Source organism: Vitis riparia, chromosome 5, assembly GCF_004353265.1.
Source record: "Vitis riparia cultivar Riparia Gloire de Montpellier isolate 1030 chromosome 5, EGFV_Vit.rip_1.0, whole genome shotgun sequence".
NCBI classification, from domain to species: Eukaryota; Viridiplantae; Streptophyta; class Magnoliopsida; order Vitales; family Vitaceae; genus Vitis; species Vitis riparia.
The window spans coordinates 3518355-3659860 of record NC_048435.1 but is presented as its reverse complement, the minus strand read 5'-3'; the positions used below and the strand labels follow the sequence as shown (position 1 = coordinate 3659860).

General features: G+C 34.5%; 14 protein-coding genes and 3 pseudogenes across 28 annotated transcripts in view; 7 read left to right on the top strand and 10 right to left on the bottom strand.

Annotated features, from left to right (window-relative positions):
* The window catches only part of LOC117913871, a 2924-nt gene extending 1927 nt beyond the window's left edge, over positions 1–997 (top strand). The window contains exons 2-4 of the mRNA XM_034828966.1: positions 65–272; positions 382–511; positions 604–997. Coding sequence (XP_034684857.1) covers positions 65–272; positions 382–511; positions 604–860 — 595 coding nt within the window. The 3' untranslated portion in view covers positions 861–997. The remainder of the gene's footprint in view (positions 1–64; positions 273–381; positions 512–603) is intronic.
* A 145-nt stretch (positions 998–1142) lies between these two features.
* LOC117913872 (protein DMP2-like) lies at positions 1143–1977 on the bottom strand. The gene has a single exon (XM_034828967.1). It carries the CDS (start codon positions 1915–1917, stop codon positions 1339–1341), a length of 579 nt encoding a protein of 192 aa, XP_034684858.1. The 5' UTR covers positions 1918–1977; the 3' UTR covers positions 1143–1338.
* Positions 1978–8382: 6405 nt separating this feature from the next.
* On the bottom strand, positions 8383–9634 carry LOC117914811. The gene has a single exon (XM_034830294.1). The coding sequence runs from the start codon at positions 9429–9431 to the stop codon at positions 8865–8867; it is 567 nt and encodes a 188-aa protein (XP_034686185.1). The 5' UTR covers positions 9432–9634; the 3' UTR covers positions 8383–8864.
* Positions 9635–16995: 7361 nt separating this feature from the next.
* LOC117914125 (sugar transporter ERD6-like 16) lies at positions 16996–20483 on the bottom strand. 5 transcript variants are annotated; one of them, XM_034829326.1, is made up of 18 exons: positions 20226–20483; positions 19932–20006; positions 19584–19673; positions 19420–19479; positions 19268–19333; positions 19087–19152; positions 18933–19008; positions 18753–18817; positions 18586–18678; positions 18430–18510; positions 18218–18302; positions 18070–18116; positions 17928–17990; positions 17776–17835; positions 17635–17688; positions 17496–17555; positions 17319–17433; positions 16996–17228 (listed from the first exon to the last, which is right to left on the bottom strand). In XM_034829326.1, the coding sequence occupies exons 1-18, from the start codon at positions 20415–20417 to the stop codon at positions 17098–17100; spliced, it is 1479 nt and encodes a 492-aa protein (XP_034685217.1). In that variant the 5' UTR covers positions 20418–20483; the 3' UTR covers positions 16996–17097. The 5 variants fall into 5 exon arrangements, with proteins under 5 accessions (XP_034685217.1, XP_034685218.1, XP_034685220.1 ...); XM_034829327.1 differs by having other exon boundaries at positions 19932–19994; XM_034829329.1 differs by having other exon boundaries at positions 19932–20010; positions 20226–20312.
* Positions 20484–23372: 2889 nt separating this feature from the next.
* LOC117915362 (uncharacterized protein At4g15545) lies at positions 23373–27608 on the top strand. Its single transcript, XM_034830925.1, has 9 exons — positions 23373–23680; positions 23759–23827; positions 24288–24344; positions 24479–24551; positions 25018–25104; positions 25315–25533; positions 26644–26686; positions 27150–27228; positions 27310–27608. The coding sequence occupies exons 1-9, from the start codon at positions 23402–23404 to the stop codon at positions 27400–27402; spliced, it is 999 nt and encodes a 332-aa protein (XP_034686816.1). The 5' UTR covers positions 23373–23401; the 3' UTR covers positions 27403–27608.
* A 1299-nt stretch (positions 27609–28907) lies between these two features.
* On the top strand, positions 28908–32622 carry LOC117914076 (receptor-like cytosolic serine/threonine-protein kinase RBK2). 3 transcript variants are annotated; one of them, XM_034829261.1, is made up of 9 exons: positions 28908–29375; positions 29915–30018; positions 30093–30473; positions 30586–30837; positions 30931–31085; positions 31227–31306; positions 31401–31536; positions 31622–31771; positions 32222–32622. In XM_034829261.1, exons 1-9 carry the CDS (start codon positions 29341–29343, stop codon positions 32390–32392), a joined length of 1464 nt encoding a protein of 487 aa, XP_034685152.1. In that variant the 5' UTR covers positions 28908–29340; the 3' UTR covers positions 32393–32622. The 3 variants fall into 3 exon arrangements, with proteins under 3 accessions (XP_034685152.1, XP_034685151.1, XP_034685150.1); XM_034829260.1 differs by lacking the exon at positions 28908–29375 and adding an exon at positions 29430–29554 and having other exon boundaries at positions 30099–30473; XM_034829259.1 differs by lacking the exon at positions 28908–29375 and adding an exon at positions 29430–29554.
* Positions 32623–33848: 1226 nt separating this feature from the next.
* LOC117915106 (probable prolyl 4-hydroxylase 4) lies at positions 33849–42061 on the top strand. The gene is made up of 7 exons (XM_034830671.1): positions 33849–34112; positions 34184–34241; positions 34475–34579; positions 40406–40463; positions 40680–40855; positions 41392–41461; positions 41572–42061. The coding sequence occupies exons 1-7, from the start codon at positions 33979–33981 to the stop codon at positions 41865–41867; spliced, it is 897 nt and encodes a 298-aa protein (XP_034686562.1). The 5' UTR covers positions 33849–33978; the 3' UTR covers positions 41868–42061.
* A 2744-nt stretch (positions 42062–44805) lies between these two features.
* Positions 44806–46709, top strand: LOC117913910 (histidine-containing phosphotransfer protein 1-like). 2 transcript variants are annotated; one of them, XM_034829027.1, is made up of 7 exons: positions 44806–44944; positions 45153–45252; positions 45379–45500; positions 45666–45743; positions 46060–46131; positions 46219–46291; positions 46407–46709. In XM_034829027.1, the coding sequence occupies exons 2-7, from the start codon at positions 45193–45195 to the stop codon at positions 46458–46460; spliced, it is 459 nt and encodes a 152-aa protein (XP_034684918.1). In that variant the 5' UTR covers positions 44806–44944; positions 45153–45192; the 3' UTR covers positions 46461–46709. The 2 variants fall into 2 exon arrangements, with proteins under 2 accessions (XP_034684918.1, XP_034684919.1); XM_034829028.1 differs by lacking the exon at positions 44806–44944 and having other exon boundaries at positions 44964–45252.
* Positions 46710–54024: 7315 nt separating this feature from the next.
* On the bottom strand, positions 54025–60252 carry LOC117913863. 3 transcript variants are annotated; one of them, XM_034828954.1, is made up of 13 exons: positions 60084–60252; positions 59558–59781; positions 58689–58868; positions 58439–58552; positions 57434–57769; positions 57149–57325; positions 56591–56878; positions 56337–56459; positions 55997–56194; positions 55536–55789; positions 55135–55339; positions 54656–54961; positions 54025–54547 (listed from the first exon to the last, which is right to left on the bottom strand). In XM_034828954.1, the coding sequence occupies exons 2-13, from the start codon at positions 59747–59749 to the stop codon at positions 54239–54241; spliced, it is 2682 nt and encodes an 893-aa protein (XP_034684845.1). In that variant the 5' UTR covers positions 59750–59781; positions 60084–60252; the 3' UTR covers positions 54025–54238. The 3 variants fall into 3 exon arrangements, with proteins under 3 accessions (XP_034684845.1, XP_034684847.1, XP_034684846.1); XM_034828956.1 differs by having other exon boundaries at positions 59558–59813; positions 60109–60252; XM_034828955.1 differs by having other exon boundaries at positions 60109–60252.
* An 11495-nt stretch (positions 60253–71747) lies between these two features.
* On the bottom strand, positions 71748–72513 carry LOC117914792. The gene is made up of 2 exons (XM_034830265.1): positions 72229–72513; positions 71748–72132 (listed from the first exon to the last, which is right to left on the bottom strand). Exons 1-2 carry the CDS (start codon positions 72374–72376, stop codon positions 72002–72004), a joined length of 279 nt encoding a protein of 92 aa, XP_034686156.1. The 5' UTR covers positions 72377–72513; the 3' UTR covers positions 71748–72001.
* Positions 72514–78261: 5748 nt separating this feature from the next.
* On the bottom strand, positions 78262–81692 carry LOC117914012 (sugar transporter ERD6-like 16). The gene is made up of 18 exons (XM_034829161.1): positions 81422–81692; positions 81249–81311; positions 81084–81173; positions 80933–80992; positions 80781–80846; positions 80602–80667; positions 80432–80507; positions 80268–80332; positions 80103–80195; positions 79940–80020; positions 79773–79857; positions 79628–79674; positions 79474–79536; positions 79329–79388; positions 79161–79214; positions 78986–79045; positions 78734–78848; positions 78262–78634 (listed from the first exon to the last, which is right to left on the bottom strand). The coding sequence occupies exons 1-18, from the start codon at positions 81638–81640 to the stop codon at positions 78519–78521; spliced, it is 1479 nt and encodes a 492-aa protein (XP_034685052.1). The 5' UTR covers positions 81641–81692; the 3' UTR covers positions 78262–78518.
* A 4986-nt stretch (positions 81693–86678) lies between these two features.
* LOC117914335 (squamosa promoter-binding-like protein 7) lies at positions 86679–97520 on the bottom strand. Its single transcript, XM_034829635.1, is given in 11 exon segments — positions 86679–87372; positions 89065–89504; positions 89507–89629; positions 90363–90525; positions 90744–90879; positions 92148–92265; positions 92605–92712; positions 92819–92893; positions 92998–93224; positions 95371–95543; positions 96772–97520. Coding segments are annotated over 10 exon segments (2016 nt in total). The 5' UTR covers positions 97311–97520; the 3' UTR covers positions 86679–87372; positions 89065–89150.
* Positions 97521–98394: 874 nt separating this feature from the next.
* Positions 98395–106217, bottom strand: LOC117914337 (NADH dehydrogenase [ubiquinone] 1 alpha subcomplex subunit 8-B-like). Its single transcript, XM_034829636.1, has 3 exons — positions 106111–106217; positions 104169–104377; positions 98395–98751 (listed from the first exon to the last, which is right to left on the bottom strand). Exons 2-3 carry the CDS (start codon positions 104354–104356, stop codon positions 98619–98621), a joined length of 321 nt encoding a protein of 106 aa, XP_034685527.1. The 5' UTR covers positions 104357–104377; positions 106111–106217; the 3' UTR covers positions 98395–98618.
* A 413-nt stretch (positions 106218–106630) lies between these two features.
* On the top strand, positions 106631–110998 carry LOC117914064 (50S ribosomal protein L33-like). Of its 6 annotated transcripts, none has more exons than XM_034829230.1 (2): positions 106631–106724; positions 110526–110998. In XM_034829230.1, exon 2 carries the CDS (start codon positions 110528–110530, stop codon positions 110705–110707), a length of 180 nt encoding a protein of 59 aa, XP_034685121.1. In that variant the 5' UTR covers positions 106631–106724; positions 110526–110527; the 3' UTR covers positions 110708–110998. The 6 variants fall into 6 exon arrangements, with proteins under 6 accessions (XP_034685121.1, XP_034685122.1, XP_034685120.1 ...); XM_034829231.1 differs by having other exon boundaries at positions 110522–110998; XM_034829229.1 differs by lacking the exon at positions 106631–106724 and adding an exon at positions 106847–106922 and having other exon boundaries at positions 110522–110998.
* Positions 110999–121277: 10279 nt separating this feature from the next.
* LOC117913874 lies at positions 121278–125373 on the top strand (annotated as a pseudogene).
* A 3654-nt stretch (positions 125374–129027) lies between these two features.
* On the bottom strand, positions 129028–133843 carry LOC117914469 (annotated as a pseudogene).
* A 1084-nt stretch (positions 133844–134927) lies between these two features.
* LOC117914964 lies at positions 134928–136336 on the bottom strand (annotated as a pseudogene).
* Positions 136337–141506: the final 5170 nt, after the last annotated feature.

The following is a 141506-nucleotide window of genomic DNA, read 5'->3' as shown; positions in this document are numbered from 1 at the left end:
GCATAGGAGTGTGTTCTGTAACTTCGCTAACAGTGTTATGTGTATGTGTATATGTGAAATACAGGAATGTCTTAAAGGCTACCATTGATGTGCCATGGGCAGGGGAAGTAAACTTCCATTGCACCCAACTTGACCATCTGGATGAGAACTGGAGGATGAAGCAAACAAATGCAATAATCCAATCAAGTGATTGCCCCCACATTTTGGCTGGAGGTCTCAACTCACTTAATGGATCAGATTACTCAAGAGAGAGATGGATGGATATCATCAAGGTAAACATCACTAGAACTTTCCCTGATTATTTTCTAGACATCCATAACAAAAAACAGTGCTATATAAGAAAATTTGTCTCTCTTAATTTGGATCATATCTATGGTGCAGTACTATGAGGAGATAGGAAAGCCTACACCAAAGGTTGATGTAATGGAGTTTCTGAAGGGAAAAGAGTATGTTGATGCAAAGAACTTTGCAGGGGAATGTGAGCCTGTTGTCATTATTGCCAAAGGCCAAAGTAGAGGATTTCATCTCTTTACTCATTTTGACTTATTACTGCAAGCTAATTTGCTTCTAGATGTTGGATTGAATGTAAATTTTTCTGGGCAGATGTTCAAGGGACATGCAAGTATGGGACGCGGGTGGATTACATTCTGGCTTCACAGGACTCACCATACAAGTTTGTTCCCAGGTCATACTCTGTCATCTCATCCAAAGGTACTTCTGATCATCACGTAGTTAAGGTCGATATTGTAAAAGTTGATGAGAACGCTGAAGAGAACTTCATCAGGCGACTCCGGAAACCAAAACAAAAGATTGTGAAGATGAGAAACCCTTGTTCCTCAAGAGGCATATGGCATATATAAATACTTGAACATCTTTTTCTCAATTTAATTTTACATCTATCTTTTTTATTGATTGTTGGTGTATGTTTGCTTGAAGTCTCATGGCAAACACACATTTTTATACGAATCACTATCATTATACATATTTATACGGATCACTATCACTATTTCCTTTCAACATGATTTGAATTCATTTTGCTCTACATTTCTACATGAGATGAAATATTAACTTTTATTTCTTGTTTTTTGTTTTTGTTTTATTTGATTTTATTCTACCCTAAACCACTACTATCTTTAAAAATATATGAAAATGGAAAATGATAGTGTCATTCATTACCCCTTCTTGGAAAGCTTAGTTGAAGGGCCTGGCCAGAACAAACTTATTACATATTCTAAGGGAAATAGCACGAGTCTTTCCCTCTTCTTTTTGAATGGACATACATATAACTATTAAGGAGGAAGGAGGAAGAAGAATACAACCATAATAGATTCCAATGAACTAGGACTCATGTGGAGTCTGACTTGCAGGATAGCCGATCCCATGGCGCTTGTTAGGGAACACCATGAACACTGTACTTGAAATAGCACCAATAACAGGAGGTAAGACCATAAGCAAAAGCTTCTCAGTTGATTCAAAAGATGGATAGAAGCAGTCCACTGTGTTAGAGTCCAAAAGGGCCACCACAGCAAACACAGTCAATGAGAGGAAAGCATGAACAAAGTCCCCCACCCTCAGCTTATATGCTGATAAGTTCACTGACTCAGAAGCAGAAGATGGCCAAAGACCATTCTTTGTTGCCACCCCATAGTGAGTCATTCCATCACTGCCAAAGTAACTGTCAGTGAAAGAAGAGAAACAACAAGAGAAGCCACAAACTCCTAGGAGAATCCCTGTTAAGTACTTGTTAATGGTGTGGCAATGACCATTGTTGGTCAGCACAGGGTTGAGGAACTGGAACAAGAACACAGTCCCAGTAGGAAGGAGCTTGATGAGGTTGCCTACTCCTGTGAATGTTCTGTCTGTAATGGATGGCTGGGTGCTTTTCCCAGACTCTGAAGATTTGCTTGTTCCACCCATTGGGGGGCTTGTTGGTATGTATTTTTCTAGGAAATGAATGTTTTGCGAGGTAGGTCCTCTAACAAACTTGAGGGTATTTATAGAGAGAATGGGAGAAAAAGGAAGAGAGGGTTGCTTGCACGTAAAATGGTACTGGTTTTTGCTTCACTCTTCAGAAGGTGGCACCTCATTTCTAATCCAAGCATTGATCTCTCCGGTCAGCAGGTCCACACAGAGGATTTTAACAACAATTGATCAATTGCTTCTACTCTGATTCTCTATTCTTAGGTTGCATTGTTTGGAATCAAACTAGAAATTGATACAAAAATGTCATCTGGAGTTCATAAATTAAAAAAAAAAAAAGGTTAAAAATCTTGACTTCTTTTTTTATTCAGACAAGATAACTGATGAAATAAGACATGACTTCAAAAGAAAAAAAAAGCGGGGGCTTTCAAACTGCAAAAAGTATTAATTTCCATTCAAGGGATATGATAAAAATTAGCTGTAAAGCATGCTATATTTGTGGTTGACATTAGGGTTATCTTAAACTCACAAAATCACTTCATCTTTGATGGATTGCTGTAAGTATTGGCTATAGCTAGAGGCAATTTGATGCCATATGATTGACATTTCAATGATGTGATGCTTAGAGATACATATAGATATAAAAACCATGTCAAACATGTGTATTGAAAGTAGTAAAATGAGGCGTGACAATTTTTATTTTTATTTTTTGGTAGGTTTAAACGTCTAGGATTTGTATAATAGCAATGTAAAAGATTAGCCCACCACACCTTCATCAGTTTCCAAGTCAGAAAAAGAAAATTTTTCTATTTTAGAATAAGAAGACAATGTTTCCATTGGGTGAAGCAGATTTGTGAATCAGTTTTGGTTGAGTGCAAGCTACGTAGTTGTTTGTTTCAAGTCTCTACTCCTAAAACCTTTTGTCATTTCAATTTGGAAATGGGCTTGGCAGCCAACACCATTCCTGCTTTGAATGGCGTAACTTATGGGTATGTCATGCGAAATGGGCATGAGAAGTTTCAGTACCTGCATCTTAAAGCGATCAGTCATATCCAAATCTTGTCAGATGGGCATCTCAAGTTAAGGAATACTTTCATGTTGTCATGAATAAGGACTTAGTTTATGATATTAAGTTAATCATCTTTATATGGTTTGGCATTATTCTTATTCAAACCTAACTTGAGGTTCAACCATTTGGAGGCTCATAGTGGAATATGCTCATCTTGCAACACACTTATCCTTAAGTCCTTACTCATATCAAGGTTTGTAATAGGACCTAACCATTATAGTGAGGCTTGGCTATCCCATAAGACTTTACGCACCTATCTCATGGTCATTTCTTCAATCATTATTTTTTCAATAGACCAATATTGTTGTATGCTTAACAATCCTTTCCCCCAACATGTGGTTCTTGCTACTTGAATCAATGCTTGTTAGGACCATAAACATTAAAATGTACAAATTCCAACAAATTGTTTTTCCTTCTAGAAGTGCAACCATTTAAATACAATGAGTATAACCATTTAAAAGCATATTTTTTACATTTTGGAATAAGTTGTTTTTTTTGTTAAAAGTTAAATTCCCTTTTCACTCATATACCTGAGACACTTGTGCCACAAGCTTATTAAAAACTTTTCTTTAGTATTGATTTGGTGGGTGCATATCTTTCCCTACATCTTGTAAAGTGTGCAATAGTTCTTACCCTTTGCCATTACAAGAGAACCCTTGGTAAGCTTCCAACACCCTTTGCTAAAGAGGTTATCAAAGCCTTGTTCATCCAACTTTCTTGTAAAGATTAGATCAAGCGTAGGTGAAGATCCGAAACATATCTGACATCATTAAAATCAACTTGCAAGCTTGCATATCTTTGCCTACATCTCATAAAGTGTGCAACCGTTTTTACACTTTGCCATCACAAGCAAAACCTTGGTAAGCTTCCAACACCATTTGCTAAGAGATTATCAAAGTCTTTTGCATCCAACTTTCTAGTAAAGATTGGATCAAATGAAGATACGAAACATATATGACATCATTAAAACCGACTTGCAAGTTGCACTAGTTTGAAATAAATATCTCCCATTTCAACAATTTTAGAAATGTCATTCTTTCCCATCATAACAAAGCCGATATCTTCTAACCTATAATATGTGAAGAAATCCAACCATGAGGTAGCATGGAAGGATGCGCCTTTATCAATAACCTAATCCATGCTTTTGAGTTATGAAAGTGATCAAACATGAATCATAAATCATAAGTGGAGAATATTATAGTTCATTAGAAACAACAATAGTGGATTCCTTGTGTTCACCTTTTCTTTCTTTCTTTTCTTGCTTATAAATTAATGTTATAATGTTTCTTTATGTGCCCAAGTTTGCCATAGTGAGAGCAATTATTACCTTTCCTTGACTTGGGTTTTTCTTCGAACTTATCATGATTATAAGGCTACTGATTTTTGTTCATTTCTCTATTATTTGGCATAAGAATTTGTGACTATGAAGAGTTGAAAACATTTCTTCTAGTTTCTCCATTCAACAAGCCACTCTTAACTTGGCTCATGATCACAACTTCGTATGGTTTAAAGACTAATAGATATCCCCAATGTCTCCCAACTATTTGGTAGACAATTAAGGAGTAACAAAGCTTAGAGCTCATCATCTAACCCCTTCTTCATTGAAGCAAATTGATTTGCTAAACTTTGCATCAAATTAAAATGTTACAAAAAGTTTATAAGTTTATTGATTAAAAAAAACTTTATTCCTATTGATCTTCCTCTCATACAAGTCTTGTAACTTTTGTCAAAGCGTGTAACCCATAGTTTTTTCATTTAACACAACATGATAGACATTATCATAAATTGATTGTTGAATAAAACCAATAACTTGTCTATTTAAACTATTTTGTTAGATTTATGCTAATTTAACAACCTAGATCAATCACCCATCAGATGGGGTGAATTGGGTGATTGTCACTTTTTTTACAATTTTTGCATATAAATGCAAGTAATGTTTATAAATAATAATAAGCAATAATGATACAATGAAATGTGAACAGAGAAAAGATAAAATGATGCAAACAAAATATTTTTATAATAGTTTTGCATAACCTAACCTACATTTACTCACTTCTTGCTTCAATATCAAATTTGAGGTTCCACTATACTTCTAAACCAAGTTTTGAAGCTTTACACTTGGATTAATCGACTCTAGTAGACTCTTACAATTCTTTTCAAGAGATGCCTCATTCTTAAACTCCAAAGTGATACTTCACACTTAGAAAACCTCTCAAGTGATGTCTCGTACTCGAGAAACCTCACAAGGTTACAATTGAACAAATTTAATTTCACAATATCTAGTACAAGTTTAAGCTCAAATGGATACAAGATGAAACTAGAATTAAGAGGTGTATTGAGAATGTAATGTAAGTTTAGGCTCAATGCACTCAAAATATTTTCTTAAGGTTCAAAAGATGATTTAATAATGACTTGAAACTCTTCTCTATCAATATATGAAGCTTAGAGCATTTAAATAGGAGTTGGAGACTTAAACTAGCTATTAGATACAATTGGGTTGATAGGTTAACTTTTTAGTCAAACTAGTTATGAGCTATTGGGTATTTAATACACTTATAGGTGATCGTTAGGTCATAAAAGCTCAACTAGTAAATCAACCGATTTGGCTAGTCCTCAGTTGGTTGAAACATGCTTCTGCTAACCTAATTAGTTTAATTGATTCCCTAATAGGTTCAACCAATTCCCCAAGACTGGATCAATTTCAGAAAATTTTGTAAATTTAGTATTGATTTTAAATGAGGAACAATGACTATTAACTTCTTAACATTTTGAACAACCTTTATTAGATTATTTTTGCCTATTTTCAGCTTAAGTTTTTCTTCAAATTGATTTTCATTTAAACTAAAAAAGTATAAACTGATTAAGAACCTATGGATGACTTAATGTGCTTTAAAACGAGACATAATACTATATGAACCTATTCACTAATAATTTTACAAAGAGAGTTTAAAGATAAACTTGATAAACCTTCTCTTTGAGACCTTTGCCTTTTATATTTCCTTTTAGCTTGATTTTTTTTTTCATTGCCTCTTTAGAAACATTTTTACCTAACACACTTAAGATAAACCATTAAATTTAAATCTAATTTCAGTATCATCAAAACACGAGGTTAACAAATCTTTGGTCTAACAATCTTTTTTTTTTTTTTTTTTTTTTTTGTGATAACAAAACAAAGGTGCTAAAATATTTCCTCTAAATATATGCTCCTTTGATTAAAAAAATATTCAATTTAAAGTATATTAAGTAAAATTAATAATGTAATCAATAAAAGGTCAATTAGTTATAAGCAAATGATAAGATAAACAAGAAGCAAACATGTATATGATCGTATAGAATAAAACATCAATATTCTTAGGATTGTTGATGATAGCATAGTTAAATCCTTTGTTTGCAATATAGCAACTTAATACCATTTCTCTCCATTTTTGACATCAATAAGAAGCTTTTGGCAAACATAAGTAAATATAATGAGGAAAGTCATTAGTACTTATAAAAAAATGATGCATGCAAAATAAATTTAAACAATAAACATGTCATCACTTTAGGCATATAGCTTTCTTTATATGCCTAAGCAACATGAACCATGCTGCACATGGTGGGTGTTGGTTAAAGTCAAGTGCTTCACACCCTATATTCTCATTGAAGTATCAATTCCCACTAAGTTAGGTAAGAAGCGAGAAAGTTTGATGGTTGGTATAAATTTGACATTTTTTTATTCCTCAATTCTTATTAATGTCTTTGTTCCTAATATGATGAGTAAATATTCATTCTTGTTGATGTCTTGTTTATAATATGATGAGTAAATATTTAGGTATATGGAAATACCCTTGGGAGGGTTAGAATTAGGAATGGTAAAGTTTGGTACAATTTATCAACATAGTTTGAACTTAATTTTCAAAGATTTAAGTCCGAGTATAATTGTGTTTGGGTTAAAGTCTTGTTAATCTATATAATCCGTTTAATAAATATGTTGTTTTTTTAATAAATCTGTATAACACGAATTTAATATAAATTGACCTATTTAATAATCGTATTAATTAATTTAATTATAATTCTAATTTACTTAGCCCATATTTATCTCATGTTAAATTTATTTTTAAATATATAAGACAATGGAGTCATTAACATATTGGGTTAGGCGATTAATCATATGTACTCATATAAAATATAACTTAACTTGATAATTAAATAGAAGGACTTGTTATTAGATGGGTTCAACGGATGACACGCTACCCATTTAATAATTAGATTGTATTTAAATTTATTTTTTAATCCAATTATTACTCTCGTTGTGTTTTAGTTGGGCTATTTAATCAAATCCAATATTTGATCTTTGACACGACACAAATACAAATTTCCATCCCATATTAGAAGTAATATCCACAAAATTCCATTATTAATCTTAGTGGAATGATTCAAATACAATTTACAAACCCATAGTCCATAGATATAAATTAAAAAAAGTGTATGCTGACTTAAGTTTGGGTTAGGTTTGAATTAAGATGTTAACACAATCTAACCTACTCCACCCACCTCACAAATCCCAATTATTCAAAGATTTAAAAGTTGGATAAATTAGTTACTTGTCAAATTTGATATACAAATATAAAATAAAATAATAGCATTTTAATTTGAATGTGAGAATCAATGGAGAAGAGGCAAAAAAAAAAAAAAAAAAAAAAAAAAAAAAAAAAAAATCTAAAAATAATAGCAAAACCTACCTTTCATTTTGGTTGATTTTCCACGACCTCAAAATGTAGTCTTTAGTTTTTTTATAGACGATACATTGTCTTTTTATGTTTGGTTCTCCCTAAATGTTAGAAGAAGAAGAAAAAAGTTATAAAAAATGATTTTTTTTTTCATTTGATTTTACTATAAAAATATTTTAAAAAATAAATGTAATTAAAATTAATTTAAAATTTATATAGTTTTAAATTATTTAATCTTATTATATATAAATATATATATATATATATATATATATATATATATATATATATATATATATATAAATAATTTATTAAATTTAAATTTATTTATTGTTACTTTTTCTTTTCTCGGAAGTGTTTATTTTCTTTCCTTTCCGAAATGATTAGAGTGGCGGAACCCTAATCAAAACAAAAGTCCCAGATGACGTTCAAGTGCTTTCCAGTTTCCACTATCTCATCAGCCACTTTGAATACAAGAAGCTTTGAATGTAAAGGGAAGAAATTGCCCAACAACTCCTATAATCCTCTTAAATTTAATTAAATCCATCGTTTTCACTCCAGAAGAGTCGTATCTGCTATATCAGTTTCAAACAACACCAACCAAACACTCCCAAAATCAATTAAATAACTAGTCCTAATTTGACACGAAACCTACAATAACCGGCCAAGATTCATCGGAGAATATTGAAAAGAGAAAGAACGAAATTTTCACCAAAGATGTATTACATGAACAGGATCTCCATCTACTTCTTTACACGGAAGGGAAAAAGAAAAAAGAAAAAGGAAAAAAAGCTGAAAGAAGAAGATGATACAAAGGAGATTTGCACAATTTTTCCTAATTATTATTTTTTAAAGCAGAGCAGAAACCATTAACATTACATTTCCCATCATATTACAACCCTTGCCCATAATTAACCCCAAGATTACACAGATCATACAAACACAGAGATACATACTAGTAATTATCCTCCTCGTTCGTCCCAATCTTTGTTTCTTCTTGATTTTTCAGATCTTTTTTCCATTTAAAAAAATCATGGAAAAATGGATCTTTGATTCGTGAAAGACGCGCTGGTGAGACGAAACGAGGTTAATTCAGATCCCGATAGTTCCAGGTCCAAATCCGGGCATAGAGATCTGGATCTGTAATAGTTTGACCATTTCATTTGTCAGTCGAGCCGGAGCAGTCGCCGGAGATCTTTCGTTGCCCAGTCGTCGACGACGGGCGACATCTGCTTCTTCTTCGAAAAAGACGGTAACGGAAGCGAGCTCGGCGACGGCGAGAGCGCAAACGCAGATCCAGCGTACATGTCGGGCTTAGCGGCCACCGAAAAAGCAAACGGCTTCAGATCCTTGATGCGGATCTGCTTCGGCACCATCTCCGGGTCCGGGCCCAACCTCTCGGTTCCAGAAACTATCATTTCCTCCTCGCCGTTCTTCTTCAGAGCCTCGCTCTTTAATTTCGAGTCAAGCGACTCCCCGCGCCTGAGAATCGTCACCGGGCCCACCACAACATTCCCCTTCGCGGCCCTGACATCATCGGAGCTCGATCTCTTAGAAATGGACCCCTCCGACTGACTCCCCCGCCTCTTCTGGTCCGACCTCTCAGCCCGAACCACCGGTCTCCGGTTCGCCTTTGCGTTTCCGGGGAAAGCCTTACGGCGAGGAAAAACCGCCGGAGAGACCCCCATCCGCTCGATCAAACAGTCCTGAGGCCTCAAGATCTCCGTCCCCATAATTCCCAACCCAAATAAAACTAAAATAAAATCAAAAAAATCAAAACAAATTAAAAAGAAGAGAGAAAGAAGAGAGAGAAAAGATGTCTCTGTGTTTTTGAATCTCAGCTCTTCTTCCTCTACAGGAGAAGGGGTTGTATTTGTTGTTTTTTGTCTTCCTGCGTTTCTGCTCTGCTGTTTTTCCCTGTATGTTCACTCCAATCTATTCAGAGGGATGATATATAGGCAAGCGCTAAAAAGGTGGGCCTCAGTAGGGATGGTTCGCACCGACCTTCGCACCCACGACGACGCGTCAATGAAGATAGAGATAGGCCGCCACGTTTGAGTGGCTGACCGAGTCGGCCCTTCACCGTGACCTTGACGTCACTTTCACCCTAACGCCGTTAAAAGGAGGGTGAGTTGTCATCTTCCATGCCATCTTTTCAACGGGAATTATTTGAGGTGTGGGGACCACAGTCGGGCTTATTCGTAAATAAACAATCTTTAGAGGATGGGTCCTCTGCGGTGAGCAGAGCTGCGTCCACTAAGCTGAGAGCCAATTGTATTTCGACACATCAGCATGGAGAGGTGGTGCCTCGCCTTCCAGGAACCCGTACCAGGTTCTATTCCTCGCCGCTCCCATCATTTCTCTTTTGTAGTCTTGTAGAACGAATGATGCTATATTACATTTTTAAATAATATATATATATATATATAAAAACATTAAATTGGGTGAGGGTTAAATTTAGATTATTCAAACCTTAACCTTAACCTTAACCTAATCTAAACCTAATCCTAGTACTGAAACTGGCCTAAACATTGGTTTATGGTTAGGTGTAATCAACCCAGGTAGGGTGCACCCTTGCTTATTTGGTAATTTCTTTGGGTATGGTGTGGTGTTGTTTTCATTTGATCACAGATTCTCAACAAATCTGTGAATAAATGTGGCTGAGATTCTCTCTCTTCTACATTGAAGTGACTCCACATTTCTGATATTTAGGCTTTACCGGAAAAGACGTTTCATGCCTCCACCTCACCCACATCTCCTTCTTCATTTTTTCCTTTTTCCCCCGTTTACTTTTACTTTTACTTTATCTTTATCTCACGGAATACTTCAACCTCATTAATTACACACCTAACTTTCTATTTTCATGTGATTTAAAATTTTAAAAATATTGAGGAATTATTGTAAAATCAATCAAGCTTATCTCTTGTTCTCACATTTGAAGATATGTACTAATAAAGTATATTCCAAAATAAAAAATACATCTACCTTGATACTAAGGTTGCAACTTTGACGGGTTGATCGATTTTTAACCTGAAACATTTAATCCAAAGCTAATTCAATCGTATTTTTCTGAACTCGAATTGATTGAGTTTATCATATTGATAAGGTTAAACCTAGGTTGATCGGGTTGGATTTGACTTTATCGGATTGTATAATTCAAAATCTATTCATAGTGGTTTTTAATTTTTTTCTATATATATTATACCAAAATTTAAATAATAAATAATATAAAATTCTAAAATAACAATAAAAAAGTAAAAAAAAAAACTTATATATATATATATATATAAATGAAAAAGTATATAATTTTATTATTATTTGATATTTTTCTTTAAAATAAAAAAATGAATATTATCATATAAGATAATAATCAATATTATAAATATTATAAAAATATTAAATCGATTCGATTAGGTGCAGGTCGTTTGAATCTCAACTCAAGTAATAAAAATGTTTATCTAACATTGAATTGACTCTGATCGGATGAACCCAATCTGTCCAAGTTGCACTTGTATCTTATATCATAATATCATTTATTTACATTATATTCCACTATCTAAATTTCATCATATAGACATATATATATTCAAGTATTAAAAGAAAAAATTTGATAAATACCTTTTCATATTTGAATATTTTTTTAAAAAAAATATTCAAATTACATCCAATGAAGCAAGGTATAAGAAGTGTGTTAGTGCAATTTTTCTCTAAGATTTTCTTGTACAAACTTGCACTTAAGTTATGATTCCTATGTTTTGGGTTCAAAGGGCATCACAGCCTGGCTGGTTGCTTTCTATTTGTCTCTCCTAATCATAATCACAACCCCACTCCTACATACCTTCTTATTTTAATAGCTAATAATAATAATAATAATAATTAAAGGTAATCTCAATTATTAGACTGAGAAATTATTGCAGATAATAATATTATTATTAATACTTGGAAAGCAAAGTTGCTTTCTCTATATCTTTATCTGCATATGATATTAGTCAAGAGCTCTGGCATCTAAATGGTACTACTGAAATTGAGACACATGCACTGACTTTCTTGTTTGTTTATTCCCCAAATCTTACATCAAGATCATGCATGCACAAGAATCATTAAAGAAGCTCCTTTATTGGGCAATGTGGCCAACTCTTAAGCCAGTAGAAACTAAATTAATGAAAAAATATATATTTAATTAAAAAGATGGGAAAATAACATATTTTAAAAAATAATAATTTTATATATTTTAAATTTGGCCTATAATCTCATTCTATTATTTTTATTTGGGTTTGGATATTCAAATAGACCGACTAGAAAATAGAAAATGAGAAAACAGTTTTGGACTTTTTCAAAATTGCCTAAAACTGTCATTATTAAAATAAAAAAAATATTTTTTTTTCTCTCAGAGAGGAGACTCTCTAAAAAAAAATCATAAAGAATATGTTTTCTGTTTTTTCTTTGAAAATCGACAAATAAAAAGAATATGATTCTTCTTTCTGAAAAAAAACAAAAGCTTTTTTTTCTATTTTTCTCGTGAAAATGAAGGTCAACACTCTTGTGTTGTGAAAAAGAACGATTCTTGTTTTTGTAGTTCCATTTACAAGTTGAGACGAAAAAATTAGTTAATGAAACAATCAATTAGGATTTTTTAGACATTTTAAAAGATAACCCGAAAATATCATTTTCTGTCAATAAGATTTAAAGGGTATTTAGAAAAATTGTTATAGGGTATTTTTATCTTTAAAAAATTACATTTTTTATGTTAAAAAAAGAAAGATTATTCATATTAATAAATAGGAATTTAGTATTTGATTACTAACTTCATAATAGTACTATAGATTTAAGATGAGAAGTTGATCTTTATTTGATGGGAGAACATTCTTTTAGGGGATGCTTTTTCAACCATTATTTTAAAATTACATTGTTCTTATGCTAGACCATTTAAAATAAGTTGTTTGGGTTTTCAATTATTTTTCCAATAAGAAAATCTGAATACTTTTTTTTTATTTTTTTGGGGACCCCACACAATTCCCAAATGATATTCCACTAAAAAAAGGGGGAAGGAAATAAAACAAAAGAGGGAACAAATCTATGAAGCTTTTAAAGAAAGGTGGGGCCAGAGGGACCATTTTGTAAGGAGTAAATTGCAAGGAAGCAATAATGCTCTCTTGTCTCCCATCTACTTTTCAGAGTGAGTAAAAAAAGAGGTAGTGGAAACATCCTTATTAAAATAAATAAATAAAAAATTTTAAAAAGAAAAGCTAAAGTTAAGTTTGAGAATCATGTAGCTTTATATGGGTAACAAAATTTGACATGATTCCTCCGTCCATGGAAAATTAACATGTTTTTTTGTTGATTTGGATTGAGATGAGTTAAATTCGTGTCGACTTACATAACATGGATTTGATGCGAATTAACCCACTTTGCTATTGATTTAATTATATTTTAAAAATATTTAATGTATATTTAACTTATTTTTAATTTATTTTTTTAAATAAGTAGATCAATTAAGTTATAAACATGTTAATTGAAATATTAATCATATAGATATATATAAGATCTAATCAATCTGATTATTACATGAGTTACACGATGTATTATCTGTTTAATTATTAGATAATTTTAAGTGTATGTTTTTAATATGATTATTATTTATATTAAATTTGAGTTAAATTATATAATAAAATACCTAACCTTTGACTTGACTAGAAGACGATCCACCAAGACAAATTACCATTTCTACACATTTACGAGCGAGTGGTTTGAACCATGTAATGACTGGCGATCACTTCTTGAGTGGCTTCCGAGGGGTGACTGAGTCTTCTTAGCGCGTGGGTATACCGTGTACGCGAAATAATAAAGAAAGTAGAGTTGGTAGATAAATGTTGCAGTCAGCACTGGCTGGCTGGCTGGCTGGCCATGGGGTTTTGCTCACCCAACTTGTCGCTTACTGGATTCCTTTGACTGTCCAGGGACGGGGCACTTTCTTAATTCGGTGGGAAGACCTATGGGTTAGTTGGTTAGCATTTTGGAAAGGACCTTTATGTTCAGAGAGAAGGTTCAAAATGCTCACGGTGCTTGATATTTTACTGAATAGGAAAAATAAAAAACTTTTTCTATTTAATTAAAAATAATTTATTGATATTATTCAATATAAATAAAGTGAATTTGATAGTAATATGTTAATTTAGTTATATTAAATAATGTTAATAGATTATTTTTAGCTAAATAGAAAAAATAAAATATTTCGGCTTTTTCTATTAAACCAAAAAACAAACACCACCTAAGTCTTGGAAAATGTTTGGTTACCAATTCGGTATCTACTTAATTTGCAATCTTTCTGGTTAAAAATGTAAAGGTAAACTATAAAAAAAATAGTACCAACAATAAGACAAAAATTGGAAAAGATTATTTTTTTATTTAAATCTAAATAAAACTTAATTTAACTTAACTCTATGTTTTATGATGTTTTGTAAAACAGATGTTTGTTTGAAAATTCAAAATATTTTTTACCAGTTTTCTATGTCTTTAAATATGTTTTAAAAATAATTTTTATATGTAGTGTTTTATTTCTAATCATTCTCTATATTTATATAATTATTTTTTAAAAGAATCTTTGATAAACAATTGAAAACAATTAAAAGATATTCTCAAAACACCATATTTTCTATCTTTAAGAATAAAAAACAATTTTTTGATTTTTGATCTGGAAATGTAGGGTCTGTTTGTTTAGTGTTTTCAAAAACTGTTTTCTGTTCTTGAAAACAAAAAACACCAAAAACTTGTTTGGTTGAGAGAGTCGTTTTTGTTTTTGTTGTTCCCCGTGTTTTCAAAATGACACTGTTTAGAGAACAACAAAATGTTGTTTTCCCCGTTTTTTTTACTGTTTACAGAACAAATTAAACAACAAAAAAATCATTTGTTCTCTGTGTTTTTTTTTTCCTTCCCGTTTTCATCTCATCTCCAGCACAGTCCCGTCGCCTCTTCTTGATTTTTCCCGTTTCTCATTTTTGATTCAGGGTTCGTGAAATTTAAATCCAATAGCACAATAGCAAGGAGACCCCTAAAACGGATCCAGAAAACACAGTGAGCAAAAGAAAATCAATTTTTTTTTTCTTGGGGGTTTTGCATGGATTTTCTCGGAAATCAAACGAGGATGAATTTTCCCGGAAATTGAATGGGGCATGGATTTTCTTGGGAATCAAACGGAGGTTGAAAAAAAATAATAATAACATGATTAGATTAGTACCTGCGAGGATTGAGAGTGGCAGAGTGAGAGAAGGGGATTTTCCCGGCTGGAGGGCAACTTCAGAAAAGGGCTTCTTGATGCCCGAGTGAGAGAAAGAGATAAAAAAAATTAAGAACAAATTTATCTCAACTTAATAAAATATGCTATAATTTTTAATGAAGTTAAAGATTAAATAAAAAAATTTAATAAAAATAAGTTTATTATGTTTGATTTATTTTTAAAAAATATAAAAATATATTTTTATTTTAAAATTAATAAAATAAATAATTTTTTTTAATTTAAATGAACTATATATCTAAAAATTATTTATAAATTTATAATATAAAATTACTTGAAAAAAATATTTTATTAATTGAAAAAGAAAAAAAAATATCTTTCAAACGTGTTTTTTGTTTTATTTGTTCTAAATTTTTTTTTTATTAACTCAACCAAACATGTTTTTTTGTTTTTGAGAACAAAAACTGTTTTTTAAAATTCAGCTTCCAAATACAATTTTTTTTGGAAAAACACCAAAAACTGTTTTTAAAAACTGTTCTAAAAAACTGTTTTTCAAAACAGTTTTCAAAAACAGCAACCAAACAGGTCCGTAGTATCCCGTCTTTTTGTTTTGGTGACCAAAAAATTGTTTTGTAAACTGTTACTAAATGGGCCTCTAAGAAATTTGTTTTTACCTTGGAAGATGAAAACAAATAGGCCTGGCCTTTCTGGCGGAAGGCAAGAGTGGGGAGGGGCTAGCAAATTAAATAGGCCTAAGCCTTGGCCATATGAAGTTTACCCTCTTCTTCAAGTCCATTTCACCAAGTCTACTTTTCCTTTTTGGTCACGCTGAAATGGTTTTTCCTAAATATGATTTCTACATGGGCATGCAAATTATTTTATTTTAGTTTTATCTATAGAAATTAAAGAATTGGACCTGGGGCCAGAATTAGGCTCAGAGTAAATTCTCAAGTCTCAACCCGGTCGCAGCCTGACATAAAGGCCCGCTTGAGTCTATCTAGGGTGGCCCAAACCCCAACCAAGAGAGTCCAAGACCAGCCCGTCTAGGTCTTCATGCTATTAAACAATAGTGAAAAATTGTTGCCTGGTAACATTGGAAGGAGGTGAATGAGTGTATTTTTAAATATTATAATTTACGAGTTAAATTATTGAATTATTAACCTAAATTAATTCCAAGATGATATTAGTGATAAACAATATAATCAAAATCAAACAAATAAGCAATAGACACAAGAAAGTTTTTACGTGGAAAACCCTCATATTAATTGTGGAAATAAAAAATCACGGGATCTAAGACCTCTAATCTAAAATTTATTATTTGAGATTAAGTCACACATAATTACATAACTGCTTACCCCTAAAACTTACTCTCTAGAACCTATAACTTGATCCATGTTTGCAATGCAATAATCTCCAATTATTTTAGTGAATTCTACTCAACTTCATTGGAGAGATGCTGGTATTTTTACAACCCAAGATTCAATATTTGAATCTTCCATGTGAGATTGAGAATGGTAAGACAAGTTAGGCTAAACCTCTCTGTAAGTTTTTAACCCTAAAAGGGTTAAAGAAGAGTTTATATAAACGCTCAAAGAGATCGGTATTCCGAATTTTTTAAATATAATATTTGTGAATTTCCAAAAAAATTCTACCATATTTTGACATATTTGGATGAGCGTTTGAGTGCACTCACTACTAGAGTGCTTCAGACACTTGAACGTTGCATATGAACGTTGCATAAGTGCTTGAGCGCTACTTTCACTTATCGAGCATCTTGTTTCTCCAAAACATCAATTTATGTATTTTAAATAATAAAAAATATATTGATCCACTTTTAACTCTTTAATCACCTAACTTGCCACTAACCATACCTTTTTCACTTATCTGAGACTTTGTAGCATTGGATTTTCAGTGGAGAGTAATTCACTATCTAAAAAGTTTCCTAAATAGGAAAATAAATTGGAATAAAATTGTCAATGTATTCGACCAATTGTCCTGACAAATAGTATTCTTAAAAATGTTTTGTTCACTCCCTGTTTTAAATTTTTAAGAGAAAACAGGTACGGTATGTTAATATCATGTGTCTACTTTGAAGTTGAGCCCTTTACACACCGGAGCTTTGAAATAGTTTTAAAGAACAGCAATTGAAGGTTATATCTATGGAGGCTTTAGGAGTGGGAGTTGGAGAAGAGCATGTGAGCTTGAATTTCTTCCAGGGTCCGTCTTCTAGTTTCTGGTACTAGCTTTGCCACAAACAAAATTGCTGCAGCAGAGACAGCAGAATACAGGAAGAAGGTACCTGAAACATTCCTCTCATTCCATCACTTAATATCAACCTATTACCTTCGTGGCAAACTGGCAATCTAAATGTTAGTATGCATGTTATTACCCGACCTACTCCAGCTTATGAGATAGTTGAAAGTGTAGGCAACAGTCCAAGAACCAAACCAGTTTGCCCATATGGCTAAGCTTCCAGCTGCTCCCTTTATGTTTAAGGGGAATATCTGCAATTGAAGCAATTGTCATGGGAATGCTTTCAAATGTGTCTACATGAGTAGTCCATTACCTCGGACATAATAACCCAGGAAGCAGATCCTATCCCCGATGCAAAAGACCAAAAGTAGATCTGATTTCAGGAATCAAATTAGATCCTCAAAAATAATTGAAATAATTGTATTCATGGTTTGATTTCAAAATCTCCTTACCAGTACGCCAGCTAGGACCATCATGGGGATCAACTTTAGTACTAGCTCATGATCCTGCAGCATGAATGGAGATTATGGGGATAGAAGAAGAGGAAGCAGAACTCCTTCAACTTTTTGGGAGTATAGTAGGAGGTTGGTTACCTTCAAATAGAATGCAACTCCAATCAGAAAGGTGCCCAAGAATGTCCCCACTGAAGATATCTGAATCACAACAAAACAATTTCCTTGTTTCTGAAACTTCCAAGTTGTTCTTCCCAAGCTCCAAGTTTATGGATTATGGTTAGGCCACTCACCAATAGAAGAGGTCTTCTTCCACATCTATCCATTAGTGCCACAGCTATGATAGTCACTGGAATCTGTGTCATGGTTTCAACCACAATGAGTCTATACAAAATGATCTTCAAAATGCAACCACTGTGAAAAATTGTTGAATACCTGACACAAACCAATGACTATTGTCCCAAATTTTCCTGAAGAAAATCCTGAAACCACAAGCTTAGGGAGAAGATTAGACTTGTAACAGAAATTCATGGAAAATTTTTGGTACCTGGTCATGGTCAGTAAGCTGCTTTTCTTTGGGTACCTGCTAATTCAAGAGTCGCACTTGCATAAGAGCCGATCGCACTGATTCCCCCAAATTGTTTGAACAACATCAATCCGACTGCTATCTGAACATCAAAACAAAGTCATGTGCAGGGATGATGACAAGAAAAGGTTAAGCAAAAAAAGAAATAAGCGTTATGCTCTATAGCTTCTAGTAGAGTCAGCTGGGTAATGGGAAGGAAAAATGCTCACTATGACTGAGTGCAGGTATCTTTTTTGGAACAAATCAAGGAGCCTAATTTTAGGCATCTGTTGAAGCTTTTCTGTATATTCCTGGAAACCAAGAACACCAGTCATCTTCCTCATCCCAAAGGCTATTTACATTTTCAAAAAATTCAAAGTAACAACTTGGATTTCAGAAGCCTCGAAGGAAATATCAGCGTCCTTTCCACGCAGCCTCTGCAATGAAGCTTCGAATTCTCTCTGTTGTCCAACCATCACCTGAAACACATAGTTTTTTCACATATCCTAACTCTTCTTCCCTGTTGAATATTGTTCCTATTTCTATAGCTTACCAGCCATCTTGGAGACTCGGGGACGAAAAACATTCCCAAGATCAGCATAAGGGAGGGAATCAGGCCTTCATACAAAGATCATCCATCAATCAGTCCGTGCCATTTCGTACTCAATCACTATATGTTGTATTACATAACAGATTTGGTATCATGCAAACAAATGAAAAATGATAGATGTACCAACTAAAGCGAGCATTCTCCATGTTAGAACCGTCCCTAGCAGGTCAGTGATGGATCCCCCAACTTGAATCATGAGCTGTGGAAAAACCGAAAAAGTAAGCAGAAAGTATACATCATTAACAATCTTGTTGCTCATTATTTGCAGCTCACCTACCTCATTCAATGATGTGAATCCTCCACGAAGATCCTTGGGTGCTATTTCAGCAATGAACACTGGTACCTTCTCCCTCATTATATATATTTCAAAGTTTATCATAAGATGTGGGATTCATACTATTTTAATGGAAATCCATGAACAGGGTTTTGTGTGTGTGTGTGTGGAAAGAAATGCATACCACATAAGAAAATACTCCAATTCCATATCCTGTGCACATTCTTCCAATGTCAAGCAACAGAACACCCTTAAGAGATAAAAATGACTTCATTCATATAAGCAGCTGATATTTAGGCACTGAAGATCCTAGAAGTGTATACAATTGATACAGACCTCAGCAAAACCAATGGCAAGCCACCCTATAATGCAGAAAATAGCAGCCACTCTCATTGTCTGCTTCCATTCCATAGAAAAACCATGTTGGTCAGTTTTGAAGATGTGGCTATATGTACTACTTGACCTGTGAATATCATGCGAGTTTCCCATTTGTAGCTTACCCCTTTCCTTCCAATGAAATTGGAGATATGCCCGCTTGTAAGCCCCCCAATCATCGCCCCAATTGCCAATATGGAAGCAAATACTGAGTACTGCACAGACACAGAGGACATCAAAATTTTGGCTATGGAAATTGAATTCCTTGAGGGAGTTTTCAACAGATTATTCAGTAGTCCATATGGAGTACTGCAACTGTTTTGGGTTCTTTACAGTTGTCTCTTTGAAGCTCTACTGCCTAAAATGTAACGTAAATCTTTTTTTGATTGATGAAGAATGATAATTGTTGGAGAAGTAGATAAACAGAGGCATAACAGATAAATTTTAGTTGAGAAAAAAAAAAATGACCAAACCTCAGCTAGTGAAAGTTTGAGATCCTTCCTGATAGCTGTCTGAGTAGGAGATGAGTAGTGCACCTGCAAGTTCAGCTACCTATATCAAACATCAGAATCCAACCCAACTGAATATAAGTCAGTTTCCAGGTGATCTACAGTGGAAATGAGAGGAGAAGTACTGCCTAGAACAAAGTGGTATACTTAAGGGGCAAAGCCCCTCCAGCAAATATTAATATTGACAGTGTCAACTCATTGACTTTTTGAGTCTTTTATTTCTGGTGAAGACGACTGGTTTTATGAAGCTCTACTCACACAACATCCAAACTGAAAAGAGCCCCAGGCTGCAACTGTTGTGCTGAGCCATACAACTCCCAGAGACCCATTCTGGCTGGTGTTTCTTGACGTGAGATCATCATCCTCTTCAAAGGAGATGTTCCCCTTCTCATCTTGCTGCATCAGTGGCTTCGTCATATCTTGTTGCAGGGTGCTTTCATGGTACTCCATCTGTTCTTGTTAATGCTGTTGTCAAATGGAAACCATACCCTTGGCTCCTTTTCTCTCTTCATTTCAACTCCCCACTATAATACACTCTCTACACATGAGTGGAATACATTTTGTAATCATTAAAGTTATGAGAAGGAAAGCAAAAAAAAAAAATGTTAAAAGAAAATTACTTTTCTTATTTATAAAATTAAAATATGAAGTCATAACTAAAACGTGTACACCTGATATTACTTGATTGATATTTTTTTTTATTTATCAAAATTATATCTTTTTAATAATGAAACAGGGTCTTAATTATATATTGAATTCTTTGAGAATATTTGGAAGTAGAGTATAAATTTTATCTAAGGAGGAAATATGAAAATTTTAAAGAATTGAATAACTTTTTTTTTTTTTTTTTGTAAATTTGTATTTTACTTTTCTCATGATTTGGGGATTGAAGTTCAAAATGGGTGAAATTTTTAGTATAAATCCTTTTTAAAATATTAAAATTACATTTGACAGTAATTTTAAAAAGTGTTTTTCAACCTAAAAATGTTTTTAGTGAAAACGTTTTTTTCTCAAAATATTTTTAACAGAAGTATTTTCATTAAAACTAATTTTCTAATGTTAATTATGTTTTATAACCCATGGTCCACTAAACTGATCGTGAACCACAAGCCATCAATAAGAGACAACATCGATTGATTGGAAGGGGGCACAACCAACTCCACTCCAATAAGGGTGACTTTTGATTGAGAAATTAAAATTTAAAATAATAATAATAATAAAAATAAATAAATAAATAATAAGTTAAAAAAATCCGAAACCCTAACTGTGAATCAGTGATTTGGACGTTTTGAGAAAGCTTCATACTCGGTGATTATGATTTTGAAATTTTTGACGGGTGTAAGCTGGCTCTGGCTTTAAACTCCTTTAAAAAAGCTTAAAAAGGAATCTTCTTTATTCTCTGTTTTGTTCTTCAGTTATCATGAACGGGTTGTCTTCTTGTAATGTTAATTATTTGACTCATTTTAATTTATTTTTAAATAAATAAGACAATTAAATTATAAACAAGTTTGATTGAAATATTAATCATATAGATATATATAAAATTTAACTTGATTATTAAATGGGTTACACGACGGGTTTGATATTTGACACAATTATTATTCGTGTTGGGTTTAGGTTGAGTTATATAGTAGAATATCTAGGCTTTGATATGACATAAACACTACCCATCAACACGAATTGTCACCTCTACTATATGATAATGAATTGATGCTTTTTTTTTGGTAGATATCGAAAAATTACTATCAATCACATGGTATCATTGCAAGTCTCATGATTTACACTTTAGTATCATTTATTCATATCTTTGTATTTTAATTTTATTTGTTTGTAACTTAATTTAATAATTTACATCTCATTATATATATTCAAAGGTTTTGAGCTTTGTTAAATATCACCTTACTATTTTCCATAATAATAATAGTAATAAAACCAAGGTAAAATATATATATATATATATATATATATATGAAGTCAAAATTGAAATATAAAATATTATAATCATAATACAATCGAGACTTGATATATGAGACCATATAACTAGTACTAATAAATAAGATTTAGTATTAACATAAGACACTTAAGTTTGATTTTAGATTTATTTTTTATTTCCTTTTACTATTTCTTTCTATTTTCTTTCATTTGCATTTTCTCTCAAAATTTATAGGAACCAAACATAGTATTAAAGTTGTTTTTGAAAGTCTTAATAAAACCTTAAGACTATGTTTGGTTCTAAAAAATTTGAAGAAAAATATAAAGAAAAATAGAGGAAAAATAGAAGGTTATGTTTAGTTCTTGGAAAATTTGAGAGAAAATGTGTGAGAAATAAAATGGAGAGGAAAAATATAGAAGGAAAAAAGTGAAAAAATATAATAAATAGATTTAAAATCAATAAAAAAAAATTATATGTTATTTTAAATTCATTTAACTTATTTTTCCTCTTCTATCTAAAAATTAAATGATTTAAAAATATAAAAACTTTCAATTAATTTTAATTATATTTAATTTTCTTCATTTTCTATGATGAAACCAAACAAGAAAAAATCATTCATCTTAGTATTTTTTTTTCCTTAATACTTCCTGATAACCAAACAAAAGGGAAAAAAAATTAAGATTAATAAGTTCAATATAATGATTAAATAATTTTAAAATGTATTAGTTTTTAATTAGTTTTAATTATATTTTATTTTTTTTTTGTATTTTTCATGATATAATTGAACAGAAGAAAATAATTTTTTTTAATATTTTTTCATTTCCTTAGTACTTTCCGAAAACATAACCTAATAATTAAATCTCCTAAACTTTTTTGAAAGTAATATTATTTTAAATTATAGGGTCAATTTACTCGCCTCCTCTGATATTTTGCTTAAATACATCTTCATTAATTTAAAATTTCGTCAAAAATCTCGGTTTCAGTCTTACCCCTCGGTCAATTTCATTGACTTAATTAATATTTGGATAACATTAATTATATCAATCAAATAAACCATATCAATAACTATCAGACAAAAAAGGTCAAAGTCTGGAAGGTCTTACATGGCAGTGAATGAATTAATGGTGGTGAAAATGGAAGAATTATTCCCCTTCCTTTTTAATTATGAATTTCAAATTTTTGTCCTTTAATAGCCAAGCCTGTTGGGCTCAACTAGACCAACCCGGCCCAACTATTGAAGCCCATTTCAAGAAGCCTTTGGGAAGGCCCAGATTTTCTTTGTCTCCTTTTCACTCACTCTCACAGCCTCTATCCGTCCACAAACCTTACTACGCCATTAGGAGCCGCATATTTTTGACACACCCACACATGGCCACATGGGCCCTATCCCACCCTATCCTCACCCACTAAATAAAAAAAAGAAATATAATAAATTAACAATATTAAACGGGGCCAAACGAGGGGAAAAGGTAATTACCATTAGAAAAAAAAAGGGAAAAAAATGTTTGCAAAAGAACCAGGCACTCCGAGCTTCGACCTACCCGAGGAAGTGCTCGAAGTTCTGCCCTCCGATCCATTCGAACAGCTCGATGTGGCCCGCAAAATCACCTCCATTGCGCTCTCCGCACGTGTCTCCGCCCTCGAATCTGAGGCTTCCGCTCTACGCTCCAAACTCGCCGACAAGGACGCCCTCGTCGCCGACCTCCACGATCAGATCGAGTCTCTCGACCATGCTCTCTCCGACGCCGCCGACAAGCTCTTCCTCGCCGAACAGGAGAAGGTCTGGATTTTTTTCCTGAAATGTGTGGGGTTTTGCTGACTCGTTTGCTTGACTCGGTGATTCGGTTCTCTGTTGCAGGAGAACTTGCTGAAGGAGAACGCATCGTTGTCCAATACTGTGAAGAAGCTCAATCGTGATGTCTCCAAGGTTGTTTTCTTCGTATTTACAGTTCATGATAGTTATAAGTTCTCTATTCTTGGAATTTTTTTTTATTGAATATTAAGAATTTGGATTCAATGAATTGTTCAGCAGTTAGAAAACAGTCCAAAATTGATGGAATGTTCAGGGACTCGAATTCTTGATTTTATAGCATCTAATCAGTTTACTAGTATTTATTCTGAATATAACAAACCGTTTTTGCAGTTTCAATTCGGCCAACTTTGATCGATCATTTTGAAATTGTGGTTTTTGGACTCTGATTGATAATTTACAGCATAAAAGACATAAATTTCTGTGCACATGTATTCAATTTCATGCTATCATGTTGAATCCTTAGTAGCTGAATGCCATAATTTGATACCATTTGTTTATCGATTTAATATATTGAGAAAGATCATTTAACAATGAAAGGGAATTTTTTTTTTTTTTTGAATGTTTGTGTGTTCAGTTGGAGAGCTTTAGAAAGACACTCATGCTATCACTCAAAGAGGATGAAGAGAGTTCTGTGAGTTATCTTCTTTGCGTGATCCCCCATTCCTAAAATTTTTTATTTCTTCATCAGAGGCATCAGTTTGGTAGAAACTACTTGCCATTTGATAACAGAGTGTATTTTGATAACTAAATCTAGTTTTTCCACAGGGAGCATCTCCGAAGGTTGTTGCCAAACAGATGGCAGCCCAATCGAGTTTATCTTCTGCTTCAATGACTGGAGGTCTTTTTCACTGTTTCTATCCACTTCATTTACTGTTCCAATTGTTCTTACCAGTTACCACTAATTGGCCATGGATCATAAAACTGGTTCACCAATGGTTTAGCAGTGTGCATGGGGGGAAATCAAACTTGCAAACTGATTTCAGTTTCCCATGGAAATGTGTTGAATTTTCCAAACTCAAACATTCTTATGGTTGATTTTTTTTCTTTTTCCTTTTTTTTTTTTCAAAATTTTTCCATGATATGTGCTCTGACACATCCTGCTTTACCATTGGTAGAAAATTCTTGTGCTTTAGTGGAAAATATAGAAGATGCCTGAGAAGAATTACCCTTTTTGAATAATTTTTTGATGGTCTCTTACTGATTCAAAGTAACTGCTGGTTTGAGTTTAGATGATGCCTTCTTTTTTACAAGTATTAATTCCAAAAGGAAAAAAAAAAAAAAAAAAACCTTATGTTATGTTTCAGAAGACGATGCTACATCAAGATATTCTTCTACACGAAGCCAGTACTCAGAAATTGGAAATTCATTTGCAGAGGATCGGGAGACGGATGGTATGTTGTTGTTGTTTTAAGTGCAAACTTAAAATTGAAAGTTGTGTTCATTGGACAATAACCACTTCATTTTGCAGAAGTGTTCTCTTTATTGAATGGATGGATTTATGTGTTTGCTACATGTGGTGTTTTATCAATGATGAAAAGCTTTGAAATTGTATATAATATGACTCTTTTTATTTTTCTTATTTCTTGTTATTGTTATGGCAGCCTCAAGAGCTGGCATATCACATGGCTTCCTCTTAGCATCCCAAACTAACACACCTCGGCTTACTCCTCCCGGCTCTCCTCCTACTTTATCCGCATCGGTATCCCCAAGGCGACATTCAATTTCACTTTCAACCTCAAGAGGAATGTTTGATGATAGGTCTTCAGTGCCAACTAGCCAGCACAGTTCAATGTCAAGCTCTGAGTCCGGATCACAAACTGGTTAGCTCTAGAACTTTCTTTTACAAAAAATTTTGTACTATCTAATCTTTTTTTAAGCCAGGATCTGGTAGCTGAATTCTGCCTTGTCAAATGGTGCTACCAAGTCCTGTGCTTAAGCTCCTGCACTGAACTCTACTGGAATCACATATTGATGACATCACCTATTTATTACTATTTCTTTTTATTATGTTAAGAAAGTTAAGAATCCATTGGCTCCATTGTGGTGATGCCAATAGGATCATTTTAGTCAATTATCTTTTAAGCTTTATGCCCTTTGCCAAATAGTCTACGATTCTGAAGCCAAATTTCAAATATTTTCTTTTGTAATAATAGAACCATGCATGGTCGTAAAAATAAAAATAAAATACTAGGAGTGAAACTGATCAGCTGCCCATGATTGTGAACGATATAACATGGCATATTACAAATCGAAGCCTAATCATCCTGTGTTACAGCTAAGATGCTTAACCTTTTATTCTGCTTTTCATTTAGAAATTTTGGTCAAGAAGTTGCACAACAAGACATGTTTATATGCTAGTGTTTACTTGTTTCTCCAGCTATTGCATTCCTGGAATGTACCCTCTCTTTTTGGTTCTTAATCCATGTCTTTCCCTTGGCTGAGTTATTAATCTTGTAATCTGAAGTGTTATGCTCTAGGCAGTGTTTGTCAAAACTGAAAAGATGGTGTTAAATCTCCTTGATCTTGAATTTGTAGTAGTAAAAATTTAAAGCTATTGAAAGGGTAACAAATTTATGATGTCAAAAGCAACATAGAAACCACATTCAGCATTGGGTGGTAATTAGCAGACTGCATATTGAGCAAACACACTTGATATGTGTTAATGTTCAGAACTGAAATGGGATACCAGACAACCACCCCTTGGACATGAAAATGCCTTTTTTACAAAAGATTTGCATGAAGGAACTCGTACAAATTGATGTGTATGGGGCAGTTATGATTTTAATGTGATAGTGGTGATCATTCTATTTTGAATCATCATGACCTCATCTTTTATGGATCTTCAACATAGTTATTTGTTTTTGTGGCATTTCCCTTTAGATTTATATTTATTACATTATATTCTTAGTCCTTGTGTTCTTTTGTTCCAGGACGAACTCGAGTTGATGGAAAAGAGTTTTTCCGCCAAGTCAGGTAAACATACGCTAAACTTGGAACATTCATGTGGTACTAAATGATATCAAAGCCATTAAAAATCCAAAAAAATAAAAATAAAAATGAGAGAGTAAAAAAAGAAAAGCTTGTAACTCTGTGCACTGTGTCCCTGAAAGTGATCATACATAACAAGCATGGTCAAAGCTGATTTTATGAGCCCAGAATGCAGTCTGTTCTAGTGGCTACAGTTCTGTTTCTATTGAAATCACAGACTGTTTGCAGGATTTTAGTTTGTACACCTATTTTTCAGCAATCAGTGATTACAAGTTTATACACTTGACAAATAATCTAAATATTGTACTTAGGTACTGAATTACTCATGAATTTCCCGGTTGTTCCAAATAATTATAGCATGAATTATATATTCTTCCTCAATTGTTCAATTCAATCGTTTAAGACCAGGACATTCAAGAGTTGCCCAACTGGTCCTTTTTGTTTTCAGGAGCCGTTTGTCTTATGAGCAGTTTGGTGCATTTCTAGCAAATGTCAAGGAACTAAATTCCCACAAGCAAACAAGAGAGGTATATATTCTCCTCTCTCCATGTCACAAATGAACTTCTCTTCCTGTCAACATTTGATCCATCAAAATATCCACATTTCAGGAGACGCTAAGGAAGGCAGATGAGATTTTTGGCCCAGATAACAAGGACCTCTATGCTGTATTCGAGGGATTGATCACTCGCAACGTCCATTGAAATTTGTTTGCAGAAACCGCCCCATATGTCTGTCAGCTTGGCTTTTTTGAAATTACCAGTAGTCTCTTATGCAGTTTGTGCTGTAAATTAAACAATTTAAACTATGATGAGGTGTAACAACACTATTCTACGAACCCCCCTCGTTAAAATTTTCATATCAAGTTGTATTTTGGGTGACAAAAAATCAGAATGTTATGTTCTGCATCTTTGAATTGGTCTTGGAGATGGGGTTCTCCCCCTGCATCAATAGTCAGGAAAACTCGAGGCACCTCACCTTGCCTTCTCTAGTCTTTGGGAATATATCTTCAGTATTGAAAATACCGTGTGATGGTGTCCTGTGCGGCACCATTAAAATCTGCCATGTTTCCTGCAAAGCTTGCTTGAGAGGCCAGCCATGGAGATTTGGGGCTCAGCCTTATGTTTCCCATCTCCTAAATCAAGATGGGCTTTTCCTCAACCTGAAGAATGGCTTTTTGTAATTGTACTCCTCGTGTCTTTTGATGATCCAGCTCACCCAGTTTCCAGTATATGTGGTTGAACATACAAGTCTCTTCAAGAAGTCAATCGGAGGTTGGAAAATTAAATTATCGGGGAACAGACATACCATATTGAATCATTAGGACCAAGGATGAAAATATCGGTAATCACAGATATATCGGTACTTCGATTTTATGGATATATCGGAAATATATTGGTGGATATTTTGGAAAAAAATATCGGTAAGTTTAAAATTATTAAAAACTCATGAATATGTAAGAAAAATCTCATAATAATATAATTAGAAGTATAATAGACATTTTAAAGTTATTTTATTGAAAATTTTGATATATGTATATCATGATTTATCATATTTGATAATAATATCGTATGCATCGATAAAAATATGAATTTTATAAATGTACATTTATTATTAAATTACACCTAATATTATGATATTTGATTATAATATGTCTAATTTTAAAATATATATTAATATTAAAATATGATCCATTTAATTCAATTGTATTAAACAATATAAAATAAATTATGATATATATATATATATATATATATATATATATATATATATATATAATATTTAATAAATTATTAATGATATTAAAAACATTATGAAGAAAATTACATAATTTTTATATTTTTGATAATTAATTAAAAAATCTTGTATTTAATTATAAAATAATTATAATTAATTTGTTCTTTAAAATATTCTTTTAATATTTTCATATATATATATATATATATATATATATATATATATATATATATATATATATATATATATATATATATATATATATATATTGCACATTATATATCAAGGGGCTAGTTAGCCCATATAGTAAGGTTTGCAAGCCCATTGCAGATTTATTAAATAGGTGTAAAAACTAAACTTTTTGGTTTGGGGTTCAAATCCCCTCGGCGCGATTTATTCTGAAATATCGTCTATGAAATATATATCCTTCCATACAAGATATTTAGGACATGGGTTTCAAAACGGAGGGTGGGAACTTAATATAAGGGTGATAGGCGTAGGAGATCGAATCATGAAATTACAATTTACATGCAGTTCAAACGGTGTCGTTTCATCACCACATTTCAACGTCTTTCCGCCTTCGGACCATTGCTTGCCTCTCTGCATTTGAGAGGATTTCTCAGTCCACGTGGTGATCACCCATGAGAGGGAGGCGATTCTCGCGCTTGTTTTCGTGCTCTCGACATTCCTCAGAATTTTCTAATTTTATTTTGCTTTCACTGAAAACCAGAGATTTGTTCAAGGAGATTTTTTTTTTTTTTTTTTTGAAAAAAGCCGGTTTTTGAGCAAAAAATTCGGGCTCAATTTCGCTAAATTGCATGCTCTATACACACGGAAGCTATGCCCACCTCTCTCCATCTCTTTCCCTTTCTCTCTCTCATTTTTGGGATGGTCTCTGAGAATCCATGGAAGATGTCCGAGAACCTTCAGCTTCTCCTTGGTATTTATTTCTTTTCTCACATTCTCCCTTCTGAGCTTTTTAGATTCTGGGTTTGGCTCTTTTTCATGCTAATGGCATAAAATTTCAAATATCTTAGGATTTCGTTTGCGATACTTTCTTATGCATTGTTTGATTGTTGAGGATTGTTGGGAAAGAAATGAAAATTGGAATAATACCAGGTGGGTTTGTTTGATTTCGAGTGTTCTTTCCTTCTCTCGTGGATTCTTGCTTTCAAACCATTTTTCTACTTCTGGGGTCGGCTGAATCTTTATTTCTCTATACTGGGTTTTGTATGACTCAGTTTATGGAGTAACAGATAAATATATCCTCATATTGTCATTTTCAGATTCTGGTTTTTGGCTTTTCTGGTTTGGGATGGTTGATTGTTGAATTGTCTGTTTGTAATCTCTAATTCTCTGGATTTAGATATGTTGTAGTTGTCTGGAGATATTTAATTTCTCAACCCTTTTGTTGGCCCTCTGGGGTTTGTTTCATGTTTTGTCCCATTCTCTGTTCTTTATTAATATGCATATTTGCAGTGTGGGTTCCGGCAACATTGGGGGAGAAAATGCGGAAGGGAAGGTTCATCCTGTTGCAGACGGAGAACACATTTCCAGTCTCTCTGTCTCGGTTTCGGCTGAAGGTATAATCCTCGTTTCTCCATTTGCTCTAGAACTATTCCATGATGGTACCGATGCTTAAATTTTATTATGTTAGACTCAGCAACTCTAAATATGGAGGAGAAAAAGGAGGGGCCTTCTCCAAGAGGAGTTCTTGAGGGCTGCTTAAGAAGTGTAGAATCTGAAACAGCTTCTTCCAAGGCCAGTACTTCAGACTCAGAAACTCCCTCGAATACAAGATCTGCTTCTAACTGGCATAGATTCTCCCAGTTATTTAAAAAAGGATCTGCAATGGGCTTGCAAACCTTACCTTCCCTAGGTATCCGGAAGCTCTCAAGAAGTAAAAGCAGAAGGGCAAGAGGAAGCATGATTCCAGCACTGTATCCCTCTTTAGATGCTGGATTATGCTTAATGAAACCTTCATGGAAAGCTTTCTCGTTATCAGAGCTTGAAACTGCAACTGACAATTTCAGCCATAGTGTGTAATCTTTTCAAATTTTGAATTTAGTGTTTGAATATTTAGCAATTCATTTGAACCTAAGTCTGTCAAATCTCCATTCTGACAATCATCCTCATGTCTTTCAATAAAGAGAATTTAATTGGAGAAGGAGGATATGCTGAAGTTTACAAGGGACAATTGCAAGATGGGCAGTTTGTTGCGATCAAGCGTATTATCAGAGGAACCCCAGAAGAGATGACAGTAGACTTCTTATCCGAGCTCGGGATTATAGTCCATATCGACCATCCCAATACAGCTAAATTAGTTGGTTATGGTGTTGAAGGCGGAATGCACCTTGTTCTTTATTTGTCTCCTCATGGGAGCTTAGCTTCCCTCCTATACAGTCTGTTCATCATTTCAATCTTATGAAATTCTAGTTCTTACAGATCTCCGACTGACAAAATAATTAGTTTTCCTCTCTTTCCCCTGTCTCCAGGCCCAGAGAAGAAGCTAGAATGGGAAATCAGATACAAGATTGCTTTAGGGACAGCTGAGGGCCTTGGTTATCTTCATGAGGGGGGCCAAAGAAGAATCATCCACAGAGATATAAAGGCTTCTAATATTTTGCTTAAAGAGGATTTTGAGCCTCAGGTATGCCTTCAAACCAGGAAATGATGTACTGAAAACACCATTTCACAGCAATTCTGTGATTTGGGATTGTGGTCTCCAACTCTCCTTACTACTAGTTAAAATCTATTTGCATTTCAATATGTAACTTCAAGATCAATCCAGATTTCTGATTTTGGGCTTGCAAAGTGGCTACCTGAGCAGTGTACTCACCATATCGTATCAGGATTTGAAGGCACTTTTGGGTTTGTAGACTCAAAACTTCTTGTGGTTCTCAATATCTATGGGAGATTTCTTTGCTGCCATTCCGGTATTTAACATTATTTCTTATTGTAACAGCTACCTTCCTCCTGAGTACTTCTTGCATGGTATAGTCGATGAAAAGACAGATGTATATGCCTATGGAGTGCTACTATTAGAGCTCATCACCGGACGCCCAGCTCTGGATAGCTCACAGAAAAGCCTTGTGATGTGGGTAGGTTGCTTCTGTCTCCCCTGTTTGGCTAGTGTATTGAGTTATACAATTAGAAATTGAATCTGTTTCAAATAACTTATTGCAGGCCAAACCTTTGCTTATTAACAATAGTATTGATGAGCTTGTTGATCCAAGGCTTGCTGATGCTTACGACTCAGAACAGATGAACATTGTGGCTACAGTCTCTAGTTTGTGCCTTCATCAGTCTTCTGTTCAACGACCTCGAATGAACCAGGTATGTATCCATCATAGATACTAACTAAAGATATATTTAGTTGGACCTTGATGTTAGTCTGCAGAAGCACAATAGTAAGCTTTAGACCACTAATCTACGGGCCTACTCTCTGATAGTTGCACAAGAAATTTAAATCTTTGTGATCAAAACATATTTTATTATAAATTCTGTGAATACATTCTAGGAGTAATTCCAAAAGATGAATCACCTGCTCTTTTGAGAGAAGCTGGAGAAGACCAATTTAAAATTAGAAAGAGAAGTGTTCAGTTGGAGATCACAGCTAGATATGACCCAAGGGTGATATCCAAGCTTTCAAAACATCGGTTCTGAGCTTTCATTTAATTAGTCCATCTGGTTCTTGGCTGTGAACTTACTTATAAATGCTTGTTTCAGTCATAGATGATAAGGAAGTTAATAACCATGACCAGGATCAAACATTATGTGCTGCAGGTGGTGCAGGTTCTAAAAGGTAGAGAAGACATTTCCACCCTTGGAAAGCGATACCAAAAGCCTATTCTCCAAAGGACATATTCTGAGGAGCTCCTTGATGCTGAAGAATACAACTCAACAAAGCACTTGAACGATCTGAGTAGGCATATGGAGATTCTTTTGGAGATCTAAAATCTTTGTTAAGGAATGCTTTTTTTTTTTTATTAAGGGTAGGTAGCCGGCTTTGAAAATATTATTTCTTGCATTAGACTGTAAAATATGAAGTTGTGGATGGTTCCTCTACATCTACAGCCCACTGCCATCATGTGACCCTTTTATTCGTAAGAAGTTCAATCAATGTGTGAATCAAAACTTGGATTTTGCCTAGTTCAGAATGGAGATCTAGAGTGTCTATTGTTAAATTATGGCTTGCAATGACATACTCTCTCTTATATAAATATTGTTTGTTTTAGGCTCAATAAGTCTTTCACGGCTTTAAAATTCATCACATTATTAAGAAAAACTACTATTATATGTTGGATATCCCATACAAATACAACATCTTTATTGTGTTCCACATGATTGTAGAACCACTCAATGGAGTCTTATATCGGGATCAAGGATTGACTCGATTATTATTTTATAATAATAAATCCTTATGATTTTAAAATGTAGTTACATGATCAAGAGCAACTCACTATACATATGATGTCAAGAATTTCTTCCCTTGGAATATTGTATGGTTACTTTTTTAAGAGAGTTTGGTAGTAATTTTAGGAAGTGTTTTTAGTCTTTCTAATACCTGAAAGATACAAATTTGAAAATGTTAGAAATGTTAAAAACACTTTTTAAAATTACTGTCAAACACACTATAAGAAACACTTAATATGTGATTTTTCTAAAAAAAAACATTTATAAAGATAATAATTCAACTAAAAGTATTTAACTCCAAAATTGAAGTCAAAAGTTTCTAGTTTTTATATATAACCCTTCATCATGAGTGTTGTCTAATGCAATTAAGTCCTAGTGTATCATTCAACCTTACAAAGATATAATCCTAAGGCTTTTCAATTCACTAAATTCCTCATGATATCTTCTTGATCTTCATTTGACTCTTTGACTTGATAAAATTTGCTTAAAACCGAATCTCAAATAATACTATCATGAAACATTTAACAGCATTTTTTAAACTATTAGCCACAAATTTATTCGCAATTAGAGGTGTGATTACTCGTAGTATTGGCCTTTTAGTGATAAGCATTGTTAGGATATACTTCTCCATTGTTGAAGGAAAGTTGTCTTCCTATGATGATGAGGCTTGTTAATGTGGAGAGGGTCAGAACTGCAACTCAGAAATTGAAGGCTATTTCATTGTTACAGAGAAGTAAATTAAGGACTATAGAATATGGTTTCCAAAAGGGAGAAAGGAAATAGATGTTCTTTTTATGGGTTTTCTTAAGGAGGGAGAGAGAGAGAGAGAGAGAGAGGGAGAGAGATTTTATACTGTATTTGTATTTGCATTTCCATTTCTTTAATACATTTGTACCCGATAAACACGATGACAGGACAGGAGAGTGGGTCCAGCTGAAAGGAGACCAGTAGCCTATAAATTAAACAAAACGCAGCGATGGACGTCGTTTCGATCCAGACTTTATCAGAATTCCAGCCACGTTTACAGATTCAAACACCCTAAAGCCAAAAAACGAATAACTATTCAAATTGGTAAACAAACATTTCCCGGAAAAATTTTCTCGGGATCCAATCGAAGGTTCAACATTATGGTGTCTTCTCTGCAGTTCCTCCTTTTGCTTTGGATCTCATCGACCATACTCGAGTTTTCGAGCTCGTATGCGGATGCAGCTGGCTCCAACGTCTCTGCCGCTAAAGTCAGGCAGATTTCTTGGAAACCGAGGTCGGTTTTCTTTATTTCTTTTTTAGTTTTTTTTATTGGTTTATCATGTGTTGAATCTGATTGTTTTTCAGAGCTTTCGTGTACGAAGGTTTTCTTTCGGAAGAAGAATGCGATCATTTGATATCTCTTGTGAGTTGAATCGAAAATTTCATGAATTTAATCCCTAAATTTTTGGAAATATGTATATATCGTGGCTGAGAAAATAAGGAAAACAAAAAAGTGGAACTTTGATCATAAATAATTCACTGCAATTGAGTCGATTGAAAGAATATTTGAAATTTTAATTTCTTTTCTTCTATCACATTTTCTCAGCGACCAAAGAGAGGTCAGATGTTTGTTGACTTTTGGTTGGGTTGTAACAGGCCAAATCAGAGCTGAAGAGATCTGCTGTCGCAGATAATGTGTCAGGGAAGAGCAGGCTCAGCGAAGTTAGGACTAGCTCCGGGATGTTTATCCGAAAGGGGAAGGTTGGTTCTTCGCTGTTCTTGATCAACTTCTTGCTGTTTCTATATTCATTTTTGATGTTTCTTGTTTTCCCATTAGATTGGCATTGGTCTTCCTGAACTTGTTAACTGAATTAACTTTTCTAGCTGAATAAATTCTTTCATTGGATTTCAAGCTTCTCCTACTATTATTCCTATTGTGAGTATGCTCAATTAATGTAATTTACTAATCCTTGGAGGGCATTTTTTTTTTAAATGCCATTTAAAGTCATATTGCCAAACTCACACCTAGGTTGACATCTTCCTTGTTATATTAAGGCTAGGCCCTAGCTATTTCTTTTGTGCATACTGGTGCTTAAAATTATTTAGGATTTAAGGAACACATCCAATAGTTTTGTTGTTTCTACTTGAGACTTGGTGTAGGATAGGAAATAAGTAAAACAAACATAAAATTTTCTAAACTTAAAGGTGTCCAGGTCCTAGGCTTGAAATGTTTGAGATATCTAAAAAAAAACATCACTAAAGAAGGACCTCCAGCCCTGGTCCATAATCCCTTCTTCGTTGATATCAGATTTCGATTGATGTAGCTTGGAAGTTTTAAGTTTAAGAATCATAATCGTTGAAGGTGGGGCAGAAATTCAGAGAAGAATTCAGGAGAGTAGGTAGGGTTACTGGAAGCACCCATGAACCAGAATGAGAAAAAAGGGGGCGCCCACCTTTGTAGGGGCTTTCATGTGTTCTTGCTTGCTTAGACACGTGGATTGTTGAAATATTATTTTATGTCATGCAGGTGGTGGTTGTGATGGTGCTGTATCCAATTACCATTCATCACTTCACTACCTTGGCACTATAATCAGGTCTTAATAGCACTAAGGTTGGGAGCCAGATCACAAAAGGAGCATCCATAAAAGCCATGGATCCTTTGATACCTCCTGAACCTAGGACATCTTATATCCTTAACTATTAGATGCCCAAACAGCTCACTGCTATCAAGAGGGTAGCCCTTATTCCTGCAGAGGGACCAGTTACCACATGGGATTATTCATTATCGATGATAGTCTTGTCTTCATCTGGAAAGGTGATGAGCAGATGATTCTGGTTCCTCTTTTATTGGTCTCTATTTCTACGGGCAGTTTAGCATGCCTGCTTTAGCCTTGTGAAGGCAGGCAATCCTGTCTTGAGAACAGGTAACACTACAAATTTACAGTTCTTTCAACTACGTCTTGTGATCATAATGACCAAGCCATTGATTCTGCAAAACAATGTTGCAAGAGTATGATATATCAGTATTGTATACATCTTTGAAATGAAGTATCTATTCTGTCAAGGCCAAAGATCCTCGTTGGCATGAAGACTGCTAATCATGGGATGCCTCAAACTGGCATATGGAGGCAATTAAAATTCGGAAAATGCTAGTTATTCCTCCTTTTTTACCATCTATGTTACCACTTTGTTTAGGCAGCCGGTGATGATTAGATGAAGAAAATATTTGTGTTTGTATTTTTATAAAAAAATAAAAATAAATCACCATGTCATCTAAGTAAAGAAAGTGAGAATGTGAGATCAATATAAAAATTGATGGGATGGTAACCCCAAAATTTTGTACATTAAATAATAGCCTCAAGTATTATTTTAGTTGTTTACTTCACCTCACAGGGGGAAAAGTTCCTGGATTTGGCCTGGTGCAAATGTAACCTTTTGACACATCAAAATAATCATGAGGCTGTAGCTAAAATCTCTTTGTGGGTGTTTACAACTTATCATCATGTAATTAGCACCATCATTTACTAAATATGAAGTCACTGCCTTGGTAATTTATTAATTGGATGTCCTTTGCCCTCTTTGAGAATGGAGGAAGGTAGGAGTTTGGAGTTGCCTTTTTTAGAGGAGGAAATTTTTTTGTTTTCTCAACTTTGAATAGGGGATAAAGCCTTGAGACTAGAAGGGTTTACTATGACTTTTTAGTAGCTGTGTTGGGACTTTGTGAAGAGTGAGGTGATAGGTTTCTTTGGAGAATTCCATGAGCAAGGCTTTTTTGAGAGAAGTATCAACACTACATTTTTTGTCTTGATCCTTAAAAAAGGTGGAGCAGAAGATTAGAAGGATTTTAGTCCAATTAGTTTGGTGGGGAGCTTGTACAAATTGCTAGCAATGGTGTTAGCTAATATATTTAAGAAAGTGGTGGGTAGAGTGATGTCAAACTCACAAAATGTTTTGGTTGATGGGAAGCAAATCTTGGATGTTACCCTTGTTGCAAATGAGGTTGTTGATTCAAGATTGAAGAGTGGCACTAATGGAATTTTATGTAAGCTCGACATTAAGAAGGCCTATGATTATGTAAATTGGGGTTTCCTTCTTGAAGTTGTGAACAAGATTGGGTGGATTAATTGGTGTATCTCCACACCTAGGTAATTAGTCCTTGTTAATGGTACTCTTGTTGGCTTCTTTCTAAGTTCTAGGAGGCTGAGGCAAGGGGACCTACTTTCTTCTTTTTTATTTGTCATGACAATGAAGGCCTTAAGTTGTCTAATAAGGAGAACGAGGGAAGGGGGTTTCATTTTAGGCTTTAAGGTGCGGGTTAAAGGTGGCAAGGAGGTGGTAGTGTCCTACTTTTTGTTTGCTAATGACACCCTAATTTTTTGTGAGACATGCAAAGACTAGATAATGTACCTCAGTTGGATTCTAATGTGGTTTGAGGCAATTTCTAGGCTAAGAATCAATTTGGAAATAAGTGAACTGATTCCGATTGGGGTGTTACTAATGTGAAGGAATTGGTGGTTGTATTAGGGTGCAAAGTTGGGAGGCTCCCATCCACATATTTGAGTCTTCTTTCAGGACGTGGTGGAAGAGAGATTTCAAGGAAGACTTGTAATTTGAAAGTGACAATATTTGAAAAAGAGCGAACTATTGACACCAATTAAAAAACTACCTTATCTAGCCTTCCCATTTGTTTCATGTTCATGTTCTCATTCCAAGAATGATGAGTGGGAGGCTACAAAATATACAAAGGATTTTATTTTATTTATTTATTTTTTTTATGAGGAAGGGGAACTCTTGAAAAAAAGCCTCACTTAGTGAATTGATCAAATGTTTGTATGCAAAAAATGAAAAGGGGATTAGGTATTTATGACCTTTTGGGCTTGAACACAACTCTCTTGTAAGTGGTATTGGAGGTTTGTATCAAAAAACAAAATTTCTTTGGAAACAGGTTATTATAGGGAAATTTGGAAAAGAAGAGAGGGGTTTAATGCTCTTTGGAGGAAGGGTTATAGGGTGGGATAGGGCTATGGAAGGTTATAAGGAAAGGCTGGGTAGGTCTGCAAGTCAGGTGGGTTAGGTTGGGTTTGCACCAAACCAAGCCCGACTCAAATTAAAAGACATTCCACCCGAGCCCTAACCCCACCCGACCTCTAATCCAATATGCTCAACCTAAGTGCAACTTATCCTCATTTTTCGAAATTCGAATTTGGCTCAATTTGATAAGGTTAGATAGATGGTTTGGACTGTATGAGTTAAATTTGGGTTGAGTTGAGTTAAACGCACCTATAATAATCTTTTTAACTTTATATTTTGCACATTTATACCAAAGTTTAAATAATAAATAACACATCATTTTGAGATCATAAAAAAGAATTATTTATCTTTTTGAAAAATAAAATAATATATAATATAATTAAATTTGACATTTTTTCTTTTAAAATAATTTGAAAGAACATAAACTGAATATTATTATATAAAATAATATAAATTATAAATATTATATAGCTTTATTGTTATTAAATACTCAATTTGGGTTTGCATTGCTAAACATCCTATCTCAAGCCCAACCCGGATTCAATTCAGTTTAGTTCTTTTTTACCCAAGCCTAACCCAAATTACAAAAGGGGCTGCCTAGACCTGCCTAAAATCAAGTTGGGTTAGGTTAAACTCACCTAAGTCTCCCCTTAAAGGTGGGGAGACTTCAAAAGCAAAATTTGTTTTAGCATTGGTGATAGAAGGAGAGTAAAATTTTGGAATGACATATGGTATGGGGATCCTTCCTTAATCGTTTCCTTCTCGTTGTTGTATGTTATAGCTACCTCTAAGAATGCATAGGTAGTGAATGTTTAAGAGCAAGCCAGTGAGGAGGGGCATTAGAACCTACGCTTCTAAAGGCATCTCTATGATTAGGAATTGGATGGCATGAAGCATTCCTTCTAAGATTGCAAGGAAATTCTTTAAGGAGGGATGCTAAATAGGATGATGTGGGTGGCCTTAAGAGTGGCAACTTTTTAGTCAACTACCCTTGTTTAGAGCATGGGGGAGCAAAGTCTTTTTCAAAGAATGTTATTTAGAATCCTTGGGTTCCAATAAGGGTGAGCTTCTTTGTATGGAAAGGAGTCTAGAAGGGTATTTTAACTATGGACAAATTAATGAGAAGAGGTTGGAGTTTTGGTAAATAGGTGTTTTATGTGCAAAGGTGAGAAAGAATCTATTTAGTGAATCCTCCTTCCTATTCTAAGGCAAGAATTCTATGGCAGTTAGTTTTCTCCTTATTTAGAATTGCATGGGTACCGAGTTCTTTGGTGAAATCAACTCTTTTAAGTTAGTGTGGTTGTTTGTTGGGAAGAAACAAAAGAAAACATGGAAAGCTGCTCCTTTGTACTTGCTTTGGACTATTTGAAAAAAGAGAAATCGGAGGGCTTTTGATGATGTAGAGCTTACTATCAAAAGCTTAAATCCAAAGGGAGTTGGAAGGATGTGGTCATGTCTTTGACAGATTTTGAAGATTTGTTAAGTTGTAAGGGGTGGGACTGTTTTTTTGCTTTCCCCTCATTTTGTTTTTTGCTCCATGGTGCTCTTGTATAAGTCCTGAGAACTTTGCACTCCCTTCTCTTTGACATTTTTTAATATATTGTTTTCTTTGCTTATCAAAAAAAGAATTAGTGGCCTCTTTTTCTTTCCAATCTTGTTATCTTGTACTAGTTTGTAAGATCTTTTTACTCTTCATGGCTCAGAAATTTATAATTAGTAATGAATTTAGTGGAATAGCTTATATGACATGTGATATTTGACATAAACATTGGGCTAGCTCCTAGCCTACAAAAAGGACAATCTTGTTTGCCCAGATGTTTGAGCACTATGTCATAAAACTGTTATTCATGTTATTCAAGAATGCATATTTTTAGTTTTGTGTCATCCTTAGATGCTTACTGTATTTAACATGAAATAAATTTTTTCATGGATTACCTCGATGATAAGGAGCCGTAGAGAATTAGAGATTATCAAGCAGAAACCCCAGAATCACATTGATTGTAATGTGGTTTTTTAACCAATGACTTTCAAAATGTTCTGGGGTCACCACCATAATCATGGAATACATAAGGCCAAGCTCATTGAACTAAATTAATTTTGGGTATTTGGGATGTTTATACTACCAACCTTCCTGAGTCTACTACTCAAGAAACTCCTCACAAAAGACAACACACCATGCACTCTTTTGGTAACACAAACACCTTGCATAGGCTTTCCTTGAAAAACTGATGTGGGGCTGAGTTGCCTAACTCTGCATTTGTTTTTATTGAATCTGGTAAAATGATTGTATCGTTATGCTATTTTGAATAATTGAATTTATTTCTCTGCTCATGTTACTCTTGACCTCATTTATAATAAAAAATATTCTCTTTGATCATGCATGGTGGATTGTTAATGACAATAGCAGAAGAGTAAAAATTTAGATATACCTTAAGATTCCTGTTATTTTTGGAAAAAGAAATTGGAAATATAAAAAATAATTAGTTAATTACTCTTAAGAAAAATATGATTGCTTGATATTCCGCAACTTGCATTATGGACCCCTTCTTTTTGTAGGATCCTATTGTTGCGGGAATAGAGGACAAGATTGCAGCATGGACATTTCTTCCAAAAGGTGCACCATAAGCTTAATACTCATTCATTCAATTTTCCTTTCAGCAGCATTGGTGCTTAACCCATCTCTTTGTGATTCATGTGCTGGCTTTTTAGAAGATGGCACCTAACAGGAGAAGTGGAATTATATGAAACCGTATGCATAAATTTGGCAATTTTGTGCTGTGGCTTATGTTCTTCATTAGAATGATGGTATATGTTGTTTCTTGATCTTCAGATAATGGGGAAGACATGCAAGTGTTGAGATATGAGCCTGGACAGAAATATGACGCACACTACGATTATTTTGTTGACAAGGTTAATATTGCTCGTGGTGGACATCGCATAGCAACTGTACTCATGTATCTTTCTGATGTGGTGAAAGGTGGTGAAACTGTTTTTCCCATGGCAGAGGTTAGTTCAAGTATTCTCCTTGTCCATTTTTATTAGAACAATTACACTGTTTCAGAAGCATTTCCTATCTAACCTACCTTGGAATTCTTGGTGTCCATAAAGACCAGAAATTGTTTGGTTTCCTTATCCTGAATCCCCTCATCATTCTCCTGAACCTGTTTTATATAAATAACAAACATGTTTATAGATCTGGAGTATCTTGTTTTATCTTGGGTGAATAACCACCTAAATTTTACATCCTATGGAATCATTAAATGTGGATTCTGGAACAGCAGAAAAATGATAATCTGGGTGAACACTCAACCAGAAAATTATTACATTGAGGGGTTTAAAATGTTTAATTGGCATGAACTTTTGGTGAGACTTCTGGAAAAAGTTGGCTTAAATCTGCCAGAGTGGAACATGAATGGAGAAAAAAGATGTGATGTTTCTGCTTCTATAAATGCCTGATTCAATGAGTTATATGATTACTGACGAGGCTACTTCCTGTGACTCTACCTCATGATATATTTTTGTAATTTAAAAATTGTCAACAGGAACCTTCACGCCGTAAACCACTTCCAACAAATGATGATTTATCCGAGTGTGCAAGAAAAGGAATTGCAGGTGAGCCAGTGGAACAAATCATAAATATGCTTTTAAGAGTCCTACTGTTGTATTTGCAGTGAATTGACATGTTTTTTGTTATCTTCAATTACACCTTGGAAAACATCCAGTAAAACCACGAAAAGGGGATGCTCTTCTTTTCTTCAGCCTTCACCCAACTGCCATTCCTGATCCCATGAGTCTCCATGGAGGGTGCCCTGTGATTGAAGGTGAGAAATGGTCAGCGACAAAGTGGATACATGTGGACTCCTTTGACAAGATCTTAAAACCCGGTGGGAACTGTACTGATGAGAATGACAGTTGTGAGAGATGGGCTGCCCTTGGAGAATGCACCAAGAACCCAGAATACATGCTAGGATCTTCAGACCTTCCGGGTGCCTGTAGAAGGAGTTGCAAGGTATGCTAGGCCGTTAACATGTTAATTTACATTTCCATTAGAAGAGTACCTACTGTAAACTTCAACAAGATTGCTTTTATTTGTCCTTTTGTATCATCTATGCTCATTATTTTTTCTGTTATTTGTTAGCATGGTTTCACAGAAACAGACAAAACTAAGCCTTCATTTTTGTTATAAACATGTTTGTCCTTCGTTTACTCCTTGTTCCAACTCTGTATTTTCCTCGTGCTGAGAAGCTGCCAGTGAGCCATGAAGTGAGAACTCTTGAGGTATTAGATTTTTGTGATTTACACCTCAAATGGATCCAAAAGTCTGGCCTTGTCCTCATATTCAACTCTTAATTAGAAAATAACAGGGAAGTGGGGGTCACAATGTTATGTTATTATGTGGAAACCATTCACATGCCTAATTTGAAGGCACTGTAATGGCTTGACTAGATGATTATATGCATGGTAATTATCAGTTTGCCAATTGTAACTCAGAATCTAGTGCACTGTACTTGAGGATTGTTTTTATTCCAAACAAGACACTCTGCATGGGTGAAAATAGGTGGAAATCTGCTGTAAAAGGCAGTTGGAGTTGAGATTAGATTTCTCCACAAGGGTGAAATGTAACAGTGTCTCATGTGTGGTTTTGCCACAGTGCCACCTATCCCTTTCTTGCTGCTGTACTTTTCTACAGTGTCCCCAATGTGAAATCAAAATTCTGGAATAGACAAATTAATGGGGATGGATGGGAAAATGATGTACATAAATTTTGTTTGCAGGGAAAATGGTTGAGAACACCCCTATCATGCCCATCAAGCGTGTCTCTCCTCTCTCTGCCTTTTTATTTTCACATCTGGTCACCAATGGAATTCGAGTCTTCATGCTCTAATTCTGTGAACCAACGTTGGTAACCGAGGTTATGGCATGAAATCAGCCTTGTGAAGGACCACATTGAGGTTCCCACCATATCAAATGATAGAGAAGGAAGCCCAACATGTGGTCCTTCCTTTTTCTTGTTTCTTTTTGTGATATGGAAATATGATACAAGGCCTCTTTCAAGACCAAAGGGGTTTTGTTCAGATCCTCAAGGGTGGCAATTTAGTAGATATTCTCACCAAATATCATCCAAAAAATAGGGAAAATGCTCGGCTACCAATTTAGCACCCATCGATCAAACTCCCCGACCATTATTATATGAAGGTGTAAATGAAAATGATAAAATTATATAAGTACAAAGATATAAATGAATATGGTCTATTTATAGCACTAAATTGCCTTTTTTCAGTAGATTTCGAAAAGAATGGTCTAGATTTGGACTTCGTTAGGTACCACTATGGTATCGCAACATTTTTCAAATGAATAAAACTTTTATACTAAATCCTAAGACCCGAAAGTATATATATAATACCATTTAATTGATAATATTTTTTCCTTAACTACCAAAAGGTATTATTGTAGGTTACGGAAGAATATATTCATTATATGTCATCTTCATAGACGAGTTCATCGTTTTCCTATGGAGGACTCAAATCAAATCCAGGGCCAGGGCCCCGGCCCCATGGTCTAGAAGCCTAGCTCATCGGCACATCAGATAGCTGGCGATGTGGTTAGTTGGAGCCAAAACAAGCCATAAAAACGCCATGGATTCCCAAGAGAACATTCTCTGAAGATAATTGTTTCCAAATTCAAAGAACTGAGGCCACTATTCATCGATGGTGGAGCGCGAATCTCATCTCTGATGGAACACCACAACAATTGTAAATCCCGGAACATCTATCTCGAGGAACCAAAAATGGAAGCCATATGCAATAATGTCCACCCATGTCATAGAATACCATTCCCACCCCAACATCATGAACAATACAATCTCCAAAACCCATTAAACAAATGCAGAGAATCATAATAGTAAAACATTTGCACTTCATTATAACAAAGACATATACGTATTATATAGGATTCTCTGTCCCTTAACTTCACCCAAAACAAAAAGGGCCTACAAGGGGCATATCTTCTTTCCTCCATCTGTCCCTTCTCATTTGTTCAAAAGCCAACTAATCAAATCATTATTTAAGTTTTTGGGCATGCCATGATAAGATTCTTTTTTTCACACTAGAAGCCCTCATAATATTCAACTGCTTTTTTTTTCACAAAGTTAGGTATTTAATAAATTTTAAAATTTTAAAAAACCATTTTACCTAATTAAATTAAAATAAAGTTTTTATCAAAAGTATATTCTCAAAACTTTCATATTAAATTCCTTTTTAAGTCATAAGCTTTTTGAAAAGAAAAGTTAGTGAAACCGATATAAAAGTTTTTATTGAGTTTGAAAAAGGGATTTTGACTTTAAAAAACCTTTAATTTTTTTTTTTTTAGAATTAGGAGGGTATTTGTGTTAAGAAGCTAAGATTAATCCATTGGGTAAGAATGAAGAATAGGAAGCCAAACATGGTAGAAGTAAAGTCACTGTTTTTTCAATTATTGATTGCTAAGGTAAAAAAATTTGTTGGTCAAAGGGGTCAGACTGAGACATGTAGCTTGTAAGGCAAAGAAGTAAATTGAAAATTCTCTTTCCCACTCTGGTAAAAAGAAAAATAGGATTGAGATAAAGGCCACTTCATGGTGGCCAAAAGTTATCAACACTGGGTACTTTTTCTTCACTCTTCCATATTTTAAAAATATTTTTATTGATCTGTTTAAGGATTGCATAGTCTGAAGTCATTTGTACGTCAACCCATGTGCCTGTTTCAACCAAAACCCAAATCAACAATCAATTGATTCATGGCCACCAATGGATGGAGAAAGAAAAGAAAAATAATATTAATTCTCAAAGTGCTCTGTTGTATTAAATACTATATTATTTGCAAATATTCCTAACTTGTCAGCAGTTAAATGGAAACTTCAGTTGGTTTGGTATGTCTAAATAGAAAAAGAAAATAATTTTTTCTAACAAAAATATTAAAAAGGATTATATGTAAAGTGGGAGAAAGTGAAGGGGTGCTTTTGAGGGAGGTAGCAGCTCATAAATGGTGGAAAGGGAGAGCAAATGGTGGGGCTGTGATTCTGTGATTCTGTAGGAAAGGAGAGCACAAATACAAAGAGGTGAGAAAAGGGTCTACTCTGTATTCATAGTAGACTGTACCCAAAAGCAAGAAAACTTTGGATTTTGCTACTGCACATTAAATTCATCATATCCCTTTCAAGTTTCTGAGCATTTATATCATTTGATTGTGTAATAATTCCACAAGATCTGCACTCTCAAAATTTCAAAGCTTTATTGGGTCATAACAAGGCAGAGTTGTGTGTGTAGAGTGTAGAGAGGAGGCACAGGCACAGGCAAAGGCAAAAGCATGGAGGTGGTTCAGATGCAGAGAAGGTTTGTGGAGTATGCAGCATCCTTGTTTCGTGAGGTAAGGCACAGAATGAAGTAGATACTTGAGCGAATCTCATATGGGTTTGTTTTGTTGTTTTCCTTTTGATTATGGGTTTGGTTTTTTGATTTATCTGGTGGTGGCCTTTTGGGTTCTGGAAAATAGGGGTTCTTGGATGGTCAGTTCACACAGCTTCAGCAGCTGCAAGATGAGAGCAACCCTGATTTTGTGGTTGAAGTGGTGTCCCTCTTCTTTGAGGATTCTGAGAAGCTTCTCAATGATCTGTCCAGAGCCCTGTAAGGATCCATGGTTTTGCTCTCAGCCTTCTGTTTTTCTGTCTCTTTCTTTTGATTCTTTCTCTTCTGAGTTTGATTTGATTTTTCATATTTTGACGAATACCTAAATCTTCATTCTATGATCTTGGGTTTTTCTCTTTCTTTAATCACTTTGTTCAGAGCCCTAGATCAGCAAAATGTAGATTTCAAGAGGGTTGATTCCCATGTTCATCAGTTGAAGGGCAGCAGCTCCAGGTATATGCATGTATATATAAAAGTTTTCTCCCCACCCAAAAAGTACAAGAGAAAATAAAACATACAGCCTTAACCTCAAGAAAAGATCTGCCTTTTTCGCTTTGTGGCCTGTTTCAAGACCCCCAGTATGAATTTTTATGGAGAGACATCCAATCAAAGAAAAAGAACAAGGACAAAAGCCCCACCAAAATTTAAGCTATTTCAGATCTAAAACATAGATTCAAATTGGGACTTAAAAGAAGTTTGAATAGAAAGAAAAAGAAAATTTTGGTGGGTGCTCATTGCTGAAACTGGTTTTTCTTTCTATTGTTGCCAGCATAGGAGCACAGAGAGTCAAAAATGCCTGCATTGCCTTTCGCAACTACTGTGAGGAACAGAACACTGATGCGTGAGTTTCAACCTCATGTGTACACATTTTTACAACTCTTTTTTCAATCAAACATCTCTGAATCACCAGGCTTTATACTTTGTGCAGGTGCCTGAGCTGCCTGCAGCAAGTGAAACAAGAGTATTCCCTTGCGAAGAGCAAGCTTGAAACTCTCTTCAGGGTGAGTGCAAGAAGCCTTTTGTTAAAGGACAAAACTAACTTAGAATCAGGCTTTCAAACATCCTTCTCGAAGTCTGATTGTTGATCTGTTTGTTTTGTTTCTTTGATGATTGCAGCTGGAGCAACAGATTTTGACAGCTGGTGGGTCGATACCAATAATGATGGAATGAATGAATTTGAGGTTTTTAGGATCAGGGAAGGCGAGAAAATTGGTGGGGGGTTTGTAGAAAGCTAGCATGTATGAGTTTCAATTTCACTTGCTCTCTAAGGTGTTTCTTTTTTAAGTTTGTGTTTGTATGAATCTTATGAATGAGAGATAGGCTTTTGCATTTGGTGTTACCTCTCATTCTCAAGTTCAAAGCTCAAAACAGCTTCTTTGCTGTTTTTGCTTTTCTTATTTACCTCGAGATTTTCTTCCATTAGCACTATCATCATCTATGGATTACAGATGGCTTCCAGTCTGAAGACCCCATGATCCACACTCTGTAAGTCTAAAACCCATCCAGGATAATCCCTATAACTGAATAAACCATTAACTTCAGACTCAATTGATCAAGAAACTTACCCTGAAATGACAATATGTAATCTTTATTGTTGATTTTAGTGGAATCACGTGGTTTGGTTTTTCATATCTTGAAACAAGAACTCTATATTGGAACTCCATTCAAATGAGGATCTGATTACACTTGTTAAGATAAATTATTTTTACAAATAAACAGAAATGACTGGAATGCTAATAATCTGAGGCCTTGAGGCCTTAAGATATGGTACTGGTTGCCATTGCATGGTTTGTACTTTATATAATTGTTGCAATCTTTATGTTTTTTTCCTTGTCTTGATCTTTGATTGAAGAATTTTGTAGAAAACAACAAAACATATCACCTAATCTTTTTTGGATGGTTGATTATTTGTACAAGTAATGATTATTTGCCAATAAGAACAGTTGTACTAGCTGATTCAATTATGGGTTGCAGAGCCCTTAAGTCCATGGAAAGGGAGCATTAAGGGAAGACTTTCCCACATGATTGTGGGTTGAAAGTGGATTGGGAGAAGATGAGGACGTAAGGGGGGGATCCATTTGCAAGGGTCTGAGATCTGAGGATGTGAGGTCAATTCTAATCTGTTGGGGCTGTCTCTTTGTCTGCTCTGAAGATTTGGACGGAAACGTGGGGATTAGTGGTAGTACAGTTCCCACTTTTAAGCTTTCCTTTTGCACATGATATCCCCCTTCTCAAGAATCAACATCACCGACCCTTTCTTTTCTTTGGTCTTTGTTTATTAAAGTATTAACTCCATGCTCGGTTGATGAGAGGCCAAGGAAAACAAAAACAAAAGAAAATCCTCTTGACAACAAAACATAGAACAAAGTCACTCTAACACAACCCAAAATATTTATTTATTTATTTATTATTTAAAAAAAAAAAAGACTATGAAGGAAAATGAGTCCATCACTATAATTTGAAGTTGGGTATGGATCTGGAAAACTCAACTTTAGCGTAGAGTGGTTGATCATTTTCCTGAACCCAGTTTCTTTAAGAAGGCTGAAGGCTAGAGTGTTGGCTAATGAGCCCAATTCTCCTCTTAATTGTGCAGTCTCTTGGGCTAGAGTCCCATTCTTTTGGAGAGTTCCTGCAGTCTTCGAAGCATTTCTTCCCTTTCATGATGACATTTTCCTTCTATTTCATCTAATTGTTCTTGAATTCTTGAGGGTTGTGGAATGTGGAGGGTCTTCCCATTGCTTGCTGTTGGTTCGAGTTCACACCATGGTTGACTAGGTGGCCTTTTCATACTTCCCACAAACAGCGCTAATCTATTTCGTCTTCTAATGACTTTTTAGGTCATCCTGTTGAATTCCCCCTACTTGCTTTTCTATTAACATAGAATGTAAGGGTAAGGGGCCCAGTTAAGTTGTCCTTTCCCGATGATCTGGTCAACCATAGAAAATCGAAAGTTTGAATATATAAATGGATGATAATGTTCACTCACCTTTAGGAGAGTATTACTTTGACTTTATAGTTGTTCATTAAATGGAATTGTGTCACCTGGATTGTTGTTTGTCAATGGAGATGTGAATGGTCGACAAGTACATCATTCATGTAGAGATCTTCTCTTGCAACCTTTAATATATATGATGACAATTATGGTGTAGCCTACGGGATGTTTATTTTGGGGCATCTATTACTTTTGTTATAGTTTTAATGTGACAATCGTCTGTTACAAAATTGATGTATCAATAGTGGAACATTCGTTGAAGTAGGGAACTTCAATAAATTCCACAGTAATTTCCCCATTCATAAGGGTCTCACTAGAATCTCTTGTGGAGAGGGTGTTTGATTTTTTATTAATAAACTTAGGATTTGAGTTTAGGTTACTTCTTGGGATCACTACCTTTATGTCAAGTATTTTTTTCCATAATGGGTTCTGTGTTTCTAGGATGTTGTAACTTGTCCCACCACAAATTAAGGATCGCATAGATTTCTACCACCTTAGCTCTTACACTTTGAGCGTGTTGTAATCTAATAAGCAACGTTTCATAATTAACTTCATTCTAGGTAGCTTGTTTTAGTTTTATTCCATTGAGGGATTCAAGACAAACTTTTACCCCAATGGATGTGATAGTTGATGACCTTATATATATGTATAATTTTCGTATTTTATTTTTTCGAGCTCAAATCTTTCGTAATATTTGGCTCCCGCTCATTTGAAAAGTCTTCCACAAAATCTACCATAACTTAGGACTTGAGTCTTTGAAGACACTGGTGTCACATACCAAATGTCGAACAATTTTATTGACCATTTTATCATACATCCTAAGAGGTTGAGTCTAGATAGGATAATTTGGAATGACCATTTAACCATTATTTCAATTGTATGAGTTTAAAAGTATAATTTTAACCTTCTATCAACATTCATAATGAGAAAGCTGTCTTCTCAATAGATGTATATTGGATTCCAGGTTCCATTGAGGCTTTTTTTTTTTTTTTTTGTGTAATAGATAGACTTTTAACTTCCTTTTTGGCTTCCTTTAATAGGTACAATTCTAAGAACCTAGGGGGATACAACCAAACATAGAAATAGAATGTCATATGACTTTGGTACTAATAAGACAGGAGAAATGATCAAGTATTGCTCAAGTTCTTCAAATGTCACCTGAAATACGTCATTATGTCCATGTCTAGATCCCTTCTTAAGTAGTGTGAGAATAAACTAACTTCTATCTATTACCCTAACAATGAATCTCTCAAGGACCACTAAGTGTTCCATAAATATTTGGACATCTTTGGTTATGATTGGTGGCATCATCTCCAAAATAGCTTGAATCTAGTCCGGGTTGGCTTTAATCCCTCTTTATGTGACAAAAAATCCTAAAAATTTTTGTGACATATTCAAAAGGCACACTTGTTAGGGTTTAACTTTATTTGGTTTTTTTTTTCATAATATAGTTAAAACTTGTGCTAAATGCTCACAATGGTCAAGTTGTTGCTTAAATTTGACTAGCATATCATTAACATATACTTCCATGAATTTTACTATCTCGTCGATCAACACATAATTTATCATTTGTTGGTACGTGGCTCCAACATTTTTTGTTCTAAAAGACATTACCTTATAACAACAAAAATCCTTCTTTGGTGATGAAGGCTATTTTTCTTAATCAGATTGCTCATAAGAATCTAGCTATCTCCACCTAAGCATCTATAAATGTAAAAGCTCATTTTATTGTCATTGCATCAACCTAGTGGTCTATTTTAGGGAGTGAGTACTTGTCTTTTAGGTAAGCATTATTTAGGTTAGTGTAGTTAATTCACATTCTCCAAGTTCCATTCTTTTTGGGCACTACTATTTGGTTAGTCAGTCAATTTAGATAATATATATATATATATATATATATATATATATATATATATATATATATATATATATATATATAAAATAAATCCCATCACTAAGAGTTGTGCTACTTCATCAATGATGGTTTGTCATTAGTCAGGGATGTATCGCTGTATTCTTTGTTTTACAAGCACATAGTAGGAGGGTTAACACTAAGTCAATGGAAAACTTAGGTTAGGGAGATTTCAGACGTATCCTCGACCTTCCAAGAAAAGATTTCATAGTTTTCCTTCGATGATTGCTCATTCTCTTATGGGGCCAATTGACTTCCTATCATGACTTTCTAGGATTCTTGAAAAAAGATGGGCTTCAAAGTTTATGTAATGAACGACTTCCAAGGTTGGTGTTCTTATTACCTCGTTTACCGAAGTCGTTTGTTGATTGTTATTTAAAGGTCAAAAGAGGTTCAAGCTTACTTGCCTTAACCACTCTTTTATTAGCATCCCCAATGGCTATGATGCAACATGACCTTGATGTTGTTTGATCCTCTTATAGAAGATACGTTCCTTTTTTAATTAGGAATGTATGTTTTGGTGGTATGAGGATAATGCCACTTACATGTCATAGATCCATGGTCATCCCATAATGATGTTATAATGGGATGATTTGTAATTATTGAGAATAATATGAGACAAGTGATTAATCCTACAGTTATGCGCAAGGTAATTCCCTCAATTGGATTAATGAGAGAATCATCTAGTTCCACCAAACAACACATCAAGGGGTGGAGCATTTCATAAATAGGCTTATCTATTCATAAATAGACAAATTCAAGAAGTCAATCATGTTTCCTTGTTTGATTAATACACTCTATACTTTGAAGTTTTCCATTTTTTAGAGTGATGAGTAGATGTTTACAGTAAGGAGTCTTGATCATTTGCAAATTGTCATTAGAAAAGATAAGTTGTTGCATGATGTCATGTTGTAAGCTATTTGCACAACTAATTAATAGGTCATCCACTTTCTTATAGCTTACATTTTTTTTTTGCCTTAAATTCTCTAATTTCCCGTCTCTAACGATTTTCTACCATTATAGTTAGTGGTGATAATATTTGGAGGTATCTTCTTTGGTAACAAAGGTAAACTTTCTTCTTTATATTATTTTTGTCCTCGTTGAGTTCCTTTTTGTTAGCAAGCTCATCTAGCTTTCTATATTTGATCAACTCTTCAACATATCACTTTAAATTTTGATACTTGTCATTCTCATGCCTTTGATTCTCATGATAATCACAATATTTATTGGAATGACACTCCACTGCCCTTGCTGGCAATGGTACTGGTGGGCAAAAATACTAAGGGTTCTAATTTCCTTTAGGATATGTCAATGAGAAACATTTAATGGTGTGTAGGATGGAGAAGAACAACCTTCTCAATAGGGTTCAAAAGTACCATTTTCTTTTTTGGCTTCTTAGCATGATTTTCTTTTCTCTTGTTCCCAATCGAGTAAGGAGCTTAGTTCGATGATTCTTTAATGAGATGAGTCACTATTGAGCTAGTTTTCTTGATTTCCTTCTTCCACGAGTATGACATATTTTATGGCCTTTGAAAATTAGCACTTGATAGTGTTTGGTGGTGATTTGGAGAGTAATCTAAAGAGGCCAAATAATCATTCTTTGAATCATGACTACAACTTAGGTCTTACATTTTTGAACCTAGGAAAGTTTAATTCTAAACCTTTAGATGTACGCATATTAATTCTCCCCTAACTTTCCATCCTTGGAATAATGCTTATACTTTTAGTTGTCAAATAGATTCTATGTATTGAGTAGTGAATACATCTAAGCCTTTGAAGCTCAAAATTGTCTTAGGCAAGAGTTGGTGAAATCATATTAGTGTTAGCCCTTGTAGGCTAGAAAAGTATACTTTTCACAACAATGGATCATTATCTTATGCTAATATCATCATCTATCTCAATTATAGCAAAAGTTTAAAGGGGTTGCCAATTCCATTAGACATGTTCAACTAGAGAGTAACAAACCCTTTAGGGACTTCCCCTAATAGGATATTCTAAGTGAAGGTAGTGGAAGTGATTCCCCAAATAGCTTATGCTATCATAAGCTCCAAGGCTTGCAACAATGAATGTTGTTTAGTTAATTTAGGTCATGTTGGCTTGCAACAATGAATGTTGTTTAGTTAATCTAGGTCATGTTGGCGTGCAACAATCATGGGGTAGTGAGTAAGTTGAGATCAGTTTAAGTTGACAGAGTCCAACTCTCATCCCTTTCTTTGCCACTAATCATTTTTCTAAATTTTGTTTCTTTGAGAAGATTGAAGGCTAGAGTGTCAACCAACATCATTTAATTCTCCTCTTAGTTGTGCATTCTCTTAAAACCATTTTTTTTGGATAACTATTGTATTTTTTAGAGCAATTCTTCACTTTCACAAGCGAATCTTCCATCTATATCCTCTAACTACTCTTAAATTCTAAAAGGTTGCGAAAAGTCGTTCGCCAACTAGGTGGCCCTTTTATGCTTTCCATGGATGACACCAATTTGTTTCACTTTTGCTAACCTTTTAGGTTGCTTTTTGAGATTCTCTCTAGTTGCTTTTTTGCAAATACAAAATGTTAGGGTAGGACGACCCCTTTCCATTCAAAGTTTTAACAAATGGATGATAGTATTTACCTAACTCTAAGGGAGGATTACTATTGCTTCATAGCTTTTCACTAGATGGAATCGTGTCGCTTGAATTACTATTTGTTACTGGCAACATAAATGAATATTTATTACAAAATTAGTGTATAGTTCAAACATCCATTATGTAATAGTTTAACTTTATACCAATCGTGGTAAGCATATCTGAGAAGGATCATTTCACATTAAATACATCATGATGAGAGTGACTCACTTTTCATGGTTACATTTTCTTAGCATAAAGCATTGCCTTTTTCCCATTTGAATTCTAGTTTGACTTGTATCTTTTAACCACATCTGTCATTCCTTCCACACATCCCTACATTTAATAATTAAATTTCTTAAAGTAGTAAGGTACCGTGTCCCCAAAGGAGTGGAAGAGCGTGGCACATAAATGAGAATGATGTGCTTGTAAGTGGATGCTTAACTGAAATTAGTGTTAAGTAAAATATATAGTTGACTAGGACTTCTCAAATGTGAATGGTGAAAATATATTAAAGAAGATCATCTCATAGCATGATTCAATCAACTAAGCGGCAATAGTCTACATGCTATTATTGCACTATAAGATATTGTCTCGGCAGATTTCTAAGGCATTATGGTCTTAAGATTTCCAAAGTTTAGGCATATGCCTGAGCAATGAGATGACACCATGGAGGAACGTCTTTATCATAACATTTTCACTTCTTATTGCGGGCGATATGTCACGTCTTTATCAGAATATTTTTCCTTCCCATTTCAGGCCATTGTGTAGGTAACGTTTCCACAAGCGTCCAAAAACCTGTTCTGCCTAGAGTTGTATTAGCATGGAGGATCAAGACCCCCCCCAAAAAAAAAAAACTCACACATATTTATGGTTAAAAAAAGTTCATATATATATAGTCTATGTTGACACGATCATATGTAAACTAGACATGGTACCATCATCATGTTTTATACAATTTTTAGGCTAAATAGACCGACACTCTTGATGGTTGAATAACTCGATTGTTTTATACATCTAATACTATTTGTAATGATCCATTACCTCCCATGTGTATATCATCCACTTTGAGTTAAGGAGTTCTCATGGTTTTAAAACATATCTACGTGATTAAAAAAAACTTACACATATTATATTATGGACTTTTTTTCCCAATTCGATATCAGATATCACAACCACGTACTATGAGATTACGAGCATTTAACTCTAACAAGGGAAAGTTTTCAATGGCTACTAAAGTCTCGTTTGTCATTGGATTTTTGTTGTTTTGCTTTCACTCAACTGAAAGAGAGCAGAATGACTGTTTTTATTTGAATGTTCATCTACAGAAAGTTTCTGCTTTGAATCAAATAAGCAATACAAATGAAATATGTGGTCTGTCAACAAGAAAAAGAATCAATTTCTATTGTCACAGAAACTTTTGCCCATTTCCCCAAGGCCTTCAACTACTGGTTTCAGTTCGATTTGGAGGTGTAGTCCAAATTCTTTTCTGTTCTTCAAAGCTTGCTATCACAGCAGACTGCTTTTTATCACCAAGTCGATTTGCAAGGAGATCATAATACGCCTTCGGGTTCACCCTTCTCAATAGTTTGACTAATTTACCTTGTTTTTCATCTATAGCAAGTTGCCCATCCATGGATTCATCTCCAGTTGCATAGAGTTTGATGGGCTTTGACTTAAAGGTAGCATTCAGGAAAGAATGGTCATCAGCCAAGACTACTGCACCAAGAATTTCCCCCAAGAATGTATGCTGCAGAAGATATACATTCAGTGTTCTAAGTTGCAGAAGATAGTTTTTTTTTTTTTTTTTTGAAAAATATCCCACTACCCAAAGAGCTTACAAGATACAAAAGCTTACCATATGTCGATATCTATGATGCTTTTCTTGCAAATGGTGCAGCGTTGACAGCAAACGACGGGCAAACAGAGCTTCAGGTGTCTTCTTGGTCTGGCACAACCTTCCTATAATCTTAGGAAAAGAACTCACTCTACGCTGGGCTCTAAGTGGGATGAGCTTTATGTCAAGATCAGATTCGAACACAGTCTTTGCAGCAAAAGGGTCAAGATACAAGTTGAGTTCTGCATGTTCATTTAAAGGAACAGAGAAGACATTTCCTTTCGTTGTGCCACCATGGCTGATGTGCCCTCCAACTACATATACATCCTGCAATGAAATTTACAATATAAATATCAATTAATGCAGATACAGTGACAAAGATTTCCTTTGTAAGAACACATTAATCCAAAATTTTCAGATCGCTCATCTAACTCAAATTCTTCCAAGTCTGTTAGCTACCATGACCAAACCACCAAGAGTATATATACCTAGCCAGTTACCTGAATAAGAGAGGTAGTGTTTTTCCTCGAGAGAATAATATTCGCTAACGTAGTCAGGGGTCCATTTGTCAATATGGTAATCTTGGATCCTGAATCTAGTGTTTTCAATACAGAATCCCATACTTCTAATGCTAGCGGTTGTCTGAGTTCAGGGTGATCAGTATCTCGAGGAGCTCCAAATTTTACAGAGTTCTCTGCAGTGTACCTGGAAGAAAAGTCAACACTTTAGCCTAATTTTTTCCAGTACTCAAGTAGATATCTCAAAGAGTATCCCACAAAAATAAATTCTACTCCTACCGACAGACTCCGGTGAGTGTCAGTGTGGGAGAAGTAATGCATTAAATATAGGAATGGGGTTTTAATGCATTTACAATGAAGAAAATTGCAGGAGTGGTTAATACCTTCTTGGGCTTCTTGGCAAATGACGAGCAAACCCATAGAGAGTATCAGAGTCCAGAAATCCGCCACTGCCATGTGGGATGGCCTTGACATACTTGCAGTCTCCAACAGAAGAGAAGATTGGATCAGATTGGTTCATGGCATATACGTCTCCTAGACCAACAGGAATGTCATCACGCCCCATCATATGCAGTAAATCATAGATTATATCTATGGTTGCAGCATTTGCCCAGCCTGTTGGACTTACTAAAATTGCCTGGATGAAATGAGATATAGACAATGAACATCAAAACTACTTTCTTGATAATTTTCTATACAAATATTTGAATTGGAAGGTACTAGTTGCCATTTTCATTCAAGTGACATCTAATTCATGCAAAATATTATCAAGATCACGAGATTTAAATTGGACTGCTAATATTGCAAAACATCGAAACTAGGAAAAATGGAAGGCCAATCTTACCTTGAGGTTGATCACTTCAACTGGCACTTTTAGTAGAAAGAATAAAGCTAGAAAATCTCCCGCACTCATATCCATATCAAAGACGACATTTTTCCCCAGTTTCTTTTTTCCAAAATCTGGTTTATAGAAAACTTCTTTGAAATAAGGAAATTGGTTTGTAAAGTTAAACCTCCCACTTTGCTCAGGGCTGTTTAGAACCTGTTTGCCACAAAAGAAATGGTGTTATCCTCACATGCCTCTAACCCAAGCTTAATTTTAAGACTCAGGAGATATGGATAGCAAACTGCAAAAAATTCCCAGTTTTTTAAAAACAAATCCAAACACAAATACAAAAACTTACATCCAAAAAGCTCTTATAAAATTCTCTTTCAAGTGGACTTTTAGCATCCTGGTTAGGTTTTGCTTTTGTAGCAACAAGAACACGCACTCCTTCTGGACCGGTTACCTCCTTTGTATAACCATCCTGATTAATTCCCATTGGATTAGATGGTGGATGAAATATGCCAATAAAAAGGTGAGGAGCTCCCCACAATTTTAGGCAATTTCTAAGAAGAATTTGTTTTCTGAATGTCACCAGAAAGAGAAAGCAGCTACCTTACATCTCCCTTTCCCATTTTCTGTAAGGCAAAATGGGTCTTGAAGACTCTTCTGGACATGTCCACTATGCACTCCCCCTTTCTTTAGATTGAACTTGGGAATTTTGAGGCCATCAAAGAAAGGATTTGAGCCATCAGATATCCCATAAGGTTTGTTTGAAGTAACAACAGTAATGTTCATATACTCCATTTCAGCAAACTCATTTTCCCCATGATGGTTCTTCTGTGAGTGACGCATGATTGAGGTTGCTATACCTGATGTAAAGGAGTCCCACATGAAATAGCTCTGCAAGAAGTTCAAATTGTAGTTATTAACACATTCTAATGTATCTGAAAACTATCATAATCGAATATATACGTATGAGAAACAATGGTTTCATTGTGCCATGGACCAAAAAGATATCCTTCAAAGCATAAAAAATAGAGAGACAAAGAAAATGTCCCTAAGACAATCTGACAGAGAGGCCAAAACAGAAAACAAAACTTAAGGTTTTTATGTGGAAAGGTTTTTGATAGCAACAAAGATGAGAATTGTGAAGTACTCTTAAGAAATTACCGTGTAGTATTGGTCATCAAACCAAGTATCTCGAGTCATTTTCAAGGATTTGAAGCAATATTGTGCCTCATATGTTTTCTGGTTCTGATCAAATGCATCAAAAAATTCCTCGTCTATGGGGATGGTGTTTGTTGCATCCAGGGGAACAAGGGTGAGTGGAATTCCAGAATGCAGTACCTGCAGTTAAAGAAAAAAGAAATGTTACTGCTAAATGCAGATGTTTTAGCTTATAAAAGACTGTTAAATTTATAAATGGTACTACAAACATCTAAACAACTGCCCTACCAGGTATGCAGCAAACGGGTCTCCAAAAATATTGAATTCTGCATATGGATTACTAGTGTAGCCCGTGAACAAATTACCAGGGTCACCACACTGTCGAGGCTTGCACGTTGAACTGGCATTTTTTGGGCAACAACCAGTCGGATTCTTTGACCTTACGCCGCCACCCATGACATAAATGTGCTTGATATTTTTCTTTAGATGTGGATTATTCATAAGAAAAATGGCAAAATTTGTATGTCCTCCTATAACAAATACATTAATGGGGCCTGAAGATATAGTGTCAATCATCACTTGCTGAGCAGTAGGCTGTTGAAGAGGATGATATTTCCTGCTCCCCTGATTTCATCAACAAATTTATGAGCTATATACAAATAATATCACCAGCTGGACAACAAAAAAAAAGCCTTAATCTTGGCTAATCAGGGTGGGCTAAATAATTTGACCAAAAAGGATAAAGAAAAGAGCTCATATGTCAATGTAAATGGGATTCACTGCCATTGAGGTTCAGACAATAGCCTGCAACCACAAAGGTCCCTGATTCAGTTCCAGGCTCCCTGGATTAGAACCGAGAACCATTAGGACATAGAAGAGGAAATAATCAAACCCCATTTATATATCAATGACAAAACCCTTTTATACTTAATAATGTGATGTACCTATCAAATCAATTATTCTGGATACTGAAAGACCAATGGCTAACAATTGCTTGGAGCAACATTTGAACAAATCGATCTAGCAACCAACCATGATCTAATCAGGTTTAGAGAAGCAGATAACCGGTCTAGAAATCAAGAAAACAACTCATGAGAAAAAAAAACAACCAATTCGCTGCTTGACTACGGAAAAAGTCTACTCTTCTACTCAGTTGTCACTCTGATCTCATTACCTTGTCACAAAGCCACTCTAGTTGCCATGTCCTACATTAATCCATTTACAAGTCCAAAATTTACACCTTTAATCAACAGAAGCTTCACAAGAGGATGTGATGGTCATAAGGTTTCATACCTGTGGAAGGAAAGCCTTTCGGATTCCATAATTTGAATCAATATCTAGTATCCCTCCAAAACGACCTTTAGGAATAGCTTGTCTATATCTACAACCTCCTGTTGTCGTGAGTCCCTGTTATGAAGATCTTAAAGTATTAGAATCATTGGGAAAATCAAGAACATGAGACCCAACATGGAGTTTTAGCCAATGTCAGACACCATGCATGCTAATCTTAAGAGAAGAAGACAGGGTACTCCTTAATTTGAACCTGTTCGATTATAGGAAGATATCCACCAACATTGGGAAGTATGGTACCATCTTCACGAATTCCACCCTCACCTCCCACTCCAACAGGGATATCATCGCGACCCATCATATAAAGCAAGTCATAGACTTGATTCACAGCGTGCCCCGCATTAGTCCATGCATTTGTGTTGATAGTGATCGCCTGCAATTAGGTAACAACCAAGGTTACAAATTACGATTACAGTCCAAAATCATAGACATGGCATGATGCATAAAGCAACGAATCAGGACACAGAAGTGGGCATCCTCCTTTAGTAGTAAGGAATTTCCCGAAAACAAACTATGTTGAAAAGCTGAAATGGTCAATCTGAGTAATTCAAATCCCCAATCAGCAGGTCCCTAAAGGTACATTTTGCCAAGAGAATTCCAAGAGCAAACAACAAAATGGTTAATTAATTATGCTTTGAAGATCTAATGCCCTAATAAAAAAATGTCTCAAAAGGCTCAAAAGAGGCCTGTGGTACAACTTTCTTACAAAGCAGCCATCCATATGAGTTGACTCAAAAACAAATACCCTCCTCTCTTCCATCCAAGTCCACCAAATTAAAACAAAAATTCAAAAAAAAAGAAAAAAAAGACATTTCAACAAACTTTAACTTGAGCACAACTTTTGGATGCTTCAAAAGGGAGAAGTGAGAACTGGTACAAATTGGATTCAATGAGATGAATCATGGAATTGAACATCAAAAGAGCATTCAAAAGAAGCACAATCAAAAGAAGTCCAATATTAATAATAGCAAAAATGATGACAACTATGACTATAGTAATGATGAAGACAAAAACAAACCACACCAACCATAAGAAGAGCTACAACAGTGAAAGATGATGAACCTGCAAATCAAACTCTGATCTGTTAAGCTTCAAGAGGTACAAGATAGCGAAGAAATCATCGGTATCCACATCCGTATCCAGAAGAATTCTATGAGGCCTCCCCTCCACTGACTGTCCATCACCTCCCAAAACTACTCCAATTATCAAAACCATGACCACCCAAAGATTCCTCAGAAACAACATTTTCTCCATTTGAACCGCAACCCAGAAATCTCCTCTCCAGGCTGTCAAAAACACCAGTTTGATCAGCCCAAAACTGTTACATCAATCCCATTCATGAAAACACCAAGAACACAAATCAAAAAAAGCCAAAAATATTAACAAATAAATAAATAAATCAACACCCAAGTTGAAAAATGAACTGGGGATTCAAGATTGAGGCGGTTCATACGACTCAACAAAAGATATGACACCAATGAACAAAAAGGAAAAAGGAAAAAGGAAAACAAACTACGAATGAAATGGCTGAGCGACAGACGAGTAAACGCAGAGAGAGCTTGAATATGAATGAATATCCATAACATACATGGAAACAGAGGAATTGTGCTAACCGGGAATGAACCGGAATTCACGCCGGAGGCGGGAGAAGCGGCGGTTTCCGGCGGCCGAGATAATGGAGATGCAATCACGACCTCATTACTGGCACTAGATTCTTGGAAGAAAGAGAGAGAAACAGAGGAGTTTGGAGAGAGAAAGTTGAATTTTATAAAGCTTTGAATTCTATTAAGTACTTGTATCAGGGTAATTAAAAAAGAAAAATATCTAGGAAATTCAAAGAAAAAAAAAAGTGTCCTTACCTTAACAAATTCTACCATAACGGTTCTTTCTTTCCATCCTAGTCACTAACAAATTTGCCTAGACCAAAACAAATTATTAATAATAATAATAATTTGGCATCATATTTAAATAATTGAGCATTTTTCATTTCATGGTACAATGATTAAGGAACATGGTCAAAAAAGTCACCTCACCCTTACCTTGTGTGGGAAAAACCTCAAATGGGGTTTGTTTTTCCAAAATGCCCTCTTGATTACCCTTCTTCCTTCTTGCTTTTTGATAAATACAAGGATTATCATATAAATATTTGAAGTAGAAATCGAAATCAATGTTGTTGTAGTAGTGCAAATGTCAAGTCATGATTTGAGGTATCATTTTTCTTTTTTCTTATTTGATTTTTACGATCCGATTTTCTTGGCTTTGGACTATTATTTGCAATGAATTTGGAGATTTAGATAAATGATTTGAAGTCATCTCAACATGGATCGCCCATAAAATATTTAGGGTGGACCATTCATTTGTAAGCAAGTAGAATATTATCCTTGCCAATGTGTGTATTCAAGGGAGAAAAACTCAAGCCACTCTTTTCTACCATGAAGCATAGCTGCAGTCTCGCTTGAGGGGAAATCTAAGAGTGGGGGCCGGCTATGGGAAGTAGAGGGGACCCACCATTCATATGATATTCATAAAGTATCTATCTGTTTTTGGAGGTTGCCAATTCAAGACCAATGAACTCAAGAGCCCATGAAAATGGCATTGGTTTGGCTTCCTTTTTTTTTTTTTTTTTTTGGGTTTCTTTGGGGTTTTGCTTTGACTTTGCATTTTATTTTTATTTTTTATTTTCATCATCTTTGTCCTTTGTTTCTTGGCGACTTGTGATGCATTCTAGGGTTTACTTTTGGCCATGTTTTGGATGAAGTTTGGACTGATATCTCCACTTTCTGGGAACATGTTTGATTCTCTATCTCATTTATTTATGGTTTAATTTGTAGATTAATATTTGCATACTACATGTCTGCCTATGGGGGCCTACACAGAAGATCTCGTGGATCCAAAAATATGAGACCAAAAATGACACAAAATCCAACCTTGAGGTGCCCACTGTTGGATCATCAGAAAGTATGTAGCACTGATTTCTAGTAGTGAAAGTGTCTTGATTTGGGATCAAATGATGGAACACCACCTGGGTTTGTCTTGTTTAATCGGGTTCTGTGGATCACAAACCATTTTTTTTTTCTTTTTCCTCAAATGGAGAGTTGGGATGAAGTCAATGGATTGGGCCAATGTTGAGAAGAGGAGAACTTTTCCTATCTCCTCTTTTGGGATAAAATCTAGTAATTCTTTTAATAAAATTAAGCATATTTGTATTACATGTCCATAAATACAAAACATTACCATCATTTATATTATAATTTAAGTTGTTGGTATAGTATTCATAATTTTTCTTTTAGAGATATTGAAGAGACTTCACTAATCAAATGATGACACGTAAACATCTTCATCTCGTATAATTTTATATATCTTGTATCTTGATTTTATTTGCATATTTCATCATCCAATGATTAAAATTTCATCACACCCATCTAATGGTTGAAATGGGGAATTCAATAGGTATATTTTAGTATTTTTCTATTTAATATGACATCATATTCCTCGTTTTAGTGTTCATCTTTAATTTTATTTTCTATTTAAAACAATTAAAATTTATTGCTTTATACCATATATCATTATGCATATTTCATCTTAATTCACACAAATATTTTTTTAGGGGTAACATTATCGATTAGAATCATGATTTTAAAAACATCACTTGATTGATGACTCTAGAAATGAATTCGAAATTAATATGATACCAAATATCATAAAAGATTTGATCTTTTTTAGCTAACAATAATAAGTTTTCAATTGATCTAATAGATCATGCGACGGTCAAAATCCGATCCGATATTTATACATTTTTTAGTAAAACAATTATACTTGATTTAAATGAAGAAAAAAAAAAGTCGGGGGAGCTCCAAAACAAATTGGAAAAGTCATTGTCAAAAAATAAAATAGGAGAAAGGGACAAGGAAGGCAAAGAGATTGCATACGAGGAAAACGAGGATGATGGAGGTGGCCAACTCAAAAATAAGTGTGGACTTTTCCACATGGGGTGGAGACACATAGCTCCATATGATTCCATGAATCAGCTCCTCCCCATTGTTTTCAACACATCAACCTCAACCTCATTCTCATTCTCTTTCACTTCTTCTATTCCCAAGTTTCCTTGTATTTCAAATTTGATGGCTGGATTTTTCACTTGGAAAATATTTTGTGGTTCTGATTTGGTTTTTGGAACAACTTAGTCCACCCATAACTTATCCTACTGAAAATGATAATCGATTAAATTAGGCCAAAAAATCAACTATCGACGGAATGCAATCAAAATTCTATTTTGCTAATCAAATATAATGCATAGAATTTTCAAAGTCCAATACGAGATTTAGGGTTTCCACACATCAAAACCAAAAATCAAAAAGGGGGAAGGGAGAAAAAAATCACATCACATGGATTATGATTGTGTAAACATATCCAAGAAGGTCTGTTATGGGTGATCGGCCCCCACAAAAAATAAATAAATAAAAGGAAAAAGAAAAATCAAAGTAATAAATTTGGTAGTATTGGACTGCCCACCAAATTAAAACCCTATTCTCCAACCATTGAATGAGCATTGGCTTTATGGATATGGAGAATGGACCCCTCATCGTTTATTTTTCTCAATGGTGGATGAAGAAAAAGTGCCAAGCTTTGGTAACCAATGGATAAGTAGGATAGTAGAAAGGGGTGAAGGCAAAGCAAAAGGCAAAAAAAAAAAAAAAAATAGGATTAGAAGATTTCAGAAGTAAATATAAGGCTGTGTTGGGCAACAAAAGGTGCTTTACTTTCCATCACTAATCCTAATTATTTGGCTCAGTCAAAGTCTACTTTTGTTTACTTGCCTGGTGTTTGGACACTTTGTGGATACAGTATGAGGGTAAGTGTCTGTGCCAAGTCACACTTGCTACCAAACACCCTAAAAAGCCACCTACCTACTGAAAATTTGATTAAACCTATTCCAAATGGGAATAAGATATGCTCCAATTGGCCACCATCTTGGGGTAGTGATGGACCCCTTGATCACATCATTTTCCTTGGAAGTTGCAAGGACGTGGTCGGTCCATAATCACAATCAATGAGACGGATGTTGGTGAATTAATGATGTAGTTGGCATTTGATTTGAATACTTTTTTGTTTTTGGGCAAAAAAGGAAGTGACCCATTGAAGATTCCACTGATTATTTAGGGAATTGGGGGTGGTTGAATAAGGAGACCATACCCATTTGAGAAAATTTCTAACTTGGACGGAGGACCTCAATCAAGGGTGTTGTGGAATGGATTGGCGCAGTGGAGTCTTGGCCATGGGTTTTGTAAATTTTATAATGGAAGTTCCAATCCTTATCTCATCATACCCGAGAAAGATGTGCTCATTAAAAAAAGTATATGTTGGCTGCTACAAGCCTACAATTGCAAATGTGCAGGGAAATTTGTGGAGTAGTTGGAAAAGGGCAAATGTGTGGCATGATCATATGATTCTTTGTTAAAATGAGTTGTCAAAAGGAGCCTGTGACAAGAGTGACTTGAAAGGATTCCACTACTTTTGCAGATTGCTTCGTGTAAAAACTAATAGGAAAAGAGCAAGTAAATGGAGAAGTATAATAAGGGAAATGAAAATAATTCGTCAAACCATGCTGAGAATGTGGGGTTAGATTAAATGTATTACATATAGTCAACGAGTGACTTCATTTTATTTTGATTTTTCTAAGCCTATTGGGCACGGGTTTTGAAGTTTGGACTTTTTCAACTTGCACATCAATGGCGCCTAGTCCTACTCACATGGCCAATCTTCAATTTATTAAGGAATTGAATCCTCGTGTGATCCGGAGGCCAGACTTGAAGCCTTACTCCATGCAAAATACCAGCTGTGACAACTCCTATGATTCGATAAATCTTCTACCGGATTCATATCATATCAGAAAAAGGGGAAAAAAATGAAGCTCCCAGATAAGCCCTTCTATTGGGTAACATAAGACATAATTAATTATTGGTAAAATCAGGAATTATTAGATTTTAGATGGTGTACAACATTACTATGTTTATAAAATAATTATTATTAAAAAGAAAATTCAAAATTCATATTCTACGCTGCTTGCCTGTTTCCAACGCACTATTCAAACTGTTGAAGGAACGCAAAGAAAAATAAAAAGTTAGATTCACCCTTTTCGGAGGGGCGAGTGTCGAAGAGGCAAAGCAGCAAGCTGAGAAACAGAGAGAGTGGTGCACTAGTGCAGGGGAATGGGAATGGGAATGGGAATGGGAATATGATCAGTGATGATGGTTAAATTAAAATAAGTAATAATAATATGGTATGGTATGCTTATGGATGATTTGTCAAATGTCATCTCACCTCATTAGTCATTTCAAATAACTGAAGTGGTTGTGTGGGAAAGGTGTATAAGCTGACTTGGCCATACGCCCTTTTCATCCATGGGAGGCCCCCTCTGCCCTCTTCCCCGCTTATTCCATATTTCAATCATGTCCATCTGACTCACCATTTCCATTCCCACACCAGCATGTTTAACGACAGTTGGGCTACTGCGCTCGTACGCCTGTCGGCAGTATCTCACCACGTCATCACCCTCACCTCAATACTTTCCTTTAGCGATTACCCCTTTCTTTCTAATGAAAAAGCCCATGCTCATTTTTTTTTTCTCCAGGCTGGGCGCCTCAATATGTCGCCTACACCACGCCAATGGAACAGCTCAATCAGCTATCTTGAAGGCCTCAAGTATATAGACGAGGATGCAGGGTTTAGGTTCCTTTGATTTCGGGGGAGTTTCTGAAACTCAAATTAATTAAGTACTAGTAGCACCAAGTAGGGTAGAGCAGGGGCTAGGAGCATTTAGAATTAAAGGATGTCGCTGGGTAAAACAATAGGAATGACAGCAGCCCAAAGTTATTTTAAGTACCATCGCAGGATGCCCGCAGCCCACATCATTTAAATTTTAAAGAACCATCCAATCCTCAAAGGATGTTTTATGTATAGGCATTTGCTGTTCTTCATAAATTTCCAAGACTAAAATATTTCATTGGTGGTTCTCTTCGCCCTGGATTTGATTCTCCAACATCACTGGAAAAACACATTTCCCATATCCATTTAACAGACTATGTTGAATAAAAGCATGCTTCTGCCATAATGACTCTGTAACCTCAACAACGTAACTGGAATTTGACCAGGCCCAACGGCCCCAACCCCGTAAAAACTTGGTGTAGTGCTGGTGATGAAGTGATACTAGAACCAGCCATTCGATAAGCAGCTTCTACTATGATGGCTAATATATCTTAAAACTCACCCAAAGGCAAATAGAGCCGGACACTCCAATTGCATGTTTATCGATCACCAAAACAAAAACCGGAAAATCTCACCTCCAATTGCATGTTTATCAACAACCAAAACAATAAATAGATAATCTCATCCTGCTATTACAGATTTACCTTCAACAGAGATCTACACTCTTATAACTCCTCTGCGCTCTACAAGAAGGATGGGAGCCTTCTGAGCCAAGGAAGCTTCTTAAGAATCAAAGCTGAACACACAATCAATAATGAGCTAGTGAAATCCATGATGACAAAACATCAGCGAATACCCAGATGCTGAGTTACATGAAATTTGCCCTGTAAAACCAGTAGGCAACAGAGAGGTTCCACATTAAGTTCCTAAGCCTATCCTTCTACCGGAGTCAATACCAAGTTAAGGTGGACTATATGTGTACTTGGACTAAGCTACATGAGTCGTTTACCATTCAGTTCTATATACAGATCATGATAACTAAATCACCCTAGATAGCACTTTCTAACGTTGTCATTGGTCGGTACAAACTTGAACTGCCTGCAATCAACTTCACCTACAATCAAATTCACCTATCATTCCATATTTGTTCATGGGTAGACTGGGTAGTCATACCTCCACATATTCATTTCAAATTGAAGTCGAATGAAATAAAATCAATATCCCACTGCACAGAGCAAAAGAGAGCTACCTCATTTTCAGTGTGTTTTTAGAAACAGTAGAAAAACAATTTGCAGCTCACAAATCAGTAAGACACAGGGCTAGATGCATTATACACTCCAAAATGGATTTATTGTTTTCCAATTTTTTTAGGATTGCATGACTATTGTATTTAAGTTTTTTTTAAGTTGAAAACTTTACAGGAATCCAAAGCATTGAGTAGTCTTGAAATATCTAGCGTATGCAGCCGTTTTCTACTTTATTTCGGTGTTTCAGATTTTGGCAATATCAACCTAATCCTAGCTTAAGCAAGACATAGTTCAAGGTGTTTTTGAAAGTTTGATGACCAAAATCAGATTAACAATCTAGAGAAAATTGTCAATCTAGTAATGCCCACAACAAAACTATCAGAAAAAATAAATTTAAGAAGAAGAAGAAGAAGAAGAAAATCCACTATTTAATTATCAATCCTCTCTAAATCAGAATTTAATATACGTCAAAAAAAAAATTCTCTTCAATGCAAAAAACTGTTGGTTCAAGAACCACTAGGGCTCCATTTACACTAAGAAATATGAATGTGATTAATGGAGTTCAATATCAGGCTTTACCAGCTCAAGTAACAAAGAAAGAGAGAGTCAATAGTTCCATGGGCACTAGAGTGCATGTGTGTGTGAGCACGGGCAAAAGAGATTGAGAGTGAGAGAGTAAACGGATGAGGTGGAGAGAGGTGGAGAGAGATGGGAGAGAGAGGTTGGAGACAGGAAGAGAAAGTATGCTCTTACATATGAACAAACTGAGAAAATGCTAGAGATCCTCCAGGTAAGCATACAATTGAGTATACATACAAATATTAAAACTCTCTCTATAAATGTCATCAATCATAATGGATTGTTCCATCATATTGTTCTAAGCAATCCATCCATTATACAAGTTCACATGAACTCAAATCCCTCCAATTGAAAATTGATCTACATAAGTCAGAAGAAAATGCAACCAGTGCTTGAAACTCAAATCAGACTGGACACAAAACTTTATTAATTCAACAACTCACAAATTTTTTGCCAACAAGCGCACAATACCCAGAGAAAATCTTCTCCATGTGGTAGGTGCTGCTCAAAAAGGAATCTCAAAATTTCCTGGTTTGATATTTGATGGAAAATATGAGGGAAATGAAATACCAAGAAAATTATTTTAAACCTCTCAAAACTTATACATGTTCAAACTCTTCATTTCTATTTAAAAAGGCAAATGAAATTGGGGGACTAAGGAAAATATTTATTAAATTCAAAATTATTTTTCCATTTTTCTTTACTTTTTCCTTCCTTTCTTTCCTTCTTTTGTTTTTCAATTTTTTGCCTCTCATCTTTTCCCCAAAGTATAAAATTCTATCAGCAGCCTCAACGTGATCTGAGTGCAGGGAGTTCACAAATTGACAGATGACCTTGATTGCACATGAATTTTATTTTTTTTTGATAAGTAAAAAGGAAGTATATTAATCGAAAAGTGGAAACACCAAAAACCAGTGCCCTCAAAGTATAGAGGGAGTATACACACCACCTTTCCTAACTAGGAGCCTATCCAGTCTACAAAACTTACAAGAGAAGAATGACTCTCTACTAGGGAACCCCTGACCCAAGACCAAATATTGCATACAAAAGAATATTTCAACATTTGAAGCGAGAGATCCTCATTCCCGAATGCTAGTCTAGTTCTCTCCTTCCAAACTGACCAAAAAATACATAAAGGAGCCATTTGCCAAGCCCTCTTGCGCCTTTTCCCCACAAACCCTCCATTCCAACCAAGAAGGGTTGCCTTCATTGTACACAAAAGAGTCCAAGATACACCAAATAGGGAGAAAAGAAGTTTCCACAGGACTCGCGTCTTGACACAATGAAGTAAGAGATGATCCACCGTTTCTTCAGAAAGACAAAGAAAGCACCTATTTGCCAAAGAGAATCCCCTCCTTTGAAGTTGCTCCTGAGTTAATACTTTACCCCAAGAAGCCTTCCAAGCAAAGAAAGCTACCTTTGGAGGCACTTTTGCCCTCCAAATTCTTTCGCTAGGGAACATAGGAGAGCCCCTCCTCTCCTACAAAGAATAAAGAGACTTAACTGAGAAAGCACTATCATTTGAAGTTGTCCAGATCACTCTATCTTCCTCCTCCCTTTGAACCCTGAAGGCATGGATCTTCTACAACAAACGCTCCACCAAATCAATCTCCCAATCATTAAACGCCCTTGCAAAAAGAGGAGTCCAACCATCCCCATCTCCAACGGGGTTCCAAACCTCCGAAACCCACACATTCTTCAACATGGACATGGAGAAAAGAGATGAGAATGACTCACAAAGTGGCCCATCTCTGCACCACTTGTCTTTCCCAAATCTCACTCTTTGCCCATTACCCACATGGTAAGCTAACCTGCCATCTAACAGCCCCCACTTCTTCCTAATTGCTTTTCAAAGCCCAACTCCGTTTCTCCCCATCACATCCCGAGTACACCATCCCCCCTCCTCTTTGTCATACTTGCGGCTAATTACACGCCTCCACAACACCTCTCTCTCATTAGCAAACCTCCAATTCCACTTACACAAAAGGGCACTATTCATCAAAGCTAAATTTCTCACCTCTAGCTCACCTTTACTTTTCTCCAAGCAAACCAAGTTCCATCTGACAAGGTGAGGTTTTTGGGCGAGAGCTCCCCCACCCCACAGAAAATACCTCTGAATTTTCTCCAATCTCAATCTCACTTTTCTTGGCAAATAGAAGATAGACATAAAATAAATAGGCATACTGGAAAGAGTACTTTTGATTAGGGTGAGTCTCCCCCCTTTAGATATATACTGCCTCTTCCACATAGCAAGCCTTCTGCGAAAACGCTCTTCAACCCCATCCCACACGGCCAATGAATTGAAGGCTGCCCCTAAAGGCATTCCCAAATAACAAGAAGGAAGCCCACCCACTTTACAACCCAACTCCAAGGACAATCCCTCAATATTATGCACCCTCCCCACCGGGATCATCTCACTCTTCTCTAAGTTGATCCTCAAACTCGAACACGCCTCAAACCACATGAGGAGCCAACTAAGATAAGTCATCTGATCTGAAGACTCCTCACAAAAAACCAATGTATCGTCCGCGAATAACAAATGCGAGATTTGCAACCCCTCACCCCTCCTACCACTCACCCTCCACCTAGATAAATAGCACCCACTAATAGCCCTTCTCAGCATACTGTTGAACACTTCCATGGTAATCACAAACAAGTAAGGGGAGAGGGGGTCTCCTTGGCTCAACCCCCTCGAGGTTCGAAAAAAACCGAATGGAGAACCATTAATTAAAATGGAGAACTTCACTGTGGAGATGCACCAATCTATCCACTTTATCCATCTCTCTCCAAAACCCATCTTTTTAAGAACTGCCAACAAAAATCTCCAACTAACGTGGTCGTAAGCCTTCTCTATGTCCAACTTGCATAACACCCCTCCAACATTGTCTTTCAACCTTGAGTCCACAGCCTTGTTTGCAATCAAAACTGCATCCAAAATCTGTCTACCCTCCACATAGGCATTTTGGGACTCTGAAATCACTTTCCCCATCACCTTTTTAATTCTATTGGCCAACACCTTAGCCAACAACTTGTAGAGGTTGCCTACAAGGCTGATAGGTCTGAAATCTTTCAAATCTTCTTCACCTCCCTTCTTTGGAACTAAGCCCAGGAAAGTTGCATTCAGAGATTTAACAAATCTGCCCCTCATGAAATTCCTTGAAAAAACTCATTATCTCAACCTTTACTAAATCCCATCAGAATAGCCAAAAAGCCATGGTGAAGCCATCCGGACCGAGGGCTTTATCCTTTCCTAGATCTGAAAGTGCCGCGAACACCTCTCCTTCCGCAAAAGGAACCTCTAGCCCCTCAACCTCAATGCTAGCTAATCTCATGAAAGGCAGCCCCTCAACTCCAGGACGCCACCCCCCTTCTTCGGTATACAGCTTGTTAAACGCCCCCACCACACTACTTTTTAAGTCAATCTCCTCTGTATGCCAACAATCATCCACTTTCAACTTAGACAGCCAGTTCCTTCTACTATGCACATTCACCATCCTATGTAAGAATCTGGTATTATTGTCCCCCTCCTTCAACCATAGTTCCCTCGACCTCTGTCTCCAAGAAATTTCTTCCCTCAACACCCATGTCTTATGCTTCCTTAGCCTCCTTCCTTGCTTCGCAATCCTCCAGACTCAGAGTTGAATGTTTCTCCAATTCATCCCAGTACTCCACCTAACTAAGAGTTTCTCTCTTCTTGGTATCAATAACACCAAAAACTTCTTTATTCCAAGTCTTTAAAAACACTTTTAAGGCTCTTAGTTTTGCATCCAGAACAAAGCTAAAAGACCCAATAAAAGTTAAACTACCCCACCACCTCTTCATCTGATCCATGAACCCCTTTTCCTCCAGCCACATGCTCTCCAATCAATATATCTTCCCACCCCAAGACTGCGTACAATCCCTGTACTCATATCCTTGATTTTAGTTTCTTGCAAGCACACCACATCCACTTTATTGGATTTTATGACAGACTTAATGACTTTTCTCTTATCACTATCATTTGCCCCTCTAACATTCCATGATAAAATCCTTATCTTCATTTATACCCCGATCCAGAAGCCCCTCTAAGCTTGCCTTCATTGGAAGCCACTCTAGCTCTTTTACATGAAATATCCATCCTAATAAAAAGAGGGCCAAGTATATATATTAAAAAACCAGCTCCGGAGATCTAAGAGGTATTCTTCCCGCATTGCCCACATATAGTCATTTAAATTGAATTGCAATCCAACATGCCAGCTTCGTTGAAAGATATGTAAAAAAATATAGCCTATAATATATATATATATATAGGCACACTAAGGTGTTATTTGTTTTTTTACTTAATTCTAAATAGAACCTTAATACTTAATAGTGTTAAATATTGATTGTTTGTTTTTGTAGTATTTTATTTCTATTAAATATTAAAAAGTAAAGAAAAGTCAATATGATATTTTTTCTATTTAGAAAAAACTACATATTTTGGATTTTTCTATTTAGTAAAAAGTTTATAATAAGTCATAAAAAAGTAGAAAAACAAACAATGTGAAAACAAATTGCTTTCAGCAAAAAGCCAAAAAAACAAACACCACCTAATTCTTCCCTCTACCTCACCTAAGTTCTATGATTCATTCACACTCAATAAAGTAGCATTAACTTGAACAAGCATGCAGTATGATTCTTCCCTATTTCTCTTGGAAAAGCAGGTAATCAACTCCACAATTTCTTGGAGCATCAGAAGAAAATTACCTCAAATGAAAATATTTTTATATATAGCATCAGGCTTACTAAAGAGAAATCACAATATCCTGCATTATAATTCTATCATTTTTCTCAAACTTGAGTCTTAATAAACCCTAAAAGGACTAAAATTTATATATTAATCGAAACTTATGGACTGAATCAATTTTGACAGCAGAACTCCCTCCCGTTATTGCAATCTAGACAACCAGATCTACACATGATAAACAAAAACACTATCTGATTGTCGTATAAATATTCACAAAACCTGACGAAGAATCTTCCGATTGGCCGCCGCAGCAGCGTTCCTATCCTCCCGCAGTCCCGAATCCGACTCGTCGTGAAACCATCCGACCGATTTCTGAGCCTCGAAAACGAACTGTGAAATACCTGAGGACAAAAACCACAGATTAAGACCAAAACAAGATAGATTAATATGGAAACGAGGACGAACTGAAGAGGAATCAGAAGAGAGAGAGAGACAACCTTGTTTGACGGTCTGCTTGTTTTGACGGATCTCATGAACGGTGGCGGAGATTTTCCAGTAGAGAGGACGGCCGACGTAGAAGAGGAGGAGAATGAGGAGAATGGCTACTATTACGCGGAACGAAACCCTAGCTGTCGACGTCGCCATTCTCTCTGTGTCTCTGGTCTCGCACCCTTCGGCTTCTGTGTTTCAGGGTTAAACGGTGTCGCAGATTTTGAGACGAGAGAGGAGAGTGTGTGTGATACAAGAAGAATTGGGCATAGACAAGTAAACGTGTGAATGGCCTGTTTAGCCACGTTTGGCAAAGGCTCCAATCCTTTTTCATGCTTAACAACAAAACTAAATTTTTAAATGCATCACACCTTTAGGTTTTTTTTTTCTAATAAAATATACGTTCCACGTACCCAAAATAGCATTTTGTTTTTTACCTCAACTCATCCCCCCATGTAAAACCCTAACCAATTTTTTACAATATCCGTGTGAACCGACTCAAACTGAGTTTGTTTGATTCCGTAAAGACGTCTATCTCTTTCACCTCATAATCTCCTAAAGTTGGTAAGGATCTTTTGAATTTAAAGTAAATATTATTTATATAATTGAAAATGAGTTATTATTTTTCCTTCTTTTTTCTTTCATTTTCTTCCGTTTCTTTTTATTTTCCCTTCATCTTTCTTCTCAATTTTTTTTTAAACATTAAAAAAAGAAATTAAAGGTAACCATTGATGGTGATCCACAATGGATGGTCATTGACGACAATGTTTGTTTCCGTAACTGTCGTCGATTATTATCACTTGATTAAGCTCAATTGCTAGTCATTATGGACAACTCGAACTCGTTTTCCCCTTTTCTTTTTTTATTTTGATGTTAAGAAAATAAATATGAGGATGAGTAAGATTTAAAACAAAGATGAAAGAAAAAAAATGAAAAAAAAAAAACTAGGATTTGAAAGACATGAATGAGTGGGTGTTGTAAGAGAGAGTAATTTGATTATTTTATATATAAATTTAATTTTATGGAGAAAAAAATGTTCAATATATAAACTAATGCAGTCAATGTATTTAAGGATGCCCTAAAAATTTAATTTTATTATGAAAATAGACCGAGATGAGTGAAGGGAAGACAAATTATGTGTAGGTTAATATTAGTTGAGTTAGAAACATATTTTGCAGATTTTAGCAATCTATTAATAAAATAAGCTAATGTATATAAAGCAATGACATACTTTAATTTATGGACTTTAGTGAGATGTAAATGGAATGTGGTAGCCTACATCAAATGAAAACACATCCTTTGAATCTTGTTAGGACATCAATGAAATAATAAATAAAGTGTTTGTCTTGATACATTTCATTTTTTTTTTCAAAATTTAAAACTTTTATATAAATATACAACATCTTATATAAAAAGTATCGATTTAGCTTGTCTTTTTAAAAATAGCTTCCGAATATTTTAAAATTTGAGATAATAAAAAGAATTTAATATCTCAAATTTTTAAACATTTTTTAAAATCATTATTTTCTTGAATGTAAGTCTTTTAAAATTTCTTTTATCTTATATAGAAATTACTAAAAAAAAAAGTTTTCTCAAAATAATTTTAAAATCAATGACATTCTATCTTATTTACACTAAAAATTTATAATTTTTATTTTTCAAAATTTATTTCATCTCTTTGTTTTTTCTTGAAAATATGTTTAATTAAATTTTTTTTTAAATATTATTAACAAAATGAAACCTATAAAATATTGTTTGATATTAACTTATTAAAAAAATATAAAAAATAAATAATTTTAAAATTCGTATCATATACATGTCATATGCTATGAGATATATTGGTGTAAACTATCATACAAGTATATATTATGTTATTATACGCGATATTATATATCATAAATATTGTTATATATTACATTATTATTATTATTACTATTATTATTATAATATTTTTTGTAATTTATAGTAATTTAATTTATACCCACAATATGTCCTTTTACGTTTTTTATTTTAAAATTGTATCTAACATCCTTATAAGTAATCCAGAATAATATTTCCAAAGTATAGTCTAATAAGTAAAATAAAAGTAAATTTGTATACACTTATATTTACCAAAATGAATAATAAATCATACACTGAAATAACTAAAATTTCATTAAATCTTTTTCCAAATTCTCACTTCTCACATGATGATTCTTTTCTTTTTGTCATTGGCACAAATTTTACATTCAATTATGGTAGAAAGGTTAATAGAAAAGTAAGGGAAGTCTTTTTTTTTTTTTAAGAGAATTGATTAAAAAGGGAAACCAATTTTTGCACTTCCCTTTTTTTTCCTTCTATTTTGAAGGCCAAAGGAAGAAATGCATGTAATTTTACTCAATTTTCTATGGTTTTGCTCTTCTTTACAAAACAGGATGGACATATTAGGATATATGACGCAAAGAAAGGGGTGCAAACTTCAAAATGATATTGAAGCTCCACTAATTACTAAGACTTTTACCATGCGTCTCTTTTAAATCAACATTTTCTTATAAGTTTGTGGTGATTGTTGAAGAAGAATGTAGCCAGTCCTATAATTGGAGTGGGATTTTTGTATTAATGGGTTGTTTGTGTAGGTGTAAAGGTGACTGAGTCTTACCTTCTCTTATAATGTCTTGGTGTTCTGTTGGAAACATGTCTTTACTTCTTGATGGTTTAAAAGATTATAAATATTTTTATTTAGTTGTGGATATTAAAATGAATGGTGTTCATTCATCTTAACTATAATGGTTGAGGTGTGACCAAACCTTGTCTTTGAAGTAAATCTATCCTCCTTGAAGTTCAATTTAGATGCAGCCCGTATTAGCATCCTACCTTTATGTCCCGAATTTAGCCTTTTTTTAAGCTCATGTGCGACACTTAGACAACTTAAGACTCTTAACGTTGTTAAGTCGGCCTTTTCCACCCACTTAGCCTAACTACACGACTTGGAAGCTAGAAGGTACAATGAAGACAACACTTTAAGAACTTATAATACTTGGAAGCTCTCACTTGCTTGGTGTCTTGGCCAAATAGGGCCCTCACCTATTTATAACATCTTAGAAACTCTTTGGAACCTTGGAGGGTTCCTTACAAATCAAGAATTCTTTAGAAGACTATACAAATATATATATACAATTATTTATATGATGACTCTGGAACACTCTAAAATGTCTCACACTCTTCCTTTACCTTTCACCATTGTGTAATTATGTGTAGACATTTCTAAACTCCTTTAAAAGTTTCCACATTTCTCCATTAGTAGCGAAGTGTGGATGGCTTTAAAGGGTTTTAGAAGCTTCCTGCTTTCTATATAAGCTTAAGTTCAATTTGGATGCAGCCCAAACTAGCATCCTACCTATAGGATTTAATAGCTAAAAGACTCATCTAAGGTGTACTTGGACGAGGTAGAATATAACTTGAACAATAGGTAAAGAAGTGCATAATTTATTAGGGTCCTCCACAAGATGTAATAATACAAAGGTCGATTGTTGGAAGATTGTAGCAATGACTATGGTGAAAGACTATAGTAGTAGAAATGAGAAAGGATTGTCATAGTGGCAATGACAAATGACTGCAATAGTGGCTATGGTAAGGGACAATATTTCTCCGAGCAAGGAGATTGTAGAGGTAGACTAAAGAAGTTGAACATGAAAGTCATTTATGGTAGAATAAAGAAGTTGAACACGAAAGTCATTTATGGGAAAGGGATTATAGGAAGAGTGGTTTTTATAGTGAAACTCAAAAAAGTTAGAATGACTAAACACAATTCATGTAGAAAACAACATTAAGGTTTTTCAGATCAAGCCACTTGAAATCCCACTAAATGGGCTTAAGCCTTATGGACAAGCAAAGCTTCCACTTCTTTGTCCACGCAGCCTAGGAGGCTATGGAAGTGGAACACAATATAAGTTGGATTAAAAATGGGAGTAGAACACAAGTTGTATAAAGTTTAATCCAAGATTAATGCAGGCATCTCTCAATTTTCTCTTTGGTTTATAGGTGGTTTTTACTTTTTGGTGAAATTTGATTTATATTTTCTTTTGCAAGATGATGTTTAACACAATATGCTTTGTTGATGAAATCGACAATGTTAGATATTATGACAACGAAGATTGCTTAAGTAGGCCAAATTCTATACCTTCACCTTCAAGATAATTTATAAAATATTATTGATTACATACTGCTAGTATGTTGATATCTAAATAGTTTGTAGATATCTAGATATGAGAAAGATAAAATTAAGATTAGAGTTGATTTAAAGAGTGTTTAATAAAACTTAATATGTAATACTTAATGACTTAATTTGAAATTAAATTAAATTATTTTTAAGTTGTTGACTTAAAACTTACTACTTGTTTTTTTATTTCTAATTATTAAGATTATTTGTTGAAATTAACGTAAAATATATTCTAAATCATTAAATTAATATATATATATATATATATATATGTATTAATTTTAATTAATATTTATCTTCACTAATTTTAATTAATATTTATTTATGTAAATCTTAAGTAATAAATTTGTTTGTTAAATATTCATATTTAAAGTATTATAGATACATAAGATAATCACAAAATATTTATTATAAAAAATAAGTTGTAAGTGTGGGTTGTAAAATATATCTGGATTAGATATATATAAATAAAGGCAAAAGAGATTTGATATTAAGAGCAAGTTAACTATTAGACTTAACACTTTAAGTTATTTTTAACTTTTAAGTTATGATATTAACATGATTAATCTACTTAAATTGAGTCCTTATATTTATGTACAAGTTACTACTATTTTCTAATTTTAAAAATAGAAAGTAAGAAGTGATCCAAACACACACTAACAAACATAATTATTTTGCCACACTATGACATGTTCAGGCAAATAAATGTGGGTTGTATATATAGACTGAAATTGTTATGTAGCATTACCATCTAGTTCTTCGATCAAGCAATTGTTTCTTGTATCACTAGCTTGTACAGGTGTGGGACAAGCGGTGTCATGGTGGAAATAGACAATGGAGTTGGGCTTTACCCAATGTTATAAAACATGAACTTGTGGGTAGTTGATCAGGTGTTGCTACAGAATCCACCTCCCACAAGTTGGTTCAACCCTAAGTTAAATCAATCACAAAATCTGGTGGACTTGTCATGACAAAGTTTGGAAAGGTCAAATCATAGGTTAGAACTTGGAAGTCAATAGCAGAGGAAGGTTTTTTGGTTTTTGACTTCAGAAAAGTAAATCAATAATTGTTCTTCCCAACTTTAGGTTGTTTGTCAATGCAAAAGAGAATGGAAGACTGTAACAACTCGCTCCTAACCGTGTAGATATTGTCCGTTTTTTACCCAAAGGGGCTCTTATAGCTTTAAAACACGTCTACAAGATTACAACGAGTCCATACTTATAAAGTGTCAGGAACTTTCCCCTTATCCGATGTATGGGATGTCACAAAGACAATCATGTCATTTTGCCTTTTCCCCTTATGCAATCTCAAATCATTATTGCAGGCGAGTGGAGCTGAAATTGAAAGATTCAGTTACCATGAAAAACATACCCTTTCAGCCCTATGATCATCAGCTCTTCCTGGGATGGTCTCATTGCCCGATGAGAATTTCCTGTGGATGGTTCTGAGAAGAAGTTCAGGGAGAACTTCCACTGAAAGGGGCTCATGGTCAGCTTTAGAAATTATGCTGTCAATCTTGATAAACAAGTAGCCTTTTTTTTTTTCCTGTCCAATAGTTCATATGGCTGTTCACAGTCCTGAGTAACTCTTTTTCTAATTATTTTTTCTTCTTCTTCATTGTGTTATGTTTCAAGGCATACACATACTTGAAGGACTGTTGGGGATAATTTTCCTCTCAGGAAATTTTCTGATATAAAATGTTTCTGTTTCAGCACCTATCATGTTATGCAGAAGCACTATCATGGATCATTCTCTCCCACACAATCATGATTCACTTCATGTTGATGGGCTGTTGGTTCTTTGAAGCAATTTAGCAGTTGTTCCAAATGGGACTAATGTCCAATTAACATAAAAGATATTTGGACTATCAATTTCCTAAGAAGGGAGAAAATTGACTAGTTTTCTTTCACTTCTGTTTCACAATCCTGGAAAATCGAAATCCCTTGCACAATTTGACCTATAAGAACACTTTTTCACACCACATTTTATCTTCTTGGTAGCTTGATTTTCTGACAAAAAATGGAAGATACATTGATCAGTTTCACATCAGTATTTCAAGAAACTTTTCCGAGTACCATCTGCATGTAACCCCTTTCCTCTCTAAGAATCAATGCATGCTTGAATTTCTTCCAATGTTTTTCCCTTTGTTTCTGGCACGATCTTTGCCACAAAAAGAATGGTCATAGCAGAAAATCCAGCATAGATGGAAAATGTACCTGAAAGGGAAGAAAAAGAACCAGGCATGGATTGAGTAATGCAACACAAGCTCATTGTTCTGAATGTTTTGTACTAAGTTGAGAAGCCGACTGCCTAACCTGTGGGACTCCAGCTCATTAGGAAGTTGAAAGTGTAGGAAACCACCCATGCACCCAACCAATTCACTAGCACCACCAAGCTGCCAGCAGCTCCCTTCACATTTATAGGGAAGATCTGCAAGGGGAAAAATGTTACATGCCACTCTTAGTTTTTATGATTTTTTTTTTTTTTTTCTCTGCTCTTGTTTGGTTCCTAGGAAATAGAACTACTTAGGATTCCTTTATCTATGAGAATTTTACAGGTCAAGTTACCTCAGACATTATCACCCAAGGAACTGCCCCCATTCCAATCGAAAACGATGCTATGTAAAGCTGATATCATTAAAGAAAATCCAACACATTGCACTAATAGTCAGTTTCAATTCAGAATAACAAAAATCTTGTAGCATGGTGTAATGTGATATTGCATGAAATGGCTAATTTTTACCAGCACTCCACCAATAGCCAGTACAGGAACCCAATCAAGCAGCATAGCATTGCTCTGATTCACAAAGATTACGAGAAAATATTAGTACATACAGCCAGAAAAGCGGAAACTGAAGAAAAAGAAGTCCATTATTTACATAGTGATAATTTAGAATCTTAGATGATTTACCTTAAGAAAGAAAGAAGCTCCAGTGAGAAAGCATCCGAGAAAAGTTCCACTTGCAGACACCTTCAAATTCAAAACCATTACTCATTAGTCTTAAGAGGCTTTTCATTTTGATGAGGTAGAAAGATACAAGCACAACTATACTCACCATGAGAAGGGGTCTTCGTCCGGATTTATCCATCAATATTGCTCCAACTATGGTTATTGGAACCTAAGAATTCATTCGAATCGATCGGGTTTCAGAGGAATTATTTCACCCATCTGAGTTTCTTAAGAAAAATGAGAGAAAGTTGATCACAAACCTGAATACAAGCATAAGCTATGGTTCCAATTTTGCTAGAAGAAAGTCCTGCAGTCCAAATTTAGTGGAATTTTTCTTTTAACAAGGAAGACTTAAAACATAAAGAATTTTGAATATGGAAGAGGACTAAAGTTCTTCCAACTTACCAGCTGATACAAAGGTTTCACTCACATAGAAGCCTACGCCATTTATTCCTCCAAATTGTTGGAAAACCATTAAGCCAACACCAATCTAGAGGAAGACACCTTTGTCATAAGAATTCAATTCAACATGTAATGGACTTTTTTTGGCAGATTGTATACAAGATGCTTACGATCAGGGAACGTATATATTTGGTTTGAAACAGGTCCAACATTTTCGCCTTTGGAAAACTTTGAAGATTTTCAATATAGACCTGTCCACAATGGAAAATTCATCAATCTTACCTCAGGGCCTCTCAATGGGAGTTTCTATTCATGGTTGATGAAGGGAAGTACCTGGATTTCGGCAGCTTCCTTGGAAACATCGGCATCTTTGCCTCGAAGCCTCCTCAAAGCAACTTCAAATTCTTTCTCACGGCCAACCTTTGCCTGAAACCAAACAGCTTTAGTCTCAATTTTCTCATCAATTTTCTCCAGTCTTAGTTGTATGTAAATGCTCACCAGCCATCTAGGAGACTCAGGGACGAAAAATAAACCGATCAGCAGGGCAAGGCATGGAACAAGTCCTTCAAACAAAACTCATCAATCAGTTCTATATATTATGGAAACTTTTAAGAGGTTTGGTATATCAAAAGAATGACATATTCTATAGGACTGCAAATTACCAGTCAGAGCCAGTGTTCTCCATGTTGTTACTGTTCCTAGCAAGAATGCAACTGATGAGCCGCAGACAATCATGAGCTGCAGATCAAAGGAAGAGAAAATTTTCAAAACCAGTGACCAAATGACAGAAATATTTGCAAAGAAAACAAGCTCTATGATTATGATTCTCCACCTGATTCAATGTTGTGAGCCCTCCTCGGATACTCTTTGGAGCTATCTCAGCTATAAATATTGGGACCTGTTCATCCAATTTGCTAGCTTGTTACAGACTTTGAACAATTAGTACTTAAAAAAATCCAAAAAAATATGATTTGGAACCAAGATTTTAGCCATCTAATGGTGATTAATTACCACGTATGAGAAAATTCCAATGCCGTATCCTGTGAAGAACCTTCCCATGTCAAGCAAGAGAGCTCCCTGTATATCATTCAAGAATCAATGTTCATTAATTCTTCATTCTAAGATACCAAACTCTGAAAAAAAAAATGGCATACAATACATACCATAGAGAAATAGACAGCCAGCCATCCTGTAATGCAGAAACTTGCTGACATTCTCATTGCCTGCTCTCATAAAAAAAACCGAAAAAGTTCAGTAGCATGGATATGATCACTCAGTTTAATGACATCTCTGAAAATTCTTAATCTTACGCACCCCTTTTCGGCCTAAGGAGTCTGTAACTAGGCCACTAGTAATAGCACCAAGCATGGCACCAATTGTTAATATGGAGCCAAACATTGAGTACTGCAGGAAGATCGAAAATAAGTCAGCAACTCATACAACATGATAATGAAAAGGGTGTTTGATGAAAAAGCAAACCTCAGCCAGAGACAGATCAAGATCTTCCCTGATGGCAGATTGAGTTGGTGCTGAGTAGCCCACCTGCAAAAGCAACTCACATTGAGCTAAAAAGAAAAAGAAAAGAAAACACTTAGTTAACATCTTCTGTTAACCAAAAAGAAAAAGGTTCAGATACAGTTCAGTGTACTCACACATGATCCGAACTCAAAGGAGCCACAAACAGCAACAAATGTGCTTAGCAAAACCATCCATATCGACCCATCGGATCCATTCTGACTGCTGCTACCATCAGTCTCACACCCTAATTCATTGGAAACAATAATCTTCTCTCCTTGAACTAATGGTTTCTTCAAATCCTCAAGACCATTTTTTCCACCCTTCTCAACATCTTCACATTGGTGGATTCCCATATCAAATACAAAGAAAAGAATCAAAGAATGGTGTCTACGAAAAAAATTTAAGAATGAGATAGCACTAAGGATATGGGACTGCTATATATAGATATGAACACACAAATCATTGAGATATTAATGAAAAGGGTGGAAGAGCTTGAGACGCATGTGAGGTATGTAGCTGTCAATGACGTGAAGCTACCAACTCATCATCAGTTCATGGAAACGGAGGAGCCGCAGAAATGGTCAAATCCAGACAAATCCACATGTGATCTTCCGACTCAGAATCATCTATATATATCTGTACACGTTTGGTTTCTTGTTTTGTTAATTATCCACGCGTACGTGGCTCCTACTCGGATGTGGAATTTAAAATTGAAGAACAGTTGTCAGGTGGCTCAAAGCCTGTGGATTTGCCATCTTACTGCTTTCATAACCATTGATTGAGAAGGGAAACAAATATCTTGAAAAGGAAGGCTTTGTCCGGTTTGAAAATTTTGAAGGAAAATTAGGAGAGAGAAAATAAAGAGGGATAAATGAGAGAAAAGAAAAAGTAGAAAAAATGAAACACACATTTAAGGTTCATAAATTTTTATTTTTATTTATTTTTACTTCTAATTTATTTTAAATTTTCAAAATAAAACTAAATATGATTTTTCTTTTCTTTCCTTAGGGGCTGTTTGGATTGACCTCTCAAAAGTTAGAAAACCCTTTTTGAAGTTTAATAAGAGATGCAAAGAATTTGATATAAAAGTTGTTTAATAAAAATTTTTTAATATTATTTTTTAAAATTATGATCTTGGCTTCCATTTTAAGTTTTGATTAAAATAAATAAATAATAAATAAATAAACCATCCCAAACGAGGTCTTGCTATTTTCATAATAATATATTGATTTTAGGGATCATGAGCCTAAAAACATTGGGATTAGAACATTGGAGCCTTGAATCTGATAAGAAGTAATTCAAGTTGGTTAATTATAAGCCCTCTTTTTGGTTAAAAAGATTTTTTGTCCCCACTAATTTTATTAAAAGAATTAATATGAAAAAAAAAATATATTACTCATATGAAAGCTTTATTTTAATTTATATAAAAAAGTATTTCATATTTAATAAAAAATTTATAATATTAGTATCTTTTTTAATTTAAAGCTGAAGCAAAAAATAAATGGCTCCCAAAACAAATTTTAAAGTCTGTTTTGTAACTATTTTTGAAAATAGTTTTTTATTATTTAGAACATAACAACTAAAAATTATTTTATATTCTTAAAAATAGATAACATAGAATATTTTTTAATTGATTTCATTTAGTTTTTTAATATTATTTTATAAAATAATTGTATAAATATATGGAATGATTAAAATTAAAACAGTAAATGTAAAAATTATTTTTAAAAATATTAAAAATAGGTTAAAAACATTTTTCTCCAATAAACCTTTATTTTACGAAACATTACAAAACAATTTTCAAAGTGTTATATAACATTTGATTTGGAACTGAGAATTGATGGACTTAAAGGATAAACTTCCAAAAATGATTTATGATATATGAGCTTAAAATAGGTGTATGTGACTCACCATACAATGGTTGGTTCCACTGATTTTGTAATTTTGTATCTTTTGGTGGCTATCTTATCTTTGATTAGGAGCATTAATTAGTATTGTTTTGGTTTAAGATTTGAACCAGGATGTGATAATCCTAATGTATATCCAAGAATTCCGGCTTAGGTCATATTAAAAAAATGTATCATCTCCCTGTTCATCTTTTCTTCACTTGATTAATGGATTTCTTAGGAGTTCGTTTGATGATGATTTTGATATAATTAGACGTGTTTTTTTTAATATTTAAAAACATCTTATAGTTATATATAAACTTTAAGCATTTAATAGCATTTTAAAAATATCATTTTAAAAATTTAGAAAATTATTTCGAGTGATTATTAACCCGTTTGGATTCGGTTTTGATAAGTTAAAAACTATTTTTAAATCAATTTTTTTAGGCTTTATTTAGATCAATTTAAAAATTAAAAACCATTTTAAAAAATATCTTTTTAGAAATTTAGAAAATTATTTCAAATGATTACTAACCCGTTTGGATTGGCTTTCGAGAAGTTAAAAACTATTTTTTAAATAGAATTTTTTTAGGCTTTATTTGTATCAATTTAAAAATCAAAAACCCTTTTTTAAGTTCAATACTAGTTTTTATATGTGCTTTGAATTTATGACTTAAAAAAAGTAAATATAAAAATAAAATAAAAAATTATTTTTAGTAAAAGCTCTATTTTATTTAAGAAGTTTCTTTATTTTTTTCGATGATAATATTATCTTTAAAAATAAATTATGATATTAACTTCAACTTTAATTTCTAAATAAATAAAAAACCTACTCCAACCGAGCCCTAATAATATTTGAAAAGTCTTGAATATAGAAGTAATGATAAGATAATTTTTTTCCCCAAGATTCTTTTTGGCTTATGGAAGAAGCTTTATAGATTTGGATAAAACTTTTATAATATCATATCCGTCCTTTTGTTTTAAAATAAAAAATTAAAATTTTAATGTCATTATTTTAATCCTAAACCATTAATCCCTCTTAAAATTAAAATATCTTTTAGATATTATTATCAAAAAATCAATCCAGTGCAAGTTCCTCATATTAGTTTGTCAATTAATGGCCAGCAATGTCACATGATGGTTTGTCAGGTTATAAGTACTGACTTTGGCATCAAACGTATGGGCTCTGAGTTGAGAGCTTGAAGAAGCTAGCGAGTGATTTGAAAAAATGGTTTATTGCCCACAAAATGACAGTAATGTTTACCACATGATCTGCTCACGTTATCCAGAAATCTTCTTTTTGGGTTTGGGGTCAGCGACTCAGCAATTATTGTACGGCTAATTCAGTGCCGGTTTGCCCTCCTCCCTGATGGTAGGCCTCACCCCAGCCAACCCCCCATCCGTAAGGATAAAAGGCTTTAATATGGTGTTAAATCTGTTTGGCTTCTTCACGCTAATGTTAACCAGTAGATAATGGTAGATGTTGTACATTCTGGTTCAAAGAGTCACTTTAAAATGTATTTATTGGGATTGAACCTTAGTAGCCCAGATGGTACCAGAATTGACATTTAGGTGGACCTTAAAGAGTTTGGTCCTACAATTCCTAAGAATGCCAAGGCGTTTTTTGTTGGGATTGAGCCTTATGGGCCCACCATGGTTGACGCTTAGTACCTCCGAAGGGAAGTAGCCCAGATGGTACCAAGATTGACATTTAGGTGAACTTTAAGGGTTTGGTCCTAGGTTCAATTCCAGGAACGCCTCCTTTAAAGGAACAAATAAACAATTGGTGCGATTGAGGGGCCACGGTCCTAGGTCTTTGACCTTCCCTTCGGATGTGCTAAGCGCCAATCATAATGGGCCCAAATCCTGGGTCTTTGACCTTCCCTTCAGATGTACTAAGCACCAATTATAATGGGCCCAAATTGTGAGAACTCTAAATTCAGAGAGAACAATATGTATACGATTAAGACCGGATCATTACAATATTGTAAGAGGATGGTTAAAAGCAGAAAAAGAAATGGCTCACCTCAATGGGAGAGGGGACAGGAGGGAGCATGTCATTGGGAGAAGCCAGGATGATCCTCCCATGGCGCACAATTTTTGGAATCGAGTGGTAATAAACCCACACTTCTGTAAAGTTTCTGATGAAGAATCTCTCTTTCCCATGATCCAGGTATTTCTGAACAAGCCTCATGTCACTATGTCAGTATCATCGTATCAGTAGCACCATTGACCTAAATATTTTTTAAGTCCATGTCATGCATCAAAATCTTCAAAGATTACAGCAGTTTCTCCAAGATGATGGTGGACTGGTTGCACATTAGAAAGTTCAATGAACAATTGAATCTCTCAATCTCTGAGGAGAGGTTAAGATTTGGTCAATAAATGCAGCCCCAAACACATTGTGTTAAGGGGGATTATATCATCAAAGGAATTATATATATCTATATATATGAAAGCCTTGATCTCATTGCCTTTTCATGGCCCAGTAAGAGGCAAGGCAGGGTATATGAATTGGGGGTGCAAGAAAGTTAATATGTTTTACCGCTTTGTAATGATTTATTCCCTCGTATGTCCATTTTGGGTCCAATGGTCTCAAGGCTTTAAAACACATTCATATAATTAAAAGAAGTCCATAAATATCTAGTGTCAACTGTTTCTCCTATCTGATGTAGTAATCATAATCACCCTTATCATAGGCATAACCCTCATTGTGCTTCACCATACAAAGGAACATACCCTTCTAATAGGCATAGTCCTCATGTTTCACAAGATTGAAGAACACACATTGCAAGATAGATAAATAAAAACTCACATCAAGTTCGGGAATGAGCTTTAACCATTTGTAATGACTCACTTTTAATCATATAGATATTGCACCATTCTTGACATCAATATAAGACTCAATTTGTTTAACCCTAGAAGAGGTATTTGTCTATCTAACATCACAATCCCATGGGAGGGACTCAACGACGACAATTATTTTACAACAAATTGGAAAAAAAAAATTTCAACATTACATATATAATAATTTCATCTTAATTGTGTAAATGCGTTTTAAAATATGACTTACTTGAGCTAGAACAAATAACATTTACATGAGGGAACATGTTCGTTATATGCTTTAAGGGTTAATTGAAATATGGAATGAGTTGTAATGGCCTGAGTTAAAGGTTGAACCAATAAATGATTTAAACTGGTGTGTTCCCAATAAATGAAAGTAACGTTTACTAGATAATCTGCCCACAAGGGTAGAAATTTCAAAAGCTTAGAAATTTAACCATCAAATTAAGTAACTTTGAATCCAATTTCAACATCCTCTGCCCCAAGTTCAATCTGTGTTCAGATGTATTTTAACCTCTGAACCCTGCTTCCCAGAACCGATACCAATCCATGTGTCATCTTAGCTTATGTAACAGTGAGAAAACATACCATAGAGCCTTCATAACTCAAATTAGAACCACTGCAATGTTCAGGATATATATTATAAAATGCTACCAGCGAGTAAGGTGAATCACAACACCAGCCCTCTTTATTTAACCACAAAACAAGCCTCTCCAACCGTCCATCATAAAAATAAATGTACAAGAGAAATGGCTAAGCTGGAGCTGCTTTCTGGTATTTTAGGATAAGAACAGCTCTAGGGTGTGGGGAGGGGGAAACTAGGGCTACAATCAAACATCCTACATCAGTTTTTGCCTCAGATACATATCTCGGGATGGTGCAAGGGCAACAAGCAGTTTGCCAGTTACCAACTGCCATTACAGAGTCAAATAGAGGCACACGATGAGCACATCCAGATTAAGGGATTTCAGGAACCTTTAATCACATTTTCCTATCAAGGACATTGGATATGCATAAAACAAGAGACGAAATGCACAGACATTCTGCCAAAACTTCTAAGAATTGTCAAACAAACACCTACGGATAGACACTGCCAATTTGCCAACCTCATGAGGGTGGAGAAGGACAGCACATATCCCAAAACAAGCGGCAGCAGCAACAATCATATAAAGAAAAGGTCGTGAGGTCATGGCTTTCTTTGAGAGAATAAGGCTGCAGGATTTCCTTGGCTGTTCCTTGATTGAGTTCATATTCATAACAACCTCTCTGTTCAATAGTGAGACAGTTTCACTTCTATCTGTAGAAGTTGAACTTGCCATTGCTGCCAACCCACCGTTTGCGCTTATTTTTGTGTCCTGCAACTCCAAGGAATCAATATAATTAAATAGTTGAATAACAAAAGTGCTTAAATCAAACCAAAAATGCTACTAGTTCCAACTATTTAAACATCTCATGGAATATGACAATAGTTGAATGCAAAGTCTCACTGAGTACTCATTGGTAGTCCCCCCATCTCTTACCAACAGTAAGAGATTCCAAATACTTCCGAAAGCAAAAGAGCCGACATTCATTTGTCATGAATTTTAATATGTAGCCAGTCACTAAGGATGTAAATTAGGCTGGTTTACTCTGGAAACCAAGGCCTGGCTAGGCCTTGGGGCTGACTCCAGGTCTAGGGCCTGGTCTCTACCCTAGGGCCGTTTACTTCATTCCCCAGGAATCAAAATATTTGACAAAACTCATTCTTCCAATGGAGCAATGGGATTCTCCTCCAAAACCAAAGAATCCGATTCCAAGCATTGGAGAATCAAAATTTTCTTCACCCCAAATTTACCTAAATGCTCCTCCCACTAATCCTAAATATTTTAAAATAAATATTTAAAATCATTAAAATAAATATTTGCCTATTAAAGCAAATTTTTTAGGAATAAGGTAAAAATCACGGATTCTTCAAAACATAAAAAATATTTTAAATTTTAAAAAGTAGTTCCAAAATTTAAATTGATGAAAATCTTTTTTTTTTAAATGCAAATGTTAGAAAAATAATTTTTATTCATTTTGAATTCCATTTAAATAGCATTTTTTTTTTATCTCCAACGATATAGTGAAAATTACGTGTAGTAGGGCTAAATGGTAAAAATGCACATTTCATTCCGTTTCATCTATGATTAGTGAACACTTCAAAGGTAATCAGCTTCATTCCGATTCTGTTTCCTACATTGTAAGTAGACATTCCGATGCAATTACAGATTCCAATTCTCATTCCCTATATTCCCTTCCTTTCCATTATCTTATACCCTTTCCTACAGTTCCATTTCCCATAGAGTTGGTAAATGCCCGTCGTAAGGTAAAAAGAGGCAACTAAACACCTTAGGTAAACTTGAGCTCTGCACAACACATGAGCTGGAGGAAAAGCAAGGGACGGGACAATGGAAAAGGCAAGAAAATAGTAATACTAATAAATAAATAAACTTAAAAGAATTAAAAACTAGCTGTGGTTAGCACACCGAGTTCTGGGAGAGGAGGAAGGTGGAAAATGCAGGCAGCAGGGCATCTTTGCAAATGGAACTGAAGCCCAGCCTGGACCTAGGTTGTCAGGCTAAGGTTGGTTTCAGACCAAATTAGACCATTTACATGATACCTTCTCTTTCACACCCCTATAGAGGTGGATGAAGAGGGAAAAAAATGACACCACTCAAAAAATAGCAGGACCCAATTAAAATGAGAATTGAGCTCCAAATAATGAAAACTAATCACTCTACATGCTCTTACATGAATCTGCACAATAGACCAGATTTGCCAGTGCTGATGTTTGTGCAAAACCATGTAAACATTTCATCACAATAATGTTAACTAGCAGATGAATACATGAGATGTTAGCATATAAATATATTGCATATGCAAGAGGAGAAAATAGGAGGAAAAAAAAATGATAACCAAGCAAATGCAATAGGTCTTAATAAGGCACAATAGATCAGCATTTCAATCCTGAAAGTCAACCTTATTCAAGAAAAAAATGGCCAAATGTAGAAAATAAAATATCTCACCTCAGGGGGAAAGATAACAGGGAGCATGTTGTTGTGGAAGCAGCTAGGATGATCCCCTTTTGTCACAGAATTTCCAGAATGCAGTACTAAACCCCACTACTGTGAAGTTTCTGATGAAGAATCTTACTAGCATGATCCATGTACTTATAAAGCAGCCTCAAATCAGTATCAGTGGCGCCATTAACCTGAATGTTTAAGTCCATGTTATCTATCAAAACCTTCAGAGATTGTAATATTTTCTCCAAGATGGTCGTCGACTCATTGTGTATTAGAAAGTTCAGTAAACAATTAAATCTCTGAATATGTGAAGAGGTTAAACTTCGCTGAATATTCTCCGATGCAGGCTCCTTGAGTATCCAGGCTATATCTAAAATAAATTCAGAAAATGCAGTTTGTCCCAATACTGAAACCTTGCACGAATCAGATGGATCTTTAGCAAAAACTGTGATCCTTTGGAACAGAGAGATGCATCAAATCTATGCTGCAATATCTTCATTTCCGAACAAATTTCTTTGTCTCCAATAAAAATAGGAATGAAGTTGGATAAGCCATGGTCATTCTCAACCTACAGATTGAAAAAGAAAAATGTTGAGTGCATAACCATTTCTTCTGATGGCATCAAATGCAATTCTAAGACCCACTCCAGATGCAAGTTTCTAACTTAAGAAACTAATCTGCACAAACCCAAATACCCAAAGGTTCCACTAAATTTTTCTGCATCTAGCCTGAGGATTAAAACCCAGAAGCAGAGGGCTATTCTCATTGACTACATCCAGGTTACACAAGAGACTTGATACTGGATACTGAATCGCCAAACTCCAAATTAAGTCAATTAACTGGTTAAACATCAACTGTGTGACCATGAATATATTTTTTGGATAGGTAAAATATCAATTGTATTAACAACACCTAAGGAGCACAAAAAGCATATACAATGTATACACATGGTCATGAATGCAAAAGATAAGTTACATAGAAATGGTTTGGCAAGGAAATTTTTTCATGGGTACAATGGACAATCTGGCATGCCATATATCAAATGGACAAGTTTAGTGTAAGTTCAATAAAAAGTTAAGTTACAGGTAATCCTGTGAGTCATGTCATCGCTAACGCAAGAAAAACCAACTTTTACCTTCATTTACAAAACTATTCCACATTACATAAAATTTGTCTACAAAAGGAGGACATATGACTTCAAAGTCATTACCAAATATGCCCACTTTGGAAACATACCATGGATAATCAAACTTCAACATGAGATAGGAGAAAAGCAAGAAAGAAAACCTTAAACTACCAACCTCAATAAATGCAGGGCCAAAGGCATTGGGCTCAGTATGAGGGATGTATATCTTGCAGAATTCATGGTCCAAACTACCAGCAGTGCCACCTTCAATCTTACCCCGAGGGAACACAACATGGTAATCATAAGACAGATACTTTCCAGCGAAAGATACTAGAAACCTGCCAACAAAACCATCATTGTTAAAAGCCAGCCATTTCATTACAGTTTTTCAACATCCCAGTGAAGTGAAACACTAACCATACATATTTAGCAACTATGTGGCTAACTATTTACTTGAGAACTAAATCTTTACATTGATGACTTTGTTCTTTTGATAAATTATTTACTTTAGAATCTAGTATCCTATAAAAAGCTGCTTACAGAAAGGTTAACACACCTAAATTTAGGTCGAAGCAGGTTACTTCCACAAGCAACAAACTCCATGGGCTTGCCAGCCTCAAAACAGTTAGGATGCACATAGTGGAGCTTTGGGGCTTGCATCTTTACCTCAACTTTCATCACAGAAGTACCATCTATACCCATTAAAATGCATAAAACATGTTAACAAGTATAAACAAGCTCAGAGAACTCAAATCACACCTTCTTTTTAACAGGTCAAACACGGTATTTATGGAAACTGAGAATTCAAAACCAGGACTAAGGACAGGATCAGATTGCAACAGATGAAGAGCAACTTGTCTACAGAGACAGATTTCAAGCAATATTGTTTTAGACTAAGTAAAGAAAATCATTAAAATGCAAAGAGTGCAACAGAGTATAAAAGGAGAACCCAATAAACAAAGGACATAAAAAAAGAGAAAACAGAGCTAAATATTAAAATATATCTCATCAAGGAACTCTGGAAGGAATCCATCCCTGTCAAACCTTAGCTTAAGAACTCACCTAATAAGACAAGCTATAGAAAAAAAACTCCTTGAGCTCCTTTTTTTTTTTTCTTTTTTCTTTTTCTTTCTTTCTTTCTTTTTTCCCCCTCTTGTTTGATAGATAACTTCTTCGTTTCCTTCTCCAAATGCTAAAAGAAGCCAGTTTATTTCTTATTCAGGAGCACTCAGGATTATGTCTTATTCAAGCCATAATCCAATTTCTCCACCTCTCCAACCAAACGATGCAAAAGGAGCTCCAAATTCACATGATCATATGCTCTGATTGTTATTCTATTTGCAAATGAGATCCAACTCATGCAGCATTTATGTAATGACAACATGACCACAATGTATTTATTGGCAAATCACTTTTCTTCACCCCTCCTCCCCTTTTTTAATAGGAACCAACTATTTAATTGCATTAAAATATTAAGTACAAAGAAGGATGAGAAATCCTTCCAAGAAGTAGACAATCCTATATACAAAATCTTATTCTTCCCTTTCATATTGGTCAATGTTTTCTTTTGCACCTTCCCTAAAAAGTATTTTAGAAAAAAAAAAAATTCCAAACTAAGCCAACAAACCTGCTGCAATGAGAAACTTAAATTGTTGAACATATACTCATAGCATGCTAAAGGAACATTCAGATGCAATCATTCCAAAACTACTTGCGACATGGAATCATGCTGAGGTGGTTGGTTGTGAAGCTATGTCTAAAAAACACTCAAAAGGGTTATCCTTCATTAACCATGCACCAATACTTATCATCACAACACTTGCATTGCAGCAAAGAACTTTGAGAAAGAAAACTAGAAAGGAAAAACAAAAACAAAAACCCTAAATTCAAAGAGAGACAAACATAAAAATCGCAGCATTGTTTCACATATGATGGATCAAAATATGAGGTGTCAACTTACCTTCTGTAACACGAAAAATCATGTTGTTTAGATAAACAAGTACATTGCCTCTTCCAGATAGCATCTTTCCAGGTGCAGCAACAAAGTCATGTACATATGAAGCAGGATCTTCCAACAACTGCTTGATGCAACACAGCATTGGAGTTGAAATTGAGTAATCTGGCTACAACTTGTAGCTAGTATTCTTTAAAAGATTAAAAGAATAAGCAAGAAAGACAGCAAGGAGGTACATACAGATCATGGTGAAAGAATAATGATTTTTAGAGTTACTTTATATAAATGTCAATGGCACATAGCTACTGGTGATATATAATTCATGAATATTTAATAAGTAATATAGAATAGTTACATCAACAATTGTATGCAAATACCAATCATCACCCATTAACAATGTAGTCAACAACATTAACCTCACTGTAACCCCAAAAAGTGCTATATAAAGCATCTCTAAACATACCTTGTCCCACATAAACTTTGGCATTGCAATAAAAATTGTTAAGATGATACACCCAGGACGGATATAGCCCTCCAACTCAATAGGCATGCTAGCCAACCACTGGAAAATCTGTAAACACATTGAGCAGCGTGTTAATATATTCCTGGTATCTCTGACTTATAAAAACATTATTCTCATATAAATACTAAACTGTAATAATAATCCTTTAAAATACTTGGTGCCTAAGTCGTCTGGGAAATTCAGCAGGATTCCAATCATAGAGCTTGAACGAAATCCGACCCGTAGGGCACTGCAAGCAAACATCAAACCGGTATATCAGGTCAATTACAGATCTTCAAATAAACTGAAAAAGGAAAGACGAAGAAGCAATTATGGCATTTAGAGAAGACCCACGGGGGATGAGTAAGCACTCTTATTATCACAGTAAGATGAAGAAAGGGTATATTTGGAATCATTTTTGCCTCCATCAATTTGGGCTTCTCCAGAACCCACAAAAGATACAATACCATCGCTCTGAATATTCTGGGAACCAGGCACTGAGCAAAGGGTGGAAAAATGTCCATCTTCAGACTCCAACAATGGTTCCCTTTCGATTAGCTGGCTGCTCAAGCACAAACTATCTATGCAACAAACAATTTTGTCAGGCCATTTGAAGAACAGTTAAGTGGAATATCAAGACAGATTTTACATGTAAATAGCAGAAGGATTTCAATCACTACGCAGACTTAACCTATAGAAAAAAATTCACAATGAACATACAGAAATATAATACAAGTTCTTCTATCACATTTCACCATCATATATAAATTACAACCTCTTACTTGTCCTTAATTAAAGAAGGGGACAAAAATTTACTCCAAAACAAAACACAGATGAGTGACATCAGCTCAAGTTGAAAATATTATAGTTGTCAACTACCATCTATCAATTCATAAAACATATCAAGCATCCTCGTTCCATTTTTCTTAATTGTGTATTGTAAGTTGTTCTATGTATTAGAGAAAAACAGGAAAGAATCACACGCATTCATGTGCGCGCACACACAAGAACAAAAATATAAAAGTAACATACAACCAATTTCATGAAAAATGGTAAGGTTACATTAATGATTAGTTCAAGTTGATGATATTACAGTTTTCAACTAGCATTGTTGTCAATTCATGAAACATACCATGTATCACTTTGCTGTTGTATTTTTAATAAACATGTGACATTGATATGTATTTATTCATCAGAAAATCCACAAAATGAAGTTTCTAAAATCTGTATGTTGCTGGGACTGACTGGGTTCCACCTCGAAGTGTGGTGGAGATGTATCGTATTTCTTACCCAGGTTTTGAAAGTCTTCCTAGAGGCAAGTCATTATGACGTATTGCTAGTCACACCTTAATATGGACTGTTCAGTGGGATGAAGGGAGAAGAACGCAAGATTTTTTAGGATAGATGAAGGACTTTTAAGGCATTGTGAGATTTATTCCATTTCTCCGTTTCCTTTTGGATGTCAGCCTGTGTAACATTTGAGGGCATTCCTTTGTTTATTATATTGCTAGAATGGAACCTAGTGGACAAATCCACTAGGCTGTCAAAGGAGACACTCCCTATTTGGACTCCTCTAGTGGGTTGTGTTAAACTAAATTTTGATGTTTGCTTTCTTTGCCCGGTGATATGTGATGGTGTACTCAACCCCTCCATCCTTCTCGGTACTCTTCAAGTAATCTGGGATAATCCAGGACAAATATGAATTTGATGGACACTCAGGAATCAGCTTGAAACACTAGCTTTGTAACAGGATTCTCTAAACATACAAGAGAGGTTCTAGCCATTAAGGCAAAGGCTCTAGCCTTGTTGGAAAGGTTGAAGCTCACTGAACCTAAGGGTCTTTCCTATCTTTCAATGGAGGGAGATTCAAAGGTGGTCATTCCTTAGATGAATAAGAAAGAAAGAGGCTCATGGAAGTTGGATGCAAGGCTTCACCAAATCTTTTATATTGCTTCAGAATTGAGGTGCCCCTTTTGTTTGATTTCTCACTTAGCCGATCATTTGGTGAATTTGTTTAGGAAATCAGGAGCTAAAAATTTGATCTCTTCTGTGGGGGATTTCTACCTCCCTGAGGGGGTAGGAAATTATCATTCTTCTTTGAACTTCATTATTTTATATCAATGAAATGTTTGTTTGTAATAAAATTGGGAGGGAAAAAAAGTTCTAAACTCCAACTAGTTACTAAAAGATACCATCATGCCACATGCCAAAGGGTTCAAGCATGTACAAGTCTAGAACCAATACAACAAAAAAAATTATATCATATAAAAGTATAACTATATAGTATATGCTTGTATGGAATACAAAAATTATGTGAGTTTATGTGCCATGTTTAAAAGGTATACACAGTGTATACAAACAAAACAATAGCAACCAAACTACCACAAAAGGCACGAAGACACAAAAATCATCCTCAAAGTTAATATTCGAATGGTACATGTTCCATTGAAATAACACCTCCCAATATTCATTCGAACAACAATTGCACTTAACCTTCAATATTCCACATGTGCCATTAACAATGCATGCATAATGCTTCCATGCAGTTTCACTTTTTTGTCATCCATTTTCAACCCTAATATGATAATCATTTTAAGAAATAAAATTTGAATTGGTTTTTCTCAAAAACTACTTAAAATAGGTGAAAGTGTATTATACATGTATGTCTGACACATCATTTTGCATGAAAGGTGTATCATATCATGCATCATGTGCTTTAACAGATACCTTTATCTGCTTCACCATCATGAGCAGCATCTTCAGATATAAGTTCCCCTTGAATTTCCTTTTCAACTGTGCCTCCAGAATCAATAGGTTTTCTACGTCGTCTATTATTGTGACGCTCTAATTTTCTTCGACAACTGCGTTTACCCTCATCAAAATCTGACAAGATGTGAAACCTACCAAGAAGTGGAACACCAGCAGAACATTTTTTAAAAAAAGATAAAATAAAATTCTAAATAGAAAACAGAACAAACTGATCAGGTAAACTTTTCCTAAACCAAGCATTTCCACATTCAACAGGAAAGGGTTGGAGCGTCCAAACTCTTATGATAAATTATATATTTTTTTTTATGATAGGTAACTCTTATGATAAATTATATCAGTAAGTTTAACTTCTCTATGTGCCCCAATCCCTACATTCTTGTGGCAGTCGCATACAAAAGTTCATGCAAATGCATGTTGAGTCATTTTGGGATGTGCTAAGAAGAGTAATAGTATGCATCCAAGAGAAGCAAAAAACAGGCAGAGCACAGAATTTTTCTTCTCCCTTTTTCTAGGCAAAAAGGAGCATTTTAAGAATCCAGCCCAAATAAGCTTAATATGCACTGTCAGATCAGTACCTAATAGCTTAATTTTTTGAGTGAAATTGATAGTTTAACATGGTATTATAACTTGTTTTCAAGGTTATGAGTTCAAACCTCAATGTTTGTTCATTTCCTCCATTTATTGAGCCCATTTGCAAACCAAAAAAGGCTGCCCATGAGGTGGGGTATTAAGGCTTTAACCCAAATTGGCCGGCTTAATACGTATCGTTGGCCCAAAACCTAGCAACTTGAACTTTTGTAACACCAGTGCTAAAGGGTTGAAAAGGGCCCTAAACCATCTAAAAGGGAAGTATTAATAGATGATAAAGAACATGATCACTTTAAATTTAGTACTGCCTATGATTCGCTTCCACATATTTTAGAGTACAATTGGACACCTGCCTTCAAATTTGGGATGTGATAATTAAAAACCAACAATCCCCAAGATCCAATCATTTTGCATAATAAAAGGCTCCCCAACTAACATCAATACAAGTGCAAAGGGATCACTCACATAATTTGACTAATTCTCAGCTGGGAATATATAATGCTATAACTGATAATTTTAATGAAGAGCAGCAAAAATGAAGCGGCCGAAGGAATTGCCGAAGGATTTGCTAATAGAGTAGCAACATCCGATCCCTTTAAGCGCCCACTGTTAATAATTGTGATGTTAATGCAATTTTTCGTTTGGAAATAGAAAACTAAATCCAGCATTGTCACATTAACACCTGCACCGAACTATATACAGACATATGCAAATCTGTTCATTATCTACAACTCGAAATCGAAACCCTAAATGACGAAAATTTGAGCTTACTTCCCACACTGTTGACAGTATCGCTTATTCTGTCCATCCAGAATAACGACACTAGCATTCGCGCAACGGAGACAAACCCTATGCCGTCGATGATACCCTTTCAGCTCACTAATATCAGCCTCACAACCCGTCACCTGACACCGAGCCCTTCCCGCGGCTGGTCGCGCAGTCCGGACCCTCTTCTTTCCCGGGGCACCCTCCTCCAAAATCATCTCATCGAGCTCCGGACACGCGCAAGGAATCCGACCCGCCAAAAAATTCTCACAGGTCAACCTAGGATCCCGCTTCCGCACCCTCTCCATAGCGTCCGGCGCCTCGCGAGTCAACGGCTCCGGTGACGGCGAAACCTCCAGATTGTGATCGGAGTCAAAGGAGATGGTAAATGGATCGTCAACAGAGAAATCGAGAAGGTCTCCCCAATCCCATAGAGCCGAAGCGTCTTCGGTCATCGGATGTTGAACTTCCATCTCTGAAACCCTCGGCCTTCCCGTTGGCGATGGCGATTGTTGCAGCGGCGGTGGAAGTGATGATGTCTCCATCTTTGTGGGAAACAAAAACCAAACCCTATGTGGCAGTGGTTGGAGAGGTTGATTAGCGTAAAAGAGACGGAAACGACCGAACACAGTAGGTGAGATGAAACACAGCTGGGTGGGTGGCGGCGGTTATCGGTAGGTGATGACTCGAAATCAGAGTAGAGCGAGGCCCTTGTTCCATAAAATGAATCAACTATGACAACATCTTCGATCCTCCTTTTTGATTAGAAAAATTACAAGGATCAGTCTTCAAGAAAAGTTGGAGCCGTCGAGTAGCTTCCTCACGCGCTGCTTGATAGATCCTCCTTTTTTATTAGAAAAATTACAAGGATCAGTCTTCAAGAAAAGTTGGAGCCCTCGAGTTGCTTCCTCACGCGCCGCTTGATAGATGATCGGTCACCATCATGAACATTTCGAAGCAATAATTTTCTTCTTACAAATATTAACGAGATCATAGTGCGTAAGTCTAATATAAATATTAATTTAAGATTATCAATACGAGAGTGTTGAATATGGAGGGGCGGTGCGATGCGGATGTCACCCTGTATGCCACGTAAGAAATGTAGCTTTCCCACAACTCACGTTTTAACCATTTATGCTTTTTTTATAATAAGAGTGAAAAGAAAAAGGACGGTGAACCCGCGAAAGGGAATTATGTTGTATGGATCCTATGGAGTGGAATTTGAAGAGCCTGAAAGGGCAGCGACGGCCTCCACCATTCGCATACAACTGTCACTACAACGTTATCTTTCGCAGTAAGCAACCAATCATTTTCTACACTCATATTTTCTGGCTGCTGCGATCTCCATTTTACAAATGTTAATAAAATCAAAAGACATTCTATCATTTTCTTATAGATGGCATTCGGCACTTTGGGTGGATGCATGCGATTAATTCCTAAAATTGCAACCTCCCTTTTTAATCACATCCCCTTATTTTAATCAATCCATGTCTGGCACGTGGCTCTCCACAAACCAGCCACAAAATCGGATAAACTCGAATGAATTATGAGTCGAACTCAAGATCACAGATTCCTGAGCCACGACCCCAGAAGCCGCCATCGATTGGGCGACACATAATCACAAAAGCATTTTGAACCAAATCCCACTAGGAGAGAAAAAGAAAATCCTTACGATGAAAAAAGACAGCATGTTTAACCAATTTGGCAGAATTAGAAACAAACTGGACCATATAGACGGGAGGCATTCCACATCCAGAAACAGTTCCACTAGAAGAGCAAGCAACAACAGTATCTGCTTATTGCCGACTGCCCTAAATTATTGGGGGAACGAGATTACAGGTGGAATTGGCCAGTCATTCCAAGGGGCATGCTTTCTCAAACTCTTGCTGCTCTTTGCGACATAAATCAAACTCGTTCGTATGGTAATACATGCAACCAGCATAAGCATCCATCTCTTTTGTGCACCTCTGGTGAAGATCTTTCAGCCTGCAGGCCAAATATCATATAATTTAGAATCTGCTATTATGTGCACCTCCATGTGTCATTAGGCACATGACTTTGAGCTTAAGCTCACGCACAGCTGTGTGATGCAAGTGTATCAGGTTTATTTAAGGGTATTTACTCCATAACATTTTATAAATTTAAGAATCTTTTATTAAAAGGGTGAGATAATACCCATATTTGAAAAAACAACCTCATTAGGAAGAACCCTACATTCACAATACAACCTCATATTTTCAAAACATTCAGGTCATTCTTCCGAATTTGCATTTTCAATATCCCTTTAAATCAAATAACCCTAAATTCAAAGTAGGGTATTGACACAAGATTTGAAATCATGCAAAAAGTAACAATAGACTATGCAAATAAATATAAAGGAATCCTTGATACAAATAAATTAGCTACATAAGTTGTTTGCATACGGGTAGGAACAAAATATTTAGGCTATGTTTGATTTCCAGAAAGAACTAAGAAAAGAAAAAAAAAATGTGTTAAGGCAAATGGTTTTCTCATGTTGGTTTTACTACAAAAAATACGAAAAAAAATCAAATATAATTAAAATTAGTTAGAAACTTGTGCATTTTAAAATTATTTAATCGTTATATAATCAAAGAAAATAAGTAAAATGAATTTGAAGAAACATATAAAAATAATTTATTAATGTTAAATCTATTTTTTATTGTCCTTTATTTTTTATTTTCTTCCTTTTTTCCTCTCTATTTTCTTTCCTTCATACTTTCCCTCAAATTTTTCGGGAACCAAACATAGCATTAGGCAATCTATGAGACTAAAGGATGCCAAAGAAAGTATTAAGTTGTAGTATCATGTCCATTAAACATTGAAAACAAATAAGACAAGAAACAAATATGAAGAATATATAATGCCCAATATAGAAAAGAAGAAACTCATTCAAATAAAATACTAATTGGAATGATACTAAATAATTGTAATACAGCAAAAGTTGAATATCGAAGAAGCATGTGAATGGCAAAAATCCCCTCTAACACCAAAGAAGCATGCAAATGGCAAAAAACTCCCACCTCCCTCCCTCCAATCACAAACAACCTATTTATCTCTCCTTTCACCCGCCAACAAGAGAAGCATGGATCTATAAAGTTACTGCCGAAATGAATCAATAAGTTCCGTGAATGGATTGTAAGTCTAAACCAATATGGATCTAGGAGCTGAGGGGTTTGGGCATGACCACATATATACTTTCAGTTGAATCCCTGATCACCATCATTAAGATGCTCCTTTTGAGTCTAATATGCTCTTCTCTAGGTTGATAAGAATCAAGCCCAGCCAATTTAAACTGGGAAGCTTCTATATCGCTAAAGTTTGCTCTCTTTGCTTGGAATGTGCAGACTGAGAATATACTAGTGGTTGGCCACTTTTTTACTCAGTATGGTATTATTCCATTCTTTCTGCGGAGTAGGGTGCAGGATGAGGAAAAGTGCTTTCAGATGAGTAGAGTAGTAGTAATGTCCACCAAATGAAATCAAGTATTATATGAATGAACTTAAGGTATTGATAGATGGGATTAGGCTTATTGCTATTTGGCTAACATCTTAAAATAGAATCACAAATTAGAACCTGAGTTTGTTACCCCAATGATCGAGGAGCTGAGATCCAATTAGCCTAGGCGCTCAGAACAGAAGTTGGACCATAATACAAGGCATGTGAATCTTATCCTTCTATGATCAGCATTAGAAGTTTGACAACAATGTTGTTCACCCACATTTTTTTGATAGGTAATAAAAGGGGCTTGCATTAGAAGCATCTAAAAGGCGGCAAAACAAGTACACACTAAGTATGCAAATAAGGCCCAAAAAAAGCTAAGTAGTGAGGAGACGAACAAAAAAAAAAAAAAAGATTTCCCCTTAACAAACAACCAATCTACAAAACCAATCAAAGACCACATTGCCTGTTAGCATTTAAATGCAGCATAGGTTATTCAGGTTTTGCTGGGATTAATTAGGTTTCATTCACAAAAGATGGTAGAGATGATTTTCCTTTCAGGCTCTGGCCAGAACTTACTTACAGGCTGGCTTCCATGGTGTATTAATAATGGTCCTCTCATTTGGATTACATGGCAGGAAAGGAATGCAAGGATTTTTGAGGATGGATAGTGAATATAGGAGGCAATTTAGGACTTGGCTTACTTCTTTTCCTCTCTCAGTGCTTCAGATGATGCCTTTGCCCATACTTTTCTGAGAGTACCAAATTTGAAACCTTGTTTGTGGTTCCAAGAGGTTGGTTGAGGAGAAAAACGAGATTTGGATACTGCCTCCAATGGGTTCTATATCAATCATGTAAATTTGAAGGGAGGTTTTTTTTTTTTTTTTTGAAGTAATCTAAGACAGTTAGGGATTGGAGAATCGCTCACAGGTTATTATGTATAATGGCATTCTCTAAACCCACTAGAGAGGGTTTAGCCACTGAGGTTGAGATAGTAGCCCTCTTGGAGGGCATGCTACAAGCTAAAGCATTGAGTCAATCCAATCTCTAATGGAAAGAGATTCGATTATAGCTTTTTTGATAGGCAAGCAAGAAGCAATATTTATTAAGAAAGCACCCAAAAAGAGCGCCTTAAAATAAAAAATACATTGCATCCCAATATATTCTATTAAAAAAATAAAATCTCTCTCATATTTGATGCTATTTGGAAATCATTTTACGATTTATAATTTAGTAAGTAATTTTCTATTTCTTTGTTAATAATATTTATGATTAAATTATCTAGAATTTATAAATGAAAAAGTTAAATTATGTTCTTAAATATACAAAAATATTATATATTAAGTAATACTAATCTATATTATTATTTTAGGTTGTAATATTCACATTTTTTTTATTTTTAGTTCTAAAAGTATATAATATTATTTTAGGTTGCAATATTCACATATTTTTTTTAAAAAAAATCCTTTTGGAACTAAAAATTTAATTTTTAATCAAAATTTTGTGTTTTGCAAAATGAGTAGTATAAAAAAATTTGAGGAAAAACAAAAGAAGAACATACATAAGAAGAATAAATTTATGATTCATATATCTCAACTTATGACTAGTATATCCTGTCCAATGGGGACATAAAAATAAATAAACAAATAAAAATTGGATATGTTGTCCCATCACTTTTTTTTTTTTATAGGTGCTATCCCATCACTAATCATATTCCATGTTTGGTTAAACATGGGATATAATAAATGAAGAGATAAAAGATGGTCCTTCAACCTTAATAGATTTTATTGAATGGGTGTGTATGCGTTAAGGGAGAGGGTTTTTTGTGCTTTCTTAGTGGCTTGGGTTCTTTTGTAAGGGGGTGAGTTGTTCTACACTGTATCTATTTGAATCGCTTCTTTAGCGCCTCTTTTGCAATACACATATTACTTACTGATAAAAAAAATAATAATAAATGATGAGATAAGTTATCCTATCTTATAGCCAACCAAACATAAGATATGATATATTATCTCATTTCTGAAACAAAGAGTGGAAAGATCTCGGTCAAATCCCTCTACCTTGCTCTAGAGGCAAGCAGCCCTTCTTTTTTTCCTTCAAGTTGCATTTGGAATGTGTGGGTGCAGCCCAAGATTAGCTTATTTGCTTGAGAGGCTAGTGGGATAAAGCTTTAACCTTGGATTTAATTCAAAAAAGGCGATGGACCTTGGCAAATAGATGTTTTTTGTGCCATGAGAAGGAAGAGACTATAGACCATCTTCTTTTTCAGCGTAAAAAAACAAGGGTTTTATAGGATTTGCTCTTTACTTTGCTTGGGGGTGTCATGGGTGTTGCCTTCCTCAATTAGAGAAACTCTCCTTAGTTGGCATGGTTCATTTGTGGGCAAAAAGCACAAGAAGGTGCGGAGAGCAACTCCTTTTTACATATTTTGGACGATTTGGAATGCGAGAAATAGATTGGCTTTCAATGATAATGTGTTGTCAATCCAAAGACTCATACTTTTTTGTTTTTTCTCTTTGGTCAAAGGCTAAGTTGTTTATAGCTTATCGCCCTCTAACTTTAGTTAGTTTTATTGATTGATTGGGTTCTAGCTAAGGTTGTTTTTTGGCCCAACCGGGTGCTTGTTTATTTGTTCTTTTTTGGTATGTTTGGCAGTGGGTGTATAAGTATTGTATACCTTGAGTCGCTCTTTTGGTGCCTCTTTTTAATAGTTCTTTTCTTACCTATCAAAAAAAAAATCTCATCTCAGATCCTATCTCATGTTATATCTATCCAACCAAACATAACCTTATAAGAAAAACATATTTATACTTTCCTTGTCCTAACAAAAATCCTACTTATTCAAATGCAGCCATACAACAAAATTCTCTAACCCAAAGTACTTGAAAATAGTTTCAAACATAACAAAATCACAATAAACATGACTAATCAGTAATCATTACATTACAAAATTAGCTTTGTCAAATATTAAAAGCCTGTTTGGTACTATTTTTAAAACAGTTTTTTGTTCTCCAAAACAAAAAAATGGGAAAACACATTTGGCAACCAAAAAATAGAAAACTATTTTATGTTCTTAAAAACAAAAAATAAAGTGTTTTCAAATAACATCTTTTAGTTGTTTTATGAGGATTCTTTTAAAAAATAATCATACAAATATGAGAATGCTTAAAAATAAAACATTACATATAAAAGTTATATTTGAAACATATTTAAAAATACAAAAAACGGGCTAAAAACATTTCAAGTTCTCAAACAAATATTTGTTCTATAAAACATCATAAAACAATTTTAAAAAACTATTCTTAAAAATTGTTTTCAAAAACAATTACCAAACAAGGCCTAATTTGTTTCCAAAATCTATGGCCTATTTGTTTCATGTCATTAATCATGTACTTAAGATCAGATCTTTACTTACCCCCACCACAATCACATATTTAATACCCTCAAATCATTTCCCCCCAAACAAATTGCTAACTGTCAAACTTTTTAAGTTCCTTCAATCAGCTATTATGCTTATCCATATTCCATGGTAATAATTAAGAATTTTGAAGTTCAACACATTATTCCATGTAAGAATGCAATGAATGAAAGAAGAAACTGAAAATATTAACAATAGGATTTTCCCTGAAATGGTTGTCATCTATCTAAATTGCAGTTGACTAGAGGCTTGAGAAGTGCCCTGGACTCCTGTTAATACATTAAGGGATGGCAAGCAAGGATCATCATCATAGAGGTAAAAATCAATGCTGTAAACCTAAATCATAATGCAAATGACTGCATTTTGAATCAAAAAACTTGTACAATGTTCGACTTGAAAGTTAGTTTGATTCAACCATCATGAAATTCAAAAGTATTGCCATGAATGGTTAAGAATATTCAAACTTTTAGGGAATGTATGATTACTATAATGCAAAGAAAAATGTAGAAATTCTGATAATCCTTACAGGCCAAAGACGCAACGAGTGACTTCACGGCCTTTGTCGAGGCATTTCTCAGGATTTGGATCCTGCTTCTTGCATTTGAGGAAGGCCACATTTTCTGAGAAGCATCTTGACCCTATATGCTTTGAAGATGCCATCAGTACTGCTGATGTGGGGATCGGATGCCCCCCTGCATCCACTGTGCTCGCCATCTCCAATTCCAGAGATCACTTCTGCTCAGAAAATCAAAGGTTTTAGTAATCATTTGCATTCCATTTTAGAAAATATAAGATGCAGTATAGAACTGTGGGGAATAACTAGGGGTTGATATCTTTTTTCAAACATGAATTAAACCAGGTCCAGCCACAAGCTTCTTATCTGGGGATCCAAGTTCAGAAAATTTGAGTTGTCCAAATAAAACATCAGAACCCAGCACTCAACTTATCACCAATACTTTTGGTTTTATACAGCAGCTTATAGTCTAAACTAGCTCAATCCCAGAGACTAGAACCATTTTCAAAATACATTCCCCTGCATGTTTTAAACGGAACAGTTACTCTTCACACTGACAGGACACAACTAAGTCAGCAATGTGCCATAGGGAACCAAGAATTAGCACTCCTCCGAATGTCGTTATATGAATATTCATAAAACCATCAAATTACAGATATCTCTCACTTGTTTCAAATAACCTTCAAAGCATAGAAACAAAAACAATGTGATCTGAATCGGTTTTAAGAGCACCTAAAATTAGAGACACAAAAATGTGAATTAAAAAAAAAAAATTGCAGACACAATGCAAGATATCAAATGTGAATTTCATGAATCTGCTATTCCATAAACATGTTATTTACAAGGCAATCACAAGCTTCAGACACAAATTCAACATATGACTTCAATAAAATTTAAACTGAAGTACAGAAATGAAGGAAACATCAAAATGCTATTTCTATAACCTTCTGCATAGATCACTTTTCCCAGAAAATTTTAGAGTCAACTTAGTGAAGGGTAGAAGCAACCTTTTTCTGAAGATTTTTTTTTCCTCAAATTGCTTCCAAAAACACTTTCAGATTCCAAACATCAGTGACCTTCACAAAATGTCTCTGCAATTCCAAAAATCTATACTATATATAAAAGTATGAAAAGTTTGTAGAATTCTTTCTTCCCAAAGTTATTATATAACTTATTTCCCCTCATATTCCACATTACACATTTATTATTTAGCTGCAGCAATCATAATAAATTCACTTTTATATTATTTATAATTCACTTTAAAAATCATAAACACACAATTCTACAAGATAATGTTTCCAAAATTCTGGATTGAGGTTCAGTCTGAAATCAAATCTTATAATTCAAAATTTTCAGCAATAGCATTGACAAGTTAAAGCACTCAAAGAGAAACCCTAGCCCTCGGAGGTCAAAACTTTACAATTCAAAATGTGCATCTAAACTTAATCTATTTTTATAGAAGAAAACATTCCCAAACAGAAAAAGACCGTCAATCTAACAAAAATTTCAGTCTTAGCTGTATTCCAAACTTGCAATTGTTCCTCGTCTGTTCAAAGAGACACCCTACATTTCAAAATTTCCAGCACTAGAATTCCCACGATATATAGCATTCAAGTGAAATCCGACCCCCTGCTTGGTTACCAAGAAAATGAAGAAAAATAAAAGAAAAACTACACTCTTCACTTTCTTTGCTATCAAAAATCCAAAGCAATAAAAATAAATAAAATAAATCTATAAATAAATAAAAATCGGATCAACCAAGCCAAAGAGTTATTCGAGTTTTAGGTAAAGCGTCATTTTCTGTATTCTCGAGCCCTAAATGGTGAAAAAATTACGATTCAATCTTTTTTCTTTTTCATTTTCACATTAGTTTCTCAACATCCAACAGGTTTGTATCTAACCTAGAAGTCGATCGATCGATCGATTGAATTGGGAATAGAGACCGGAACAGTACCTTGAACGCAGGGATCGATCTAAAGAAACGCAGCGTTTGGAGAGAAAAAATCGAACGCCTTTCTGCAGATTGGAGACCGGTGCCTCTTATGCCTGCAAGCAAACTCCCCAGAGTCATCTGCCAGGTGAAATGGGCTGAGCTTTGGGCTGGCCCAATTTTTGACCTATTGAGCTATAGCCTGTAAGCGGGCTGATTTCTAGTACGGCATAATCCTATATAGATATAATATTATAATGAATATTTTATATAAGTTTAAAAGGATAATATATGGAGGGTGAAATAGAAGATTTATTTTGTAAATAAAATAATACAAATTTAATATGACAATAACACAAAGAATTTTAAATATTATTTAATTTTAATAAGGAAACATTAAATATGGAGCTTATCACGTGACGGAAATCGGCCCGTTTACAGCCCAATAGCTAAATTTTGGGCCGGCCCAGGCTCAGCCCATTATCGCCAAACTAGTGCTAAACTGACTGTGCAGGGTTTGCTTGCAGCGTTGCAGCAGCAGCACTTTAGGAGCAGCTATCAGACGATTTAGACCTACGGAGAATCATTCTGTATTTTTCTCCAAACGCTGCGTTTCGATCGATCTGAGTTCAATCAAGGTACTGCTCCCTGTCTCTACCCAATTCAATCAATCCATCGAATTGTTGGTTAGATACAATGGTTTGGATGCTGAGAAAATGCTTATAGGTTAGATTCAATCCTTTGGATGCTGAGAAATGGGGGAAAAAAATCGAATAGTAAACTTCTCTCCATCTAGGGCGCGAGAATGCAGAAAAATGACGCTTTACCCTAAACTCGTATGAATATTTGGCTATTTGATGTGATTTTATTTTTTGTTTTTTGGATTTTTGGCAACAAAGAAAGTGAGAGAGATAACGTATGAATAAAATTGTGGTTTTCTGTTATCTTTATTCATTTTCTTGTTAGCCAAGCAGAGGGTCGGAATTTACTTCTAGTGCTTTATAGCTTGGGAATGCTGTTGCTGGAAGTTTTGAAATCTAGGATTTCTCTTTGGACAGACATGGAAATATTGCAAGTTTGGATTACAGCTTAGACTGAAATTTTTGTTAGATTGACGGTCTTTGCTGTTCGGTAATGTTTTCTTCTATAAAAATAGATTCAGTTTAGACGCAGAGAAAATATGAGAAAATAATTCATTTTTGAATTGTCAGGTTTTCACCACCGGGGATTAGGAAATACAGAAAAATGCCACTTTGCTTAAAACACTCATTGACTTTTTGGCTTAGTTGACCTGGGTTTATTTTCTTTTCTTTTATTTATTTGGAAGGAAAAGATAAGAGAAGGCAGAAGAATGAAAATGGATTTTTTTATTTTTTTGCTCTATTTTCTTGGAAATCAAACATAGGGTTTCTCTTTGAATGCTTTTAATTCATCAATGCTGTTAGCCTGTTGCTGAAAATTTTGAATAATAGGGTTTGACTACAGCTCAAGCTAGAATTTTGGGAACATTATCGGGTACAATTATGTATATAAATATTTTATTGAATTTAATCAATCGATGTTCAATAATTTTACCATGTGAACATAAATGGTACCTGATATAAATAGAAGCCTTGAAAAAAAAAAAACCTCTTATTGTGATTTTTAGGGTGAATTTTAAATAACATAAAGGTGAATTTATTGTGAATTTTAAGACAAATTATTATGATTGTCATAGTTAAATAATAACTACGTGTACTCTGGATTATGAGGGAAGAGAAAAGTACAAACTTTTCATACTTTTATATATAGTATGGATTTTTGGAATCGTAGGGACATTTCATGAAGGTCTTCAATGTGAAACTGAAAGTTTTTTTTGGACGCAACTTTGAGGAAAAAAATAATCTTCAGAATACTCTTCACTAAGTTGACGCTAAACTTTTCTGGGAGAAGTGATCTCTGCAGAATGTTATAGAAAGAGGATTTTGGTGTTTGCTTCACTTCTATGCTTCAGTTTTAATTCTGTAGAAGTCAATCCTGTTTTGAGAAAATATGTTGAATTTGTGTCTGAAACTTGTGACATTGATATTAATCTGAAAAACAATGCAGCTAGCTGTTGCTAGAGCAAAGAAGTCAAAATACCTTTTCCTTTGTCTTATGACATGGTGAGATCTCCTCTATATAAACAGTTAAAGCTCTGTTTTACCTGCTAAACTAGTGGCTGGATTATTATGATCAATAAAAAGCAAGGCATAAAATAATCTCTGGTTCAACATCTCAGAAAACTGACTGAAATACATTAATTCTAGGAGTAGAGTTGAAAAGAGCATCTAAAGAAACATCAACGGTATTAATGTGTTCACATATAAGTTTCAAATTCAGATATAGATGTGTCTGGAACTCAAAGACTATTGAAGGAGCAGTAGCCAAAACTATACAAAAACCAATGTGAATCTGCATGATGCCAATACCATTAATGAAAATAGGCAAGTAAATTTAAGGAATTGCAGTGGTAATGGGTGGTTGATAAAACCTTACAATGTAAACCAAGAAAGACCAACCAAAAAGGAGAAGTACTAAGAGTATTGAACATAATCAGGAAATTATCTGTGTTTCCAATAATGTAGAGCAGTGATGGATAGAAAATGGAGATAGTAGCACAAGAAGCATGGATGGGATGCTAATTAAGCATGTTAAATGTACTTTGTATTGGGCTTTATGAGGTCTGGTTAAGGGTTTTTCTTCCAGGAGATGATGAAAGGAGAGGAGCCAAACTCAGTTACAATCTTCTACTAGGTCTCCTTTGTTGTGTTGTTTCTTTCTGTAACTATGGTATTGGCACATGGATGTCATGATCATGAATAGAACTTTATCGAGGTAGGTCAAGTTGCAACTTCCTGTCTTGCCCTCTATCTTTCATCTTCTGATTTGAAGTTCATACCAACTTATACTCATTAATACTTGCACTTCATGGTTGATCATAATTTTAGATTCCATTGTGATTTGTGAACATGTGACTGTGGAACTTAGTTTAGAGAAACGAAAGTACATGTCACTGTTTCATTATGCGGATGGAAAAGAAGACTTAAAATGGTTTGAAGATTCATGGTTTATGTAAGCATTTGTTTTGTCATATTTGGGTGAAGCCAAATCAAGTACTCAATGTAATGAGGTGGGGGTGGAGGATCCCTGCTAACTATGATGAATGCGGTAACTATGGATATGATGCCGGAAATAGACCGATTTTATATCACCCTTCAATTCGAATTAGCAAAAGCAATGTCTCCTTGCATAATATGGATTCCAAACATTCATGATCTGGATGTGAATGAGTCGAATTACTTATCCCTCGGTCTATTAGTGAACCCTCGGTCTATTAGTGAACTATCTCTCCAGGGATTGTGAAAGATGTTCCACTAGAAATATTCTTGTTATTGCTTCGACTCATATTCCCCAAAAAGTGGATCCCGCTCTAATAGCTCCGAATAAATTAAATACATGTATTAAGATACGAAGGCTTCTTATTCCACAACAACGAAAGCACTTTTTCACTCTTTCATATACTAGGGGATTTCACTTGGAAAAGAAAATGTTCCATACTAATGGATTCGGGTCCATAACCATGGGTTCCAATGCACGAGATCTTGTAGCACTTACCAATGAGGCCCTATCGATTAGTATTACACAGAAGAAATCAATTATAGACACTAATGCAATTAGATCCGCTCTTCATAGACAAACTTGGGATTTGCGATCCCAGGTAAGATCGGTTCAAGATCCTTCTTACCTATCAAAAAGAAAAAATGATGGGATCCTTCTCTATTATATAGGAAGGTCTGTTGCGCAAAATGTACTTCTAAGTAATTGCCCCATAGATCCTATATCTATCTATATGAAGAAGAAATCATGTAACGAAGGGGATTCTTATTTGTACAAATGGTACTTCGAACTTTTTTTTTTTTTTTTGGCTAAGTAAAAGCAATTGTATTAAGAGTGCGTAAAGAAGAACATCCAAAAGTATACACAAATGGTACTTCGAACTTGGAACAAGCATGAAGAAATTAACTAGACTTCTTTATCTTTTGAGTTGTTCCCAACATATACGTTCTCTAGAGTTGTTTGTGGGGTAGCAAACTTTTTGGTTTGGTTTTGGGTTATCTGGAGTTCAGCTAGTATAGATAATAAGCTGCAGTATAAAACCGAAAGAATAGATGATTAGTTGAGTACTGGGTTCTGATTTTTATTTTTGGACAACTCAAATTTTCTGAACTTAGAACCCCAGATGAGAAGTTTGTGCCTTCATCAAAAAAATAAATAAATAAATAAGAAGTTTGTGCCTGGACCTGGTTTAACTCATGCTGACCAAAAGATTCTAGCTATTCTCCACAGAATTTATTTTCTCTTTCTTTAAAGATTCCAGTCCCAGGAAGTTTGATTGGTTCTTTCTTGTTTAAAGCCAGGGATGGGTGACAAGAAGAAGAAGGCTGCTTCAATATTCATCAGGCTTGTCTCATCTGCTGGCACTGGATTCTTCTATGTGAAGAAGAAGAATCCTCGGAAAATGGTAGAGAAGCTTGAGTTCCGGAAATACGACCCTCGGGTAAATCGTCATGTTCTGTTCACAGAGGCAAAGATGAAGTGAAGGAGAATCCTCTTCGTGGTATCTCTCTCTGTTCTGAGTCAGATTCACAGATCAGTGTACTACTTTTTGAAGACAATTTTCATATCAATTACAGCAATAATTATCACTGATGTTTTTTGGTTTCGCATATATTTTTTTATGGGTATTTTTTTATTTAGCATATTGATTATCAACTCTTTCTTTTGTGTGGATGACTTGATCTCTTGATAGCCATCTTTCATTGTGGGTTATGCTGTTTCTAAGACATGGCTCACAGTTTGAAATAGTGAGGATCTTCATGGGTTAATTGCAGCCGCATGTCGTGGTCTCAACAGTTTTTGTTTAGATAATTATGTTTGTGTTGAATTTACATGATTGATAGCCTTGACATGCAAAACCCACTTCTTTTTAACCTGTGATGTCACCATGATCGACTTGTTTCTCCATCCATATGACAACTATTGACTGGAACCTTTGTTTTGGCCTTCTGTTATGGAACTATATTTCAAGGTTTAGCTACCAAAAGGAAAACGCTGCCTTAGTTGTTCAGATCGTCCAAAATTTGTTTCAATATTATCTCCTAAAACACTAATTCAATTTTGTCAGATAGAGTTTGCGATTGTCAAGATGAAACCTCAGTATTAGGAAAACTTCATCATCTGCTTGGCCAACTGATCTTATCATTCCTCTGCTTTCATGTTCCCTCAGACTTCCTCTCTTTACCCAAGTGCCATCAATTTCCACCCCATTAGGATGAAAGCATTTGCGATTAAGAGGGATCTTATTTCAGCTTTTTCTTCCTCTGATCTTCTGTCATGTGCTATCTGCACTAGGATGATAATATCCTTGGTCTTTAAATAGGGTGTGGGACTTGAAGAAACAGAGAGCAATGGTTTCAGGTTAGTATCGGGCCTTGTATTTCTTGGGCTCTAAGCAGGCCACCTCTCCTGACCACCCAGTTACAGCCTTGTCTTAGATCTTCTTGCAGTATCCAGTCAGGGAGTTAGCTTCTTAACTGCTCAGTCTGTTTATATTGATTTTATGAAGGCTGTAATGCATGTTAATTGGTTGGTGTTGAACAATAGCCAGAGTAGAAAAAGATAAAAAGAAGTAACCCCAAGGACTAGATGGAACTTCAGCATAACATGGTTGAACCAAGTAGGTTTTGGATCATCAACCAACAATTTAAAAGCCCTTCCAGCATCCACAAACACTGGATTGTTAGTTAGCTTGAATTTATCAAGTGTCCTCAAAAGGTTTCATATTTTTGCAGGAAGAAATATTATTCTTTTCATCTTTTTTACTGTTGGTGATTGCATGAAAAATAAATTTTAGGTTTCATTTTCATTTTTTTACTTTATTTTTATTTTTTGCTTTTTCTTTGTCCAATTGAAGGTACCATAAAAATAAAAAAATAATCTTATTTATTTCTTTTCTTATTTGACAGGATAAAAAGAAACTTTGAGGTTGTTAAATCACATACGAAAATAAATATACGAAGCAATGGAGCTGTGATAGCAACCTTTTTAAAAAAATTAGAAACAAACATTATCATTCATCAATCAGCTGACAAATACAAGGATAAGCAATCTTTAAGATGTATAAAGTTTGGTAGAAAGTAACCAAGAACTGAAATTACAAAAAAAAAAAAAAAAACTAACCCAACCCTCCCAAAAGAAAAAACCCGCATGTATATGAAAGAAAAAACATTGGACACTTTAGGGAGAAGGAAATCTTTAGCAAAAGAGGTCATATGCTTTGCTCCTTGTTTGGCTAATTGATGTGCGATTTGGCTTGCTAAAAGACAACCAAAAAGAAAGAATAACCCAAGTCATTTGCAATATCTATGATTTTGTGCATCTAGCTGACAAACTTTCATGAATCTATATTCTTATTAGTCATCCAAGATATTTACATTGGCAAAACCGCCCTTTACCATTAGAGTGGATAGGGATAAAGCTTTTGTCCATCATTGAATTCTCCAATAATGTCGATATCCTACCTTGATGGTTAAACCCATTTTGGCTTGCTTAGAGAAAGCTCTCAATACTACACCCAAATGTTCTCTAATCATGTTTTTATTACTTATCTATCCAGAGTTATCCATTAAACATCCATCAGAGTTTAACTTCATTCAATCTATGGAGGGGGTAACCAATCAATCATTATCTTCTTCAACCAGCTTCTTTGGGTAACAAGCACACTCTTCTAATGCAAATACTAAAAGATATAATGGAATATTTTCCAAAGGCTTAGAGGCTACGGCCCATAGGGAAGAGTAAAAGAAAACTGAGTCTCAAATGGCATTCACCGATAACCATCTATCCTCAAAAATCTATCTTAAAAAAATCATTGCATTCCTCTCCAACCAATAAGCCAAATCAAATATAAAACAACCATCTACCAAAGAATTTTCCTTTTGTGATGTACTTCCAAAACCCTTAAAGGAAATTCTCAACATCTGTTTCATGCCTCTAAGAAGAATCTAATCAAAGATTGACAACATTGACCAATCTATACCAATGTAATGGGACAGTGAAGAAATAGAGGGATGGCTGATTCATTACTCTTCAAGCATATATCACAATGGTCTCGATTAAGAGTTTTATTATCAGACTTTCTCATTGAAGCAAATCGTTGATATTAACCTTCTTATTTGTCACAAGCCAAGCAAAAACCATTAACATTTGTTGGAACTTTCTAGTTTCAAGTTAATTTAGCAGAAGCAAAAGTAGTAATCACATGATAATGAGAAAAGAACTGAAATAGCTTACAAAAAGAACTCATAGAGAAATGTTGTGAGGGAGTCAATGACCAAATTAGAAAAGAGGTTTAATATATATACATAAAGCAAGATGCACATACAAAAGAAGATAGCAACTTTGGAACTCTAAGTCGATCTAGACCTAATATATTCTTGTTTTTTCAACTCATCACATAGTCATCAAAGTGAAACGAATTTTGATAGAAGTGGTGAATGCAAGGAGCAAAATGCTTATTTAGCGAGGATTTGGGAGTCAAAGATAGCTCATTCACCAATGGATTCAGAGAGCATATAGAGCATGGTGGCCAAAGCAGAGATTGAACCTCTCTTTGTGGTTCCCAACTTGTGTTAGTCGTTCAAAATATATCAGCAGCATGTGTACAGTAACATTTTGCTTTCAATTTGGAAAATGAATAAAGAACTAAATAATGGGATGTAGCATTGGCCACCCAGTTGCACAAATGATACAGGAAAAGGCTTATGAATTTACAAATTAGGTTGTTTGGTAAAGGAAGGTCCAGTCTCCAAAGTCCCCCTGTTGCTATTGGGCCAATTCTAGGGTGTCAGCTGTCGAGTTGAATGGAATCCACTGAGTGAGTGTAGTCTCATCAGTCATCAGTCGTCCATTTCCATCAATCCACGCAACTGACTTCTGAGTGGTGAGCAATTGCGTGGGAGAGGTCCAGAATGCAGAGTTTATGGCCAAAGTAGTTTATTTGTAAAAAAAAAAAATGATAAGAATAGTATCCATTTGAAAATATTTGTCAAAGTAGTCTTCTTTGTCCACGTAAGCATCCACATGGATTTTAAGTGTATAAAACCACCATTGGTGACTGTGGTTTTAAAACTTATAGAAATTTCCTTAAAACCACAGTTACAAACTGTGGTTTTGCAATTTCCCTTAAAACCACAGTTAGTAACTGTGGTTTTACAATTATTTTTAATCTTTTCCCGTTTTAATAGTGTTATAATTTTAATATTATTTTTAAAATATTTTTTATCAAAACAACCATAAAACCATAGTTAGTAACTGTGGTTTTACAATTTCTCTTAGAACCACAGTTAGTAACTGTGGTTTTACAATTTCCCTTAAAACCACAGTTAGTAACTATGGTTTTACAATTATTTTTAGTCTTACAATTTAATATTATTTTTAAAATATTTTTTTATCACAACAACCATAAAACCACAGTTACTAACTGTGGTTTTACTAATGGTGTTGTAATTTTAATATTATTTTTAAAATATTTTTTTTATCAAAATTACAATTATGTTGTAATTTTCACAAATATTTTTAAGGGGAACTCATATGTAAAAAAGTATGGGATTTTAGAACTTTGCTTTTCACAAATTTTTTTGTTACGACTGTTTTAAAAATATATATATTTTATCTTTATTTTTTCATATTTTCCTTGAAAATTTGATAAAATAATTTGGTCTACATGCATTCCCATAAAAATTTAAATTTCCTTATATATTTATGGTAAATAAAATATTTATTTTTTTTACAAATATTTTCACATATGAACTAAAGAAAATTATTTATTCATATTATTTTTAAATTTTAAAATAACTAAAGAAATTGTTTATATTATTTTAAAATTTTATATTTTCATATGAAAATTAATGCCAATGATTATGATTTTAGGTTATTTAATGCCAATGTCGGAAATTCCTTCAGTGTTAAATAACCTAAAATCATAATCATTGGCATTAATTTTCATATAAAAATATAAAATTTTAAAATAATATAAACAATTTCTTTAGTTATTTTAAAATTTAAAAATAATATGAATAAATAATTTAAAAATAATGCATGTAGACCAAAATAATATTAAAATTACAACACCATTAGTAAAACCACAGTTAGTAACTGTGGTTTTATGGTTGTTGTGATAAAAAAATATTTTAAAAATAATATTAAAATTGTAAGACTAAAAATAATTGTAAAACCACAGTTAGTAACTGTGGTTTTAAGGGAAATTGTAAAACCACAGTTATTAACTGTGGTTCTAAGAGAAATTGTAAAACCACAGTTACTAACTGTGGTTTTATGGTTGTTTTGATAAAAAATATTTTAAAAATAATATTAAAATTATAACACTATTAAAACGGGAAAAGATTAAAAATAATTGTAAAACCACAGTTACTAACTGTGGTTTTAAGGGAAATTGCAAAACCACAGTTTGTAACTGTGGTTTTAAGGATAGTTCTTTTAAAACCACAGTTAGTAACTGTGATTCTAAGAGAAATTGTAAAACCACAGTTACAAACTGTGGTTTTAAGGAAATTTCTATAAGTTTTAAAACCACAGTCACCAACGGTGGTTTTATACACTTAAAATCCATGTGGATGCTTACGTGGACAAAGAAGACTACTTTGACAAATATTTTCAAATGGATACTATTCTTATCATTTTTTTTTACAAATAAACTACTTTGGCCATAAACTCCAGAATGCAGATGATAAATTCAGTCTAACTCTGCTCCTGCACTGCGCCTTCATACGGTCATGATACAAAGCATCCAGACATGTAAAACAAAGACCAATAATCAAGGCACTACAGCGCACAGCGTCTGGGTCGGTATGGGTGTTTTTTTGAACGGCAAATTTTTGTCCCGACTTGAACCTGGAATCTTCCACACACCCACCCTCCCATCAGCCGGGCCTCAAGGGCAAAGGTCTTGGTCTTACATCTCCTCCTTTCCCAATCCCCCTTCCCTGTAAGAACCGTTTTCTAAAAGACTTTCATGAGATTTGATTGGGAATTTGGATGTTCTAAACCTTATGGGTATGCTTGCAAACTGATTTTAAAATAATTTTCCATTTTATAAATAATGAAAAAACACATGTTTGATAATTTTTTTAATAAAATAAAGTTTGTACAAATTTTTTTTTAATAATATATTTTAATTATTTTTTGTTTGTAATTGTTTTAAAAAATAATTATAAATATACAAAAAATAATTACAAATAAAAGTTACATTTTTATCTTTAATATTTTGTTTTCATCATTTTCTATATTTATATAATTATTTTTTATAAATAAAAAACAACTTTTTATAAAAAAAAAAACAACTTTTTATTTTCAATAACAAAAATTGCTATCAAATATTCTATTACTCCCCATGTTTTAGGATTTCTCTTCTTTTTTTTTAACTAAAAACTCATTTGACAGTATTTTTTAAAAGTGTTTTTAGTTTTAAAAATATAAAAACCTTTTTAAGATTTAAAAAAATAGGTATTTGACAATATTTGAAAAACACTTTTAAAAATTTAGAAAAACACTTAAAATATTTTTAAAAAAAACACTTGAGAGTGTTTCTTTAAAAAAAAACACTTCAAAATTTTTCATATATTATTTTTTATTATCCTTTGTTTCCATTTCACTCTTGACTTTTTTCTCACTCTCTTTTTTCTCTTTCACTTCCCTTTCATAAATTTAATTTTTAAAATTTTTTAACAATATTAATGTCTATATATATTTTTTGTAATAAAAGCTTTCAATTTATTATAATATTTTCTTTTTTTAATAAAGTCATTTTGTAATTTACTATTATTAAAAATATTTTTATACTTATACAATATATTATCAAAAACACTATTAAAATCACTTTTTAAAATTATCATAAAAACGTTGTATAAAAAAATATTTTTAATAAAAACACTTCTATTAAAAGCAATGTTAAACGGACTCTAAAAAATATTTATAATTTGGTAGTATTTATAACATATAAAAATTTTTATATTTTAAATATTAAAAACGTTTTTAAAATTATTGTTAAATAAACTATTAAATTGTTTAACAAAATTTATTAAACACTTTTAAAAATCTAAAAATTTATTTACATTCCAAATCATTTATAATATTTTTTTTTTAAGAAAGTGATTCTCCAAAGAGTGGAAATGTTTGGAAAACATTTCCGTTAAAAACACTTGGAATAGTCGGAAGTGAGGAAGAGAAGACTGAGCAGCCTTCCTCCGATTTGATAGTTGAAGACTTGAACGACGGCCTTCCAGGTGGACCCCTCCCTCCCTCCCTCCATCATCGTGTACCATGCAGGTTTCGGATATCAATTTATCAATCTTTTCCATTTTTTTTTTATATTAAAGTATTTTGACTCTAATTCACATCTCCAAGTCTCCGAGAAAAACAAAAAGTTCATCATGGCTGCCACCAAAAATATTGGAAGTCAAAGCTCCGTTCATCAGTCTGGAAAATCATACGTTAGTGCACGACAAAGTAATCTTAGAGCTTGTCAATAGTTAAAAATGCCGAATCCTTGACAAAGATATGATACGTTCATTCTTGTTCTTTTAATATTCTTAGTTGGAATCACATCCAAGTCCAACTAGTGAGATTTTTTTGTTATATTTATTATTTATAAAATTTATGGTTAAAAAATAATTGAAAAATATTTTGTAAAATAATACCCACATATGTATTATTTAATATATATATATATATATATAATTATTTTTATATATTGAATAATATAATAAAAATATTTATAATTTTAAATACTTTAATCATGGATAATACTGCTAAATTAAAAAGAAATTTCATGATTTTGAATAGCAAATACCGTAATTTAATATAATTTTTTATTTTAAACAAATATGAAATATTGAAAAATAACATATATTTTATTTTTTTATTTATTTTACAAATTAAATATAAGTATAATATAACATATTTAATGGTATATATCATCGATTTCATATCCAATAAATGTGATATCCAATGATATCATATTTCATTAAAAATTATATCTATTTCTTATTCAACAAGATATTATATCCTATCATACCATGTCTTGCACAATCTAAAAACATATCTTATAAATACAACTTTAAACTAATTTTATTTTACACATAATATGTATAACATATATCTACCATTGGTTTCATGTCCATTAAATGTGATATCTAATGATATTATATTTCAATAAAAATGATATCATGAGATATGTATTTCTTATTCAACAAGATATAATATCCTACCGTATCATATCCCGTTAATCAAACACGATCTAAAAACATGACTTGTGAATACAGCTTTAAATTAATTTTGAAAAAATAAATTATATCAAAAATTAATAGGTGGCAAAAAAAGGTATTTAATAGTCTAAAAAAACAATTTGAAGATACTAAATCAACAAAATTATATAAAATAATGAAAAAAATCCAAATCCACATTATTAGATTTTAATTTCCTAATAATAATAATAATTTTTTTTTTTTTCTATTATTCTTTTCAATAAATTAACAAAACATCATATAATTGAAGATGATAAAAGCTAGACTTTTAAACTCAACTTGTCAAAGATGGCGGCCATGCATGACTCTCATTCAATATATTGTCATTTTCAATTTGTCCCACCATTTGTTACAAGTTGATTAAGATGTATACCAGCTTGAATGATTCACATGTGCTACAAATACTATATGAACTAACATATCTGTAACTGATAAATGAACATTAAATTATTTTTGGATCGTAATTTAATTATGGAATTTTTCTCGAAGCGTTTAAAAAATAAATTACAAAGTCGGATTTGTATTTACATACACATTTCACATGTACGATGAAAAGTGAGTTGTAAATTTCTTAGGGTGTCTTGTAGAACATGTTAACTAAGACTAATACACATGCATTGTAGCGATAATTCTTTCTAATATTTTGAATTTCTTATCATGTGTGATAATTAAAATAAATTTAATAGTAAAAAGAAAATTAATAGCCAAATAATAATATGATTACTGGAATAATAATGTTAAAAATAAATATTTAGTATTAATAGTATTTGTAATGATAACAGAGTATTACTATTAATGATTATAATAAAATCATCATAATAATAATTAATAATATTTTTAAAGTATTGGTGATAATAGTAGTGATGAAAAAGAGAAAATTGAAAGAAGGAAAAAAAAAAAAAAGACAATTATATATATATATATATACATATATGTATGTATATAAAGAAAACAAAGGCCACCACACCTAACCAATACCCCTTACAGGTCAAATAAACATCTGTACCAAGGTAAAAAATTAACTCTAATACCATTGTAACGATATATACCTAACTGTGTAGATATTGTTCATTATCCGCCTAAGAAATCCCCACAATTTTACAATACGTTTACATGATAAAAGAATTCATACTTATAATATAAGAAGTTTTCTCTCTTATCAGGACATCACACAATTACTAGTAATTTCTTAAAATAACATTTTTTCCCACTGTTATTACTATTTTACTATCAAAAGAATAAATTATATGACTAAAATAGGAAACCTAAATAATGTTTGTCAACCTTGTAAAATTTTTCTAAAAAATATTAAATTTATTTATTTATTTATAAAAAGAATAATAATACATTATTGTCCAAAATATATGCGTTAAATTTTTTCCTTAAAAAAAACACAATATTCACCATATTTCCCTAATTTAAATATATTTTTTCATTGACCATATAACATATAGTAGTATATGAATTGGGTAAGTTATAGGTCAATAACATTTTAAGTATATAGTATATACCATTGGTATGACTAAGCCATGATATCCAAATAGTATATATTTTAATATAAGCTTTGGGATATCAATATTAAATTTAGTATGGTGGAGACTGTAAATTATTTGAGAGGTCCCAAGAATAGACCACATCCACCGTTTTGCTACTATTAATGAATAATGATCCATACAATATCATATCCTTCTATCCATTGCTGATTTCTGCTGACGTGGACCAATGGGGGAAGAGCTGCCGGGCTCATCGTGTCAGAAACTACTATAAATTGGAATGGAAAAAGAAAACGAAGGTGGTCGGTCAATCAATCTTTACCCACCCTTCCGGCCTTACCCAGACGAGTATTGGTTTTTGTCCCATTTTTTTTTTTGTTTGGTATTCACATCTCTTTACCACCACCACCACCATTATCTCCACTACCGGGGAGTGGGGAAGCACTGCTTTTTCTCTCTGTCTTTTGTGGATTGTTCTTGCTTTGGTCTGTGCTCAAGCTTCTGCATTTGCTGAGCGTTGAAAGGCTATCTGTACGCTCTCATTTCCTGCCCATTTTAGTCAGATTGCTGCTTCAAATCCTCAGAGACTTCCTCCTCAGTGTTCCCATTTGTTCTGGGGGTGGATTGCAGTGCCAATCCCAGCAAAGGAGTAAGGTCCGGAATATTTTTATTTTATTTTTATTTTCTGGGTAGTCAAGCAAAGGAGGAATTATTGCTTGGGACTTAGTGTTGAGTACTGGGTTTTGTTCATTTTGTTGGATTGATTATTTTTTGGTGGGTTTGAATTGATTTTGTGGTGGGGATATATCATAGAGGAAGAACCTGCTGAGATATGATTGATTTGTCTGTTTGTTATTTGTGGTTTTGGATTTTAGTTGTTTCAAATTTAGTTTATGATAAAGAATCATCAAGATAAATGGGTGTTTTTTAATTTTTCTTTTAAATTATGTACAGGCCAGGAAAAGGCCAAATGGGGTTTGTGCATCACTTCGGATAGGGAGGAGTATCATTCCCAGAGACCACCAACTCCTCTCCTGGACATATCAATATCCAATTCACATGAAAAATCTGTCTGTCAAGTACTTAACTGAAGGCATATGCTCAGATATATAGCTAGGAAGCTGAGATTCATATGCTCATATGGGTTTCTTCTGATGCAGGAGCTGAAACAACTCGCAGATGAACTAAGGTCTGATGTTGTCTTCAATGTTTCCAAAACTGGGGGTCACTTGGGCTCCAGCCTCGGGGTGTGGAGCTCACTGTGGCTCTTCATTATGTCTCAATGCCCCTCAAGACAGGATACTATGGGATGTGGTCATCAGGTTACCAATCTCACCTTCTCTGGTTTATTTTCCGTTAGGCTTTACCAAAGAGACTATATTTGAAGACAATTGTTGTTGATATGCTATTGTTTTGTTGTTTCTGAAGTCTTACCCACACAAAATTCTAACTGGGAGAAGAGATCAAATGCATACCATGAGGCAAACAGATGGGTTAGCGGGATTCACCAAGCGCTCAGAGAGTGAATATGACTGCTTTGGAACCGGCCACAGTTCTACTACCATCTCAGCAGGCTTGGGTAATTCTCTCTTCCATCTCCAATGAATATGGAAAATTTGAACTTAGACAAGAGTACCAAAATTTGATATGTACTGAAGCCCAAACTTTCCAAGTGAATGCTGTGTCAATTTAAGCCTGTTTGTGCTATGGAAGAGTCTATACTCGAAGTACTTATTAAAAAAATGCCCACTACTTTTACATCTGCCACCGAGAGATACAAAATTCGTTGAACAAGATCTTTGATTCTCCAAATGGAGAAAGTACCATCTACTATTAGTTTTTGGATGACTATAGGCTGAAGATACAAGTATTATTTACCTCATATCATGCAAATTCTTCAGTAATATAGCATATTAGCTTCACATTTGAGTCACTGCAGCAGCAAAACCACAAAGCCTAACTCTGTGGACGTTCCATCAATTTGAACTAATTTCGTCTGAGTTCAATCTTCCTTTAGGTTTTAACCTTCAAAATGTTTGTGTGAACAGGAATGGCGGTCGGCCGGGATCTAAAAGGAAAAAACAACAACGTCATTGCTGTCATAGGTGATGGAGCCATGACTGCAGGGCAAGCTTATGAAGCAATGAACAATGCTGGGTACCTGGATTCTGACATGATTGTTATCCTTAATGACAACAAGCAGGTTTCTTTACCCACTGCTACTCTAGATGGGCCCATACCACTGTAGGAGCTTTGAGCAGTGCTCTTAGTAGGTTACAATCAAACAGACCTCTTAGAGAATTACGAGAGGTTGCCAAGGTTAGTATACTTGTGATCTTTAGAATAGATAAATCTTTTATACTTGTTATTATCCCAAAGTGAACATGGTTTATTTGTGGATAATGTTGTTGCAGGGCGTTACCAAAACAGATTGGCGGACCGATGCATGAATTGGCTGCAAAAGTTGATGAATATGCTCGTGGGATGATCAGTGTTCTGGATCAACACTTTTTGAAGAGCTTGGACTCTATTATATAGGTCCTGTTGATGGCCACAACATAGATGACCTTGTTGCCATTCTCAAGGAGGTTAAGAGTACCAAGACAACAGGTCCAGTTCTGATCCATGTGTCACAGAGAAAGGCCGTGGATATCCATATGCTGAGAAAGCTGCAGATAAGTACCATGGTAAGTAACAAATTACCATGCCTAATACATTCTTTTGAGGGTGGATGGCTGGGGATGGGGGGCTTTTGTCTGTGATCATATGGAATGAAATCTTACCTGTTCTGTCTAGCATATCTGTCAATTGATTTGAGCTATTACAGAAAGTAGAATTATTAAATTCAAAAATGAACATTTTGACACATGTAATAACAGAGTTGATAAACTTCAATTCCCGTGAAGCCTATTCTCATATTTTCTCATGAACCACCCCATTTTATGCTTTATCATTCAATAAATAGGATAGAAAGAATAAATAACAATATTTTTCTTTTTCACAGGAGTGACCAAGTTCGATCCTGCTACTGGAAACAATTCAAATCCAGTGCTCCTACTCAGTCCTACACAACATATTTTGCAGAGGCTTTGATTGCAGAAGCAGAGGTGGACAAGGATATTGTTGCAATTCATGCAGCAATGGGGGGTGGAACGGGCTTGAATCTCTTCCATCGCCGGTTCCCCACACGATGCTTTGATGTTGGGATAGCAGAACAGCATGCTGTTACCTTTGCTGCTGGTCTAGCCTGTGAAGGCATTAAACCTTTTTGTGCAATCTACTCATCTTTCATGCAGAGAGCTTATGACCAGGCATGCCAATCCTATTACCATATCTTCTTAATCAAATGCTATGGTATAATATTACAATGAAAAAGGATTTTTATTTTGACTGGATTGACCATCTGAACAATTATTGGTTATGAATTTACTTGTTGAGCTTTAGTTCATTCCACATTTAGTCGTCTTTTAGGTGAGAAGTTGAGGTTGAGGATGTAGACTCCAGGATTGTCATTGAAGTCCTGCATTCGGAAGAGTCAAGTTGTTAGCTTAGGGGTTCCTACTCAGACCAACTCTCATTTTGGACACTTAGTTCTCTTTTTTTTACCCTCTGTTAATAATTGCGACCTTTGTTCGTTGAAGTTGTTTACCTCATAGAAGCCAGCCACTTGTCTCATTGTGTTTACTTGTACTTTCTGCGCTTATTTCAGTTCATTAGTTTTGTAGACCATTATTATTATTTAGGACCGTTATTTTCTTTGGTTATTTTGTTTTCTATTAGTTCAGTTATATTTAGGCTAATTATTTATTTCTCTGTTTTGGAGATTATATACTTATGTTAGGTCTAGGCTTGATATGAGCATATGACCTTAGTGTCCGAGCTGAGAGTTGGAGCGTTATAATCGGGATTTAATTAATGCGACAGTAAAAAATATTCAGTTGGAATAATATACTTAAATGAAATTTGTTCTTTATTGGGTGTTCAATTGTATTTAGTTTAATTATTTATTTCTCCTTCTTGAAGGTCCATACTCTTTGTTGAATACATTCAATCAATGTTACATTAATTAAAGTACCCTTTTTAGTCTAATCTACTTATCTTGAAATTTTAATTGACAAATTGGAAAACCTTTACTAAATAACATAACGTTAGTTGGAAAACCGATTCAAAATTATAATGTTATAATTTTGTTCATCAAGAATTCTAGTTTCTGAGAAGCCTGAATATATTTTTTTTCAGCTCTTTTAGGAATTTACTTGGCATAATAGGAATCTATGACAGTCGGATTATTACTAAATTACGTTAAAATTTTAGTTGGATTCTGCTAAGAATGTGGTCTGGGTCTCCTACTGTAGGTGGTGCATGATGTAGATTTGCAGAAGCTGCCAGTGAAATTTGCAATGGACAGAGCTGGGCTGGTTGGAGCAGATGGCCCAACACATTGTGGAGCTTTTGATGTCACTTTCATGGCTTGCTTCCAAACATGGTGGTGATGGCTCCTGCTGATGAGGCTGAGCTTTTCACATGGTGCCACAGCTGCTGCCATAGATGACAGGCCCAGTTGTTTCCGGTACCCAAGAGGAAATGGGGTGGGTGTTGAACTGCCACCAGGGAACAAAGGCATTCCTATTGAGGTAAGACTCACTGAATCTCTACATATACTGATGGAAGAGCATACAAATATAAACAGATACTTGGCGATTTGTAACAGGTTGGAAGGGGCCGAATATTGATTGAGGGGGAGAGAGTTGCACTCTTGGGCTATGGAAACAGCAGTACAGAGCTGTTTGGTTGCGTCTTCTTTGCTGGAACAACATGGCTTACGAATAACAGTTGCAGATGCCCGCTTCTGCAAACCATTGGATCATGCCCTTATTCGCAGCCTGGCAAAATCACATGAAGTTTTGATTACAGTAGAAGAAGGGTCAATTGGTGGTTTTGGGTCTCATGTTGCTCAATTTTGGCCCTTAATGGTCTTCTTGATGGCACAACAAAGGTATGAATCTAAGACTTGCCTTCATAGTTTATATTTGAATAAAACACCTCAAGTTTTGAGTTCCTCTTTCATAACTAGTATGGAAAATTGCCATTAGTATACTTGTTTACTCCTTCAAACCCCTGTGCAGTGGAGTCCCATGGTTCTTCCTGATCGGTACATAGACCATGGAGCGCCAGCGGACCAGTGGCCATGGCAGGTCTGACACCATCTCATATTGCAGCAACAGTATTCAATATACTTGGACAAACAAGGAGGCCCTGGAGATCATGTCATAGACAGATACATCAGCTTTTCATTCTCTCAACATTGTACAAATATAATATGAACTCTCAGAATTTAACCTTCTTCAATATAAAGAAATTGTGTCAGCAATAAGGCTTGAAAGTGCTTATATAGAAATTGAATCTCCCTCAGATCTCAACTCTGAATATGAATGCTCAAGAAAAAAGTGTTGGTAGTGTTGAATTCTTGAGTCCCTACACAGGATTCCCCATTAAACAAAAGCATCCAAGCATCACAACCTCTTGATATTTTTTCTATCCATACAATAAATATTTGCTTGATAATGTAAGAAGTAAAAAATGATAAGTGTTTCAACCAAAATGGAATATTAAAGACACCCAAAAGATATTGGGTTTCTTTTTTTGAAAGGATGCCATGATTAGGACACGGTCGGTTGCTTTCACCTCTGTATGATTTCATTAGTTCCCATATTACCTCAATTCTATTGCTGACATATCCCCAACAAAAGGGCCTTATATCCTCAAAGTGATGGATAACATTCTCTGTACGTGTTCATGGCTAATCGATTAGTTGACTTAAAGATGTCGATTTATTAGCTCCTGAAGCTTAGTGGAATTGGGCGGTGACTTGTAAGACGGGCTTTATTGAAATTCACGTGGGCCGCCACAAACACATGTCAACGCCGTGGAGAGTGTAAGAAGATAACTGTGAGTCTCAACACGCCGAAAGAGAGAAAATTGTCCCAGAAAAGAATCCAGTTCTTTGACTAGTGATCGATCCGACTGGACTGGATGTCTATCTGAAAATACGACCAGATCAGACGTCACCCGGACAGGTTTTTTGGGTATGAATCGGATTCGAGGCGAATTTGCAAAATTTTCTAAAACTGAAATATGATTTTATCTCGTTTGTGGATTGTATTATCATTCTTATAGAGGATGAGGTTGATATGAGGATGACAGTCTTCAACCTATCCTATTATCATCCTCATGCATCATAATCATATCTAAATTTTATTATTTTATATTTTAATCATGCTTGTTTGGTATCTTAATTTTATTATTCATATGATAATTTCATTTTCTTTGGATTTATATGAGATGAATTCATTTATTTTTATCACGGTTGACTTGCTTTGATTTTGATGCCTTTTATGTAATTGGCTTGTATGGTCCCGAAATCTAGGTGTCCGACGCTTATGAGTTAACTGAAAAAATATAATCTGTAAATTCAATAAAGGGTTTTGATCCTTTTATTCAAGAAGGAATAACCTCTCATTATATTGCAATAAAATATAATCTTTAAATTCAATAAAGGGTTTTAATCCTTTTATTCCAAAAGGAATAACCTCTCATCATATTGCAATAAGTACAGTGGGCATATTTGTAGGCCTATTCCATCTTAGTGTTTGTCCGCCTCAGTATATATACAAATGATGATTACATATGAAAAATAATGAATTCAATTACGATAAATGCCTTTTTGATACTCTAATTTTTTGGTAGAAAATCATTAATAATGTCTTTCACGTTTACTTTAAGAGATCAAATTGGAGAATTTCTATAATATTCAATGAATTCAACTATATTCAAGTACACACTACTATTCATGAATCGAAGATAATTACACAAGAGACAAACCTCCCAATGCAACAGTACTAAGTCGAAAATTCTTCCTCTCTACATTACCGAACATGCATTTGCATTCTCCTCGTTGAACATCTCAAACGCCGCACTGTCTGTCCAGTCCCAACATATCAATGACTCCACAGTATTCTCTCTCGATTCATCGTCATCACTGGACTCATCATCTTTTTCTTCTTCAGTGACCAGAATCTCTACCCTCTTCCCTGTCTTCTTCTTTAGTTTCTTCAATTTTCTCAGGGTTGATCGCCCCTGTCACTGTCGCCTTGTGTTTCTTCATGTCTGTGGTAAACTTCTCCACCCCTTGAAAAAAAATTAAAATAAATTAGTAGAACTTCCATGAAAATTGTTGAATTGAAAGTTGGGGACATGGAGAGAGACCTTTACACTTGGAGATGGCCTTGGCAACGCTTCTTTCACATGCATTACAGTGCATTGAGACACTGAATTCTGCAACCACCACCTGTGTGTGGGAAAGAGGATGAAACAATGCAATTTCATGACTATAAATTGAAGGAAAAATCGAAGATTCAAAATGGGTTGAAGAAAATCTTACTTTCTCTTCATTTTTTCCTTGTCATTTGCCATTGCAAGTGTGGAAAAGAGAAGGTGACGAGAAAGAAAATGAAAGGGTAATTCGGTAAATGTGTAGAGTTGGTTAAAGCAGTTACTTTGACCATCTTCAAATTCAAAATTTTGCAGAGATTTTCAATTTGTAACTACGTTTGGTTTTGGAAAATTCGTGGGAAAATGTGAGGGCAAAAAATTAGGAAGGAAAAGTGGAAAAAAAAAAAGGAAACTAAAAAATAAATTCAAAATCAATAAATTATTTTTATATGTTTTTTCAAACTTATTTCACTTAATTTGCTCTAAAGATTAAATATTTTTAAAATACATAAAATTTTAATTAAATTTAATTATATTTAATTTTCTTTAAAAATTTTTATGATGAAACCAAACATGAAAAAACCATTTTCCTTAATATTTTTTTATTTCCTTAAAACTTTCCAGGAACCAAACATAGCCTAAGGAATTTCAACCGGGTCATTATATATCAAACTCCAAATCTACAAACATGTCATTGATTTTTTGTTCTTTTTCATTCAAATATGCTATTGTCTAACGTTAGGGTTTGAATTTTTTTTCCCTTCATCTTAATATCATTCTAAATCTCATTTATTACCAATATGAAAAAAAAATTGATTATATTTGTAAATATTGTAGAAGGAAAATTTTAATGTATTGAAAAAAAAGGGCATACTCAATTCAAAATTTGAGCCACTGAAATATTTTAAGAAATGAGATCAAAATATTAAAGAAAAAAAATACATGAATATAACAAAATAGAATCAATGCAAGGATATAAAGTAATAAGATTTTTTTAAGTACTATATAAGTTTTTTCTCATTGACCGACACTTTTTATATCATATTGGAAGCACCTTAGAGCTTTTTGGGATTTTTTTTTTTAAAAAAAAATTAGAATATATTTAATAATTTTTTTTTAAGAAATCATTCTAAAGGTATAATATTTTTTTAGAATATATTTTAATTATTTTCACTTGTTTTATGAAAATGATTTTAAAATAAAGCATGGTAGAAAATATTACTTTTAGGGTTATTTGATAAATAAAAAAAATCATTCAAAAACACAAATATGAAAGAATAATCTCTTTTTAAAAAACATGAAATATAACCTCATTTGGACCAAAATATTATTCAACAATTTTTTATTCTCATCTCTCTTTGAGTACTTGTTGAATGAAAATTTTAAGGGCAAAAATGTAAAATTAGATTATATGTACCATTTTTTATACATAAAAATGATGTCTCCTCGGGTGTTATTCATCTATTTTAATTAAATATTTTATTTTTTAAAAACATTTGAAAACGAATGTAATAAGTTGAAAATATTTTAAATTTTGAAATATATTTTAAAAACTATTCTCAAACATTATTTTTTTATCCAACCAAATAAGATCGAGATTTATGGATCAAAGAATGGATTCCCGGGTATTAGAATGGACATGACTTATTTCTATTTCTGATCAACAATATAAAAAATTACGATACATGGATATTATTCATCATCCTTCAGATGAAGGTACCATTAAACCTTAAATGATTCAAGATCTAGCAATCAAACTTAATATTAATTTACTACCCCACACTGTTCCTAATCTCTCCAGCCTTTCCCGTAAGCACTCCTATAGCCGCCATCTTCTTCATTGACTTACCAAACTCGTCCAAGAAAGCCCTGGGTTTCGCAGCTGTTGCACTGTCTTGCTGGAAGCCCTGTCTGTGAGTAATGCAGCATCGGATTGGAAGAGACCCTTATTCTGGACAAGGATATTGAAATAACTACTGTCAAACGAGCCTGAACTCTGAGGATCCATCTCCACGGTTGTTTGGGCGTTGGCTGGATTTGGACACTGTGCCTTGAGTGATTCAATGTAGGTTGCATTCAGTGAAGGGTCTGCATCGCCTTTGCCTGTGAAGTTGTAGAGCCTCCTCGAGAAAGTGCCGCAGTGGGCAAACCCAATGGTGTGTGCGCCTGATCAAGTATATATCAGCAGTAGTTGTAACAAGATCTATAGCTGATTAAGAATTTAATTGTATATATACCTGAGAGTGCCACTAGATCGTTGACATTAAGACCTTTCTTGACGAATAGTTGTTTGAGAGTGGTGAAGTCTGAGAAGGGTGAAGGTATGTTTCCATTGACTTCAGAGGCTAGAGAAACGTTTCCATCTCTTCTTCCAGTGAGAACATCCCACAAGGGGGTTCGGACTGCAAAATTAATGTAGGAATGTTAAGGTTTCTTCTGATATTTCCTAGTACTACTGCATGCATGCAGCCAAGACTAGTTAGTTATATACATATATATATATATATATATATATATATATATATATATTGATGGTGAAGTACTTACTGGGAAGGAGACAGCATCACGAGCAGCCAAGGCGAGAATATCAGCACAGGAAACCACTCCTGGGCAAGCCTGCTCAAGTTTGGACTTTATATCATTGATTTCATCGTAACCTGAGAGTGAAAGATTGGGTCTTGCATCCTTCTCAGCCTGATCCAGTACCGACTCTATCCAATAGTATAGATGCATCACACCCCTGCAGTGCAGCCACAATTTCAACAAACAATGTGATGAACGTACATCAGAAAAAAGGGACTATGCTTTTCAAATGGGTACTTTCCCATTTTATCTGAAAATGCATAAGGGGATGATGGGCTTCATACCCTAACAAAGCAGTCATGGAACTGCATTCTAATCAGTTTAGCAGCCAGAGCAGGGTTAGCTTGAACCTTGATCCTTGTAAGGTTCCTTACAACATTCTCAGCTTGTGGACACGAGGTCTGCTTATAGAAGTTCTTCCTCAACCCATCTGCATTGCAAATTCGAACCACTCCAAATACAAGAAGAGAAACCAAGAGAATGAGAAGGCATTCTCTAGCTGACCTCATTCTTGTTGAAGGCAAGCAAGAAAAAAACACCTAGCAAGTAATACAACAAGTAGTCAGAAGTAGTAAGAAAAGCAAAGGCACACAAGCTAAGCCCCCATTAGAGTTCCTTTTATAGGCAAATCAAATCATTATCAAGAGGTTGAGAGGTCTAGGGTTGTTAGAGAGGAGAATAGATAATCACCTCAACTTGCCCTTAGCCCTAGGCTTTGCTTGTGGGTTTTTTCAAACATTCATTAAATTTTTTATGTTTTCAAAGCGATGGCAATTTTCCACCCTTGTTATTATTGTTTAATGGTTTTGAGCTCCTTCCTTGAAGTTGAATGCATGAGAATGGCGGCCTCATCTGAAGTCCAATGATCCAAATAAATAATTATAGTATTGTTCAGTACAGGGATGTGAAGATAGACCTAGATAACCATTGTCACTAGAAAATAAGAGTGACGTATACGTCACATGCTGAACACTTGACATTCAAGGATGGGAGCTGTTCCTTTGAAATCTTCTTGTTTGGGTTAGGTATTCATTTAGATGATGGAGAATGGAGAAGCTAGTGGCCATATTCCTAGTTTAGTTCAAATCCAAACGTTTTCTTACTTAATCACGTTCATTTGCGACAGCAGTGGCACGCGGCGCCATGATTCTCGCTGATTATTATAAGGGTTGCCCGGATCAGACCCTTGGTTTCTTTGACTTCGAAGTTTGAACGCAATTCTTATCCTAGACTATTCACACATTTTTGTATTCTGTGCCCTGGTTTTAATTAGATGGACAAAGTCTAGACCATGGAAGTCCATATACCAGCCTGGCCTCAAACACACGAACCAATGCCATATATATTAATTAACTTCCTTCTTTGGAAAATATGTAGAGGTGTTTAACTTAATTGTAAAAAAAAAAAAATAATACATAATGGTTGAATCATTTAGGTTACGTTTGGTCCTGTAAGCTTTGAAAAAAGATACAAGGGAAAAAAAAATTAAAATTAAATAAATTATCGAATTGATTTTCTTTTCATACATAAAAATTAAATAATTTAAGAATATACAATGTTGGCCTTGGGGACTGGATAATTTCACTAAGACATGCATCATTCATCCAACCTAAAACCTAGCCAAAATCTATCATTACCTTTCGGGTAAAGAAGACATTAATGCAACCGTTATACGTTGATTAGGACATATAATCATTACATAAACCTATAATGATTGATCATTTATGATGACTAAATAATTGGTCACTATGGGTAAATGAGCATTGAAGTCGCGAAAAATATTAATCACAAAGGTAAAACCAACGTTATGAGATCCCTCCCTATAAAAGAGCATCAAACCTTGAGAACAAAAGGTACACACAAAAAGCCTATACCAAAACTCTACTTAAAAATGATCCACACTGACTTCGCCATAGGAGGGACGTGCCCAAGACAATCATTTGGTCGTGTACCAACATATAAGTTTCTAAATAATTGTAATTACATATTTGTTCATAATTTTTATAATTAAACCAAACATAAAACAAATCGTTTTCTTTGAACTTTTTCTTTCCTATCCTTAGCATTTGTTTGAAATCAAATGTAGTGTTAGTGTCATGACTCAGATTTTTAAAAATCTTAACTGAGTTTATCAATGGATATTTGAGAGTCGATCAAGATCAAAGCAACACTATGGGTGTTTGAAATGGTTGATTGCCTACTTCAAGAAAAATCCAAAATTAAATATAAGACTCTGGACGGGAGAAGTCCACTCTTTCTTATGGGCATCGTTCTGTGAATCAAATTGTAACATTTAATTGAGCTTATTGTCAACGCTGCTTGGTTTGAATTCAGAAGTTTTCCCTCTCAGAAGTCTTCGCCCTGCCTCTCACAGGCTAGCTCATATAACAAAAGGATAGTATAACATCTATATGTAAAGCTAACTAATATTCATAAAAAAAAATGATCACCTCTCAAGGACAGTTCCTCATTGTGGATAGCAGGAAAGAAAATTCGATGGAACATGACTCGTTCAGTCTCTTTACATACATGACTCGATCCGTATGCATGGTAGCAAGATCAATTGTTCCGAAATCACTCGATCCAATATTAGTTTAGTTGTTAGTACACAGCAAAGACCACATTTGATTACCCAAATTCATTGCCACAACAAGAAGAACAATAATTTTAATTAATACCAATCCAACAAACAGACATTAATTAATATTACTGAGGCCACCAAGGTTCCGGCATTAACAAGTCCACAGTGCTTCCGAATCTCTCCTTCATCTCCAGTAAGTACACCAATACCTCCCATCTTCTTCATCGATTGAGCAAAGCGCACAAAAAATAATCGGCCATGCTGTGGCATTTCTACCATCTGAGCCGACTGGGGGTTGGTGAGCAGCGTTGCATCAGACTGAAACAGGCCCTTGTTTTTGCTGACAATCTTGAAGTAATGGCTGTCAAAGGAGAGTGAGCTCTGGTCAGGGTCCATGTCTACAGTTGTTGATGGATTAAGAGGGCTTCCACACTCCCTCCTTAGTGTGTTTGCGTAATCTGGGTCGAGTGAAGGATCCGCATCCCCCTTTCCTGTGAAATTGTATAGCCTCCTTGCAATCACACCACAATGTGACACTCCAATTGTATGTGCCCCTACATAATTTTGATTCTTTCAGTAGTATAAAAAGTTATATAATGAAATAAGCACCATGATTTTACAAAAATACATTTTTTTTTTACCTGATAAGGCTACAAGATCCATAACGTCTAGCTCTTTGCTTGCAAAGAGCTGCTGGAGAGATGTGAAGTCTGCTGTGGGTGGCGGTAAGTTGCCGGGGATATCCGAGGCAAGCGAAACTCTTCTGTCTTTCCTCCCGGTTAGAACCTGCCACATGGGTCATTGGAACTGCTTATGTAGTTCCATGGTGCTAATTACAACTGTGAGTAACTTCACAATGATCTTCTTAGTTTAAACAAAGGTTTGGTTACTTCATTAATTTACGCTCAATTTTGATTAAGCTCGGAACTTACTTGGTACGAAACAGCATCCCGAGCTGCCAGAGCCAGGATATCAGCACATGAAACCACTCCAGGACACTCTTCTTCAATTTTAGCTTTGATATCATCAATAACATCGTATCCTGACAATGACTGGTTCGGTAACGCTTCTTTCTCAGCAGTTGTATTTTTAGTTGAATCTAATAGCACTGATGCATCACAGCCCTGCAACATATATGTGTTACACATTAAAACCTGCAATTGAATTCAAGATAGAGGGAAATTAACTAAAGATAAAAGACGGGATACCCGAACAAAACAGTCATGGAAATGGAGCCTTAGTAGCTTGGCTGGCAGGATAGAGCTAGCTGCAACCTTGCTCCATGTGATATCCCTTACAATGGTTTCAACTGAAGGACAACTCTTATGATAAAACTTCATCCTCAGCTGATCTTGTCCATTGCAAACCCCAACAACTGTACAGACTACAAGAGTTAGAAGCAAGGAAACAAAGCTTGGCCTCATCTTCAAATACTAAACAAACAATTCTCAGAATGTTCTCTGTTGGTCGGATGAAGAACTAGCCACCATAGAACACCGTATATAGGCATCCCTCACCAGCAACCACCATGAGAAAACCTTGTACAAAATTTATGACATTAAGGCAACTTCTCATTTTGATAATACAACTTTGCACGTCCAATGTCCCTGCCTTGTCTTGTACTAAGGCACCCTTTCTAAGGACATGGCTGACCACTTAATATATAGTATATAGAAATATATTCGAGGAGGTGTTTTCCTCTATTATGAAAAAAAACTACATTAGTCAAATGCCTTGAACCTGAAATGATTGTAGTTGTTTGATAAAATTAATGAGCTTCAAAAATTGTTTCAAAGCTCTTCGTGGCATTGCATATGATGAACCTTTGCCATATAAATGGAAAGTCAAACACCAAAATTCATCATTTTTCTCTTTATTAATCTTAAATATCCGAATAACTTGTCTGATTGACTTTAGAATTATCATAATGCTGGGACTAGCATATAATTCAATCAATAAATGAAATTAGTTGTGGGGATCTTCCATGATTAGTTTCTCATTCATGTTTGAGAAATTTAAGGGAAAAAATCACTTTTTTCTTTCTTTTACACCCCTGTCTGGTCCTGGTTTCCTTTTCCATTGTCAATCTCTTCCATCTCTCAACTTCTCTTCTTCACCTAACCACTAATTTCTTTTTTATCTGCCAATTAAAATTTTCATCTCCCAAATTCACTCTCTCTCTCTCTTTTCAACTTTAGCTTTCCCTCTTCTATTTTTTTTGAACTAAAAAAATGCATGTGAAAAATTCAAGACCAAAATGAAGGTTGGAAAAAAAAAAGAAAAAAAAATAGAAATGAGGATGGACATAAAAGTGCATGGGCTAGAAGCAAGAGGGCCAAAAGGAAGAAATGACTCATATACGTTGAGTCACTAGAGTGGATTTGCCAGAGCTAGCTAGGCTCATAACAAAAACACAAGGAAACTAATAATATGAAAGGGAGACTTTTATTAGATAATTCAAAAGGAAGAAGCCACTGTTACAAGTTCAAACCACATAATAACACTCCCTTAAGAATTCACCACACTACACTTCTTCCTTATTTCTCCTGATTTCCCTGTAAGAACTTGGATCGCCCCCATCCTCTTCATGGACTGACCGAACGCGGTGAAGAACTGTGTGGAGCTTAGCATCTCGTTCACAATCTTAGTGGATCCCTTGTCAGTCAGTAGTGAGGCATCGGATTGGAAAAGACCTTGTTGTAGTTTTAATTTTGAGAAGTAATGGGTGTCGAAGGATTGAGAGCTTCCAGGGTCCATCTCCACTGTGGTTGTGTCGTCTGAGAGAGACTGACATTTTGTTCTCAAGAAAGCAGCATAGGTTGAATTTAAAGAAGGATCTGCATCGCCCTTTCCAGTGAAATTGTATAGCCTGTTGCTGAAGAAATTGCAGTGTCCAATGCCTATAGTATGTGCTCCTGATCAAAACCAAACACTAAGGTGTGAAACCCACTTGAAAAGTTGTGCAGATTCGTTTACAAAGCCCTTTGTTTTGTCCATGACATGGCCAAAAATAGGATTAATTCCTCTAAGGTTGGTGGGATTGCTGCTACAAAACCAGCAGGAATAGCAACAAGACTGTTTCCTAATGGAATTAATGCGTAGTATTTAAGTATATATGTAAGTTTTTATTATCTATATATTTCTATATTTTTTTACCTGATAAAACAACAAGGTCCTGAACCGTGAGGCTTTTCTTGGCGAAAGCTCGTTTAAGGGTTATGAAGTCGGAGAATGGTGAAGGGATGTTGACAAGGGTCTCAGAAGCTCGCGAAATGTTGCCGTCCCTTCGACCAGTCAGCACTTTCCAAATCTATTTATTGAACTGCAATAATCTCCCCACCATCCCTGAGTATACATTAAATATTTCTCAAACAAATGCATTATATATATGACTGGGCATCCTTTCAAGTACCATAACTTACTTGGAAGGAAACAGAATCTCTTGCGGATAAGGCAATGATATCTGCACAAGAGACTACTCCAGGACAGGTCTTCTCCAGTTGGGCCTTCACCTCCTCAATGAAATCAAACCCCCTCAAACTCAGGTTTGGGATTGAGTCCTTCTCAGCTGTGTTATTTGCGGTGGAATCCAGCAACACAGAAGCGTTCGCAACCCTAAGAAATAACCAACCAAACATCATATGCATGCTTGTAAAAATGAATGAATTTGCGAAGAAATACATGCATGCATGCATTGAATTCTACGTACGTACCCTAACAAAGCAATCATGGAAGTGCATCCTCAGCAACTTTGCAGGCAATGCAACATTGCTAGCAACACGGTTCCAAGTCATGTTCCTGATTATCTCCTCAGCGAGGGGACAACTCTTCTTGTAGAAGTTCTTCCTCAGCTTACCTCCATGGCAAACCCCAGATACTGCTACAGATATCAACAAGAAAATTAAGCCAGTCCTCATCTCTCTCTTTATCTCTCTATGGATCTATAGCTGTAGCTACTGCACCACCATGCTCCTACATTGCATCCTTATATACAAACAAATTAAGGATCTCGTGTTCTTGGAAACGTTTAATGATCAATGCTGGGAAACAGGTAAGCACCATTTTAATAATCTCAAAGACCTCGACCAATCATAATCAAGTTGACCACTTAGCTAATTAATACTGATCCGAAGAGCACAACCTGTCTTATTTTATTTTTAATTTGAGTTTCCAGTCCAAGTTTTAGTTGGAAATGATTATTTCTGAAAGTCATCCACTAGTTTGAGCTTAATTCCGATTCTTTATTTTATTTAAAATCTTAAAATAATTAATCTAAATTATTTTGTAATACATTCCCAAATAGACCATAATTTTGGTATGATACTGAAAAATAGTTCTTAAGAACTCTTTTTAAATCCATTATATAATGTTTTGTAAAATAAAAACCGGTTTAAAAATTTGAAATATTTTTAACATGATTCTTATAAGTTCAAATATTTTTTAAAAACAACTTTTATGTATAGTGTTTAATTTATTTTCAATTATTCTTCATATTTATATAACTATTTTATAAGACAACACTGCTCATAAAATGAATTAATAATAATAAAAAATTAAAATATATTATTAAAAAAACACTTCTTATTTCATATTATTAAAAATAAAAAACTGTTTTTCTAAAACATAGAGCCTGTTTGATCGATTTAAAAATAATTTTTTGTTTTTAAAATTTTCTAATGTTATTTAGATGTTATTCTTTGAAAATAATTTTTAAAAATAAAGTGAAATAAAAAACAATTTTTAAAGAACAAATAAGAATTGTTTTTATCCATTTTTAAAAACAAAAAGAAAACATGTTACCTATGATTAATCCAAGGAACTTAAACATATACGAAGGAGCAAATGTCAAAGTTTGAGGGAAGTCGTTTAGGAATGGCAATTTTACGGGTAAATCGGGTCACCCGCCCCACCCCTATTGGGATGGGTATGGGAATATCCTATTCAGGTATATAATAGGTTTGGGGAGTATATAAAAACCCAAATCAAGTTCGGGGCGGGGATGGGTTTTGTCATTAATGCCCCCACCCCATATATGAATTACCAATTTGCCCTTATAGCATTACAAAATACCCAAAAAGTCTTCCATATATATAATTATTTCTTCCTCAAGATCCAGGATTCTTTTGCTTGGAAGACAATAAGAGAGCTTTCGTTGTCTCATTTCTTCTTGTTTTCTCATTTCTTCCTTAATTACTTCTTCCCATTTCACCCAAAAAGCACAGTTTTTGCTCTAAAAACCAGAATGCCAAATTCATAGACAACAAATTATTAGGGTTTCTATGGATTCCTCATTTCCAAGTAAGAAAACCCTAAGTTTTGAGGCTTTGTTAAAAATGTCTTGTTTTTCATATTTTTCTTGTTTTAGTTTATGGGTTTGAGATTTTTTGGGTTGTTTATTTGTAGATCTATGTATTTTGTTCTCATATGTGCAGTTTGCAGTTTTGTTGTACAACAAATACTTGATTAAATATGGATGAGGAGACAACACAATATGGGTGTCGTCGAAGTATGAATCATTTTGAAAGAGATTCTTTGTAGCTTAAATATGAAAACCCATATAGTATTTATTGAAATTCCAGAGACACATGTTCTGTAAAAACATGATTCCTGAAAACACATTTGGAACGGGGATGAGATTATCAGCTTAGGGGACACCAACTCGCTCCATCCCAGGCTTGGAATGTGGATGGGAAAAAAATTATATAACCGGGACGGAAATAGGGTAGGGATGGCCCATCCCATACCCGCCCCATTGCCATTCCTAAAGTTATTGACAAACAAGACGTAGATAACAATAAAAGATTGTCATGCATCGTATTTTGAACGGTGACTTAACCGCGTTATTTGGATTTCTAATCCCACTAACCATGGGAGCAATGACGATTCGATGAGCACGTGACTCTGCTCCTGCTTGGCACTGGTCGGTCATATTATTATCATATCATAAGCTCCTATAACATCATATATTATTGCTATTATTATGAATATGCAGAGTCACGAGCCAATGACGGTGTACCTTAGTTCACACTCCCCGCTAATCAAGCTGACGACAAGTATATATATACACTATGCGTAGATACAGCTCATATTCTGGGGGTTTAATTATCAATGCATGGTGGGTTGATTAATGGTGCTTAGCTTCTCTGCAACGGAGCCAATGTCTAACCTCCTTATAATAAGACTTGCGGTGGGGATCCACGTTTTCTTTACCGCTCTCTATTTTCTTTGTAATTGGGTTGGTTGGAGCATGGTCCGTGAGTTACCACTTACCACCCCTATTATACGTAGTTTATATATAAAATTTATTTTTTAGATTATAATTTTTTTATAAACTTGTTAAATGCATTTATTTTTAAAAAATTTACTTAAAATTATACAAAATAAAGAATAAATTTATAAGATATAAAAGGGTCAAAATCTGACTAAACTTAAAAGGCACCACGTGACGAACACTCGTCTTTAATATCTTGAGAAAATAGGTAAGCTCGATAACTTAATTTAATAAATGCATCTTTCTTTTTTACGAAAAGACACAAAACTGCCCAAAAGTTAAAAACGTTTAAGAAGAACCATTATTGAAGTTGTTTACCACTAAAATAATACTTGTCATTAAATGACATTCGACCTATAAAGCTAAAAAAGCATAAATAAAGGTCTTACTACATCACATAGCCAAGCCAACTCGATTTTCCTTTTCATTATCATTTTGTACTAAATCCCTTAAGAGAATCTCTATATCTTCATAGTGCTAACTAATGAAATTTGAAATCAATAATGGTTAAATATATTTAAACTAAACCCAAATTTAGGGGATTCAATTGAAATTAATCTTTTCTTTTTATGATTTTTTTTCTATTTTAGGGGGACCATTAATAATAGAAATGATGTTAGATTTGATACACTTCTTGTTAATCATTTTTAAGGTGACAAACAAAGTATCTTTTGTGACTTTTAAGGTTGTAATTTACTTTGAAGATGTGAAGTAAATCATTTTTAAGGCTACTATTAATCTATTAAGTAATAATTTTCAAATGACAAATTATTAAACTTTTAAGTCAAGGATAGTGATGGATGATTAATATTTTTTTAAAGGAATAATTTTTAAAATAAAAAGTATATATATATATATATATATATATATATAAAGATCGATAGATATTGTTCTCTCTAAGTTAGGTTGTACCGAATTAATACATTTTCCCCTTAGTATGTGCTAACTTAAAGTCCAAACCTTACTTAAACATAAATACGCTTATAAAAGGAATTAGGGTTACTCTTATCATGATTTGAGTTAGTATCTAGTTTAGCCATAAAATAATAATCAATACCTAATAGAGAGATTATGTTTGTTCCGTAGAATACCATGAATCCTTTTTATTTACCTTTTTCATAATTTTTTTAAAAAAATTCTAGAACCAAATATAGCAACAAGGTTTTCAAATGTTGAATAAAAATCTTTACATTAATTGCATTTTGTGACATCCTGCATAAATTAATTGGATTCCTAACTACAATCTTAAATTAAAGTTACAAAAATTGGTTGTCATTTTGATCACTCTAAATTAAGGGGGAGCCAAGAAAGGCTAGGAGGAGGGGCATGGAATCAAAGCTTTCTTATAAGAAGGAAATAACTTTACCACTAAACTAGATTTATCAAATTTGTGTAAGCTTTAACATGAGAGAGAGAGAGAGAGAGAGAGAGAGAGAGGTGGACACTTGATCGAACAGAAAACAAAATCAAGGCTCTTATGCTTTGCTTAATATATATAAAAAAAACGTTCATTTATAAATACCGAAGATTTTCATAATCCTCCTATAAATTTGAACGAATGACCCTATAAAATTTCCCAATCAAATTACTTGTTTAGAAGAAAATTCCAAAAAGTAATTGAAAAGAAAAAGTTAAAAAGTTGCCATCATCGATAACAAAAAATAAATAAATACAAAAATACAGAGAATTTCATGGGTACCCTTGTTCCAAGCAAGTCTCCCAAAATAGCTTGTTTTCCATATCCTCCATCATCTCCTTTCTCCTAACTCCACCTGAGTTGACTTCCTCCTCCTCTCTTCCCGCAAACCCTCCCATTCTGCTCCCGCTGTGATCATCGCTGGAATCTCTTACCTCATCTCCATCATCAGACTCATCAACCTGATCTTCAAACCCTAGTGTAATCTTGCTGCTTGATGACTCTGCATCATCAACTGCTGCTGCATTATTAATACAGCAGATTGTCACAAGTGAGTGATCATCATCTTCTTCACAATCTTCCTTATCATCAGAGTCTCCACTGCCTTCAAAAACAAACAAGGAAGACACATCAATACCTTCCATTTGCTCTTTCTTTCTCTCTAGATCTCCTCTATTCTTCTTTACTATGAAAAATTAGTAATACTGGGTTATATAGCCATATATCAAAACTCGCTACTATTACTGACCTATCCATTAAAGGGCAGGGTGCGGTAGGTTCTTCCTGCATCACACTTTATTATTAATTATTATAGTATTAATTTGGGTGGGGTTGAAGTCATCCATCCACATCCTTTCAAGTTCCATGTTTTTCCACATGAAGATCGAAGATGGAAGTTGGGAGCGACTCATCCTTACTCTATCAGACATGTATATCTGAACCCACCTTCGATCGCATCAGTCTTTCATGAAGATACGGTCAAAAGTTTGCATGATTGGGGTCTTATATCTACAAATAATTGCCATCACTTTGAGATTAAGATTATGATGAAGTTGTAAGTTGCAAGAATCGCATCACCCACCCAGGAGAAGGTCAGTAGAAGTTTCTTGTGGAGACGTCATCTGTATAGCTGCATCCTGTAACTCCCCACTTCCTTTCTGTCCTAGAACTCCTAGTGTGACCTTTCCAAAGTCTCTCTAACTATTCATTTGATAAGTATTCAAAGGGTATGTTTGTTCGAGAGAAATAAAAATAAGAGAGATGCCTGTAAAAGAAATTAGGAAATAAAAATAAAAATAAATTTAAATTTAATAAATCATTGTTATATATTATTTTAAATTCGTTTTATTTATTTTAATTTTTCATATAAAAATTAAATGATTTTAAAATATATAAATTT

Bases quoted from the DNA above. Each gene is read 5' to 3' on its own strand.
- LOC117913872 (XM_034828967.1), bottom strand. From the start codon at position 1,917: ATGGGTGGAACAAGCAAATCTTCAGAGTCTGGGAAAAGCACCCAGCCA.
- LOC117914811 (XM_034830294.1), bottom strand. From the start codon at position 9,431: ATGGGGACGGAGATCTTGAGGCCTCAGGACTGTTTGATCGAGCGGATG.
- LOC117914125 (XM_034829326.1), bottom strand. From the start codon at position 20,417: ATGGAGTACCATGAAAGCACCCTGCAACAAGATATGACGAAGCCACTG. The intron at 18,511-18,585 runs GTTGTTACTTTG...CTTGGTTTCCAG, and splicing joins TCGAGGCTTCTGAAATCCAA to GAATATACAGAAAAGCTTCA. The intron at 18,303-18,429 runs GTGAGCATTTTT...TTTGATGTTCAG, and splicing joins GATACCTGCACTCAGTCATA to ATAGCAGTCGGATTGATGTT.
- LOC117915362 (XM_034830925.1), top strand. From the start codon at position 23,402: ATGTTTGCAAAAGAACCAGGCACTCCGAGCTTCGACCTACCCGAGGAA. The intron at 23,681-23,758 runs GTCTGGATTTTT...TCTCTGTTGCAG, and splicing joins TCCTCGCCGAACAGGAGAAG to GAGAACTTGCTGAAGGAGAA. The intron at 25,105-25,314 runs GTATGTTGTTGT...TTGTTATGGCAG, and splicing joins AGAGGATCGGGAGACGGATG to CCTCAAGAGCTGGCATATCA.
- LOC117914076 (XM_034829259.1), top strand. From the start codon at position 29,496: ATGCATTGTTTGATTGTTGAGGATTGTTGGGAAAGAAATGAAAATTGG. The intron at 30,019-30,092 runs GTATAATCCTCG...TTATTATGTTAG, and splicing joins TGTCTCGGTTTCGGCTGAAG to ACTCAGCAACTCTAAATATG. The intron at 31,772-32,221 runs GTATGTATCCAT...TATGTGCTGCAG, and splicing joins AACGACCTCGAATGAACCAG to GTGGTGCAGGTTCTAAAAGG.
- LOC117915106 (XM_034830671.1), top strand. From the start codon at position 33,979: ATGGTGTCTTCTCTGCAGTTCCTCCTTTTGCTTTGGATCTCATCGACC. The intron at 34,113-34,183 runs GTCGGTTTTCTT...ATTGTTTTTCAG, and splicing joins CAGATTTCTTGGAAACCGAG to AGCTTTCGTGTACGAAGGTT. The intron at 40,464-40,679 runs GTGCACCATAAG...CTTGATCTTCAG, and splicing joins ATGGACATTTCTTCCAAAAG to ATAATGGGGAAGACATGCAA.
- LOC117913910 (XM_034829027.1), top strand. From the start codon at position 45,193: ATGGAGGTGGTTCAGATGCAGAGAAGGTTTGTGGAGTATGCAGCATCC. The intron at 45,253-45,378 runs GTAAGGCACAGA...TCTGGAAAATAG, and splicing joins CAGCATCCTTGTTTCGTGAG to GGGTTCTTGGATGGTCAGTT. The intron at 45,744-46,059 runs GTATATGCATGT...TATTGTTGCCAG, and splicing joins TTGAAGGGCAGCAGCTCCAG to CATAGGAGCACAGAGAGTCA.
- LOC117913863 (XM_034828954.1), bottom strand. From the start codon at position 59,749: ATGGAGAAAATGTTGTTTCTGAGGAATCTTTGGGTGGTCATGGTTTTG. The intron at 56,195-56,336 runs GTAAGTTTTTGT...TGTGGCAAACAG, and splicing joins TTTATAAGAGCTTTTTGGAT to GTTCTAAACAGCCCTGAGCA. The intron at 55,340-55,535 runs GTATTAACCACT...CTTTTCTTCCAG, and splicing joins TTGCCAAGAAGCCCAAGAAG to GTACACTGCAGAGAACTCTG.
- LOC117914792 (XM_034830265.1), bottom strand. From the start codon at position 72,376: ATGGCGACGTCGACAGCTAGGGTTTCGTTCCGCGTAATAGTAGCCATT. The intron at 72,133-72,228 runs GTTGTCTCTCTC...TTTTGTCCTCAG, and splicing joins CAAGCAGACCGTCAAACAAG to GTATTTCACAGTTCGTTTTC.
- LOC117914012 (XM_034829161.1), bottom strand. From the start codon at position 81,640: ATGGGAATCCACCAATGTGAAGATGTTGAGAAGGGTGGAAAAAATGGT. The intron at 80,333-80,431 runs GTAATTTGCAGT...TTTTGTTTGAAG, and splicing joins GAGAACACTGGCTCTGACTG to GACTTGTTCCATGCCTTGCC. The intron at 78,635-78,733 runs GTTAGGCAGTCG...CTTCCCTTTCAG, and splicing joins AATGAGCTGGAGTCCCACAG to GTACATTTTCCATCTATGCT.
- LOC117914337 (XM_034829636.1), bottom strand. From the start codon at position 104,356: ATGGCGAGCACAGTGGATGCAGGGGGGCATCCGATCCCCACATCAGCA. The intron at 98,752-104,168 runs GTAAGGATTATC...TTTGGCCTGCAG, and splicing joins ACTCGTTGCGTCTTTGGCCT to GCTGAAAGATCTTCACCAGA.
- LOC117914064 (XM_034829229.1), top strand. From the start codon at position 106,902: ATGACGCTTTACCCTAAACTC. The intron at 106,923-110,521 runs GTATGAATATTT...TCTTGTTTAAAG, and splicing joins TGACGCTTTACCCTAAACTC to CCAGGGATGGGTGACAAGAA.